The sequence below is a fragment of the Notamacropus eugenii genome, chromosome 1 (genome assembly GCF_028372415.1).
Source record: "Notamacropus eugenii isolate mMacEug1 chromosome 1, mMacEug1.pri_v2, whole genome shotgun sequence".
Classification (NCBI taxonomy): Eukaryota; Metazoa; Chordata; class Mammalia; order Diprotodontia; family Macropodidae; genus Notamacropus; species Notamacropus eugenii.
The window spans coordinates 653180556-653324734 of NC_092872.1; positions in this window are offsets into that span (position 1 = coordinate 653180556).

Sequence of the window (144179 nt, forward strand, 5' to 3'; positions counted from 1 at the left end):
GCTGGATTTGAACTCAGGTTTTCCTGACTCCACGCTCGGCACTCTGTCCACTGCATTGCCTAGCTGCCCTTGTTTCATATGTCACAGTAATCTTCCATTTATATGCCATATTTATTTAACCATTCCCCATGGGATGAGTCCCTACTCTATTTCCCATTTTTTGATAAAAACAGAAAATGCTAATATGACTATTTTGGTATGTTGTAAGTGTAGGGAGTTGACTGAACTCTAGCCCAGATGCTTTAACCAAGTGAGAGCACCTACACTGGATGAATCATTTAATCACAGTCATTCAACAAAGTTTGAAGAAGCTAGTTAATTTGTTTGGAAGGCATAAAAGCCACTCCCTGGATTAGCTAGGTGGCCCAGTGGATAGAGGACAGGGTCTGGATTCAGGAAAACCTGAGTTCAAATCCAGCTTTAGGCACTTACAAGATGTGTGACTCACTTGACCTCTGTCTCAGTTTCCTCAACTGTAAAATGGGGATAATAATCCTTCCAAGGTTCTTGTAGGGACCAAACGAGATACTAATTATAAAGTGCTTAGCACAGTGCTCAGTATATAGGAGGTGCTGTACAAATGATAGCTATTCTTATTTTTGTTTGAAGTGTACTGAGTATGCTAGACATGCATTGGTATTGGTTTTGTTTCCAAGTACTCAGCAGTTATTGTGCCTGAAACATATAGAAGATATGGTGGGGAACTTGGATTTTATTTTCACGTTGCTCATAATCAGTAAGTGATATTGTTATTTGTGCCTAGGTTGTAAAAATGCATCCTTTCTCTAAAAGTCTAAAGGGCCTGTGTCTTGAAGATGTACAATTTTTGAGTCTGTGAGTATAGCTAAGGTAGCAGTTAATGGTGGGGACCACCTAGAAGCAAACAGAGTGTTAGGAATAATCAGAGTGGGACATACAAGTCTCTAGAAAAAAGGTAAGATTTTAGGAGCTTAGACAACGTTTACTCCCTGCACTTCCTGCATTTTGCCCCAAACTTCAGCAAATTCCTTAGGCTTTGAACTCTGGCCAGCAATCACTCAGTCATTCAGTCCATCAGCCTTTTAGGTATGGACACTAGTCACTTGGATCTCTGGTCTTCTCTTCCTACATTCCAAAACTTGTCCAAAGCAGAGATTATCTTTTCTTCCCCCCGCTCTGTCTTCAGGTAGTACGTGACAAAAAGGATGTAAAATATGGATTTTATCCATAATTCATTTCTCTCATTTTTTCCACTCCTTCCTATCTCTTCTCTTTATTTTTAGTATGATTGAATAATAATAGCAAACAACAACATATTTCATCTGCTTGGTTTATCTATTGAATGATATTTTATGTTCTGTGTTTTTAATTTTAAACCTTAAGGAGTTGAACATTTTATCTGTTTTTTAAAAGAAAAACTCTTCTAACTAAATAGTTTTTACTGACTATGGATCATTGACTTGCTATGAGGAAATTTTTATGTGGTATAATTATTTTTTCATAGGTCATATGATTTGTTTTAAAAATTAATTTCATATGCATTCAACTTTAAAAAGCCAGCACAACAAATAAACATACACTCAAAGCTCTTTGCACTTAACATTTAATTTTTTATTATAGCTTATTAGTTATTCCTTCTATATCCCTTTTAATTTCTTACTTATTAATCTTTGTATTTATGGATACATGTTACTTTTTATATGGTGCTAGTCACTGTGTATGCTGTTCTATTTGTTCTGCTTTCTTTACTTTGCATGACTTCATAGAAGTCTTTTCAAATTTCTTTACAGTTCTTATATTTATCATTTTAATGACATTGTCGTACTCTGTTGCACTGATATACCATGGTTCATCCAGCCATCACCAAGTGTTGGATATTTACATTTGGTTCCATCTCTTTGCAATTACAGGTGGTGCTGCTTTCTATATCTTTGAACACATCTCTTTTTTCTCCTTTATGATGACACGTACAGCTCTTTTAAAAAGCAGATATGATTTAGCAGAGCCTACACTCTGATTTTATATTTTGTCAACATTTCTGCCAATACTAGTTTGTATGGATTGTCTGGTACCAAGCAGTCCTTGGGAGAATGAGGTAGAAATCAGAAAATGATGGAGAGGTTCTAAGAAACTAACCAAAGAAACCATATCATTCAGCCAGTCTTTGAAGGCCCTGTAGAGATGATTTATCCTGTAAAATGAATAGTCTTGGAAAATATGCTAGGATCTAGCAGTGGTGAAAAAGATCATGGCTGGGTATGGTGGTAATACACCTGTATCTCCTGCTACTGGGGAGACTGAGGTCCTCAGATCGCTTGAGTTTGGGAGGGCTGAGCTGCAGTAGAAATAAAGGTGATTGGGTGTCTGCACTAAGTCTGGCATCCACCGTGATCTGGCAGTTAAGGGATATTAGACTGCCTAAAAGTGGGACCAGAGATTAGTCTAGGCAGGAAAATCAGAACAGGTTAAGGCTTCTGTGCTAATCAGTATTGGGGATAGTGCCATTGAGTGACTTTTGCACTTCTAGTCTGGGTGAGATATACAGTATAAAAACAAGGGACTGTGAAAAAAATTGATTAAAGATTTGAAGGCTTGTTTGTGAATAGCTAATGTTTAAAGAAGACAAATAGCAAAGATTTCTAGTGATGCAAGAATTCACAAAATTAATGGGTCTACTGATAAGTTAGTGATGAGAATTAAATATGAGCTTGTTATATTTCTGAGTTTGAAGAATGGTGCTGGCTTGGAGAACTTTCAGTGTCTTTGAAAATAGGAAATTGAAACTTTTTTTCTGTTTCAAGTTTGGTTAAATTATTTTTCTTCTAAACTCAAGGATGTTTTTATTGGAAGGTCACGTTCAGTTTCTTAGAAATGTACTTTTTGGGAATACCTCCATGATTCAGAGGAATTAAGGAGTAGATAAACCTGAGAAATAACCTGAGGTAAGGAGAACAGAATGAGTCCTGGATACTATGGTGGCAACAAGTTTGAATTTGAATTACTCTAGAGGAAAAGAAACTTGTAAGAGAATTTGACCTACAACTAATGATGTTTTAGTTGATGGGAGATGGATTCAAATTTGAAGAAAACAGTTAAAAATGTAAAACTTTAATCTAGAATCCAAAGCTCCAGGGAATCAGCAGTCTCACTGAGGCTGGTATTCCCTCCAGCAATATGGATTGCAACTCATCCATACCTACTCATCCCATGGACTTTTTTCCCCCTGTCCTCCCATAATTGAAATTAGGTCCTGCACCAAGTATTCCAGATACTTTCCTCAAGATTTCTTGGCACCAAAGTGTGCCAACAGAATGCATGGGCAATCTAGTACTTGTGCCTTGTAATTGACATATCATTTTTTTAATCATACATTTCTTTGATAACATCTTTTATAGTGCTTCCCCTGAACAATTTCTTGTTTGTGATGTGTGGTGACCCGTGCTTGCCTATGATATTCTTCTATCTTGTCTTTTGGGGAATATTCATCTTCACAGATTAAAATATTTTATGACTCACTGTCATACCTAAAGAATATTGGTAAGAATACTATAATATTGTAAATTATTACAAAATTTGGTTTGAGAGAAAAAAAAGTCCTCAAAACTCTTCTCCCACAAATGTCTTCAATAAATATGTCAAAATTACATAAAATTCCATGAATACTAACAACAGAGATAAGAGGATCCTATATTTAGTGCTGGAAGGGACTAGAAGTTAATCTAGTTCAACCAGAGCCCCAAAGAGCTTGAGAAATGTCCAAGGTTTACTCAGGCAATAGGAAATAGAGGTAGGACTTGAACCCAGGTCTTCTGGCCCCAAATTCAGTTATTTTTTTCACTTTATTTTCACCATTTATTTATTAATATTATGAGAGATATTAAGTAGGAGATGTATCATTAAAAGTGAGTTTTTTTTGGCTTTCAAATTAAAGACTTCCTCATAGATGTGGTCCTTCAGATGCTTGTTACTTCATGCCATTATACTGATTTCAGAAATCTCTGAAGCTTTGTAGAGCTTTCTAAATTAGATACCTGGTCATTCTAGAGAGTTTTTTTAAATTATATACATAGGAAAACTCTGTGGGTAAAGACTGATTGTTAGGCTCTTTGGTATATAACCAATAAGTTTACCTATATATACATATACACATACACATACATACACATACACATACATATACACATGCACATACACATATACACATACATGTACATATGCATATGTGTGTGTACACGTACATATACACATACACAGATATAGAAGTTTTAAATGATGAGTTAGTCCTAGAGGAGGAGAAGCAGCAGCAGAAGAAGCAGAAGCAGAAGCAGAAGCAGGAGAAGGAGAAGGAGAAAGAGAAGCAGAAGGGGAAGGGAAAGGGGAAGAGGAAGAGCAAAAGGAAGAGAAAGACCAAGAAAGAGAGGAAGAGGAAGAGGAAGGAGAAGGAGAGGAAGAGGAAGAATAAGAGGAAGAAGAAGAAGAGGAGGAGGAGGAGGAGGAGGAGGAGGAGGAGGAAGAAGCCAGTAACAAAACACTGGATACTTTTGGGAAACTGTAGAATACTTTTAATGGTTCCAAGCTTTTCTCTGAGACATAGCTTTCTCCTCATCTTGTTCTGTTGCCTCAGAGAGTCATGAAGGGGATCTGGATGACAAAATTATTTTAAAATGGGAATATCTGTAGCTCCTACCTCCCAGGACTGTTTTGATGATTATATTATTATTATGTTTATTATAGTTATCAAATAAGATAAAATATAGATAGCACATTGTAAACCTGAAGGCACTTTACAAATTTCATCTAGTACTATTACTATTATATTTATTGTTATTGCCATATCATTATTGAAGGTTATATCAGTGGAGGAAAAGATCTGGCACATTTTTCAAGGGAATAAATGGTCTGAGAGGTATTCTAGCAAATCTCAAGTTGGATACAAGGAGATGATTATTTTGGTCACTCTCAGACCATCTACTAATTAGTAGAAGGGTTATAGTCTGTTGGTAGATGGTGTACCCTCACTGTTGAAATCATGGATCATTAAAGTGTAATATATAGAAAAGAAAGAGAATAGTCCAATTATTGGGAAGCATTAATGAATTTTGGCTTTAAAATCTGGTACAGAGCCATGAGAGTTATAATTTGCTACTGGATTCATTAAGAGAATAGACTACTTCTGGTATTTTGAAATGCCTGCTCAGCCACTCCAGGATTCCTTTAAGTGCTCAGCAAAATAACATTTTGAGAAAGCATACCATTTGGTCTTACGTTTGAGAGTCACATGGACAGGGTAACTATTATTCAAAAGTATTTCTTCATCACTTGACAAGTGATTTTCAGAATTTTGAGGGATAGCAAGTATTTGGCCTTGTGAATTGTGCCTTTGGAGATAGATTTCATTGACAAAAAATAAATAGAAGGTATCTGATATAAATGTCATATTTAGATTTATTGGTGATATTCCTACTGCATTGATAATCTTTTTTTAAGAGTAGTTTGAAAAATCAGTTTCTAAAGTGTGGCCATACCTCCTCTCATCACCGACATCTTGCTTTCATGGATTTTGTTTTGTTTTGTTACTGTTGTCCAGGTGCTACTTTTTTCTGTTCACTACTATGTCTATGATTACAAAGGAAGCTTGAGTGATTAGTTGTCTGCAACTATCCAGCATTCTGTGGTTTTGGAGAATGGAATATTTTTAAGGCTTGGGACAATTACTGGTAGACTATTCCTTGAGGGAAAATAAGAAAGGATACCTGGATAATGTTGCTGGACATTATTGTGTCCAGAGATGATTGTATGTTAATTTATTGAATGTAGACCGATAAACTAGATAAATTAAAATCTGAAGTTGATATTAATAATGTTGACCAAGTTATTACTGTTTCTGTTTTGTGCTTCATAAATATTGCTTTGGAAATACAGTATGGCATTGTAGGTAAGATGGACTTGGAGTCAGGAAGATCTAGGTTCACATCTGGCCTCACATGAATATGGGCAAGTTATTCACCTCCATGAATCTTAGTATCCTCATCTCTAGAGTGAGATAATAATATTTATAGATTCCTCATTTCGTTGTGAGACTTGAGTGAAATGAATAAAAATAAGTCTATCTTTGTATTTGACAATCTATGTCTATTACTGGGCAAACCTCAAGAATTATATATTTATTATTTTTGTTAGTTACATCAGGGTATTGGTGATGTGATTCTGGATAAGTACATTTGATGAATCGCAAAAGAGGGAATGACTAGTTGATCTCTGCTTTCTACATGATTATGCCAGCCCTGGGAAACTTACAATCTGCTTATTGAGGGGGAAACCCCACTTTTGCTAGGTTATGCAGTGATAGGTTGATAATTCTTGATATCAGTTGATGGCTTCATTACTTAAGAGCATTCCAGAAATGAGTGATTTCATTTTGGACTCTGTGTTATTGTAAAACAAAATTAACAAGCCAAATAACCAAACAAATCCTTCAGTTGTTAAGTTGTCATCAGTAGAACAGCATTAGTTTCGGTTTTGCTTCCATTCAACTTTTTGAATTGGGAAATGGGAATGTTAGGCAAGAAATGGAAATGGAAAAGAGAAAAGAAGCAACGGCTCAGAAATGGATAAACAACATGACTGGATCATGAAAGCTCTCCGAGTTGATGATTAGAAAATTCAATCAAACATAGACAAATAAACAACCCAAGTCTGGAGGTGGGTGGATAAAGAACCCAGAGAAAAAAGAACAAAGAAAATTAGACACTCATGCTGCATTCTAATCAGAAGGGGGATCTAGAGAATATGGCACAACAATATTTGCTATTTCTAGCCCAGAAAATGCCTGCACTAAATAGGAAAAAAAGTATTGATCAAGACAGAATTGGGCCCACAGGGGGAGGAGACTATAAATAAAAAATAGCATTGTGACCCTAAAAAAATCTGAACTGACAGATCTGATAAGATGCCACAATAGCCATTAAAGGGAGATTTCAGAGTAAAGTGTGCCTAATCTGTAAAATCAAATCCAAGAAACTTCAGCAAAAGTTGTTCATAGGATGTTAAGTGAATGAAATCAGACATATTAATAAATATCTCAGCTCTTTGGATGAACTATGATGTAATGGATACAGAGTTAGCCTTGATTTCAGGGAGACCTGGGATGAAGAACAACCTCTGATTTACATTGGCTGTGTCACCATGGGCAAGTACTTAACCGCTAGACAGCTTTCTAAGGCCATAGGTTGCAGAGAAGGTGCTGATTTGCATTGGTAGAAATTCCCTTTTTGGGAGCTGTCTGTATGCATAAAATCATAGGCCTCGTAAAAACAGAAACAAATCTATGTAACCTTCCTGTTGGAGGCTCCCTCTGAGGCACAAAGGTACTTCGAAGGTCTTCTTTCTCATAGCTCAGTGGCTTGTTGCCCCCCTCTAAATAATTTGGGAACTACAGTATCTGAGACTTGCATGAACTTAGATGTGTAGTTGCAAACTTCCCTTGCAAGAATATCTATCCCCTAGGCTCAAATAAACAATTGGTTTATACATCAATTAAAAGAAATAGGAACACCAGTGTGGAGTAGTGGATATAGAACTAGCCTTTTTTTAAGTCTTATCTCTGACATCACCTGTGATTTCATGGACAAGTCACAACCTTTAAGTGTCTCAGGCATCTCTCTAATATTATGTTACAGATGAGTTACTGATCTGAATTAGTAGGTGGTGAGGGATGGGAGGAATTTCACTACAGTTCAGCACATCAATGAAGTCCCAGACATCACTCTCTTTTCTTCTCTCCTCCCCTTCCCCAAAGGAGGGGAGGAAAATGGAAGTGAATAAGCATTAAGTACCAACTATGTGCTAGGCACTGAGCTAAGTGCTTTATAAATATCTCTTTTGGTAAAAAAGGAGCCAAATGGAACACATCTAGGGGGAGGAAAAATACTATTGAATAATAGAACAGGGAATTTTTAAAATTTGTTTTTTTGCTACAAATGCAAAATAAAATGGATTAAGATAATTGAATTGGACCATAGGGACAACCTGTGGTGCTACATTTTTTTGACCCTATGTGACAAATTGCTATTGTAGAGTACAATATAATGTCTAAGTCAGATTCAATACAAAGGCCTTGACCTCTAGGCTTAAAATTTGTTTTTATTCAGATTCATTTTCATGGAAATACCCAGACTCTTGGATTCTCCTTAAAATGGGCTTGAGTCATATTCACATTGTGATATAGGGTTTCTTTGGCAGATCCCTCTCATCCAACCACTAATAGGTTTGGGGGCCCACAATTTCCACAAGGGGATTAAACAGGAGTGCCTATAATTTTCTAACCATAAATCAGAAAGAGCCTCAGGACATAAATATTTTCCTTGATGAATAGGAAGCAGAAGTTAAAAAAAGACTACAGGAACTACTTAGCTGACTTCTCTGTGGTACAAGGACTATTGGCAGCTAGGTGGTGCAGTGGATAGAGCACCAGTGCAGGAGTCATGAGGACCTAAATTCAAATCTCACCTCAAACACTTGACACACACACACACACACACACACACACACACACACACACACACACACACACACACACACACACACACGGACTATGGCTCCTGGAACAATGATTCTTTGAAGAGCAAAGGCCTAAGCAAAGGTCAAGCATCTGAGGACTGAAAGATTTTCTTTACAGGGTAGAAGATGTAGCCAAAGGTTTTTCCCCTGGTTTGATTACTGAGCATGTGGAGCCCTTACCTTTCTAAAAGAGTTAACACTTGATGCCTAGTTTTAAGCTAAAAGAGAGATGGTGTTCCCATTCTCTGTCCATCCAATTGTGAAGCAGAGGTAGTACCTTGGCTGAAGACCTCCTCCCAAGCCAGAATATTGGCTGAGAGATCGACAACCTTGTGGAACTAGACTTGAAGTGAGTAGTAGCAACCATAGGACTGCTGAAGCCTAGCAGGAACCAACTCCTGGCAGAAACTATCTTTCAGATCTTGCATATTTTTTATATTATTTTTATTTATTTTTAGTGTTCTACAATCACTACCATAAAACTTAGATTTATCCCCCCTACCTCCCCAAGATGGCATATAATTCTATATAGGATCTACACATATGTTCTTATTGAATACATTTTCACTATAGTCATGCCATGTAGAAGAACTAAAATAAATGGGAGAAATTATATAACAAACCAAAACATTAAACACACAAAAAAATGATCTGCTACATTCTGTGATTGAATTCCATAGTTCTTTCTCTGAATGTGGAAGGCATTTTGCCTTAGAAAATCATTGGGAATTTTTTTTTAAGTCCTTGCATTGCTATGAAGATCCAAGGCTACCAGAAAAAACTCTCCCACACTGTGGTTGTTGCTGTGCATGAAGTTCTCCTGGTTCTGCTCCTTTCGCTCAGCATCAGATCATATAAGTCCTTGCAGGCCTCTCTGAAGTCTTCTTGATCATCATTTCTTATAGTGCAACAGTTTCCATTACATTCAAATACCATAATTTATTCAGCCATTCCCCAATTGATGGGCATCCCCTTGATTTCCAGTTCTTGGCTACTACAAAGAATGCTGCTATAAATATTTTTGTACATGTGGGACCCTTTCCCATTTTTAGAATCTCTTGGGGATACAGTCCTAGAAGCAATATTGCAGGGTCAAAGGGTATGCACATTTTTGTAGCCCTTTGGGCATAGTCCCAAATTGCTCTCCAGAATGGTTGGATCAGCTCACAGCTCCACCAACAATGAATTAGTGTTCCAACTCTCCCACATCCTCTCCAACATTTATCATTTTCCTTTTCTGTCACGTTTGCCAATCTCATAGGTGTGATGTGGTACCTCATAGTTGTTTTGATTTGCATCTCTCTAATCAAAAATGATTTAGAGCATTTTTTCTTATGATTATAGATACCTTTAATTTCTTCCTCTGAAAATTGCCTGTTCATATCCTTTGACCATTTATCAATTGGGGAATGACTTGTATTATTGTACATTTGACCCAGTTCTCTATATATTCTAGAAATGAGGCCTTTATCCCTGAGATTAGCTGTACAAACCTTGCATATTACATGGAGAGAAAACCCAGTGGGAATAGCATAAGGACATTGTTCCATAAAATTAGTGATGTAGCTGTATCATTCAGTCAGTAAATATTTTTTAAAAATGTTTACTGTGTGCCAGACACTATGCCAAACATTGGATATACAAATATAAATAAAAATAATCCCTACCCTCAAGGAGTTTATAATCTAATAAAGGAAGACAACGAAGAAAAGAAAGCTAAAAAAAGGGGATAAATTACCAATGGCTTTGACCTCCAGTCATGAGATGTGGAGAGTACTGTTTTTTAAAATTTTTTTTATTTTTAAATTAATTTGTTTTCAGTCTTCGACAATCACTTCCATATATCTTAGATTTTCTCTCCCTCCCTTCCCCTTCCTTCCCCCCTCCCTCTTTGAGACAGCATGCAATCTTATATAGATAGGTTCTACACATGTGTTCTTATTAAATCCATTTTCATCTTAGTTATGTTGCATAGAAGAATTAAAATGAATGAGAGAAGCCATGAAAAATAAAACAAAACATAACAAAAGAGAAAATGGTCTGCTTCATTCTGTGATCCAATTCCATAGTTCTTTCTTTGGATGTGGAAGGTATTTTGCCTCAAGAGTCAATTGGGAATTTTTTAGGTCCTTGCATTGCTGTAAAGGGCTAAGTCTTCCAGAAAAATTCCTCACACACTGTGGTTGTTGCTGTGTACAAAGTTCTCCTGGTTCTGCTCCTTTTCCTCAGCACCAGATGGTATGTCTTTCCAGACCCTTCTGAAGTCTTCCTGTTCATCATTTCTTATAGCACAATAGTATTCCATTATATTCATATATCACAACTTGTTCAGCCATTCCCCAATTGATGGGCATCCCCTCAATTTCCAGTTCTGGGCCACCACAAAGAGAGCTGCTATAAATATTTTTGTACATGTGAGACCCTTTCCCATTTTTATGATCTCTTTGGGATATAGTCCTAGAAGCAATATTGTTGGGTCAAAGGGTATGTACAATTTTGTAGCCCTTTGGGCATAGTTCCAAATTGCTCTCCAGAATGTTTGGATCAGCTCACAGCTGGTGGAGAGTACTGTTGAGAAGAGAGTATTAGGCAGATTTAATCTTGCAGAAAAATAAGATTTTCCATTGATGAGTTTCTTGGGGAAGGAAGGCATGTTGGAGAGTTCCAAAATAGTACAAAAGCAATGTGGTTGATGGGAAATGGAGAAAGGATTGTTAAGGTGGGATTTACCCCTCCATAGGTATGTACTTTCATACTTGTGCTCTGTGTATGCCTGTTGTGCGTTTGCTTTTCTCCAAGTGAATTCTTTCCATATATGTTCCCTACTGGTGTGCCTTTTCATGCTTGGACTTTGGTCATACATAGTCTTTATGAGAGTGCTTCTATATGCATATTGACCAAGTGTGTCCACTTTTCCTTCTCATGGCATATGTATGTATGAGAGATGTGCCCTAGGCTCCCCTCCTGAATCACTGCCGTGTTATAGAAGAGGGGCTTGTGTAGTGAAACTGCGAACTACGCCATGCAGGGTTACCCAAGAGGTCACAGTGAAGAATTCTGATAAAAAGTGATCCAATGGAGAAGGAAAGGTCAAATCACTCCAGTATCTTTGCCAAAACAAAATCCCAGTGGACAATATTAAGATGTTAATAGCTATAACATCAGAAGATGAGCCTCTCAGGTTGGAAGGCATCCAACACATTCCTGGAGAAGAGCAGAGGACAATTACAAGTAGTTCTAGAAAGAATGAAGCAGCTGGATCAAAGCTATCTCCTAATTAGTGACTTTACCTCTAATCTTTCTCATTTTAATCAATTATCCATACAACCACCAAACTTATAGTCCTAAATAAAGCACAATTCTGATCACATCCCTCTTTTGCCCAAGAAGTTTCAGTGACTCTCTCTTGCCTCTAGGATTATTGTGAACTCTGTGACACTATAAACTTTTCACAATCTAGCTAGAACCTATCTTTCCAGACTGTCTCTTACTCCTCCATTTTTATCCTTAATTTACAATTTCATTTTTACTTTACCTTCCAGTCAAATTGCTACCTATTTGTGACACACCATCTCCTCATTCTATTCCATTACACATGGACTGTTCCTTATACTTGAAATGTACTTCCTCCTTTTCTCTTAGAATCTCTGACTCCACTCAAGGCTTAGGTCAAGGTGCCACCTCTTTTAAGAGGCACTTCCTTAGTTGCTCAGTCTCTTCCTTTCCCCCAAATCACTTTTTATGTAGTATGTGTTTACTTACGTAGTAGAGTCTTCCACATGAACAGATCCCATTCATTTACTTAGCTGACATAATGAGTTGGGGGGCTGTTTCCAGAAGAATTTTTGTGATTTATAGGGGAAGTGGGGCAACTAGGAGGTACAGTGGATAGAAAGCTAGGCTTGGAGAGATGAAGACCTGAGTTAATATTTGACCTCAGATACTTACTAGCTGTGTGACCCTGGGCAAATCACTTAGTCTTGTTTGCCTCAGTTTTCTTATCTGTAAAATGAATTGGAGAATGATATGGCAAACCATATCGGTATCTTTGCCAAGAAAATTCCAAAGAGGATCACAAAAAGTTGGGAACAATTGAAATATGAAACAAAGACTGGATATTTTGGAATTGGTTCTGGTTGACTAAACACTTGGTTGGGAGGAGCTCTTTTGATTGGTTGCATAATCACATCTGCCAGCAACTTCCAAAAGTTCTGAGTCAGCTTTGGCCATCTCTGCTACATTAGCATTTGGGGGAACTTGGTAACTCTTTCATGGTGTCTTGTGGGAGATGATTTTATTTCTCAGAGGCTTAGGAACTGATCTGAAAAATAGATTAGTTTGATGGGTTATTTTGAAGATCAAATAATTAATGTGGGTAAAATGCATTGTATGAAGTGCTTTGTAGAACTGGTCTACTTCTTGTTTTGCACACATGACATTTTACCTCCTATTTCTATACCTTTCTTCAAGCTGTTCCCCATATCTGAAGGACACTCACCTTCTGCTTTTTGGAATTCCTAGTTTCCTTAAAGGCTCAGCTCGTGCCATCTCTTAAAATGTATCTTTCCCAATTCCTCCAGTTATTGTCCTTTCCCTCTGCAAGTTGTTTTGAAATAATTTTGTATGTATTTTGTGTTTATATATAGTGATGACAGTAATATTCCCTCTTTGTGATATAAACTCCTTGAGGGTTGGGGCTTTGGTTTTGTCTCTGCATCCCCATCACCTAGCATAGTGCCTGCACATTAGAAAATGCTTGATATATAATCATTGAATTGAGTTGTAAAGTTGACTTATAAATTCTTTTATATCCTTATGTTGGATACTCACCATCTTCTCAAATATTTTGGTTTTCTGCCTGGAATGTCTCTAGCTTTAATGCATCATTCTTGGGGTGTGGGAACCAGATCAAACTGCATGAGATATTCTTGGTATAGGCATTCTGTGATTATGAACCAAATTTCCCAGGCCTTTCATCATTGATTGAGTGGTTATTGGAGGACACGGTACAGTAATAAGTGTAGTAATAAATGGTACAGTAATAAATAAGAATTTAAACAGTTAAGGTTTAATATGTTTTCTACTCTGAAAAATTTATGATCAAATAAAGATTAATACAAACTAATACAGTATAACTATTTAGCTTCCTGCACATCTCCCACCATAATATTAGATCCTAATATCTTAATAGTTTGAAACTTCTAGATGTTCAGCTAATGCTTACTCAATCAAAGTGTTGAATATCAATCAGACTTATTAGTGAAATAAATTGAGCTTTCTCTTTGTGCATTAGATTAAATTCATGTCATTTGGTTTTGTACTATGTTAAGTTAATCATGTAAAAACAGATATTACATATGGTCAGTGCAGAAATTGTGAAGCTAAAGGTAATTCTTTTTATCTTTCCTCTCATATATGATCAATTTTATACATTGCAATGGGATCCGTGCCCTTTTTAAGAGGTTGTGGAGCTGGAGCAAATCACACTTAAAGGGGAAAATCTTTCATTTGTTTGCCTAGTTGAAATCAAAATAAGGTGAATATAGTACTGTATATTTGCAGAGGAATAGTTTTTAATGGTCATCAAGTTCAAGACCCTTAATTTTCCAGTTGAGGAAACTGAGACTCATAGACACTTGCTTGGAGTCACATAAATTATCATCAGAGTAAAGATTCCAAATCATGTTCTCTCATACTAGTCACTGTCTCAAGGAGAGCCTTGAAGGAGAAGTCCTAAAGAATATTATGCAGCAATAATGAAGATAGAATAAGAGATAAAAGGACAGGTAGGTGTCCTAGTTGATAGTGTGCTGGGCTCGGAGGCAGGAAGACTTATTTTCCTGAGTTCAAATCTGTCCTCAGACACTTACTAGCTCTGTGACCCTGGACAAGGGTTTCCTTTTGCCCAGTTTCCCTCAGTTTTCTCATCTGTAAAATGAACTAGAGAAGGAAATGGCAAATTACTCCAGTATCTTTGCCAAGAAAACCCCAAATGGAGTCAAGAAGAGTCAAACACAACTGAGAAACAACGGAACAATAACAACAACATAGGAGATAAAGAAGGGGTGGGTGGTGGTACTGACTTTAACGAACTAATGAAATAATGAGTCAGATATTTTTTAAGCATCAGCCAATTCCTCCTCCCAAAACTGGCTAGTTTCTTGAATAACTGCCAAGCCAGCAATCCTCGTAGCATCCTCACTGTGACGATCATCTCAATACCCTAAAGATATTTTTCCTCCTTCTGGTTTGTTGTATAATGTGTGGCACAATGCTATTTCAAATGGGAGCATCAATAGACTACTTCAATTATAACTGACTGCATGATAAAATATAAATATTTTGATACATACCTATTATAGATATCTGTTTAAAAGTATTTTCAATACCTTATATAACTTATGATAGTTTATCCATTTCTAGCTAGCATAATTAACATGAAACTATTTTAAGCAAAAAACAAGAAAATGATTGGAGCAGTTTCCATTACCATTACCTCCTTCAACTACTGCCACTATATCTGAGACATTTAAAGAGTCTGTTTAAAAATATTAATATTACATAGTGGCAAAGATTTTCCTTCAAGTCTCCTTCATATGTATTTTTCCATACATACAATAGTATCCAATGATGACATAAGGTTATTATTGCAATTCCACAGTGAAATGTGTTTCAATTAGTCTTGTAAAGGCTTTCCTGCATAGGGTTAATGTCTTGCTCCCTTGAACAAATCACTTAGTCTCTGAACCTCAGTTTTTCCAAATACAAAATTAAGGGTTTTGAACTAGATAACCTCTAAGAACCCTTCTTCAGTTAATTTGCAAGCCTATGTTCATTTTGATTCAGTTTCAATTGGACAAATCAATGAGAAGTTGATCCCTATGAGTATGATTTATCCCAAGGAGCAAACCTCTTCTGGGTATTTTGGACATTTGCTCTAGAGCATATTTCTGTGTTTCCATATTATTCTCTGTAAGTCAAAGAGAATTGTAAACAGAATGTTGTGTTGTGTTGGACAGGTGACCCTCTCTGCTTTGGTCAGCTACTTTTTCTACTTTCTCCTTGGCATATTTCTCCTTATCCCTAGGTCAAAATAGAACAGATGCTCATAAGCAGTTTTTACATTGAATCTATTGCTCTGATATCAGACAAGATGTAATTTTTTTCTATTCCAAGAAATCAGTTGTGCTTCAGAATTCTTTCTGAAATCCAGATTACCAGGTGACAAAGGAAAAATGAATTCCAAAAGCTAACATTCCATTAAAAAGGAGAGATAAAATTGAATGCATGGATACTAGAGTATCAAGATTTGAAATCTGAATACAATTGAATATATTTTTGAAGATCAGAAAAGATGAGGTTAAAGGGAGAATGCATATGAACAGGGCTCAAAAGTTCTTACATGTTATAAGAATGCAAATTGGTGTGGTTAGTATTCAATAATAATACTTTTTTGTTCTTAGTCTCCAGAGGGACAGTTGGCAGCTAGAATTGTACTATTTATTGATAAGGTGATGTACAAAGTGTCCAGGGACTGACATTAGGAGTACATTGGCCCTTCTCCAGAGAGTTTGTTCACAGTGTATCTGTTTTAATAAATTATTCTCTTTTCTTTCCATCTTACTATCCAAGTCACCTATCTGTTTTTCTTACCACTTCACACTTCTGCAGGCAATGCCTGTTTCTGAATACTATTCTATTTATGTGTGCTCAAATTTTCTTACAATGTTATTTTCTTCCCTTAGTATGGCTTTTAGGATAAAATGCCAGTGTTTGAATGTTCCAGAAGTGATGAAAATTGATTTAGAATGCACACATCTTAATATATACAAATGTCCCTCATCTTGCAGAAAGCTTGATATTATGTGGTTAGCTGACTGGCATTTGAAATATTGTTTTATTTTTATCCTTATTTTTCTTAAAAGGTAGCTCTGATTAGGGGATAAAGTGTTGGATTTGAAGTCAGGAAGATCTAGTTTGAATTCTACTTGAGTTGTTCCCTAGCTCTGGGAACCTGGATGTGTTATTAACCCCTCTGAATCATGATCTGTCAAATGGGGATACTAATAACACCTACTTTATAGGATTACTGTGAGGATTAAATGAAACAATGTATGTAAAATATTATATAAACTTTAAATTACACAAATGTGACAATATTATTATTTGTTATTCTTTTTCTTTTTTTTCTAAGACTGTAGATATAGTTCTGCGATTTGTTTTTAAATTAGTGAATAAAAGTATTAGGATATAAGCTCATTTTCTTTATGCTCATATAAAATATCCTCAGTAAAACTCCTATGGGGGTAGGAACGATAGGTCCTACCCTGATTTTATATAATCTTGATTTCTTATGTTAGATCTCTGTATTTAGAAAGTTTTAAATTCTGTACAGCTTGGAGATGGTGAGTATTTGTCATGGTGATATCTATTGAAAAAGTTTTAAAATTTTTATAGAGCAATGTCTATTTCGGATATAGCGACCAACAGTTTGGTGTGAGTCTGTAATGGTTTGGTTCCAATGTAGCTTATTGGTTGAATTTTCAAGGCTTTTAAAAATGTCTATATGTATAGTATACCACCTATGAGCCTAGGAAACTCATGCAGATTTTTTAATATATGGTTTTAACTACTGGGTGATGCTTATCTAGCTATTGAGTTGGTGTTAAATTTTGTAGCCTACAATGATTTGTTGTACAGTTTCTTTAATTTCCTTGTATTGTCTATATTAATTACTAAGTCTGGGCTCCCTAGGGATATCTGTTTCATTGTTTTTGACGCTATGATCAGGTCCTGAATTGCTATCACAAACCTTGTCTCTTTCACAAACAAATGCACATGACTCAAAATTTTGTTTGATACTTCTTTGGCAACATATTGTTGGCCGAATTCATCCAGATGTCTTTCATAGAGGGTCTAAAGTTTCCAACATTAATACTCTCGACATACTAATAATTATGCAGTTATAGTGTCCAGGTGATATTTTGGATTATTGGAGAAAATTTCTTTAGACAAAGAGCTCTTATAGTGTGATGTCATCCACGTACATGAAACGATATAGAGGTCATAGTTTGTTGTAGATAGTTGATGATGGATTTAAGACAAGATAGAAGCATAATGGGCTTAACATATCTCCTGAGAAATGCTATATTTAACGTCAATTGTTCTTGATAATATTGTATTTGTGTGCTGTGTTTTAAATAATGAGTTTAAAACTAGATAACCTCCAAGTTTCCCTCTAGTTCTGAATCAATGATTTACTTCATGTATCAGCTAGATGCTGATATAGGCTCATCCATTTCCATGTATCTTAAGTAGTTTTCTTAATTTATATTTGCCAAAATAATGTGATGCCTGTTTTTAAGTGTATTTCTTGAAAGTTACAAGTTTCCTCCTATGATTCTTATTATAGAAAAGCCCAGAGTACCCTATATTACTGTGCACAAGTCCTGAATTTTTTAAAAAAGCTTTATGTCAAATACTGTGGGAGAATACTCCTGAGCTTAGATCCTGCCTTATGACCTTACCAGTTTTGTGACCTGGGAAAGCCATTTATCCTATCTTAGCCTGTTTTATAATACTACCTACCTCTCATGGCTATTGTAAGAATAAAATGAGGTATCTAAAATGAGCTGTAAAATTTAAATTTATATATAATGGCAGCTATTATTACTATTTTCAGGTTTTTTTATTTTTTAAAGTATTATTAATTTTAAACATTCATTAAAATATTTTGGAATTCTAAATTTTCTCTCTTTCTCCAACCTTGCTTTCACCCACTGAGAAGGCAAGATGCATGTGAAATCACACAAAACACATTTCCATATTTCTATGTTGCAAAAAAAATCCAAAGAAAAATGTGAAACAATTATACTTTAATTTGCACTTAGATTTCATCAATTCTCTCTGGAAGTAGATTTAATTTTTCATCATGAATCCCTTGATATTGTCTTGGTACATCGTATTGCTCAAAGTAACTAAGTGTTTTCATAGTTGATCATCATTGCAATATTCCTGTTACTATGTACAATCATCTCCTGGTTCTGTTCATTCATTCTGTATCAGTTTGTATAAATCTCCTTTTTTTCTGATACTGTCTTGATCATTTCTTATAGCACAAAGTTCCATCACAATATTCCGTCACAATCATATAATACTTTTTTAGTTATTTCTGAATTGATGAGTATCCCTTCAATTTCCAATTGTTTGTCACCACAAAAAGAGCTGCTATTAATATTTTTTGTACATAAATGTGCTTTTCCTTTTCCTTTTTGATCTCTTTGAGATATAGACCTAGTAATGGTATTGCTGAGTCAAGGGTGTGCACAGTTCTATAGCCCTTTGGATAGAGTTTCAAAAGAATTTTCAGAATTGTTGAACCAGTTAAGAAATCCACCAACCGTGCATTAGTGTTCCGATTTTTTCCACATCCTCTCCAGCCTTTGTCTTTTTTCTTTTCTGTCACATTAACCAATCTTATAGGTGTGAGGTACTACCTCAGAGTTATTTTTAGTTGCATGTCTTTTATCAATAGTGATTGAGAGCTTATTTTTTATATGACAATAGATAACTTTGATTTTTTTCTTCTGAAAACCAGTTGTTCATATCGTTTGACTATTTATCAATTAGGGAATGTTTCTTATTTTTAAAAATTTGACTCAGTTCTCTCTGTACTTGAGATATGAGGCCTTTATCAGAGAAACTTGCTATAAAGATTTTCCTGAAACCCCAGTTTCCTGCTTTTTTTAAAATTTTGACTGCATTGGTTTTGTTTGTGCCTTTAAGAATTTGGATGCTCTACCATTTGATACATCTATGTTTAATATTAATATTACTTCATTGTCTATGGTCCTTTTGAGTAAAATGTAGTTTCCCTGATTATTTATTTTCTATTTGCTTTTGTTTGTCTGAGATCATAATAGTTACCCCTGCCCTTTTTTTAACCTTAGCTGAAGCATAATAGATGCTGTTCCAGCCCCTTATTTTAACTCTTTGTATGTATTTATGTTTCAAATGTGTTTCTTGTAAACAACATGTTGTTAGAGTCTGGTTTCTAGTCCATTCTGCTACCCATTTCCATTTTATGAGTTTAGTTCATCCCATTCACATTCACAGTTATGATTACTAACTGTAGTATTTCCTTTCATCTTGTTTTCTTCTGTTTATCCTTCCATCTCTCTTTTTACACTTTCCCTCCTCAAATGTCTTTTGTTTCTGACCACTGTGTCCTTTAACATGGCCTACCTGCTTTCTCTTCTCTATTGGGTAAGATAGATTTCTGTACCCTGCTGAATGTGTAGATATGTTATTCTCTGATTCACAGATATATAAATGTTATATATATATATATATATATATATATATATATATATATATATATATGTATATATATTCACACACACATATACATATATATGTATATATGATATATTAAGTGGTGTGTGTGTACATTCATGTGTGTGTAAGTGTATTCTATTAATTAAATTAAATCAATTTTAATTAGAATTAAACCAATTCCAATATGAGTGAGGTTCAAGTGTTGCCTCTCCCACTGTAAAAGCTCATTCTTGTGTACCTTTTTAATGAGACAATTCACTCCATTCTTCTCTCTTTCTCCGTCTCCCAGTGCATCTCTCTTTTTTACTCACTTCTTTTTCTTTCTTTCTTTCTTTTTCTTTCCTTCTTTCTTTCCTTCTTTCTTTCTTCCTTTCTTTCTTCCTTCCTTCCTTCCTTCTTTCTTTCCTTCCTTCTTCCTTCCTTCCTTCCTTCCTTCCTTCCTTCCTTCCTTCCTTCCTTCCTTCCTTCCTTCCTTCCTTCCTTCCTTCCTTCCTTCCTTCCTCTCTCTCTGTCTCTGTCCCTTCCTCCCTCCCTCCCTTCCTTTCTCTCAATCATCCCAATATGATCTACTCACACCTTTTCCCTCTATCTTTGTAGAGTCCTAACTGCTCTAATAATGATAAAGTTCTTAGGAATTGCATGTATCATCTTCCTGTAAAGGAATGTAAGCAGTTTAACCTGTTTAATCCCTTATAATTTTGCTTTCATATTCACCTTTCAACACTTCTCTTGAGTCTTATGTTTCAGTGTCAAATTTTCTATTCAGCTTTGCTCTTTTTTATCAAGGTTAACTGAAAATCCTTTATTTCATTAAGTTTTTATTTATCTGCATCAAGGATTATAATCAGTTTTGCTGGGTAAGTTACTCTTGGTTGTAATTCTAACTTCTTTGGCTTCCAGGATATCATATTCCAAGCCTTTTATTCCTTTAACATAGAAACTACTCAACCTTGTGTGATCCTGACTGTGGCTCCCAATATTTGAATTGTCTCTATTTGGCTGTTTACAATATTTTCTCTCTGGGCTGGGAGCTCTGGAATTTGGCTATATTATTCCTGGGAGTTTTCATTTTGGAATCTTTTTTTAGGAGGTGATCAATGGATTCTTTTAGTTTCTATTTTACCCTATGGTTCTAGTATATCAAGGCAATTTTCCTTTATAATTTGCTGAAATAAGATGCCTAGGCTCTTTCTTTGATCCTGGCTTTCATGTAGTCCAATTTAAAAAAAAAAAATTATCTCCTTTCCTATGAGTTAGTTCACATTTTCTTCTGTTTTTCATTCTTTTGAATTTGTTTTATTGTTTCTTGATGTCTCATGAAATCATTAGTTTCCACTTTTCCAATTCTATTTTTTAGGAATTATTTTCTTCAGTGAACCTTTATGCCACTTTTTTTATCTCACCAATTCTGCTTTTTAAGGAGTTTTTTTTCAGTGAATTTTTTGTGCTTCTTTTTACCATATGAACAATTTTATTTTTATTCTGTTTTAAATTTTTATTTAGTATTTTATTTTCCTCCAGTTACATGTAAAACAATTTTCATCTTTAAAACTCTGAGTTCCAAATTCTTTCCCTCCACCCCTGTACCCCACATTGAGAAGGCAAGCAATTCTATACAGGTTATACATGTGTAGTCATGCAAAACACTTCCATAACATTGATGTTGTAAAAGACTAACTATATTTCCCTACATCCTCTGTTTATTCTGTTCTCTCTTTCCTTTCACCCTGTCCCTCCTCAGAAGTGCTTTGTGGGGAGGAGATAAGATGGCAGAGTAGAAAGATACACATATGCTAGCTCCTAACCCACAGCCCATAAAATAACTGTAAAGAAGAACTCCCAACAAATTCTGGAGCCACAGAACAACAGAGTGGAGGAGATATCTGTTCCAGAGAGACCTGAAAAACTGACATGAAAGGTCTGTTGTGCCCTGGACCCAGAGCAGAGCCCAGCCCTGCCTCAGCCATGTGGCACTGAGAGGAGCCGATCTGAGCAGGCTTCAGTGACAGAATCTCCAGCAGCAGCGCAGGTCCCTCCACCCACAGGTGCCAAAGGTCAGTGAGAGGGTCTTTTCAGCTTGCTGAGAGGGAAGCAGGGTGTCTCCATAACTCAGGCCCCCTTGGGAGGCAGCAGTGGAGGCAGCAGCAGAGACAGCAGCAGAGGCGGCAGCAGACAAGGGCTCCCAAAGCAGGCAGGAGCTTGGGTCCATTGCTGAAGGTCTCTGCATAAACCCCCTGAGGGAACTGAGCCTCATGTGGTGGCCCTGCCCCCACCTGAGCACCTGAACTTAATATCACACTGAATAGTAGCCCCACCCCTGCCAAAAGCCCTGAGGCTGGGAAGCAGCATTTGAATCTCAGCCCTCAAGCACTATCTGGGCAGATCTGGAAGCAAGGTGGGTGTGGAGAGGAAACTCAGAAGTCAAGTCACTGGCTGGGAAAATGCCCAGAAAAGGGAAAAAAAATAAGGCCATAGAAAGTTACTTTCTTGGTGAACAGATATCTCCTCCCATCCTTTCTGATGAGGAAGAACAATGCTTACCATCAGGGAAAGACATAAAAGTCAAGGCTTCTATATCCCAAACATTCAAAATAAATATTCACTGGGCTCAGGCCATGGAATAGCTCAAAAAGGATTTTGAAAATCAAGTTAGAGAGGTGGAGGAAAAACTGGGAAGAGAAATGAGAGAGATGCAAGAAAAGCATGAAAAGCAGGTCAACACCTTGCTAAAGGAGACCCCCAAAAAATGCTGAAGAAAATAACACCTTGAAAAATAGGCTAACTCAATTGGCAAAGGAGGTTCAAAAAGCCAATGAGGAGAAGAATGCTTTAAAAAGCAGAGTTAGCCAAATGGAAAAGGAGGTTCAAAAGCTCACTGAAGAAAATAGTTCTTTCAGAATTAGAATGGAACAGATGGAGGCTAATGACTTTATGAGAAACCAAGAAATTACAAAACAAAACCAAAAGAATGAAAAAATGGAAGATAATGTGAAATATCTTATTGGAAAAACAACTGAAGTAGAAAATAGATCCAGGAGAGACAATTTAAAAATTACGGGACTACCTGAAAGCCATGATCAAAAAAGGAGCCTAGACATCATCTTTCATGAAATTATTAAGGAGAACTCCCCTGATATTCTAGAGTCAGAGGGCGAAATCAGCGTTCAAGGAATCCACTGATCACCACCTGAAAGAGATCCAAAAAGAGAAACTCCTAGGAACGTTGTGGCCAAATTCCAGAGTTCCCAGGTCAAGGAGAAAATATTGCAAGCAGCTAGAAAGAAACAATTCAAGTGTTGTGGAAATCCAATCAGGATAACACAAGATCTAGCAGCTTCTACATTAAGGGATCAAAGGGTGTGGAATATGATATTCCAGAAGTCAAAGGAACTAGGACTAAAACCAAGAATCACCTACCCAGCAAAAGTGAGTATAATACTTCAGGGGAAAAAATGGTCTTTCAATGAAATAGAGGACTTTCAAGTATTCTTGATGAAAAGACCAGAGCTGAAAAGAAAATTTGACTTTCAAACACAAGAATGAAGAGAAGCATGAAAAGGTAAACAGCAAAGAGAAGTCATAAGGGACTTATTAAAGTTGAATTGTTTACATTCCTACATGGAAAGACAATATTTGTAACTCTTGAAACTTTTCAGTATCTGGGTAGTTGGTGGGATTACACACACACACACACACACACACACACACACACACACACAGCACAGAGTGAATTGAATACGATGGGATCATATCTTAAAAAATGAAATGAAGTAGTGACAGAAAAGTATATTGGGAGGAGAAAGGGAGAAATGGAATGGGGAAAATTATCTCTCATAAAAGAGGCAAGCAAAAGACTTTTCAGTGGAGGGAAAAAGAGGGTAAGTGAGAGAAAAACATGAAGTTTACTCTCATCACATTCCACTAAAGGAAGGAATAAAATGCACACTCATATTGGTATGAAAACCTATCTTACAATACAGGAAAGTGGGGGAGAAGAGGATAAGCAGAGTGGGGGGATGATGGAAAGGAGGGCAGTGGGAGGAGGGAGCAATTTGAAGTCAACACTCTTGGGGAGGGACAGGATCCAAAGAGAGAACAGAAGCAATGGGGGCAGGATAGGATGGAGGGAAATATAGTTAGTCTTACACAACACGACTATTATAGAAATCATTTGCAAAACTACACAGATATGGCCTATATTGAATTGCTTGCCTTCCCAAAGGGAATGGGTGGGGAGGGAGGGATGAAGAGAAGTTGGAACTCAAAGTATTAGGAACAAGTGTCGAGTACCGTTCTTGCTACTAGGAAATAAGAAATATAGTTAATGGGGTATAGAAATTTATCTGGCCCTACAGGACAAAAGAGAAGATGGGGACAAGGGAAGGGAGGGATGATAGAAGAGAGAGCAGATTGGTGATAGGGGCAATTAGAATGCTTGGTGTTTTTGGGTGGGGGGAGGGGACAAATGGGGAGAAAATTTGGAACCCAAAATTATGTGAAAATGAATGTTAAAAGTTAAATAAATAAATTTAAAAGAAAAAACAGCAACAATAAATTCTTCAACAAAAAGAAAAAAAAAAAGAAGTGTTTTGCTTCTGCCTACCCTGTCCCACAATCAGCTTTCTGTTCTATCACAACCCCCTTCTTTTGTCCTCTTCCTCCTTACTTTCTTGTTGGGTAAGATTGATTTCTATACCTAATTGAGTGTGTATGTTATTACCTCCTTGAACCAATTCTGATAAGAGTAAAGTTCACTTTCTCCCTCTCACCTCTCCCCTCTTCCCCTCTAGTGTAAAAGTTTTTTCTTGTTTCTTTTATGTGATATAATTTACCCCCATTCTACCTCTCCTTTTCCCTTTCTCCCTTACTCTCTTCCATTAATTTTATTTTTTAGGTATCATCCCTTCATATTCAACTCACTCCTGTGTCCTCTGTCTATATATACTCCTTGATATGAGTTACAAATATCATTTTTCCACGTAAGAATGAAAAGAGTTTAACTTTATTAAATGCTTTATGATTTCCCTTTCATGTTTATCTTTTTATGCTTTTCTTGAATCTTGTATTTGAAAGTCAAATTTTCTATTTAGCTCTGGTCTTTTCCCAAGAATGCATGAAATTCCTCTATCTCATTGAATGTTCATTCCTCCCCCACCCATAAGATTATACTTACTTTTGCTGGGTAAATGATTCTTGGTTGTAATCCTAATTCCTTTGCCATCCAGAGTATCATATTTCAAGCACTCTGCTCTTTTAATGTCAAAGTTGCTAAATCTTGGATTATCCTGATTATGGCTCCATGGTACTTGCATTGTTTCTTTATGGATGCTTGCAATATTTTCTCCTTGACCTGGGAACTCTTTAATTTAGCTATAATATTCCTGGGCATTTTCATTTTGGCATTCTTTTCAAGAGGTGATCAGTAGATTCTTTAAATTTCTGTTTTACCCTCTGGTTCTAGAATTTTGGGACAGTTTTCCTTGATAATTTCTTGAAAGATGATGTCTAGGTTCTTCTTTTGGATTATGACTTTCAGGTAGTCCAATAATTTTGAAATTATCTCTCCTGAATCTCTTTTCTAGGTCAGTTGTTTTTCCAATGAGACATTTCACATTGTCTTCTATTTTTTCATTATTTTGGTTTTCTTAATTTCTCATAAAGTCATTAGCTTTCATTTGCTTCATTATAGCTTTTAAGAAATTATTTTCTTCAGTGAATTTTTGGACCTTCTTTTCCATTTTGTTCATTCTGATTTTTAAGGAATTCTTCTGCTCATTGGCTTTTGATCTAGTCTATTTTTTAAGGTATTATTTTCTTCAGTATTTTTTTTTTTTTTTGTGTGTGTGTCTTCTTTACCAAGGTCGTTGATTCATTTTTCATGATTTTCTTGCATCACTCTCATTTCTCTTCCCAATTTCTCCTCTACTTCTCTTACTTGATTTTCAAAATTCTTTCATGGCTTGGGCTCAATTCTTATTTTTCTTGGAGGCCTTGGATGTAACTTTGACTTTATTATCTTCTTCTGAATGTCTCTTTTGATTTTCCTTATCACCAAAGTAAGTTTCATTTCTATAGTCAGAGTTTTTTTTCCCCCAATTGTTTGATCAGTTCCCCAGCCCATTACTTGACTTTTTAACTCTTTGTTAAGGTAGGGCTCTGATTCCAGTGTGGTGGGTGAATTGTCCCAAGTTTTAGGGGTTTTGTGCAGCTATTTTCAGAGATAATTCTAGAGACCTGCATGTTTTCAGTTCTTCCAAGGTGATATGATCTAATGAGAGGTGTTTTCTCCTGTATACTCATCTCTGAATGACTACAAGGATTCTTTTCTGTCCTGGAACTGTGAGGATGGTCCCCTCACCTCTGATTCTGCAAGCTTGCCCCAGGACTCCTTGCCCCAGTACTGCCACCCAGGACTGTGACCCAGATCCAAGTATGGTCAAAGCAACAGAATTGTGCCTGCCTCAGTGCTAGCAAACAGACCCCTGTTATCTCCTTCTGACTAGTTGTTTGATTCCCTTACCATCTGTGGGCTGACAGCTTCAGAAGCAACTGCTGTCACTGTTGATTCAGTCATTCCCAAGGCCTATTGCTGGTTTGTTGGGTCCAGAGCTGTACTTACTCAGCCTCCACTGGACTGTGATTCTCTCTCACCCAGGTCTGACAGACCTTTTCTACTGACCTTCTCAGTTGTCTTTGGCATCTATGAGCTGAAAAGTCTGCAAACTGCCATTGGTGCCACTGATTCAGTTCACTGAGACCTGCTCCAGGTTTGCTAGAGCCTGGTCTGTGCTGGCATGGCCTGCTTTGAAATGTGCTTCTCTCTCAGCCTGGTGCAACAGACCTTTCCTGTAAACCTTCCATGTGGTCTTGGGATGCAGATTTTGTTTTACTCTATCTTTTTGTGGGTTCTGCTGCTCTAGAATTTGTTTAGAGTCATTTAAAAAATATTTGGAGACGTTTGGGGCAGAGCTCAGGAGAGTCCCTGCCTTTACTCTTCCATCTTGGTTCCCCCTCCCCCCCTACATAATTGTATTTTTAAGGTGTTATTTTCTTCAATATTTTTGTGCCTCTTTTACCAAATTAATTCTCTTTTCATAACTTTTCTTGCATCACTCTCCTTTTTTCCCCCAGTTTTTCCTCCACCAGTACCATCTCTTCTTTAGCTCTCCCAGAAATTCTTTTTGGGCTTGTGTCCCATTTGACTATTTAATTTGAGGCTTTACTTTTAGCTATTTTCATGTTGTTTTCTTATGAGTTTGTGTTTTGGTCTTCCCTGTCACCATAGTAGCTTTTTTTGGTCTGCTTTTATTCTTGTTTGCTCACTTTCCCAACTATTTCTTGACTTTCAACTTTGCGTTTAAGTTGAGTTCTGCTTCCCTGCAGGAGGCACTGTCCCCATACTTCAGGCTTTTCCCTACACCTATTTTTAGAGCTAATTTTGGGGGTTTGTAAATTCTCAGTGCTTCCAATGTAGTGTGGTGCAGGGAGAGGTGTGGTCATTTTTTCCTGGTCTGTGCTCTGATCTTCACCCAAGAAGGGGTCCTGCTCCCCTGCAGCCACAGATGCTATTTCTCTTCTCAGCCCTTGAAATGTGAACAGGTCCCCTCCTCCCCTAAAGTTCAAAAGTTTTAATGTTTCTCTCTGCCCTGGAATTGTGGTCCAGAAGTGCATATAAGCAATGAAATTGCCAAATAGTACCTGGTTCTCAACCCAATGTCTACTGAGGATTTTTTATAATCCCTCTTTGACCAGCTGTCCAGTTCACAGCTGGTGTTGCTACACAGTGGCGCTTGGGCCAATCCTCATTCTGGTATCACAGACCCTCCTTCCAACTACCTAAATTGTCCTGGTTTGGGAAAATGTCTTACCCTGACATTTTGATGACTATGCCACTCAAGAATTTTATTGATTGTGAGGTGGAGCCAAGATGGTAGTGTGAGAGCAACTATTCATGTAAACTCTTAGGCAAATGCCTTCAGATTCCTCTAAAAAGAGAATCTGACCAATTCTTGTTGGGCTTGTGTCCCATTCAACTATTTAATTTGAGGCTTTACTTTTTAGCTATTTTCATGTTTTTTTCTTCTTATGAGTTTGTTTTAGTCTTCCCTGTCACCATAGTAGCTTTTTGGAGGTATGGAATCCAATGAGAGACAGACTGTGGCAGATTCACAGACCAGGACAGACTGGAAGGTTGATGGGAAGAATCTGTTCCATGGGGTGGAAGAACCCAGAGCATTCAGCACAGCATGTTCTGCTGCTGCACAGCTGAGCAGGAAAGCCCCAGGGTGGTCTGAGGCAGCAGCAACATGGAGTGGCAGCCCAGGTTGGGAGACCAGCAGAGCCGAGTGAGTGACAGCCACTGAGCCCCTGGTATCAGCAGCAGCCACTCCTGAGACTTTCAACCCGCGGATTAAATGTTTCTAAATCACCTACTTGAACTTCCAGGAGCCAAAATGGCAGAGTGATTGGTAAATGCTCTCTCCCCCTCTCCTTGTTGACCTTGAAAGAATCATAAAATATTTCCCCAGAAAAATCCTGGATCAGTGGGATCAACGGAAGAGGCAAACAGTCCCATAGGACCTGAGGCTAGGAAAATTGCTAAAGAATATTCCTTTTACTGTGGTGGAAAAAACTGAGCTATCCCAGACAGCCTGAGATCCAGGGGGGTGGAGCCTCGCACTAGGACCCAGGCATGCCTCAGCGCTCTAGGGGAAATGGGAAGATAATAGAGCAGCCAGGATCACCAAGACCTGAGCTTGCCTTTGGTCTAGCTCAGCTGAAAAGCTCTCCTGTGACCAGACCACCCCTCCCTGACAGTTAACAAGCTAGCCCCAGGGCTAATCCAGGGAAACACAAAACCAAACGAAAAAAAGGTGCCTGCCCTTTGCTTTCTCACATCAGCCAGCTCAGCACCAGGTTCTCCAGCTTCTAGCTGAAAGAACCAGAGTCCATAATACACAAAGTGTCATCATCATGAGTAAGAAGAAGCAAAGCAAGAAGGAAAAGACCATGGAATCTTTCTATGAGGAAAAGGACCAAAACACGAATATCAAAGAGGTCAGTGTTGAGGCTGTATTCCCATCTGAAACTTCAAGAGGGACTATGAACTGCTCACATGCACAAAGAGCTCTCCTGGAACAGCTGAAGAAGGAAATAGAAGAAAAATTGGCCAATGATTTTAAAAGTAGGAAAAAAGAATTCTATGATGAGAACAGCTCTTTAAAAAGGAAAATTGAGCAAATGGAAAAGGAAGCACAAACCCTAACTGGGAAAATTGGACAAATGGAAAAAGAACTACAAAAACTAACTGGAGAAAATAATTCCTTAAAAGGAATAATTGGACAGATGGAAAAGGAGATACAAAAGTTAACTGAAGAAAACAATTTGATAAAAATTAGAATTGGGCAAGTAGAAACTAATGACTCTATGAGACATCAAGAATTAGTCAAACAAAATCTAAAAAATGAAAAGATAGAAAAAAATTTAAAATATCTAATTGGAAAAACAACTGACCTGGAAAATAGATCCAGGAGAGAAAGTTTAAGAATTATTAGCCTACCAGAAAGCCATGATGAAAAAAGAGTCTGGACAATATCTTTCAAGAAATCATCAAGGAAAACTGCCCAGAAGTGCTAGATACAGAGGGCAAAATAGTCATTGAAAGAATCCACTGTTCATCTCCTGAAAAGGGATTGCAGACTAAAAACAGAAAGATATATTGTTGCCATTTTCAGAACTATCAAGTGAAGGAGAAAATACTATAGGCAGCCAGGAAGAAACCATTCAGATATCAAGGATCTACAGTCAGGATCATACAGGACATTGCAGCTTCTACATTAAAAGATCAAAGGAACTGGAATATAATATTCCATAAGGCAAAGGAGCTGGGACTACAACCAAGGATCAATTACCCAGCAAAGTTTAGCATAACATTTCAGGCAAGGAGATGGACATTCAATGAAATAAGGGATTTCCAGACCTTCGTGACAAAAAGGCCAGAACTCAATAGAAAATTCTATCTTCAAATGCAGGTCTCGAGAGAGACATAAAAAGGTAAACAAGAGAAAAGAAAAACTTGTTACTCTGTTTGAGCAAACTGTTTACCTCCCTATAAGGGAAGATGATACTTGTTAATCTTGAGAATTGTACATCTATTATGAAATATAATAGGCATATACATAGACAGAGGGAATGGGTATAAAGTAAATGATGTGATGACAAAAATGTGATTTAAGCATGTGAAAAGAGTGTAACAGGAAATGTGAAAAGGAGGGAGCAGTAAGTGGTAAATTACATCACAGGAAGAAGTACAAAATTATATTACAGTAGAGGGAAGGGGGAGGGATATGAGCATGTTTGAGAGGTACTCTCATCTGATTTGGTTCAAGGAGGGAAAAATAAACTTAATTAAGTATATAAATCTAACTAGCTATATAGGCAGTAAAAGGGGAAGGGGAAAGAAAGGGGAAGGGAAGCTAAAAAGGAGGGAAGAAGTAGTATGAATAAAGGGGAGTAAAAGGGAGGGAGACTGAAGGAAGGAAGGGAAGACTGTGGGAGTTGGTGGTCAAAAGTGAAAACTCTATTGAGGAGGGGAAGAAAAATGGGAGAACTGAAAGCACAAATGTTGGAAAAGAGGATGGAGGGAAAGACACATATTATAATCATAACTGTGAATGTGAATGGAATGAACTCTCCCATAAAATGGAGATGTATAGCAAAATGGATTAAAAATCATAATCCAACAGTATGTTGTTTACAAGAAACACATTTGAAATAGGGAGATATACATAGGATAAAAGTAAAAGGTTGGAGCAGAATATACTGTACTTCACCTGATGTCAGAAAAGCAGGGGTAGCAATCCTAATCTCAGACAAAGCAAAAGCAGAAATAGATCTAATCAAAAGAGATAAGGAAGGAACTTATGTACTACTAAGAGTCACCATAGACAATGAAACAATATCATAACTAAACATGTATGCTCCAAGTGGTATAGCATCCAAATTCTTAGAGGAGAGGTTGGGGGTGTTGCAGGAAGAAAGAGACAGCAAAACCATACTAGTGGGGGACCTGAACCTCCCCTTCTCTGAACCTGATAAATCTAACCTTAAAATAAACAAAAAAGAAGTTAAGGAGGTGAATCAAACTCTGTATAAGGTAGATATGATAGCTCTCTGGAGAAAACTGAATGGAGATAGAAAGGAATATGCCTTTTTCTTAGCAGTTCATGGCACCTATACAAAAATTGACCATGTTCTAGGGCATAAAAACCTCACAATCCAGTGCAGAAAGGCAGAGAGAGTCAATGCATCTTTCTTAGATTATAATGCAATAAAAATTATATGTAATAAAAGGCCATGGAAAGATAAACCAAAAATTATTTGGGAACTAAATAATCTAATCCTAAAAAAGGAGTAGGTTTAACAAAAAAATCTTAGAAACAATCAACAACTTCATTCAAGAGAATGACAATAATGAGACAACCTACCAAATCTTATGGGATACTGAAAAAGCAGTTCTTGGTGGAAGTTTTATATCTTTGAATGCCTACATGAATAAAAGAGAAAGAGGAGATCAATGACTTGGGCATGCAGCTGAAAAAGCTGGAAAAAGAACAAATTGAAAATCCCCAAGTAAATACCAAATTGAAATACTGAAAACCAAAGGAGAGATTAATAAAATTGAAATTAATAAAACTATTTAACTAATAAATAAAACTAATATTTGGTTTTATGAGAACACTAATTTCAATTTAATCAAATGTTCAATTTGATTAAAAAAAAGAAAGAAGAAAACCAAATTACCAATATCAAAAATGAAAGGGGTGAACTCACCTCCAGTGAGGAAGAAATTTAAACAATAATTAGAAATTACTTTGCCCAATTTTATGCCCATAAATTCAACAGTCTAAATCAGGTGGATGAGTATTTTAAAAAATATAAATTGCCCAGATAAACAAAAGAAGTTGAATACTTAAACAACCCCATCTCAGAAAAAGAAATTGAACAAGCCATGAGTGAACTCCCTAGGAAAAAATCTCCAGGGCTGCATTTACAAGTGAATTCTATCAAACATATAAAGAACAGTTAATTGCAATACTATATAGACTATTTGGGAAAATTGGGGAAGAAAGAGTCCTCCCAAATTCTTTTTATGATACAAATATGGTTTTGATACCTAAACAAGGAAGAGCCAAAACAGAGAAAGAAAATTATAGACCAATTTCTCTAATGAATATAAATGCAAAAATTTTAAACAAGATTTTAGCAAAAAGAATGCAGCAACTTATCAAGAGAATAATACATTATGATCAGGTAGGATTCATACCAGGAATTCAGGGCTTGTTCAATATTAGGAAAACTATTAGCATTATCGATCATATCAACAAAAAAACAGAAACTATATGGTTATCTCTATAGTTGCAGAAAAAGCTTTTGACAAAATGCAACACCCATTCCAATTAAAAGCACTGGGGAGCATAGGAATAAAGGGAAGTTTCCATAAAATAATAAGCAGTATCAACCTAAAACCTTCAGCAAGCATTATATGCAATGGAGATAAGCTAGATGAATTTCCAATAAAATCAGGGGTGAAACAAGGATGCCCTTTATCACCACTGTTATTCAATATGGTACTAGAAATATTAGCTATAGCAATTAGACAAGATAAAAAAATTGAAGGAATTAGAATAGGCAAAGAAGAAACTAAGTTATCACTCTTTGTAGATGATATAATTATATACTTAGAGAATCCCAGAGATTCAAGTAAAAAACTACATGAAATAAAACTTTGGCAAAGTTGCATTTTACAAAATAAACCCACACAAATCTTCTGCATTTCTATATATTAGTAACCAAGCCCAACAGCAAGAGTTAGAAAGAGAAATCCCATTTAAAGCTAGGGTAGACAGTATAAAATATTTTAGAGTTTACCTGCCAAAACAAACCCAGGGACTATATGAACACAATTACAAGACACTTTTTGCACAAATAAAGTCAGATCTAAGTAAGTGGGAAAAACATCAGTTGGTTGTGGGTAGGATGAGTCCTTACAATAAAAATGACAATTCTAGCTAAATTAATTTACTTATTTAGTGCCATACCAATCAAACTATCAGGTAATTATTTCCTAGAGCTAGAAAGAAATAATATCAAAATTCATCTGGAAGAACAAAAGGTCCAGAATATCAAGGGGACTAATGAAAAGAAATGGTAGGGAAGGTAGCCTAACTCTACCAGATCTCAAATTTTATTATAAAGCAGCAATTATCAAAACCACTTGGTACTGGTTAAGACACACAAGGGTAGGTAAGTGGAATATGCTAGGTATTCAAGACACAGCAGGCAATGAACACAGCAATCTACTGTTTGATACACCCAAGGACCCCAGCTTCTGGGTTAAGAACTCACTGTTTGACAAAATTTGCTGGGAAACCTAGATAACAGTGTAGTGGAAACTAGGCATAGATCAATGCCTGACACCATACACAAGAATAAAATCCAAATGGGTATGTGATCTAGGTATAAAGATTGATACTATGGACAAATTGGTGGAGCAAGGAATAGTGTTTTTATCAGATTTATGGAGAAGGGAAGAATTTTTGAGTAAAAAAGAGATAGAAAGTATTATGAAGTACAAGATGAATTATTTTGATTACGTTAAAATGAAAAGTTTTTGCACAACCAAACCCAATGCAACCAAGATTTGGAGGGATGCAGAAAACTGGGAAAGAATGTTTGTAGCTAGTGTCTGTGATAAAGGCATTATTTCTAAAATATATAGAGAACTGAGTCAAATGTACAAAAACACAAGTTATTCCCCAATTGATAAATGGTCCAAGGATATAACCAGGCAGTTTTCAGCGGAAGAAATTAAAGATATCTTAGGTCATATGAGAAAATGCTCTAAATCACTATTGATTAGAGAGATGCAAATCACAGCAACTCTGAGGTACCACATCATACCTATCAGATTGGCTAACATGAGAGAACAGGAAGATGATAAATGCTGGAGAGGATATGAGAGAGTTGGAACACTAATTCATTGCTGTTGGAGCTGTGAGCTTATCCAACTATTCTGGAGAGCAATTTGGAACTATGGCCAAAGAGCTACAAAAATATGCATACCCTTTGTCCCAGCAATATTGCTTCTAGGACTGTATCCCCAAGAAATCACAAAAATGGGAAAGGGTCCCACATGTACAAAAATATTTGTAGCAACACTCTTTGTGGTGGCCAAAACCTGGAAATCAAGGGGATGCCCACCAATTGGGGAATGACTGAATAAATTATGGTATATGAATGTAATGGGATACTATTGTGCTATAAGAAATGATGAACAGGAAGACTTCAGAGATGCCTGGAAAGACTTGTATGTTCTGATGCTGAGCGAAAGGAACAGAACCAGAACTTTTTGCACTGCACCTACCACAGTGTGTGAAAGATCTTTTTGGTAGACTTGGAACTTCATTGCAATGCAAGGACTTAAAAAAAATTCCTGATGGTCTTTTAAGGCAAAATGCCTTCCACATCCAGAGAAAGAACTATGGAATTCAATCTCAGAATGTAGCAGATCATTTTTTTGTGTGTGTTTAATGTTTTGGTTTGTTATATGATTTCTCCCATTCATTTCAATTCTTCAACACAGCATGAGTATAGTGAAAAAGTATTTAATAGGAATGTATGTGTAGAACCTATATAAAATTGTATGTTGTCTTGAGGAGGGAGAAGGGAGGTAGGGGAAAAGATCTAAGTTATATGGTATTGATTGTAGAACACTGAAAATAAATAAAATTAATATAAAAAAGTGTTTGATTGGTTATTTTAAGGTTGTTTAGAGGAGACTATTGAGAGAATTCAACTGGATTCTGCCTATACTCTATCATCTTGCTTTTACCCTTGATGACAATTATTGTTAAATATCCTGATAAGTGGTACTAGTTTTTAAAGTTATTCTATATTCATATAGTTTTATATCGGTTCCATCTAACTCAAGAAAGGCTTTCATGATTCCATTCCATGTAGTCTATCACCTTTTCAGAATCATTAGACATTTTGTCATCCACTTCATTATTATGTGTAATTTCTGGAGGTTTCATTAAATGAAGATTTTCAATGACCTCCCACTCTTAAACTTCATTCTTCAAATTGTTTTTTAACTCCTCAGTTTCATTATTTCATCTAATCTAGACTAAGGGATAAAGTTTTTTTTATGAGTGTCCTAAATAGACTGGGAATGCATTTTTATATTATTCATATGGATATCATAATTACCTTGTCTATATCTGATGAAATTTCTTTCCAATAGTGTTTTGATGTAGTATTAGTCTGTCTCATGCACATTCATAGTTTATCCATTTTAATGGTTAGTGCTGTATGTACTGTACTGAAGAATGCCTTGTAGGTGGGATATTGGTATTTATGGTATTTATTCCAATATTATTTTTTTCTTGTGGTTTCAGAACTCAGTGAAGATTGACTGGCTCTGCTATTTTCTCTGTCAAGCAGATCATCACAGCAGTTTCCAGTAGAGCTTGAACCCCTAAGTCAATCAATCTGTTTTAAGTTTTGGGATCTTTTTTATCATGCGGACTGAGATGCTGACCTAATCAGTGGTACTTCCAAAATCCACTTTGGGAATATTCATAAGATTCCTGCCAGGCTTTCTCCACTATCTTGATTCTTAGTACATATGAATTCCCCACTGGCCATTACCTTGACTGGCATCCTTATATTTTACTCTTGTGTGTCCCCCATGGATGTCATGAATGAGGGTTATACTTTCAGGAGGTTATTGTTGATTCTGTTAATTATGTAGCACTCCTGTTTTTCCTGCTCTGTGGTTCCCATTTTAATAATCCCACTTTGAAACAGCAAGTCCAAATTACATTCATGTGCCATTTGGGTCCCATTTTAACTTAAAACTTTTATTGAGTCCTTCTTCCATCTTTGCTCTCTCCTGTCTTATGGATTTTTTAAAACACAGTACTTTTAGTGCCAAGACTCTCTTAGTTATATTCAAAATAATAAACCAAAAATGATATTGATATAGCCCTCTCTATTTCACAAATCTTTCTTTACAATAACACTATTCAGTCATTGTCTGGATATCTTGTAAACATCTCAAAACAGCATGTACCATGAAGAATTTCTTCTATCTTCTCTCCTCCCCTGCACCCCTCTTTTGCATTTCTACATTTCTGTTGAGGGCACCATCATCCTCCTGCTCACCCAGGTTCTCATTATCATCAATTCCTCATTCTCCATCACCTCACATTATCAATTAGTTGCCAGAGCTTACTTCAACCTCCACAACATCTTTTACATCCATCCCCTTCTTTTTGCTCAGCTGGCCCACACCCTAGTTCACGCTTTCTTTCTTTCTGCCTACACAATTGCAATAATCTCCTAGTTAGTCTTCTCTCACATTTTTTCCTATTCCAATCCATGCTGCACATGGCTGTTGTAGAGTGATGTTCTTAAAGCACATGTCTGATCATATTCATCTTCTGCCCAATAAACTCCAATGACTCTCTATTGCCTTTATGTCCAGATAGAAATTGTTTTTCAGGGCTTTTATAGCACCTTACACTATGCCCTCAAACTACGTTTCCAATTTTGTTAGATGTGATTTCTGTTTCCCACACTCTCTGGTCCAACTATTTACTGTTTCTTACACTTAATACTTGGTTTTCTGTCATTTTGACTTTGCATTGGCTGTCTCACATTCCTCGAATGCATTCTCTGCACAATCCTAGGGCCTAACCAAATGCCTGGAACATACTAGATGTTTAACAATTGCTTCTTGATAAACTGGTAGGCAGTGCCAATGTTATAATCCCAATCTTAAAGGTGTGGAAGCTAAAACTCAGAGACTAATGTGACTAACGAATATCAGAACCTCATGTCTGTTGCCTCCAAATTCTTTTCATTTCATCAAATCACCTCTCTAAAGTTCTTTGTACTTTTTCTCACTTAATCCTCACAATTACACTGTAGAGTAGTCATCTCCATTTTATAGATGAGAAAAATGAGGTTTAGAGAAGTGAAACAATTTATTAATGGAGGCACAGCTAGCAAGTTTTGGAGCTGGGATTTGAGCCCAGGTTTCCCATGATTCTGTTTGAAGTCCCCCTTTTCAACTAAACCACATTAATGTTTTGTTTGGGGATTGCGTTTTGTTCTTGTGTTTTGTTTGGAGATTGTTGTTCTTGTCACCCAAGTTTCTTGGACCTTTTCCATATTGAATTGATGGTGGTTTCTTTTGCATTCCACTTTTCCAATCACTTACCTCCAATTATTTAACTTATGCATTTCAGTGCATCTGTTGTTTTAAGGAATGTTAGGGGATCCCCTGAACTTGTCTTTTTGAGTTGCCATGTTTTCCGGAAACACCAGACATAGAGATTGCAGGAAACCCTGAACATGTCAAGGACAAAGCCCAGTTGCAACACAATGTTTTCAGGGACCTGTGATATTGTTTTTACTTAACAGTAGTACTACATTCCACCAACACAAACTACCTCTGCCTCTGACTGTTATTCCTGAAGTCAGAGATGCTGCAACTATTCTTTGCCAATAGCAACTTAAAATCAGGTTACTAGGCCTCTTAGTAGAACGACAATCTCAACTGGAGTGTTCCTCCTAAGGTAACATTTTAGCTTCATTTAAGGATTAGAAGTGGGGAAAAAAAAACCTCTTAGAGTTTATCTTTGGATTTATGCTAACTTGGAAGTCTCCTTGGGAGGAATCTATAACCAGTGACATTTTGAAAAGTCCACTTTCTCATACATAATTCTTTATTCCAAATTATGCATCTGAAGAGCTCTGTAATGCCAGTAGCAATAAGTTAACAAAGCAGAAAATCATGTAGCCAAGCAGTGTGGGTAATACCTTTTATCGAAACCTAAAATTGTCTAAATGGTTACATTTTGATCCTTATTAGTTCCAGGTCTTAAAAAGCATTAGGATTAATAAGAATTTTTTTGTCTTTTGTTTATGTAGCAAACCACAGCCTCTAAGAGAAGGGTACTATTCAAATTCCTTAGAAAGTCTCTAATTTTGAGCATTAGATCTGATGTTTAGAATGACCCCCTTCTTTCCATTACCCAGAGCAGAGTTGCTTAGTATATTTTGCTGCCTCTCGAGGTTATTGCAGTTATGACTGATTTTTTTTTAAGATTAGAAGAAGTGAAAGTGGAGTCGAACTCTGGTCAGAATTTCTAGACTCTTTTCCCCCTACTAGCCTGTTTAGGAAACATACTCTACTGCACTATGGGTGTTCCCTAGTAAAGATGATGGATTAAAGTGACAGTGGTTTATTTTTTTCATAGCTATACATACTAATAAATAAGAACAAAGGTTCCTAACATCCAGTTCTGCGCTCTTCACGTTGTGTTGTGATAATATTTTTTTTTTGTCAATAATCCCCATGAGGGCAGAGACAATGTCTTATCTAAACTTTTTATCTCCCCAACTTTTAGCACAGTGATCTACATACAATAGACACATTTTTTTTGGGTGAAAGAGATGCTGACAATGAATATGTATGAAGTAAATATTGTTTATTTGCACTGTACTTTAAAATTTACCAAGTACCTTACCATATATCATTACTTCATTTAATCCTCACAACAAATGAATGATTGACCTCATTTTATCTAGGAAAGAATAGAAATACAGAGATATTAAGGGAATTACTCAGGATTATGAAGAAGTACATGTCTAAGGGTGAATTCAAATCTAGCTCTTTGACTTAAGTCCAGTGGTCTAATCATTAGACCAAAGAAGTGGAACTTCATTTCTACATCAACTGTTTCATGAACTTCTCCATGTGGTCATCCTAATGCATCTCCTATTCAACTTGTCCAAAATGAAGCATACTGTATTTTCCTCTTAAACTATTCCCCAATTCTTTTGAGAGCTCAAGCATCCTTCCTATCCCTTAGGTTTACAACTTTGGAGACATTCTCAACTCTTCCTTTTCCTCAATGTATATAAAATATCAGTTTCCAACTTCTATTGATCTGGCTCCACAACCACTCCTGCACCTATTTCACACAACCATTACCTTCATTTATGTGTTCTTCACCTCTCATGTGGACTACTGTAATAGCCTCCCAATTCATTTCTTTGCTTCCATGCTGTCTCTTCCCTAATCCATCACACACTGCCAGACTCACTAAAAACACAGATCTTTTTGTCATTCTCCTACTTTAGTTATTCTTTCCCTATGTTTATATTCTCTTTCCCCCATCCATCTCAGATAAGAGAAATAATAGATTTTTCCTCCTTAATTCTCATTCCTTTCATAGTGTATTCCCTTTTCATCCCTTTTTCTTTGCTTTTACAATTTAGAACCAAAACATTCCTGGGTCTCAGGTCTGCCTGTCTTAATCCTTCTAGGACTCAAGGAGTCAGTGGGATTCTAAGATTGTCTCTTTTTTCCTCATTTATAATAGAAGCACATCAACATCATTTAGCCCCCATCTCATTGCTAAAAATATTTACCTAAGTTTCCTTTGTTTCTTCTTTTGTGTGTTCCTTCTTGTGTTTTCATTTCAGAGATTCTGCCAATGGTTTTACTAAGAATGTTTGAAAGTCCTCTGTTCTGTCAAAGATCCATTCTTTAAAACTGTAGGGTTGTATTAAGTCTTTCAGGGTTACTTATTGATGGCTAAAGGCGAAATCTTTTGCCTTTTGGAATATGATATTCGAAGACTTTCTTTCCTTTATATAGTTGAACCATTCTCTTATGTAATCCTGACCATAATTCCTTGGTATTTGAATTCTTTCTTTCTGCCTGCTTGCAATATAATTTTTTTCTTTGACTTACAAACTCTGAATTTTGACTATGACATTTCTGGATGCTTTCATTTTGGGGTTTCTTTCAGGAGGTAATTGGTATATTAGTTCTATGTTCACTTCACCTTCTGAATCTAATAGATTTAGTTAGTTTTAACTCATCATTTCTGGTGATATGACATTTGTATTTGTTGTTCAGTCACAGCATTCTTCAAGTCTGATGATTTTTAAGTGTTGTTTTCTTGACTTGTTTTCCAGGCTTAGTTATTTCGATTATTATATACGTTATATTTTGTTGTAATTTTCAGTGTTTTGACTTTTTTCTAATATTTCTTGCTGCCTAAAAGAGTTGAGTGCTGATTATTCTCTCTTTTTATTCAGGAAGCCTATTACTTGGGGTAAAGTTTTCTACTTTCTTTTCTAATCTGTTTTCCTCCAGAAGTCTTATTTCATTCTAATTCCATTTTTTAACCTCTTGCTTAATTTCTTCCAGAATTGTCGCAGTTCTTGTGGTCAAATTGTTCTTTTCCATGAGGTTTTATTTAAACTTGTCTCAGAGTTGTTGTCATGGAGGTTACTCTCATGTGGGTTTCTCTCAGTCCGCAGTATCTCTTTACTTGTGTTTGCTCTGTTTCCTGTTTGAATAGCCTTCCTGAGGCTGTACTGCCTGGATACTGTTCTTTCTCAGTTTCTTATCATGGTCCTGGTATGTGTCTCTTAGGTGCTGCATTGGCTCTCTCTTCTGCTGTGGCTCCAGAGTGTTCTGGGACTATGACTTCCCAGGGTTTGAATCAGCTTAGAAACCTGAAGACTTGGGCAGTTTTCTCATTCAGTTCACAAAGTGATTTCTCTTTGGTTTTCTTTGTCATTCCTAATTCCTTTGGATGGATTTTTAGAACTTGGCAGGAATATTTGTGGAAAAAGAACTCTTCTAGGGCCTTTCATGTAGCCATCTTATCCCATCTTTTCTTTTTTTATTTTCTTCATTTCTATCATGATCTACTCTCTTCCCATCAATTCCCTCCTTCCTCCTAAGTAAACACCTTCCCTTGAAAGAAACAAATATAGCCCCACAAAATAAATTCACACATTTACTGAAGAAACAAAGAAAAAAAAAGTGGGCTTAATGTATTGAGAATGAAGGATTGCACTAGGGTGGAAGTTAGGTCTTGATTCTCCTTTGGTGCTCGTCAACTACCTTCGGTCATTCTTAGTCCTCTTGGGAGGACATGTAAGAATTGTTCAGAAGCCCAAACTTTGCGTTTACATGGGCCAATTTAGTTTTTTTTTTTTTGGGGGGGGAGAGAGGCTTCTCACAATCCCTGTTTGTTTGGTTTATCCTTCTACCCAAGGTTTACCTGGGAACACAATACTTAAACCTATCTAAATCCTTTCAGAAAAGATAAAGAGTCTTACAGTTTTCACTCAGTCAGGCTCACAAGTATGCATATGTGAATATATGTATCATATCTGACTAATATACATATATAGATGTGTATATATGTATAGTATGTGTACATGTACAAATATGTTATGTACAAATATATCTGTATAGTGTATAAGATAGATCTTACTGTATCAGAAAAACAAAAAGTAGAAATAATACAAAACAAAAATAGCAAGTAACCTGGGGAAGATGGAGCTTGTTGAAGAAAGAAGGTATCCTAACACTTTATGGGTATGTATGTCTATATGTGCACTATTTTGTGTCTATAAGTATCTATACATAAGTTTGTATGTATAAGAGACATGTGTGTATGTATGCATTTGCAGCTAGGTGGATATAGTGTTGGACTTGGAGTCAGGAAGACCTAACTTCAAACCCAGACTCAGACTCTTACTAGATTTGAGACCCTGGGCAAGTCACTTAACCTCAGCCTACCTCAGTGTTCTCACTTGTAAAATGAGAATAGCAGTAGCACCTGCCACCCAGGGTTGTTGTGAGAAAAAATAAGATAATATTTGGAAAATGCTTTGCTAGTCTTAAAGTTCTACATACATGCCATTGTTATTACACTTGTTAGTTACCCAGTGTTTGAGGCTTCAAAGAGTAAAGAACTGGCAGGTGTAGAGTGAGATGGATAGTAAAGTCATAGGTTCATATGTTTAGAATTTTATTCCTTGAACAAGGAAGGAATCTTAGATGCCAGCTAGTCAGATCCACTCATTATATAGATGAAGAAACTGAAACCTAGGTAGGTTAAGTGACTTGACCTCTCAAGGACACACAGATAGTAAGTGTCAGAGACTAGATGTGACCCCCAGTCTTCTAACTTCAGAGCCAGTGGTCTTTCCACTATAGTACAACCCTTACTAGAGTCATAGAATTATCAGGGAGCATATTGTGGCTCTAGTCTTTGCTGTCATTCTCTGCTTCATCCCAGAACTTATTTTTCCCAGAGGTTTGACCTAGAAGCTCTATATAGCATTACTGTCTCTTCACTGCTGCCACCTCTGGTTCCCTGGAGACTGTGAAGCTTCCCTTTGGGGAACCAGTGTCTTTAGGTTTCTGTTTCAGAATTGTTTTTCTCCCTTCTTTCCTGATATGTGTCAACTTTTTTTTTTTTTTTTTAAAGACTAAACGTATGGCTGAAGCTCAGGGCTGCACAGGACACAATTCATTAAACCCTCAAGTGCTGTCATTCTCAATGTGCTGGTGGGCTAAGAAGGATCCAGAGCAGGATAGTCAATCACACCCCATACAGGAAACATCATCAGAATCTTGAACATTGCGTCAGTGAAGGTATGAATGCTCTGTGTCATCTTCAACAAAGGTCTTATCCTTCAAACTTGTCAAATTTTTTTAGCCTTTTCTTGCCACATTCTCTGAAGAAAGAAGCTTGATGAACACTTGCTTTGTAAAATGAAAGGAAGGTTTCTGAGCAAAACTTTTCAAAAGGGTTTCTAATCAGCCCACATAGCCTTACAAATCCCTGCTTAGACAATAGCTAAACAAGGTTACGAGGACTTAAATTCTTCTTGAACTTCAAAGTTCTAAAATTTGAGAAAAAATCACTTTTAAATCTCATGGTTATGAGATATCACACTAAAATCAGAAGGTAGAATTGGTATGTATTTTTAAAGGTTTATAGAGATTTTGAATTCTTAGAATTAAACATTCTAGCTTTTGAGTTAAAATAACAGTTGACCTTATCTTTAAACTTAGAAACAAAGTTATGTAAAAAAAGACATCAAAAAAGTATTTCAGGGAATTATAACACAGAGTGAAAAGTTGAGTTTATTCTAAAATAATGGTATGTCAAATGGTCAATTACTGTAAACTCTTACTTCTGATCACTGTAGGAAAGTAGTAAACAGAAAGAAATCCCCAGAGCTTATTCATGTTACTACATAAAATACTAATGCTTTCTCTCAAAAAATCCCAAGAGTCAACTTTACTTTAGAGATGAGATAATTTTCTAGGTTACATTCTCCACAACATAAAAAACAACATTTCTGAGTGTCTATGAATAGAATATGCATTTTTAACAAATCTATCGTCTCATCAGGGTGAATGTTCTCTCCACCAATACAAACTGCAAATCCTGAAAAGTCTTCTAACTGTCCTATACATTTTTCCCCTTAAAAATACTGTACATCCATTGTGCTGAACCTTCTGATTCTTTTTCTCTTTCAGAAATGTAAGCACCAAACAAGATTATTCATCTATTATATCTTACTCTTTTAATAAATTACTGGCCTAACATATCTTTGGGCCAAGCTTGTCCTTTATACTGTATAGCACTTTAAGCTTTGATATGTTCTTTTTTTTAAAAAAAATAACCCAGTGAAGTACAAATGAGGAAACTGAGGCTCTGAGAGGTTGCATCTTCTCAAAAGTCAGTGAGTTCTTGCTTAAGTCATGCTCAGCTTTTCAATCTTAAATTCTCAGTGTTTACTATGCTACATTGTTTCTTGCCCTTTCCTCATTCAATCAGAAAGTTATTAAGTTTCTAGTAGGTGCCAGACATTGTGACCAATATAAAGGCAAAACCAAACTTTAAAGTTCAACAAAGGTCTAATCAGTCTGCCCTCAAGGAGCTTACATCCCATGGAAGGAAACAACATGAACACATATAACTCAATACAAAGTAAATCTGAAGTGATTTGGAGGTGGTTGTGATGGTGTTAAGGAGAAAACAGGGAAGGTCTTATGCAGTATGAGGTACTTAAGTTGATCCTTGAAGGAAGTTCGGGATTCTAAGAGGTAGATTTGAGAAGGGACTATATTAACGGTATTTGGAGACACCCGTGTAAAGCCAATGAAGTGGGCACATAGGCTAATTAAATTGGATTGTAGGGAACCATAATGGGAGTAATAAGCCTGTATAGGTAGGTTGGAACTAGATTTTAAAGGTCTTTGAATGAAAAATGGGGAAGGTAGAAGAGATACAGCACCTACTATATACTAGGCACTGTGTGAAGTGCTTTACAAATATTATTTCACTTGATCCTTACAACCACCTTGTGAAGTAAGTGCCATTATTATTCCCATTTTCCAGTTGAGAAAATTGAGGCAAACAGACCCAGGGTCACATAGCTAGTAAGTATCTGAGGTCAGATTTGAACTTAGGTCTTATTGACTCCATGGCCAAAGCTCTACCACTATGTCACTTAAATGTTTGTTTGTTTGTTTGTTTGTTTGTTTGTTTTACTTTAGAGGCAAGAGGGAGCCACTGAAAATTCTTGAGAAAGACAATGTCATGGCAACATCCATGCCCTGGTAATATCACTTTGGTAACTGTATGAAGGCTAGAAAAGGGAAAGACTTGAGGAAGGAAGGCCAATTAGAGTAATATTATAATAGTCCAGGCAAGAGATGATGAGATCTTGAGTTAGGGTGGTGGCTCTGGGCATGAAGGGATAGAAACAATAGGTGTGGTATATCTTGTAGGGACAGATTTAACAAAACTTGGCAACTGATTGGATATGGAGGGTGAGGGAGAGTAGAGTTGAGGAAGATTTTGAGACTGTGCACATGACTGACTAGAAGGCTATATATACATACATATATATATATATCCTATACACATGTTTGTGTGTATAGAATATGCTTATATATGTGCATATATACACATGTACATACATATTTACATATACAGATATACACACACACACATATATACTAACCAAGTAGGAGGAGAACCAAGAGAAAGCAGGGTCATGACAACCCAAAGAGGAGGAGGAGTCCAGGAATAGAAGGCGGTCAACAGTGTGACATGCTATAGAGAGAGGGCAGGAAGGTTAAGGACTGTGAAAGCATCATTAGAGTTGGCAATGAAGGATCTTTGTGACTTTGGAGAGAGCAGTTACAGTTGAATAGTGAATTTTAAATCACATTGAATACTCTCCGAGTTGAAAGCACATCAAATACTTTCTTGGTTTGCCTTAGCAATAACTAAATCCATCAAAGAGAGGAGAAAGTGAACTGGTTTTGGCCAAAAATGCTAATTAGCATCTATCTGTCTCCCTCCCGTCTCCTATGATTCACTAAGCAACAAGAACAATTGCTTTATCTGATGATTTGACAGTTGCTATTCAACAAAAGCTGAAGTTTGAGACTCTTTATTCCTGCCCTGAGAATGGTGCATAAGAAACCTGGATCTCTTTGACATCTTTCTGATTTATTATTATTATAATCAGTGTCATAGAATAATGGAGCCAGAAAGTATCTCAGAGTTTATACGGTCCACCTTGCACATTAAGAAAAACCCTTTCTTATGACTTTATTTTAATTGTTGGGAAGTTTTTCCTTACTTGGGCCCAAAATCACTTCTCAATTTCTAGTTATTCTTTCTAGTTCTGCTCTGTGCAGCAAAGCAAAACAAGTCTAACTTCAATATAAGTCTTAGTATAATACAGAGGTTTAAACCTGGACAAGTCACTTAACCCCTCTTTGTGTCAGTTTTCTCATCTATAAAATGTGAATAATAATAGCACATACCTGCCCAGGGTGTTGTGAGGATGAGATGAAATAAGAATTGTAAAGTACTTTGCACTGTACTGACGCATCATAAGCATGACATAAATGTTAGCTGTTATTATTTGTGCTCATGTTTGTTTTATCACATGAATAAAATTAGAGTAACTCCTGAAGATCATCTTGGGTATAGCTTAGAAAAACTTAAATGCAATTTCATCTAGTCTGAGGAGATTTTTCATGATAAACAGTAATTCAATCATTAAAACTTTCATTGTCATGTTTCCAGTTTTACTAAATATTCAGAGTTAAGTATAATCACAAAATTGTTTTGATAAAGGAATATTGCATTTTTCAAAAACTGAATATGTGAGTTCTCGGCAAATAGTATATTCTCTACTGTAAGTTTCTGGAAATATGAACATTTTAGACAACTTATTTTTTTCCTTTATCAGCATTTCCACCATAGTTACCATACCTGAAGTACACTATGCCAATTTTAACCTAGCATTTATGGATTAATATAGGTAAATCCCATTCAAAAAAAGTTAGACATTTTATGTCTTGAATATTTTTATTTTTAATATTTGTAAATTGAGTCATAGGATATTAAAGCTTTGCAAATGACTTGAAAAGGAAGGGAAGAGAAAAATTCTTCCTATATATCCATAAAATTAGATAATAAGAAAGATAGCTATACTATAGTTGTAAAGGTCTACAGAAGTTAGAGAATGCTATGAGGTATTCAAAATGTGTGGCTCTCATTCCATCCATCCCCCAGCAACTCTGTGAGGTAGGAACTATTCCCTTCCCTATTTTATATATAAGGAAACTGAGGCTCAGAGTACTTAAGTGACTTGCACAGTGTCACACAGGGAGTAAATGTGTGATACAGGTTTCAAACCTAGGACTGCCTGGCTCCATATCTAGTGTTGTATGCCATTCACCATGCTACTTCTTTATAGCTATAGCATTGGAAAAAGAAAAGAAGATGAGTTAGCCAGAAGTTCATAGGAGCCAAGAAAAGAGTATTATGGTCTCAATTTTCTCTCCATCAGTGCTCAAAGTATGAGCAACCAGTAGGATGAAACTAGATGTCCTAAGACCACAAGGCAAATTTGGTCTTAAAGGTATGAGACAGTGGAATAAGACTCATGACTAGAATATGGCTGTAAATGAAGAGACCTTCCTTGCTCCTAAGATACTTAGGCACTTGAGTGTCTGGTAGACTTTTTGGATAGAAAGAGAAACTAGATGAGAAGTCTGGAAAATAGACCATATGCCTGGCACAAAGGCAAGCTGTATCAGTGATAGGGGGCTGAATTATCCAGACATCTGCTGGAGTTTTCTCTCTGCTAAGTTGAGTAGCTAATAGCTTACTGAGTTCAATGATGAGTTCTTCCTTCAAAAGATAGGTTAATCAACAGGGGAAATTCTTTTCTAGATGTTTCTCACCAGCAAGTAAGATTTAGTTTCTTGGACCAAAATGATGGAAACTGTGGGGAAATGACTACTTTTTCATACATCAGGATAGTAGATTTCAAAATGTTCAGAGACAAGTTTGCACAGAGTAAAATTCTATTGAAGAAGTTAGCTTGAAAGGCATGGGCAACTCTTAAGAGAGAAATTCTAAAGAAACAAAGGGAAGTAACTCCAATGAGAAGGAAAATGGGGGTTTGCCTGAAGAGGCTCATATGGTTGCACAGAGAACTTACCAAGTCACTTCGGTTTAAAGTAAATATCTATTCTGAAGATTGAAATTAAAGCAAGGAAGATAGGATAATACAAAAGAGTAGCAAGGTAGTAAGCACAACATCAGCATAGTTTAAATTCAAAATGAGAAAATCTAAGGATAAGAAGGCTTTTCAAAAGTTTTACTGGGGAAAAATAAAGATGGGGAAAAAAGGACAGATTCCTGTATATGGTATAAGGAATGATGACCCACTGACAAATGAGAGAGGGCAGAGTGGCTTAATTCCCATTTTGTTTCTATTTTCCATGTTAAGAACAAAAATGCCTAGAAGGGTAGTGATGCTCAAGACATATCAGAAGGTAATATAAGAATTTAAGAGAGTAAACATTTATGAACTACCATGTGTCAGGTGCTGTGTGAAGTGCTTTCCAAATATTATCTCATTTGATCCTTACAACAACCCTGTGAGGTAGATGCTGTTATTGATCCCCATTTTCTATTTGAGGAAACTGAGGCAAACATGTGAAGTGACTTGCTTAGGGTTCACAGCTAATAAGTATGAGAGGATTAGTTTCAACTCAGATCTTCCTGACTCTAAGTCCAGTGCTTTATTGACTGAGAGTATCTTACTGCCCTTGATGGGTTCATAACATTGAGTTTAGAGAAATTCTACATTTAGGTTCTGAACAAGCTGTAATTTGATTGTTGAGCCACTGTTGATAATGAAGAATAAGAGATCTTTTGCAAGGTTAGAGCAGATCACATGCTATTATTTAAAAAAGGTGAGGGGGGTGAGAAAGTAGAGTCTTCAATCAAAAGGACAATGAGATTTGTTTTTATTCTAGGAAAGGTTCTACAATATTTATTAAAGAGAAAGTTAGTAAAGATCAATCAGTCAATAACCATTACCAAGCACCTACTATGCTACATCCTGGGGATGTTGTGTTTTGTCCTTTTTGAAGAGGATCAGTGACATCACAGGATAGTGAATTGACTTGGGCATGAATAAGATTTAAGTGAGACAGAGTTACACAAAGCCATCAGACTAACTGTCTTTTCCAGAGTCATCAAAGTCTAGTGGCAAGACAAAAGTCAGGACTACTGGTGATGGTTTGGGATACAATGGATGACCTTGGTATCTTCCTTGTCTCACCAAACTCCTAAACACTTCACAGTTTCTGGATCTCATTCACTTATTCCATTAGGGGAAGTTTTCACATGCTTGGTGTAGACACGTCTCTAACTCAACAACAAGTTTTTGACTATCAGTTACCCTCAACCTGGGCTAGCCTGTGTCCATGGAGATGGTTTACAGGGATGTGGATGCTGTACATGCTACAGATTCTTGGAGTCACAGGTGAGAGTTGAGTGCCAGTTGGACACCAAACACAAATGAACAGCCCTGAAAAGGGCTTGGCAAGCCCTTACTTACATGAGAGTTGCTAGGCCTCCTTGGATACCCATATACTCCAAGATCTGGGGATTCAAAGAAGGGCAAAAGACAACTTGTGCCCTAAAGGAGTTCATACTATAGTTCACACATACAAATATGTAGAAGCAAGCTATATGTGAAATAAAATAGAAAATGGCAGAGGGACAGGGTTACTAATCTGATAGAATCCTATAGTAACAGCTTATCTAGATTTTAGCTATGTGGTAAAGCCTCTGATGCTATTTTTATAGAAAAGATGGAGAGGTGGGCCTCATGATAATATGATTTGATGGATTTAGAACTGTTTGAATGGCTGCATTAAAGTCATTAATGTTTTGATGTCAGCTTGGCAGGGAGTCATCAGTAGATTGCTCCAGGGCTCTGTGCTATTTAACACTTTGGTTAATAATTTCAATAAAGGCATGCTTGATATCCTTATTAAATTTATAAGTGACTCAACACTGAGAGGAATAACTAACATGAAAGATGACCGGAATCAGGATTCAAAAAGATCTCAATAAGCTAGAGTAAATTTCATAAAATGGAATGTAATAAGGATAAATATGAAGTCTTGTACTTAGTTTCAAAAATTGGTTTCAGATGTAGAAGATTTTGGGGAGGATGTTTTGCCCTTCAGGATATCAGAAGTTTTGAAGGACTCTACCTTTGTTTCCAAATCCATGAAATCTAGGTGAAAAAAAAATCTGATTTAAATTCAGCTAAAATACAAAGTGTATTTGTAGGATGATCAGCAACCTACAGATAGTGCCTTGCACATTTATAATTCCTCAGTCTTAAAGAGATTGTTTCTTGATTCTTATTTACGAGATGAGTTAAATTTAAATCCCTTCTGTGGCCTTTTTTTGGGTACCAGTTTTGTGGTCTTTTTGTATTTTTCTTTACTGCAGCTAACATTCACTCATAAAAATAAGCCTAGAAAAATGAATGAGAAATAAAACCCAAGTACTGTTGAAGGATGAGTGCACAAATCCACAACATATTTTTACTGTCACCTGCTTAGACTGCTGTTTGAGAAAAGGAATGTGGAGCAATTTGAACACAATAAACCCCAAAGGTATCCATTATATTCGAGGGGGAAATACACAACTCATAAGAGTTATAAAATGAGTCCCTCTGACACAGAATCTACCCTAAAGACTAAGAACAAAGTCCATGTTATCTGGGTAACACCTTCACTCACAGACACAGAATCTCACAGGTGCTCAGCTCAAATATGACTACATCTTTGCATAGTGTTAAAGCAGCTAGTTGGGAGAGGATTTTTAGTAACAACTGACATCTATTTAAGCAGGAATTGGGAGGGGGTTCTTAACCCTTTTTGTGCCATGGACCTCTTATCCACTGTGTTGAAACCTCTGGACTCCTTTTCAGACCGAAGTTTTTAAGTAATTGAAGGAAATGCTAAATTTAATTTAGAATATAGTGGAAATAAAGGCATAATTTTCTCCATACAGTTTCATGGATCTTCTGAAATCTATCCATGAATGACTTAGTATGTTTTGGCTACCAGTCAATTGTTATCTACTTTATCAAAGGATAGAAGATCTTATTTGGTTAAATGGTGTTTCATACTGTAGTTTTTTTTTCAACCAGACATTTCACTTCGGTGATGTAGAGATCATCTGGTAAAGAAAAACTTTCTACAAACTTAGATCTGCAATTGCTTTGTGAATGATATAGTCTGAAAAAGCTGCCTTGGGTACTGAGATGGTAAGTGATTTTCACAGAGTTACAAACGTAGGATGTCAGAAGTGGGACTTGAATGAAGGTTTTCTTGCTTGCTCAAGGAACTATTATGAAGATAAACTATCAATCTAAATTATATGTTGAAAGATGATTTGCAATATAATCAATGATACTATTTTGAGTAATTTTGTATCACAAAATCCAGTTCATCCATCACATTAATAACATTATAATAATCAGATTTCATAGGTAATAAATACCCATATATCCAAATTATATTAGGGGTCATACATTAAACAAGTGTTTGTGAGTTTTAGAAAGTAACCTCCTTCTGACAATTGGCAGTTTCTTCATGGGTGAAAATATTCTTTCATTAAAGGCCTTATCCCATTCAAACAAATTTCACATTTCTAAGAGATTTCCTTCTTGATTATGCAAAAGTATTTCTATGATAGCTTGTTAAAAATGAATATTTCTTCACTTAAATTTTATATGTAATTGGGAGACAAGCTGTCAAAACCTGAAACAGTGGATAAAAAGATTCTCTCTCAATCCTCATAAGATAAAAAACATGTTTTTCAAAAGCCTTTTCTCAATTCATTTTATTAAAGTCATTCCTAATGGAGAGATAATTGGTAACTGAAATAGTTAAATAAGATTTTCTACTCCCACGGCCATCACTCTAGTTAATGTGCTCATTACCTTTTACCTAGACTATTGCAAGGATCTTTTTCTCAGTTGATCTCTATCCATTCTTTTTTTTCCCCTCAAGCTACTCTCTTCACCAGTGCCAGATTAATCTTTCTTATTGAAACTTCTGATCAAACCATTTCTCTGCTTGAACAGTCCCCCCAAAACCTACCCCCAGCAAAACTTTCAATAGTTCCTTATTCCCTTCCAAAACCAAGTTCAAATCTTAGTTTGACATTCAGGACCCTCTGCTATCTGGCTTCCACCTACCTTTAAAGACTTTCTCACATTGTTTCCCTTTATGTATTTTATGTCCTAAGGAGACTAGATTATTCTCTACAGGTCATGTGCCCCTTAACCATGACATATATTTCTTCCTCTATGCTTTTGCTCAAACTGATTCCTGCCCCCAGAATGCTCTTTCATTAATTTTGTTTCCTACTGAAGTCTTGCCTACTTTTCAATATCTAACAACTAACATGAAGGAAGGAAATTAGCATTTACTAAGTATACCTGCTATGTGCCAGGCACTGTGTTAAAAACTCTTCAAACATGCCATTTTTTGGTTTCCTGAAGTCTTCCTTAATTTCTTTAGATGGAAATGATCTCTCCCTCTTCCACATTCTCATTTCGCTATGCATTACTTTCATGCATTGTTTGTATTTATAATTATTTGTGTATCTACTCCACTAGACTTAAGTCTCTTTGAGGGCAGGGATTTATGTATGCCTTTAGTAACTGGCACACTGTGTGCTTGAATAGAAGTTAGTCAGTCCATGATTTCATTAACAGAGGTAATCCCTTCATTCGTACAGATCACAATGTAGGCATATCTTGTCATCTGGTGTGATTCTTGTCCATATTCTTCTATTTATCCTCCATCACAGGCTCTGATCACACATTGGAGACTTGTTTTATTTCTTTTTATATTTTATCATTTGTTATATTATACCAATTATATTATTACATATTATATCAATTATAAAATTTTGTATTTTATTGTGTCAGGGCATCACTTGGACTGTCCATCCTTTTCTCATTCTTTGCACTTGCCATATCACTGACGTACTTTCTTCTGTTCAGTCATACTAGGGTGTTGTGGAAAGAATGTTTTAGAATCAAAAGACCCAGATGCGAAATATAGCTCTGCTCTTTATTCCTGTGTAACTTTAAGGAAGTCACTTAAGGCCTTTCAGTCTCAACCTCCTCATCTCTAAAATAAGAGGTCTCTAAGGTCTCTTCTACCTCTAAATCTATAATCCTGGGAAATCTCTTTAGCTTCTTTTAAAACATGGGTCATTACTGAGTATATGTAGTAGCAGCTTATCTGTGCCCACCATGTGTATCTCTATTATATTTTGTGTCACTTATAACTTTGAATTTTTGAGGATTGTGTTATTTGAAGTTTGTTTGTTTTTTGCCAAACCATGTCACTGCCAGAATACTTTTATTAAAACAGCCCTCTAATTACTGACATCAGGTTAGGCATAAAGTAAGCAGCTGAAAGTGTATGTCACTATCATGGAGAATGTTTTGTGTCAGGTACAAGGGGGAGAGGAATTTACTATAGATGATGCAGCCCTTTCGTTTTTTTCCTTTTTTTCTTTTCTGATGACATTGTATTGATTGCACAAATCATGGTAAGCTATGATTATGAGAGCACTGAAATTTGGGACTGTAGCTGTAGAGCTGGTAGGAATGGTAGAATTCATTTACTCCAAGACTTATTTTATAGATGAGGAAACTAAGTTCCAGAGAGGTTATAATTGGTTTAATCTTATCTAGTCAAAAAGTAGCAGAACCAAACTTTGATCCCTGACTCTTATAACTCCAAATTCATTTCAAGCCTAGTTGAAGCAGAAAGAGGAGGTAGCATGTGCTAGGCAAATCAGACAAGTCACAACCTCGTATGCTATCTCCCTTTAGAATGTGATGGATACAGTTCAGGATCTTGAATCCAAGAACTCAGGGAATAGTAGTACCACCCCACCCTGCCCTACTAATTTTGCTTTTAGTCTAGTCCCAACAATTGTTATTCAAAGAAGCAGCTCTTGAGTAAGTTCTACTGCAGGTGCTATAGCCTAGTTTCCTCAGTGTCTAGAGCAATTGAAACTCCTTCCTCTCCTCACCTTTATTATCTGTGTAACCTTGGGCAAGTCACTTAAAAACCTTTTGACTTCAGTTTCCTCATCTGTAAAAAAAATTCTCCATAAATAAGCTCTTAACACCATTATGTGTTTTAACATGAAAAATGGGTATAGTTTTATCAGTGAAAAAAGTCACAAAAGAAGATATATTGCCATCTACTATGTTATTTTGTACCATAAAGACCATTGGACCCTTCCATCTACCTTACAGCTGAAATTTCCCATCTATTTTGTCTCCCCTGTTAGAATATGAGCTCCTTGAGAACAAGGACTCTTTCTTTTTTTCTTTTGTATCTCCAGTAGCAAAGTGCTTTGCATAAAGTAAGTAGACAATGAATAAATACTTTTTTATTCATTAATTCATTCTAGGGAATCATAGATAAAGTCATCATAATTCATAATAGAAAAAACAGATTACATGAAAAATGCCTATTGTATAAACTGCAATTGTTAAATTGCCAGTCAACTGTAGTAGTAATAAGTATATATAGTTTTTGTAAATAGTCAATAAATTGGGCCTAGATTTGAATAAGAGAAAGAGAGAGATCTGAAACTCAATTCTTTCCAGTACTCTTTCCATTTGGAGTATATCATTCTAAACCTACCAGTTACCATGGTGACAGAACTCTGTCATCAATACTGGAGCATGATCTATGCAAAGGTTATTAAAATAAATTATTGTAAAATATTCTTAAAAGCATGGATGATAATTAATTCAAGATGTAGTTATTAAAAAAATTAAAGCAACCTCAATAACTTTTCAATTAACAATACAAATTGGGTAAATTAAAAGCCTATGGTCAATAAGTCTGAGAAGTCTTATCCTGAATTCAGGATACTCATTCCAATCTCTTCAGAATGAATGAGCATGAACTGAAAAGGACAATAGGTCCAAAGGAATGTAAAAATTCCCAATTCCAATGCATATAATAAGTGCTCACCAGCTGCACTGAGGTGTGACCCCTCAGCTGTCCTCAGCTAACTATTTCCAGCTCTTGGACATAATAAGAATGTAAAAATACTTGCCTTCCTTGTTCATTAAAATAACCCTTTGTTTGAAGAGACAGTTGTTTTGAAGTGGAAATCCCTCTTGTCTAATTGGGACAAGACTTAGATAAGACCTTCACTCTCTCACCTGAATTAATTAATACATTTTGCAGGCTATTGAAAACCTGACAGACCCATCATTGCCCATAGTGCATTCAGCCTGGAGGATTTCAAAAGTTTCCCTTTCATCTCTCAAGTGCCATTTAAAAGCTAGACTGTTGTGAAGATCTGATTCAAGTTCAGCTACTCCCTGTCATAACTTGAAGTTTGATGTAAAAGTATGAAACATTATGGAGATATTATAGAATTCGTTCATTCATCCAACAAATATATTAGTTGCCTCATGTGTCAGACCTAACTTGGATACTAAGGTTACCTTCATACAAACATATGAGTAGCTATTATCCTTCCTTCCTTCCTTCCTTCCTTCCTTCCTTCCTTCCTTCCTTCCTTCCTTCCTTCCTTCCTTCCTTCCTTCCTTCCTTCCTTCCTTCCTTCCTTCCTTCCTTCCACAAATCTGTCCTGCTTCTGAGAAAGGAGAAGGAGAAAAGAGAATATTTGAGCTAAACAAAAAGGAAGAAAACAGTAGTGTAGTTAGCTAGGAGAACTTTGAACTCATGAGATTGAGTCTGGAGAGGAGTTATTTGGGAGAAATTGAGGAAACTTTGAAGAACAATCCCCAGGCTTAGATTCTGACCAGACCCTCCTTGCCTTAACAGAATCTAGAACAATTAATGAGGATATAAATAGATTAAGTAGAATTAAAAATGATCAAAGAGGATAGGGGGTAGAATCCAGAGAAGTAGATTCAAGAGGAATAAGGATAGGTTAGGTGGTGAGAAAAGGCAAGGTAGGTGAACCAAGGCAAATGGAACAATTAAGAGTTTAAGAAAATTGATTGAGAGGTTGGTGTGTGGTCCCAATTGGTAGAACAGATAGATTAGTGAGAGGTGAGCATGGTTATGGAGTTGTTGAGATGAAGGAAAGGAATTTGAATGAGGTAGTCCAGTTACATAAATTTAATTGGTTTTAAAAGGTTTTAACAAGGTTCTTAGGTTTGAGGTATAAATATACATAAATAATTTTGAGACGCAAGGATGGAAAGCTCAATTATTATGGAGAACAAGGAAAATCATGCAGGGACTTGCATCGTTGAAGACACAAAGTATAGAAGAGCAGCTAATATATAGGACCACAGGTGCCAAAAGGATTTGGACAGGTTAGAACTTGGAGCTAAATTTAATAAGATGAAGGGAATAAAGAGAAGTTTTAAGTACTAAACTTAGGAACAAAAATGGACTTCACAAGAATAATATGAGGAGGCATGGATAGGCAATAGTTATGTTGAGAGATTTCTAGGGGTTTTGGTAGAAGATGAGCTCATGGGTCAGCAGTGTCCTGTGATAGCCAGAAAAGCTAATGTGATCTTGAGCAGGGAACAGAGTTTCTGGTGATAGAGAGATGATGGTTTCATTCTGATGTGCTGCCATTAGACCTTATGTGGAGTATTATGTTCAGTTCTGGGTACCCAAGTTTAAGAACATTGATAAATTGGAAAGTGTCCAGAGGAGGGCAACCTGGGTGATGGAGTGCCCTGCGTTGACATTTGAGAATTGGTTGAAGGAACTGGGCATTTTTAGCCTGGAGAAAAGCCTTTTGGTCCTGGGCTATCTTGTGGAGGAGTGGTTAGGCTTTGTATTAGGAAAAACAAAAGAAACAAAATTCCGAATGTGTGGGGTACAGCAACCAAATTAAACTCAGAGGTTTGTCAAGGTAGAAGGCAAAAAGGAATTTTTAAAAATCTCATGAGAAGGGGCACTTCCCCTGAGACCGTGGGTGATGTCAACAAGGGAGTGCACCTGAGCAGAGCAGAGTACAACATTATATAGTCCTTAACAAGGAAGCCCACTAGCCTCTCTTCCCATTGGCTACGAATCCAGGTGTACAGTGTAAGCATGGGAATCTACTGCAGAGACAAAGAACACAATGAACATGGAAAGGATCACTGCTCACCAATGAGGGTTTTTGTTACCAAATTATGGAACTTAAGGGAACAGTGCTGATGTGGCATAAGGCGGTGGTGAAAAGGAAGTGAAGGGGGGGGGGGTACGCCAGGTCACATGACTGGAACTTTGGTGGTTTTCCTCCATGCTGGAGCATTTTATTTGCCTAAGGGGGACACTTAGTTATTTTAGCTTTGGTGAGAAGGGTGGGGGTTTTGGGGAATTCATATTTGAGGGATCTTCATGTAACCTGATTTCACTCACTAATAATAGAGCTGTCAAAGAAGTTACTTATTAATAGTGACTCTGCTGTCTCTTGGTTCTTTTGTCTAACTGATATTCAATGTCCTTTGATGGTTGATCATACATCTAGAGTGAGGGTTCTTAACCTGAGGTTCATTGACCTTCAATAGATCTGTGGGTAGATTTCATGGAGTCTCTGAACTTGAACAGGAAAAAATTACATCTTTATTAACTTCTGGTTCTGGTTAGCATTTCTTTCAATTGTGAATAAAACTCCCATTATTCTGAGAAATGGTCCATAGGCTTCACATAGGCTGCCAAAGGGATCCATGATGCAAAGAAAGGTTAATAACCCCTGCTATAGACCAATTCCCTCATTTTACAGATGAGAAAATTGAGGATCGGAAAGATTAAATAATGTATCCAAGGTCTGCAGGTAGTAAATGGAACCTGGATTTCATCCTAAGTATTGTGACTGAATTCATTGCTCTTGCAATTAGATAAGTTTGAAGGCACTCATTTTCTGTATTTGATTTGTGCATTTTTCATACTATAATTGAATTGCTTTTGAGAAATCACATAATTCTTTTAATGACTATAATTTCTCCCCAAAACAGTGATTCATATTTAAAATTCCAATATTCTTTGATATATGGCAGTGAATCATGGTGCAGTCTCAGAAAAATTGAAGTTGAGATCAATCAACTGATACTTTGCACATTTATTAAATACCAGGGACTCCATTAGGTGCTGGGGATACAGAGACAAAATGAAATGTGTAATACCCTCTAGGAGCTTAGACTATATTATCTTTACATGTAACTATATATGAAAAAAATTCAAGGTAATTTTGGCATGGAGAGCACTAGCTGCTTAAAGGATCAGGAAAAAAAAATCTTTATGTAGGAGGTGGTGTTTGAACTGAGTGTTAAAGGAGAAGGAATTCTAAGAGAAAGAAGTGATGAGGGAGTGCATTTGAGACTGGAGGAACAGTTAGCACAAAGCATAGAAATGGAAAGTGGAGTTTCATGTATGAAGAACTGTAAGAAGGCCAATCTAACTAGATCACAGAGACCAGTGAAACTTGGTGTGATACTCATTTCCCTTTAATCCAATACATTTAATCAGTTGCAAAATCTTGCCTATTTTAAAACCTCTATAGTATCTCCTATTCTCTCTACTCACATAGTCACCACCCAGATTTGTACTATTACTTTTCATCTCGCATATTATAACAGCTTCTCATTATAACAGCCCTATTTGGTTTGAACTCCATGGAACATCATGCCTTCTTCAAGTTAAGCTGATTGCTTGAATTCTCATCATTTTGCTTATTGATTCTGTTTTTGATACCCAACAGTTTCTCAGCTTCCTCAGTTGCCTTTTCCCTTTGATTGGAGAACTGCCAGGTAAAGCAATGAATTCCTCCCAAAGTCTTCCTTTATAGAGAGCTCAGAACTTTTAAAACTTTCCAGATAACTCCCCTTTTTCCATCAGCAATTCTGTTTGTTCTCAGTTTCATGAAACAATATGCCCTTGTGCTAGAAGGCCAAGTGGGCTCCCCACACTGCTGTTTTTCAGCTTCCCTTTGCATATTGTCTTCCTTCCATTAGATTATAAGCTCCTTGTGGTCAGGGACAATCTTTCTTTTTCTTATTTGCATCTTTAGCACTTAGCACAGTGCCTGACACATACTAAGTGATTGATAAATGTTTATCAAGTTATATAGAATTGAACTAACTGCTTTTCCTATCCCAAGCCTTTCCCATTTCCAGTTCATTCTCTCTATTGCTGCCAAAATGATCAGGTTGCCATAATTGTGAAAGGGGAATTATGGAGATAACGTATAAAGAATTTCCTGAAAGAAATGGATGACTGGAAAAAAAAGCTGTTCAATTCACATTGTGAGACTTAATTAATAGATCACATGCACCATTAATATCCCCATAATGTCTAGAGATCTAGAGAACAACCCTGGAAGGTTGAATGAATATCATGTGGTAGATTTATGAGAGAATATACATAGGATGAACAGATGTGGATGAATTGGGACCTATATTATTAAAGTATCCAAGGTCAATTATTTTTCCAGTAAGATATTTTACATTATCTTCTCTTTTTTCATTATTTTGGTTTTGTTTTATTGTTTCTTGATTTTTCATAAAGTAATTAACTTCCATTTGCTTTATTCTAATTTTTAAGGAATCATTTTTTCAATAAGTTTTTGGATCCCTTTCCTATTTGGCCAGTTCTGCTTTTTAAGGCATTACTCTTCTTACTGACTTACCACTGGGACTAATCTGTTAAGGTGTTTAAGGTGTTATTTTCTTCAGTATTTTTTTTTTTTTTTGTGTTTCCTTTACCAAGCTGTTGACTCATTTTTCATAATTTTCTTGCATTACTCCCATTTTTCTTCTCAATTTTTCCTTTACCTCTCTTACTTGATTTTCAAAATCATTTTTGAGTTCTTCCATGGCCTGACTTCAATTCATAGTTTTTTTGGAGGCTTTGGATTTAGGATCTTTGAGTTTGTTGTCTTTTTCTGAGTGTGTATTTTGATCTTCCTTATCACCATAGTAACTTTCTATAATCAGGGCTTTTTTTTCTGTTGTTTGCTCATATTCCCAGCCTATTATTTGACTTTTACCTTTGTTAAGGTAGGGTTCTGCTTCCAGTGTGGAGGAGGATGAACTGTCCCATGCTACAGGGATTTTGTGCTACTGTTTTCAGAGATACTAGTAGGAACCTGTAAATTTTCAGTGCTTCCAAAGTGGTATGATTTAAGGAGAGGTGTGCTTACTACTCTCCTGGCCTGTGCTCTTGTCTGTGATCAATCACAAGTACTATTTTCTGTCCTGGAACTGTAGGCAGGGTCCCCCTTCCACTGTGGCTGCAAGCTTGGCTGTGCTAGTGCTCCTTCTCACCCTGGGACTCCACCCAGAACTATGACACAGATCACTGCTGCTGCTGGTTCAGTCACTTCTAAGGTCTGCTCCTGCTTTACTGTGACCTGGGCTATGATGGCATAGCCTGTGCTAGATTGTCCTCCACTCTCACCTTGGTGCAACAGATCATTCCTGCTGACCTTACAAGTTGTCTTGGGCTGGAAATTTTTTTCACTCTGTCTTTTTGTGGGTTCTACTGCTCTAGAATTTGTTCAGAGTAATTTTTTAAAGATATATATATATATATATATATATATATATATATATATATATATATATATATATATATATATATATATATACATACATATATATATGATTGTATGTATTTTAAAGGGGTTTGGGGAAGAGCTCAACAGAGTACCTGCCTTTACTCTACCATCTTGGCTCCACCTCTATTGTCACCTTTTTTTCATCCATTTCTTCGTCCAAGACCATGACTGTTCCTTTATGAATTTTGATATAAAGTAATGATGATCCTGTACATTTAAGAATGATGTACTTATCTTATGTAGAAGCTTTTTTTCTAATATAATGTCCTTGATTATTTCTTTTTCATACTTTTTGGTTTGAACTTAACTTTGTCCAATAACATTAATGCCAATTCATCTTTCATAGCTTGGTGTGGCAAATTTTTGATTATATTTTCCTTTTGAATTTCTTTAAATCTTTCTGAATTGAATGTGTATCTTGGAAGCAACATACTGTTGGATATTTCTTTTTAGTCCATTCTGTGACTTTTAAATTTTATTAGGGAGTTCAGTCCATTTGCATTTAGAATTGTAATTGTTAGACTTATCTCTGTCTCTTCTCTCCCCAGACCTCAATCATCTGTTTTAATCTTGGTTTTGTTTTTATGGTTTATATATGCCTCTAGATCTTAGGAATTTGGAAATCACTACCAAATTTGCTTAAATTACAAAATGTGATAGATTTATAAACCAATTAATTCTTGCATCTTCATAGGAAGATCAGTTCTTAATTTCATCAGAATTTCAAAAGATCTAATTGCTAATTCCATTGGTCTACATGGAAAAATGACTCTAGGGAATAAATGCTCTTGTTTTTTCCAATAGTGAAATGACTTGCTTTATGAAGTAATGTGTTCCTTGCCATTGGAGCTCTTTAAGGGGACACTGAATGATCTTTTGTTATGGATGTTATAGAAGGGTTTCATTCTTTAGGCAAAAGCTGAAATAGGCAACCACTCAAGTCTCTTAAATCTTAAAGATTTTGTGATACTCAGTTGTCTAAGAAAAAAGGGAACCATATATGAATCATCATATGTCATATGATAATCTCTCTCTCTCTCTCTCTCTCTCTTCCTCTTTCTCTCTCTGTTTCCTAGGAGATTTATAGACATGTCATTGAAGTTCTTAAAAAAGCATATAACAAAATGCATTAATATAACAATTAGGAGTCATAAACAGTAAAATCTAACATTAATTTTAATCAATTGTTGTAATTAATTATTTGAAAAGATCAGATGCATAGGTTTCTTAAAAGGCAATATTATTTTTAAATGACAGCTTACATATTTGGAAGAGTAGCAGAAAAGATAGAAATTACACCATTTACTTAAAGTCCCCATGTAGAACCAAAAGTTCTGTCTTGGGAAATGAAAATGAAATCACATTTAAGTTGGGCTAATTTGGTTCTGTTTTCTCTTTTGCCCTCCCATCTCAGAATGGTCTATTCCCTAGTGTGGTTGGTGGCAACTGTGAGGTACTTGCCGATGTCCTAACAACAAGATTACTACCTATTTCACTTCAAGTCCAGGACTTTCTTGGTCTAAGTAGTTAAACCTTGAGCTAAAAAAGCATGTTGTGTGGAAGGAGATAAAGTGTCCTATGCCTATATATCAGGAGCTTACATTACCATTTGGTGTATTAATATTTCCTCGAAATAAAACATGAATTAAGAGTGTTGTAAAGTCAACATGGTTATCATCAGCCTCTGTTAAGTAAATCTGTGAGCCATGTGGAGGATTAGACTCACTTAAATGACAGTCATAAAAATTACATTTTATGAGTCTGGAGTGGTTGTCAAAATTGTCAGACTTTATAAGCTTATTAAGTGCTGGGAAACTAACAAATAACTGTGCAATCTTGTCCTTAGAAGTAACACCAAATTAGCAATGCAGGGGAGGTATGGATAGGATTGTTAATATACTTTGGTTAATAAATGGTCTGTTTTGGAGGGCCCTCAGAGTTTAAGTACTCAGGATGATTGTGACTGAAATTGCATATCAGCAGGAATGAAAATATTTTTTGGTAAAAAAACAGACTATTAGCATGGTTTATGAGAAGAAGTGTGCACCCTCTTAAAGAAACCAGTGCTGATTGTTCCAAGGATCCCTCAATAACGGAATCAGGAAGGAATTGTCAATGTTTATGAACTAACACTTGGAAATCAGTTAGATTTAAGGGTCACAACAGGGATTGTGATTTTAAAGTTGTGTTAGGCAAAATGAAGGCACTAATCCTGGGCTACACAGAGTTATGGGAGGAAAATGACTAGTGGTTAGGGAACAAATTATGTTTACTTTTTAGAAGCCTTTGGAGACAAGAACAAGCACTCTAATTTCAACACTGGGAAACACTGGAAAAGTCAAGATGTGAAAATGAGAGAGAAATTAGGTATTACATTCATATGTCTGGCTTGGCACTGAATATCCCTCCTCACCTCTGCCTCGGCTAGTCTTGGGTTCACCTTCACTACTACCTTCATCATAACCTTCTTCTGAAGTCTTTTCCTGGTCTCCTTCCCTCCTTTCTACACCCTAACCTGCTTGTGTTTTCTTATCTAAGACACTTTGTGTCAGCCTTGTATATATCTTTTTCTCTCCCTTGGCCACTTATTCCCGCTACTTAATAGTATTTTATTTTTTCCAGTTATATGTAAAGATAGGTTTCAACATTCACTTTTATAAGATTTTTAGTTCCAAATTTTTTTCTCCCTCTCTTTCTTCCTCCCTCTCCAAGACAGCAAGTAATCTGATCTAGGCTATAAATGTGCAACCATATTAAACATATTTCCACATTAGTCATGTTGTGAAAGCAGAATCAGAACAAAAGGGAAAAACATGAGAAGGAAAAAACAAACAAGTAAAAAAGAGAAAATAGTATGCTTCAGTATGCATTCAAACTCATAGTTCTTTCTCTGGACGTGGATAGTATTTTCTATAATGAGTCTTTTGGAATTGTCTTGGATCATTGTAATACTGAGAAGAGCTAAGTCTATCAAAGTTGATCATCATACAGTGTGGCTGTTCCTGTGTAAAATGTTCTCCTGGTTCTGCTCACTTCACTCAGCATCAGTTCATATAATTCTAGGTTTTTCTGAAATCTGCCTGCTCAACATTTCTTATAGTATAATAGTATCTTATTATATTCATATATCACAACTTGGCTGTGATATGGACATTTCCCAATTGATGGATATTCTTTCACTTTCCAATTCTTTGCTACCACAAAAAGAACTGCTATAAATATTTTTGTACATATGGGTTCTTTTCACATTTTAATTATCTCTTTGGGATATAGACCTAGTAGTGGTATTGCTGTATCAAAGAATATGCAGAATTTTATAGCCCTTTGGGCATCTACTCTTCAGAATGTTGGGATCAGTTCACAATTCCACCAACAATGCATTAGTATTCCAATTATCTTCTCTAATATTTATTCTTTTCCTTTTTTGTCATAAGCCTTGCATATATCTCAAACATATAAGGTCATACAGGCCAGCTGCGGTTACATTTATTCTCCCCTGTCTTTGGAAGGAAGCTGGGAGACAAAAGTCTAGGTTTATTCCCAGTCAGATCTTTAAAACTCCCCTATAATTATCATATTCATTGCATTTATATAGTGTATTAAGTTCTACAAGTGGTTCTCCTTCCCCCTCCCCACTGTGAGGGTGGTATAAGTATTATCATCTCCATTCTGAAGAAAAGGAAATTAAGAAAGAGATTATGACTTGCCTGCCCCACAGCTAAGAAATTACTAAGTTAGGATTTAAACCCAGGTCTCCTAGCTGAGTCCAGTGCTTTCTACTGTACCATTTGACCTCTAAGATAATCTCCTTCTCTTTATTGCTAAGAACAAAATTGTAGAGCCTGAGTTTAACCTTTTATCTTTTGGTTCCTGCAGAACCAGTCTAGAATTACCAGTTACTATTAATTACAATTAATTATTGTGACTAGTACAGACAAACTATACAAAACATAAAAGGTGCATTCTACGCCACTAATTCTTACGTAACGCTAGACATAAAATCAGACAGGCTCAAGGCCAAATGTTACATGTTACCTTGGAGTACATTGAATGAGGGGTGGTGGGCTTTAATTAGGGGAGGTGTAGAAAAGGAAAAATATTCTATATGCCCCCAATTATGCATTATATGTAATAAATACACACATCTAGATACGTACATAGTATATGTAATATATATATACATGTGCTATTGCCCTAAAAGAGCTACATATTTAGTTAGGAAAGGAGACAAGACATATGTGTTAAGACTATCAAGCTATCTCACACATATATAGTATACATGTCTATATTGTACACACATAGATCATACATGTACATAATCCAACACAATCTTAAGGACAAATGTTATAAGTGTTACGTTAAGAGGAAGAGCAAATTTTAATTGTGGGATATGTCTGTATATCTGTGTATACATGCACACATAAACACATATTTGTATGATATATAAACACACACTGTATGTTGTATATATTTATATATGATACACACACATATATATAATAGGTATTATATACAGCACCACATAAACATATAGGTATGCATCAGTATATACATATATTTATATATGAATATGTGCATATACAAACAAAATATGCATATATTTTGTATACTATATGTGTATACTATATGTGCATATGTACACAAATACATTTATACAAGATATAAATATAATACACAAATATATGCATATATACATATATACATAAATATAATACACACATATAATAAATGCACATATACAAAGCAATGCATTCATATATGTAAATGTAAATTATATTTTAGTACATATTTTCTGCTCTTGCTGTACGATTGGCCCTGCTATTTTGATATAAAATCTAAAGTCTTTTAAAGGGTTTCTAGTTTGTTCATGACTCCAATTCATTGACATGGATACTAAGTCAAAAGGACACTAATTACTAGGTTTTAGATACAGGGGAATTTGGAGAATATTTCGTCAAAATGGGATTTCCCTTCATCATATCACTCATACCTATAGTCCAACACTGTTTTCTTGACAGAATTTGTTAGTACCTTTGAATTTAGAGAGATGTCTTTTGAGAAGAATGTTATACTTGCATTGTGTTGCCATAGATGGATTTTTTTACTGGATAGCTTATGTAACTACAACATGCCACCATCTTGCACAAGGCATTAGGATTCATTAAAACCACTCTTCTTGAGAGTCAGTTTTATGTTCCCAAGGTGAGTTGAAGAGGGCAGATGGTCACAGATAATGTGAGAAGGGACTAGAACATTTTTTAACATGTCTGATATTGAGTGAACAGAATATTCTCCTTTGTTTTGGCAAATGAGACAAGCCATGACCCAGACCCCAGTCTGTAAGATTATATTTAACTTTCCAGACTGAGAGATATTGGCACAGATATATTTGACAATTTTAAGTATTCTTTGTTACCTCCTACTTACGCTGGCTTTAGTGCTGTGAGGTCAGAGAGCTGTTTTTGCTCCATCTTCCAAGTGGGTAATATCCTCATTAACCAGAGCAATTCACACTATGTACTCTAAACTGAATTGATTTCATTATTTTTCTGCCTCCCACACTGTTTTAAACCCAATTGGACTGACTAGTTTATCAGAGATCTTAATTTATTTTTTCTAGCCTGTCAGAAGTAAATACAAATTCATACCTATTAAGAAGATTTGAGTCAATGGCTCCTGAACTCCAGAGCCATTAACATAACCAGACATCATTCCTCAAATATTATATAAACTGTCAGATTTATATAATGATGGTAAGTGGCTTTCCCCCTCCATTTCCAGAAGGAAAAGTCTTAGTGACTTGGTAACAGTTGTAAAGGTTTCGATGTAAAAGCCTATACTTTTATTTTGTGTACTTACGGGCAGTTCTGCTTTGAGAAACTTACACATGAATCAAATGGGAAGCTTGGTTGCTGGATCTTGATTAGGTAGAGACTTGATTCCCATGAACAATATATACTCCAGGGGAAGAAAACACTTTTGCATTTCCCGACCAGTTTGCTATCCCAAATGGCATCGATTGATGCCAGATGTGTCTAAGAGAGGCTTAACACCCTGGTAGCACACCCAGGCAGGCAGTACCATACAATGGTAATGACTGTGGTGTGCAATGGAAATAAGTATAATAATACTTTTATGCTTTGCATGAAACCTGAGGCAGGGGAAAAGCCAACATCTTCCTAAAGCCATCTCTACATAAGTCAACTGTAAATTAGGTCAAAAGAACCCAGCACATCTGGTTCTCATTTCTTCCTTTCTTTCTGGCTCATGTATTAAAATCTAGGGACTGAAACCCCTTCCAGTTTTATTTTCTCCTGTCCTCATGAGCATATTACTTAAATCTGTGCCACACAGTCTTTCTTACTAAATTTTTTGAGTCAGAATACCCAGAGGTAGTAAATTCTGCATACAAAAATTACATTGTGTCATGTAAAGAAATATTCCCCTTCAGTGGTTTTAAATTTGTTGCTTTTTAATTTAGAATCTTTTCTTGTTCTTTTCATGTAACAGTGATAATAACTCATTTATATGAAACTTATAAGGATGACAAAGCTTTTGACTCATGAAACATGCAATATTTTATATTTCCTCTTGACAGATGAGGCAATTGAGGCTCACAGAAGTTTAATGACTGTTAAGAAAATTAGAGCTGAGAGTCAAATCTAAGCCTGCTGATTCCAAGGGAGGGGATATTCATTGCATCATTGTTCATCTTTACCACAGAAAGAAATACAACCAGGAATCATTTTCTTACCTCCTTCCTGCCCTGCAGTTTTCTACTTGTCTTTTCTGAAAATGGCTTTCCATTGGTCATGTCAACATTTCTGTGATGGCATGATCTTCTTCGGCAATGAAGTACAAACACAATCCTGTCATTAGACACAGCTGGCTGAATGGGGACCCAGCTAGCTGGGTAACTCAACTCCTCCTGTCTGCCTCCTCCTCTTCTTCCTTCTCCTCTACAAAAGAAGGTAAATTTGGATGGCCAAAAGATGTCCAGGTGACTGGGTTTTACTGGATAGTTCCTCTCCCCTCCCTTCCCCTCCCTTCTCCTCTCCTCTCTCTCTTCTCTCCTCTCCTCCCCCAAAACCTTAAACCTACTGCACTGTGAAGCTAGAAAGCCAATGGAGACCTGCCTAAGGGTTCTTCTGGACCCTCCTGGCTTTTCAGTGATTATCAATGGTAACTGTTGCTGTTTCCCTCCCAGCCTGATGTCTTTCTTTTTCTTCGCCTCATTAAAGGGGCCAGGCCCTGGCTACCACTTAAACAGTCCTATTCAATGAATGGCCATTGCCTCACCCTAAGTGAGTACCTGCAAAGGCCTTAACATAAAGGGGCCAAGGTCTCCCAGTGCATCCTGGGTCATCTCCAGTCATCCTGATGAATATCTGGTCACTGGATTCAGATGGCTCTGGAGGAAAAGTGAAGCTGGTGACCTGCACAGCCCTCCCTCACTCAAAACAAAATCAAGTGCAAGTCACGTCATTTCTCTGATGGCGTGATCTTCTTTGGCAACGAAGGATGAACACAATCTTCTGGGGGAAATCTTGTATCTTCAACACAGCACAGTACCTGACACATTGTAGGTGCTTAATGAATATTTATTGACTGACTTTATTGACTCCACATTAAATGACCCTTAGCTAAAAAAATTGTTCTGTCTAATAAATCTCCCATCTGCCCCAGCTGAAAATCTAGGCCTGTATTTGAAGGCACAGGACTTGGATCTAGATCCAACTCTACTGTTTGTTACCAGTGACATCATTTAAATGGTCTGTAGTTTCCTCTTCTGTAAAATGATGTGGTTAGGTATGATTGATAAGCATTGATAATAAAAGAATATACTCGCAAGCACATACACAACCTCTTGTAGGTTCCACTTCATATTGAAGTCACAAGGTCATCAAGTATTGCTGCTTTGCTTTGGAGGACTCTATCAAGACCTCCACATGGTTTCTTTATGATATCATTTATGACAGATGTTGGTACGTTTACAGCAATTTTTTTCACGGTTGTTTTCTTACTTGTACATGTATAAGACAAGATAATCAAATGTCCCATTATTATCTGTAAGCACACTTTTTCTAAGACTTATAGTCACTTCTCTGAGGAGGATCTGTGAATCATCCTTGCATTTAACTTTAACTGTTTTGTGTCTTCTGGTAGCAAGGCCATAGGAGGTTCACTCAACATACTGGAGGCTCCTGATATTGTGAAAATGCCAGTGGAATGCTTAGATCATCCACTTGTTGTCTCTTACCAAGTGATATGCCGTGTCTTTCCCTGATGTCGTCTTTCATTCCTCTGGTTTTGTGAAGTTCCTCATTGGTTAGATGTTGAAACAAGTTCATTCATACTGTAAATATTTTAGTTGCTCTTTTTGTGATACTTGTTTTCAGTTCTTCAGGGGCTATGTTTATTCCATGACTAAATCATACAAAAACAGTAAAACAGTGGTATTTATAAAGATGCAATTTTGTTTTGGGGAGATACTTGGAATCATTAAAGGGGCTTTGCATTATCACACAAGTGAAATAGCCCTATTTCCTGTTCCTCTTTAATACTGGGCATAATTCATTTTCCACATATTCATGGACATTTGTACTGCCTGTCCCTAATATATATGTTGATTCAAGAACCTAAGACTATCTATATACAGCTGCCTGTCATTTTCTGGGAAAGATGCATTCTTTATCCACTTAGTTTTTCCAGTGTTGATGACCAGGTCAAACTCTTTTAAGTGGTTATAGATTTATTTTAGGAGAATAATTCTATTGTAGTTTGATACAGCCAGAATAACTGGAGTATCCAGAAGACAGCAACTGCCACAGAATCTTTAACTTGAACTCTGTACGCGATCTTTTTCCTTTGCAGTGGTGAGCACTTTTGACAAATATACTTCTCCCTTTTCTTTCTAGCTCGATGTTTATGATCAGAGAGATATGGAAGAGGACTTTTTTATTCTTGTATTTTGCAGAATCTTGAATCATTTTGGTATGCAGATAGGAGTCATTATGTTGGGAAAGAGCTATTAAGACAATGTTGTACTACAAATTAAGTACTTTTTTTTGTATTCAACAAATAATACATATAGTGAGATCTTGTATTTTGTATATCTTTCCATCAGTTGTGAGATAGTAAAGGTGGGTATAGAATACTGGAGGCTATCACATGAGAAAGCCATGCTGGAGACAAATCAGTTGTGAGGTCATTAAAAGATAGATCAACATTGAAAGATAGATTTAAGATAGGGAAATATCAAAGATGTAAAAAATAATCTTATTTTCCTTATTGTTATCAATCTTATTAATAATGAAAAAGGAAACTAAGATGCCACTAACTACCTTACCTTATTCCTATATTTCCATCTGCACATAGTCTTTGCAGGACTCTTCTATACATGAATCGAGATCCTGGTTCAATTATATAAGTGATAACTAAATGATTCTTGGAAGTTCAACCTAAAATTTCAGGTCCTAGAAACAGAAATTACCTGTTGCACAACTGCCTTCACCAAGGGTATTTTAGGCAACAGGCAGCTCCTGTTCCTAAGACCTAAAATATTAGATTGGGCATCCAAGAAGCCAATTAGCTATCCAGCCAAAATGCTAATTTTAAATGGAGAATAGAATTTGGGCCACCACAATCCAATTTCTCTAAGCTTATGATGATTAGGCATGCTTTCCAGTACAAGAACAAAGAGGATCACTGAAAATTTGCAAAGCTATCATCATCACAAAATGTTGGATATTTTTTCTTTCTCCTGATGTGTTTTGTTTAAAAAGAGACTATAAAAAAATAAGCCTATGCAGATTTATAGCTAACGAGAAGGGGGAAGAAAAGAAATAATACAGCTGTGGCTCAGTAGATGAATGATCATTTTGTTGTTTAATATGCCAAACAATTTAGAATCTTTTCTAGAAGACTTTACTGTGTCTAGATTGGATAGTCTATCTTTGAGGGAGAATTACACTTGTTTTCAGATATTTAAATTGTTGTCATATGGAAGAGGGATTAGACTTATTCTGCTTGACTCTGGAGGGTGAAACTGGGTTCAAAAGATGGAAATTACCAAGAGCTAGATTTTAGTTCTATGTATGGGGGAAACCACACCCAACATTTCTTAACAGCTAGACCTGCCTATACTTGGAACAGGCTTCCTGGAATTTTAGTGACTTTTTCTGCATTGCTAATTTTCAAATGGTGTCTAGATGACTCTCTGTCAATGAAAATATAGTGAAATGGATATTAGATTTGGTGCTTGAAGACTTGGATTGGAATGGGGCTCTGCTACTTATGACGTGTAATTTTAAGGAAGTCATTTATTTAGACCTTGTGTGACTTAATTTTCTCATCTGTAAAATAGTCAGTGGGAAAGTGCTTTCGAGTTCTAAAGTCTGTGATCCTAAATGGTATTCATATTTCAGGCAAGGTTTAGACAAGATGACCTCTGAGTCATTTCCTCTCAAAGAATATCTGTAATGGTAATTTAAATGGGAAGATCTTTCCCATTCATTAATAGGCCCATGTGACCTGCCTGGGTCACATGGAAACCTGAATCACATGATTCTGTGGAAGGAGGAGTTTGTTGAAGGGGTGGAGCAGGAAGGGTGGAACAGGAATAAGGCAGGCTAGATCAGAGCTGAGGGGAAGTGGGTCAGGAATAAGTCAGAGCTGATAAGGATGCAGGCAAGCAGGCAACTAGCTAGCATGAGTGAAAGAGCTTGTTTGTGATTTTGTTTAAGGGGGAAGGCTTGGGCCTGGTGCTGTTCTCTGCATTGTTATTGTGTATAAATTTTTGTTACTATGATGGATTTGGCTTTCTGGTGTCAGAATAAATGTTTTGGTTCTGTCTTCCCTGTGGAGAGTCTGTTGTATTTGCTGATTCACAATTGCACAGGGCTATTAATGGCTGCCATAGGCACTATGAGTATCATGTTGGAACTACAGCATCTTACTGTCCTCTTAACTTTGCTGTATGTGTGAGTTTGGAAAAAAGTAGAAATTCAAATCGTGGCTCATTCAAATTTCATATGTCATCATCATCATCATCATCATCATCATCATCATCATCATCATTAATATCTTCTTAGTGTGATATTAGCCAACTTAAAATATAATTGGAAAATGTTGTTTTAAGTCAGTATGTGGCCTTTAAGGATCCATTTCTGTTTGAATTTGACCACTGTTTTTGAAGTATCTGGATTAGACTGGGTGTTGCTGTCCCCAATCCATTCTCTTCTTTTTACTTTTAAAAAATAACTAATTACTCATAGTTCAGTAAGTGTTCCTCTCCCACATCAGTGCCTCCTGTTCTGGACTAAGGCAATCCAGGCTTAGTCCTAGAAGAATCCAGCACCAAAGAGAATCGATTAAAGCCCTAGGGAGTAGGGTAGGGTGGGGTAATCCCAATCCAAAGGACCAATCAGGAACTACTAGCTGAACATTTCCTTTTGTCAGGTGTCACAGCTCACTGGAAGGTGTCAAGGTGCAGGCCTTTTTCCACATATGTTCCATGAGATGACCTCTGCTAAAGATTATTATTGCTCTAGATAGGACTCATATATTCGAAGTGTATTGACTGGTCTATTGGAAGATATATCTTTAAATACTGAGGAGTACTAATGATAACTTCATGAACTTTGCCTTATATATGCTCTTAATCCAAATTATCCTAAATGAATGTATTGTCCTTGGAAAATTATCCTTTGTCTTTTAACTATGTCATGGACCAAAGTTGTCAAACATGTTGCTCCTGTCCTCAAGTGGCCTGTTACACCCCCTAGTATGGCATAAACCAGATTAAAATGTAATTGAAAAATATTTAACAAAATAAAAATTACAATAACACATGTTAATATGTGGTTTTCTAAGTCAATATGAACCTACAAGAATCCTTGTGTACGTTTAGTGGCTCCTGTTTCTATTTGAATCTGACACTATTGATCATATAGACAATTAGGATCAATGCTGATTTTCACTTCCATATTCTTTATTTCTGCCACTATCACCACCCTTTTACCTTCTCCTCCCCCTCACCTCCTTTACGTGTAGTGTTTACCTATTATAAGGTAAACTTACCGAGGGCTAGGACAGTCTTCCTTGTATTTGTATCCCCAGTGCTTAGCATAGTGCTTGGCACATTTGACTCTTTATAAATTCATTTGTTCACTTATTGATTTAATAAGTGATGGAAAGGAACATCAATGGGATCCATTTTTCTAAAAGACAAACATATTCCACCTAATATTATTAAGTGGTCTCATGAAAACATGGCATTAGGTGAAACAATTGTGATCAGAGGCAGTTATTTTCTTTGAAAGAATGTTATAAAGGGACAGTTGAAAGATCAGTGTTTAATTAATTAATTATTATTTACTTTAATGTCACTTGGTCTTGATTGCTAGATCAGATCATCATTAATCATCTGATTTGTGTTTAGGAGACTGATCTGTTAAAATTACAGTACAGTTTCAATGCACTAGGGGAGTATTGGTTTATAATGTAGTAATGATTTGTAAAATTATAGTGTTCAGGGCAATGGTCAGTGTTGTACATGCCATAATGCCATAGGTTTGGGGAACATTAGCACTTAATTGAACCTTTGGTAGATTTGATTTTCATTTAGAGTTTTGAAACCCAATTTCCTCCATTCTGAATAAATACATTACACCTGATTCATGGTACTGAAAGGAGCCTTTTCTTTCTCATGCCTGTGCTTAGCACAGACAGTGAGCTCCTCCTCCACAATCAGTCTCCTCAAGTCAGTAGAATCAACTTAATTCACAGTCTTTAATCAATCACTTCAGACACTCTTACAAAATTAGTTAATCCTTTAGAGAGCTGAAAATTATATTCAAGTAAAGTACATGTTGAAAAAGAAAAGCTACATATTCTACTTTTCCTTCCACTTAACATCTGTCTGGCAGATCCACATTTTTGAGTAATCTGCATTTTCATTCTAATTATTCTTAGCTACTAGGTGTAATGGAAACTTGCATTGATTACTGTTAATTTTCTTTGAACTGAAAATACTTGACATACTGCTTTTCATTTATTCTCATGGATTTCTTTAAAATGCAATGACGCAGAAACATATACATATTTCTTGTTACATTACTACTGCAAGTTTCTCTATCTCCTTGCAACTTCTCACTCAGGGTGGAAAAAAATGTCTGGCAGAATTTTGGGGGTGTGACTGGCTAAGCACAAAGCACTGACCTAATTCCTCTAAGAGAGAAACCAAACAAGATTGTTCCAAGGTGAAATGGAAGACATTAGAGAGTCTCTTATACTTCTATCTTGGAAAGATCTAGGTTTCAATCTCACCTCAGATATATACTAGGCATATGACTCTGGGAAAGTCACTTAACTTCTGAAGGCCTCAGTATCCTCATCTATAAAGTGAGGGGTTCGACTCAGTGATCCCTAAGGTGTCTTCCAGGACAAAATCTATGATTCTCTGATCTTGTAAGGATAAAGACATAATGGAATTAGGAATCTAGTGAAATCTTCAGCTATTTTTAATTTTTAAAAATAAGATTATATACCTTTACAATGACCATACAAATTTTCCTATGAAGTTACATGCATTTGGAGTTTGGATGACCTTCATGGTGGTTTGTTCTTAGGAATCAGAAGTTGTGAAAATCAATGCTTAGGGATGAGGAAATTAAATTTCTGCAAGTAAATTACATTCATATGGAGAAAGGATGAAGAGTTCTGAAATGGCAATAATTAGGAAACATTGAACTAATGAGTAGCATATTTTTTGCCTTAATCAGTACTGTAGTGCTACTGTACATGAGATTTGGCCCGTCATTCAATGAACTAATTAGCATATATTTTGGTGTTTAGTTCTTCTAAGACTAAAAGGATATAGTTGACTGTAGAAAATACTATGTGAAATTCTGCATTTTCCTATGTCATGTTCTAATTAAACCCATAACCCAGTGCCTGGCACATAGTAGGTATTTAACAAATTCTTATCGATAGGTTGATTGATTGTAATGGAAAAAACACTGAAATGAAATACAGCTGAGTTCTGCCATTTTGCTTCATGACCTTAATCTACCTTTTTGAGACTCATTTTTCTCATCTATTAAACAAGTTCTTTTTGAGGGAATGCATATAAGATATAGTAATTGAAAAATACTATGTACAAAACAACCCATTTTATAGTTAAAGAAGTTTTAGGTACAAGAATAAAGTCCTTGTTCAAGGTTTCATAGCTTTTAAGTGGCATAGCTTGGACCTTACCCATAATAGTTTAATACTTTGCCAACCACATGCATAATTTACTTCTCTACTAGAAGGAATATAATCTTGAGTTTTTTCCATGGATCAGTTTTCATGGAAACTACCCCAAAAGAAAGTGAATGATAAGGCAGACTTGATTAAATTTCTTTGACGCTGACAGCAGGATTTCCATGAGACCCATTCTGATCTTGCACATATCAGTTTTTTTCCACGTGTGACCCTTTATAATTAAAATATTTATAAAATTGTTTATTTAACTGTTATGAAAAGTTATTTATTTCCCTTTTTTGAAATAACTTATAAATGTTAATCATAATTATTATTTGCACTGTCAGAAGGTTTATAAAGGATAGAGTTCACATAGCAACTATTTCTGCCCTCATTATAGATAAAAATACATGCATGAATGAACAATGACAGCTTACATATACATCCTTAACAACCACACCAAGTCCATGAAGACAAAACACATGGTCAAATACAAACACAGTCTTTCATCCAAGGCTGTATCTCCCTCTATTTTCCTCCCACCTTACTGAGATACCAAAAAATAAATACATTTGTAGAATTTAATCCAATTTGTGGTTTAATACCTCTAACTCCTCTGGCTACGAGAAAAAATGAAATTCGAAAAGTCTTTTAAATTAATTTGAGCCATAAAGCTGGGAAGGTTTCATGTTTTCTAGTCAGACTGTTCTTTTGTTTCCCCTTCCATCTTCATTTTCAGTACAGTGAGAGCAGCCAGCCAAAAATGATCAGAAAAAATAGTTTTCATTTATGCTCCATTCTGGACTTGACTCAAGACCAAACAAAACCTATGAACCCAGGGGCACAAAAAGATTGAGATGAAAACAAGGTTGCCATGTAAACAAGTAGTGACAAAAACACTTTGTTTTGTGACTGTGTTAAGTATTTTAGGCTGAAATCACCTTCCTATTATGCCTGTTTCCTTTTTCTATTTCTCAGAGGTAGGTTTACATCAAAAAGGAACAGTAAAATTCAGGAAACTCTATTTGGTGAATTCCTTTGGGTTACATAGCATACATTATTTAATAAATTATTGCTTATATTTTTTGTTTTTTCTCTGGACTTGAGTCTATGGATGTTGTAGTAATCTGAGTGAAATAAAAAAGAAAATAACAATAAGAATGATCTCTGTGTTAGGGAAAACCTTTTAATGTAAAGAATTTGATTGTTGAACTAGTTTTTGGAGCATTCTTTTTGTCTCTACTTATATTTTCTAGAATTGTTGATTGAGGAACGAGACCTATGGGTTGCATGGATAGAACTATAGACTTGGATCTAGTCTATATTTGAAAGGTATAGAGGGAATACTTGTTCAAATATGTTTTTTACTAGACATTCAATAAAGTTTCTTTTAACATGGAGATTTTGTGAGTCTATGATTTTTGTACAGGAATCCCCTTTATATCATTATTCTAGGTACAAAGGGATAACTTCAAAAGCTAAAGAAGTGATAAGGCTCTCTTGATCATTTGCTAATGTTTAGCAGTAGATGCTTTCTCAATGATTATATACTATGCCACTAAACTGAAAAGAGAATCTAATGCATAACTTTTATATTCAAATGGAATTAAATAAAGGATAGAATCTAGCCAATTAGGTCTTGAGAGTATGGAAAAGGGGACTGGAACATGATCAGTTCTGATGTTCTTGGTCCTCTTGAACTGAGAATTCTGTTCTATCCAGCTCCCTTGACCAGGCAAAGGAGAAAGCAGAGTACTTCCATTAGCAGATCTTTTTGGAAGCAGCTTCCTTCATTTGAAGGGCATCTTGGACAGGATGCAACTGGAGACTGAATTGCTTTCAATTATATAGGGTAAACCCTTCCTACAACTTACTTATCATTAAAGTCTTTTTATCTGACCTTGAAAGTTTTAGAAACACTAATGGACTGTGATGAACACAACAGAGATTGTGGATAGTATTTTAGAACTCATGATTGGTCCTTTGGGAAGTCCAGCCTCTGTACACATTCAATGCTGTTAGCTACAACAAATATAAGTAACAGTATGAGGAAGAGAGGCCTCTGTTGGGTAGTTTCTCTTAACTGTCAGAAGGATGACAAATATTCAGAATTCTTGAGAAGATTCTTGCTAATACATACGTGAATACTTACCTGTAAGGGGCACTGACCGCAACGCCATCTGGGACGCCACGCTGATGGACATCAGGTAAACTGAGTCTGGAGCAGGGAAGGGTGAACAAGATGGTGCTGGAAGGGACAGCCTCACCCCTGATTTGTGTTTGTTACTATAGTTCCAGCTTGTGTTCATTACTATAGTTTCAGGCTTGTTTGTGTGTGTTACCATGGTTCATTGGGCTGGCTGGCAGAGACTATATAATCAGAGTGCTTGCTTGAATAAATCGGAGTTGCTTCATGACCCACTCTCCCACCTCATTCCTTTACTCATGAGCTCCACAGGAGGACGAGCAGCCTGCTGGTCAGGCATAAGACTTGTTCCTCTCAGTGTGCTATGCCGTTACCATAGCACTTACCTTGAGAATGATGTTAAAAAGTGACCTTTATCTTATTCTATAAAAGAAAAACAATTTAAACCCTTAATAAGCCAGCTAATAGATTATAGGCAGTAATGATTTACTTTGAAAAAAGGTAAACTCCATATACAGATGTTTTATCTATTTAGGGAGGGAATCTCCCCACTTGGGGTAAATTGAATTTTCCCTTAGTCAGAAATAATTCAAGGTAGGCAGAGAACCTAACCTCTGTGAAGGTTTTGGGAAGAGTAAGACTCAACATATTTTAGTATCTTAAGCTGGATTTGGACTCAGATTTTCCTGACTCCAAATCTGGCACTCTATCTCCTGTGAAACACTTGTTCAATTGGAAGGGACAATATGAAGATGGATCATTTATATACTAATAGGAAGGTAAGAAACAAATGCCTTCTCAGAGTCATAATACTGTTAAGGGTCTTAGAGAAAGGAAAATAAGACAAATAGCTAGCTGTAGTTTTAGATCACAAGAACTGAACAAAGAAAGACTGAATGCAACTGTGCCCCTACTTTCTCCTCTCCACACACATAAAGAGTATGACATAGAAATAAATTCAGCTCAAAGAAGGAAATAAGAAGGAGTAGGGAAGGGGAGAGAAAAGTTGAAGAAGGAAGACAGGTTAAGTAAGGGAATAAACATAAATAAAACAATCTCCAATGTTAAAGTAGGGACCCCAAAGTGGGGGGGGGTGATTAAAAGAAAAGAAAGAAGATAAAAACTTAGGATCAGGGCAGAGCAAGGAGAAAAAAAAGCGGGCCAAGAGACCAGAAACATTATACTTTATAGACTATATGTTAAGGAAACTCTATTTTGCAGCTGTCTTCTTTTTATAAAGGATGAAGGTAGGAGCAAAGAGAGAAAAAATTACAAGAGGATAGGATAGAGGGAAATACAGAATTAAAGTTATGATTATTAACATTAATAGTGTGAACTAACCTATTATATGGAAGGGAATAAAAAACATTAGAAAGTAGAATTCAATAATATATTATTTATAAAGATAAATTTGAAGCATAAAGATTTGCAAAGGATTAAACAGAAAAAAAGATTACTACTAATAATCATAATTTCAGATGAGACCACAATAAATATATCATAAAAAGAGAAAAGCAGGGAAAAGATGTTATACTTAAAGCCATCAAAATAATGAATCTATGTAAATACTTAACATTTATGTACCAAGTAGAATAGCTCCTAACTACTTAATGGAAGAGTTCATCACATTTCAAGGAGAAACAGACAATAAAAGTGTAATGTGGCTTCATCAGTATAGTCCTATCGGATTAAAATAAATCTAAGCAAAAACGTAAAGAAGAAGGAAAGTAAGAATTTGAATAGAATTTTAGAAAAACGAGAGGTGATATATCTCTGGCAATTACTGAATATAAACAGAAAGAATATAAACATGTTTGCAATAAAGATTACATTCAATAAATACATTTGAAAGAAAGAATTAAAATTAGTTGGAGACTAAATAATTTAATTCTAGGGAACTGGTTGGTCAAATAACAAATTATAGAAATCATAGATAATTTCATGAAAGAAAATGACAATAACGAGATAAGAGTCCAATACTCAGCTGATATATAGCTAGAGGACCTCTTCAGGGGAAAATTCATGTAGCTAAATGTTGTCATTAACAAAGGAGAACAATAATTCAGCAAGCATTTATTAAATGCCTACAAGATATCAGGAATTATGCTATGTGCTAAGGATGCAAAGAAAGGCAAAAACAATCCCTACTTTCTAGAAACAATGTATTATGGGGGAGAAAACATGCAAATAACTACGTACAAATAAGATAGTACAGGGTAAATTGGAGACAGTCTTAGAGGGAAGGCATTAACATTAAGGATGGTCAGGAAAGGCTTCTTGAAGATGGTAGGATTTTAGCTGAGACTTGAAAGAATCCAGGGAAGCCAGGAGGTGGGGATGGTTAAGGAGAAAACTCCAAAGATGAGGGATAGTCAGGAAAAATGCTTGGAGTTAGAGAATAGAATATTTTGCTAGGGTCACTGGATCATAGATTATGAGGAAGAAAAGGCTTTGTAAGAAGACTGGAAAGATAGGATTTTGATGAGTTATGAAGGGCTCTAAACGCAAGCAGAAGGTTTTATATTTCATAACGAATCACAGGAGTTTATGAAATTGGGGAGGGTAGATGGTGACAAGCTCAGACCAGCACATCAGGAATATCACTTTGATAGCTAAGTAGAGGATGGTCTGGAGTAGGGAGTCATGAATCTAGGAGAGCAAATAGCAGGGAATTGCAATAGTCTAGGAGTGAGGTGATGAGGGCATTCACCAAAATGGTGAATATCAGAGAAGGGAACATATATGAGACATTTTACAGGGGCATATTTGATAGGACTTGACCATAGATTCGATCTGAGGAGTTAAGGGAGACACCTAGGTTGCAAGCCTGGATGATTTGGAGAAGGGTGGTATCTTCATCAGTAATAAGAAAGTTAGGAAAAATGAAGGGTTTGGGTATTGAGGGTTCACTTTTGAATGTGAGATATATTCAGGCCTGTTAGAAAAATCCAATAGAAAGTTGGAGATATAAGACAGGAAGTCAAGAGAGAGGATAGAGCTAGATAGGGATGATAATGGAATCCATGGTTACTGATGAGATCACTAAGTAAAATATTATAGAGAGAGAAGAGAAAAGATGAGAAGAAAGAGAAGATCCAGTACAGATGTCCATGTAATACTCATGTTTAGTAGGTGGGACCTAGATAAAGATATGGCAATGGATACTGAGGAGTGGTCAGATAGGTAAGAAAAGAACTAGGTGAGAGCAGTGTCATGAAAACCTAGAGAACAGTAAGGAAAAGAGGGGCACTGAAAGTGTCAAAGGCTGCAGCAAGGTCAAAAAGGATGAAGATCAAGAAACGGGCATTGGATTTGACCATTAAGAGAATGTAAGTAACTTTGGGACAGCAGTTTCAGCTGAAGCTAGTTTGCAGAGTTAAAAAGAGAGTGAGAGTAAAAGAAGAGGGGACACTTCCTTGATTTCTTGAAAAAAAGAGAAAAACCAGGTTATTTTGATTAAAAATTGTAAGATTTTTCGAATTGAAGAGGAAATAAAGAAGAAAAAAATATAAAATACTCAGCTTAAGAAAAGAATGAATAATTTAAGTAACCCAATGTCAGAAAAAGAAAAAGGACATGCTATAAACAAACTCCAAAAGGAGGAAAAAACAGAACACCAGGGCCATATGAATTTACAAGCAAATTCTATTAAATCTTAAAGGAACCATTGATAAAATATTGCACAAAAAATAGGAAAAGAAGTTAAACTTCCTATCTCTTTCTGTGATTAAAAATATTGCCTTTATACCTAAACCTGGAAGAGTAAAACCAAAGGAAGGAAAAAATATCTGTAGACCAAAGGTTTTCAATTTGGGGTTCTTGAACTTGTTTTTCAAAACAATATAATTGATAATAGTATTTCAATAACTGATTTCATTTGTAATCCCATGTTTTTTATGCATTTAAAAACATTATTCCGAGAAAAAGTCTATCAGTTTTATCAAACTGCCAAAGGGGTCCATGACAAAAATGAGTTTAAGAACACCTGCTAAAGACTAATATTTCTAAAGGACATAGATGAAGAAATTTTAAATAAAATATTAGCCATCAGAGTATGACAACAAAGTAGAAAATTATGCAGTATGGCCAGGTTGGATTTAAAATAGGAATGAGGGTTTGTTCAATCAAATATAACAACCTATATTAATAATATAAATAACAAACACTGGAAAACACAGGAACAAGTGAACTTTTCTCTAACATAGTAAATAATATTTGTTTAAAACAAAGAATAGCATTATACATACTTGAAGAATAATAAAGGCTTTATACCCTTTATGATTTCTACTATTTAATATAGTGATAGAAATGTCAGCTGTAGCAATAGGACAGGAAAGAGGAAACAAGAGAATAAGCATAAGCAAAGAAGGATAAAAACAATCGCTTTTTGCATATTACATGATTAATGTAAAAACCCTTGAGCATATCAGAAAAGCTTCTATAATTAAATATGTGTAAAATATGTGGGAGTGTATATACAAAGACACATAGATGCTATATGAATCAAATTACAATACACTACTTACAAAAAAAAGTCAGACCCAGTAATTGGAGAAATATTAATTACTGGTTGGTAAGCAAAGCCAACGTAAAAATGGCAGTATTACCTAAATTTACTTATGTATTCAGTGCCATACCAACCAGATTACCAAAAGATTATTTTATGGTGATAAAAATAGATAACACAATTCATCTTAAAGATCAAAAGTATCTTAAGAGAAGTAATGGAAAAAAGAAGAAAATTTAGTAGTACTGGAACTCAAATTTTGCTGCAAAAGAATTTGATACTGTTTAAAAAATAAATATGTTAATCAGTAGAACAGAATAGGTACATGACATGAAGCAGAAATAGTAGCACAGTGTTCCATAAACCTAGATACCAGTTACTGGAATAAGGACTCACAATTTTGCAAAAACTTCTGGGAAAACTGGAAAACAGTCTAGAAGAAATTGGTAGTGACTAGTATCTCATAGAGTATAAGATAAACCTCCAGTGGGTATATAACTTAGACATAAGTAGTGATATCACAAACAAATTAGAGGAGTGAGGAAGAAATGACCTTTCAGATTAATGGCAAAGGAAAAAAGTTAATTACCATACTAATTTTAGAGAGTATTATAGAAGATAACATGAACAATTTTTATTCTATTAAAATACTTTTTTGCACAAATAAAACTAGTACAGTTAAAATTAGAAGGGATACAGTTAACTGGGAAAAAAAACCTTGGTAGGAAGTTTCTCCACTAAAGATCTGTTTTAAGATATATAGAGAAATGTTTCAAATTTATAAGACGAAAAACCATTCCCCAGTAGATAAATGGCCAAAGAATATGAATAAGCAGTTTTCAAAGGAAGAAATCTAGGTTATCGAAGCACACACAGCATTCCAGCTTGTGCACTCAACCCTAAGGTTCCCCATTCACTGACCAATGACCACCTGTTTAGGGCAACAGACAAAGAAGTTATATTGTCAGCCATAGCCTCACAAGTTTACGCCACCTCTTCCCTGTATCTCACTGCACAGCCCTCAGTGGATGTTTATATTATTTGTCATTATATAATGCTGCACAAGCATGGTGGAGATGTTTTGAACCATAATTGTGGGAACTCATGTCTAATACCTGGGAACAAGAGATTGTTATGGCTATGGATCCTGGGAAACTGAACCCTAAGAAATAATAACAAAACTCCACCTTACTTACATTACAATTTACCATATATGCAATACCTCTCTTACCATTTGGCCTATTCTGTTTTTTTAAGGTGCTAATTTCTTCAGTATTTTTTTTTTTTGTATCTCCTTTACCAAATTGTTGGCTCATTTTTCATGATTGTCTTGCATCACTCTCATTTCTCTTCCCAGTCTTTTCTCTATCCCTATTACTTGATTTTTAAAATCCTTTTTGAACTCTTCTGAGACCAGTTCATATTTTTCTTTGAGGCTTTGGATGTAGGAATTTGATTTTGCTGTCTTCTTCTGATTGTATGTTTTGATCTTTCTTGTCACTTTAGTAACATTCTATGGTCAGAATTTTTTTTAATGTTTGCCCATTTTCCCAACCTATTTCTTGACTTTTAACTTTTTGTTAAAGTAGAGCTCTGTTTCCAGGGTGGAAGGTGCACTGTCTCAAGCTTCAGGGGTTTTGTGCAACTATTTTCAGAGATACTTCTAGGGACTTGTAAGTTTTCAATTCTTCTATGGTGGTATAATATAAGGAGAGGTGTGTTTACCACTTTCCTTGCAAGTGCTCTGATCTGTGAATGACCGCAAGCACTCTTTTCTTTTTTTTTAAATTTTATTTATTTTTAGTGTTCCACAATCACTACCATACAACCTAGATTTTTTCTTTTCCTTCCTTGCCCCCACCTCCTCTTCCCTCCTTTAGATGGCATACAATTTTATAAAGGTTCTACACATGCATTCCTATTAAATACATTTTCACCATAGTCATGTTGTATGGAAGAATTAAAATGAATGGGAGAAATCATATAACAAATCAAAATGTAATACAAAAGAAAATGATCTGCTACATTCTGCCATTGAATTCCATAGTTCTTTCTCTAGATGTGGAAAGCATTTTGCCTTAAAAGATCGTTGGGAATTTTTTAAGTCCTTACATTGCAATGAAGTTCTAAGTCTGTCAGAAAAAATCCTCACACACTGTGGTTGGTGCTGTATACAAAGTTCTCCTGGTTCTGCTCCTTTTGCTCAACATCAGATCATATAAGTCTTTCCAGGCCTCTCTGAAGTCTTCCTGTTCATCATTTCTTATAGCACAATAATATTCCATTACATTTATATACCATAATTTATTCAGCCATTCCTCAATTGATGGTCATCCCCCTGATTTCCAGTTTTTGGCCACCACAAAGAGTGCTGTTGTAAATATTTTTGTATATGTGGGACCCTTTCCCATTTTTATGATCTCTTGGGGACATAGTCCTAGAAGTGGTATTGCTGGGTCATAGGGTACACACATTTTTGTAGCCCTTTGGGCAGAGTTCCAAATTGCTCTCCAGAATGATCAGGTCATAGCTCCACCAACAATGAATTAGTGTTCCAACTCTCCCACATCTTCTCCAGCATTTATCATTTTCCTGTTTTGTCATGCACAAACACTCTTTTCTGCCCTGGAACTGTGATGAGGTTCCTTGGTTCTCTGTGGTCACAAGTTCTGGTGTGCTAATACTCCTCCTCTCTCTGAGACTGCACCCAGGAATGTGACCTTTATCAAAGTATGGGCAAAGCATCAGAATCCTGCCCCCACTGCTGGTAAAGAGACCCCTGTAATCTTCTTCTGATCAGTTGTCTGCTCTCTTTGCCATCTCTGGGCTGAGAGCTCCAGAAGCAGCTGTTGTTGTTGCTGCTAATTCAATCACTTGCAAGGCCTGCACCTGTTTTGCTGGGGCTTGGTTTGAGCTGCCATGGCCTACATTAGACTGCAGTCCACTCTCATCTTGATGCAATAGACCTTTCCTGTCAAATTTCCAAATTTTCTTGGGCTAGAAAATCTTTTTCACCCCATCCTTTTGTGGGTTCTGCCACTCCAGAATTTATTTTAGGGAATTATTTAAACATCTTTGGAGGGGTTTTGGGGAGAACCCAGGAGCCTTCTCTCAGCTATCTTGACTCCACCCCCTAAAAACTTTCATTTTTAAGTTATTTTGGAAGTTGAATAATTATTGAAGTTTTTGAAGTTCCACAGAATAACTCAGCTGGGTTTAGAGCCATTAATATATTTAATGACGTTTTTTGGGGGTAAAGCTACAATTATCCTTGACTGGCCTTCTTGCTGCTCCTCTCACATTCCATCCCTGAACCTCTATTACTTTCATGAGCTATCCCCTATACTGAGACTTCTATCTTCTCCGATCCACCTCTCAGCGTCTTTGGCTTCCTTCAAGTCTCGGCTACAGTCCTACCTTCTTCAAGACGTCTTTCCCAGGTACCCTTCATATTAGTGCCTCTGTGGATTATCTCTTTGGATTAGTTTGTGTAGGTCTTGTCCGTACACTGTTTGCATGTTTTTCCCTCATTAGACCATGCATTCTTTGAAAATAGGGATTATATTTGTTTTTCTTTGAAGCTTTGGCATTTGGCACAGTGCTTAGTGTATCCTTAGTCTTTATTACCCAAGCAAGATTATGTTGGCATGAAATATACTTCATCATATTCATTCCCTTTATTCTTCATATATCTTTAATAGAGGAAGACAGAGCTTTCACATCTTTTGAAGTCACACAATTGCCTTAATTGGCAAAAGCCTAGGAGATGATAAAAACCAATTTAGGATGCAACAAAGGACACTGAACAGACTATTCTGGAGAGATGAAACATATGAATATTAATAAGATATCCATGTAGGGTTGGTACATAGTAGGTACTTAATAAATACAATTTGACTGTGACTAACAAAGTCAAATGAAAAAATTCAAGCATTGTGCTGACAGTTATTTCGAACCACTGTTAAGGCCAGATGAGCCCACTCTGGGATCTGGAGCATGGTTTTTTCCACTTTTGCTTTTGAAATTGAATGTTCTCTAAATGTATCCAGCTCTCCTGCTTTTTTCACGATGCTTCCAATAGCAGTAAAGGATAGGACCCTGCAGGCAGTGATAGAAAGAAACCAGAGGCATATGTGTATTTCTATTTTTCCAAGTTTTGATTTTATCTGTGAGTTTACATGCATACTCTTAAGTCTGTGGAAATAATAGAGAAAAATATTACATATTAATTAGGGCCTAACTCATAGAAAAGGGGAGGCAATCACAGAGCTATATTTCCTTTTCTTCTTGTTGAGATGATTCTGCCATCTGATTTTTTTATGAGCCAAACTCTTTCCACATTTCTTTTTCTTTTCCTTTCTTTTTTTTTACCAGCTTCTTATAGTGATATTATAGTACTTCTATATGTATTATTAACCAGAAACAATATTCAATATTTATATGTTCTCCATATTGTCTAAGCCACAATGCATATTATTTGGATATTTTTGGTGTCAAGATCAATTTTAATTTTTGCTTCTTCATTTATGCCATTCCATTTTTTCACTGCAAGCTTCAACTGTTATATTAAGTCCCATTCAATTTTCTATTAATAAGTTCATTTTTCTTCAAAAGGCCTTTTTCCAAACTGCATCATTTTTCATGTTATTGCCCTTTCTGTAGACACTCATCAATATTTGAAAGCTGATGTTATGAATTTCAAGCTTCTCTTGTCCTCCAGCTTCACCCTCAGTTACCACGTTTGGTTTATTTCCAGATATAATAAGGTCTGATAAAAGTGAACGATCTTATATCACTTCCATGAATCAGCTCCTTATTTCTCTTTTCACAGTTAATTGTGAAGGTTCCTGAAATGCCTTTGGTGATTGAAATTACCTTCACTTAAGCAAAATTATCTTTCATTCTGCCTGGTCAGCTTAGGTGCTATAGAGGTATGGAGAACCAAAGAAGCTTTGTAGAATGGAAAGGATTTTGAATCTGAGGTCACAGGACCTGGAAGTGATACTCAGTTCTACCAGATGTTTCCACTAGATAATCACTCAGTAAACCTCTATTCAGCACCTACTACATTCTGGCTGCTGTACTAACAATGAAGATACAAACAAAAAGAAAGGCAATTCTTGTCCTCCAGAAGCTTACGATCTAACAGAGGAAGGCAATACACAAAAGGAAGCTGCAAAGCAACAGGGAAGAAGAGTCCCAGTTTGGGGGCATGACTGAAAAGTCTAGAGAAGTCCAAAAGAGTGTTAGCTGTGTGGGAGATGAAGAGATGGTTGTCCTAGGCCTCCTGCTTAAGTGGAGATTATGAAGTTCATGGCTCTACCCTCCAAATCAGAAAGATAGAGGAAAATTATCACCCTGCTTACATCTCCTTAATTCTCATCCTTGATTTTCTCTATAAAAATGAAGGGGTAAAATTTAGATAATCTTGAAGGTATTTCCGAACTCTGTATTGGTGATACTACAGTTAGAGTTTGCTTTCTGTTTGTTAGCGCCAAACCTTATGTGTTGTATTTGTTCCTGGATCAAGTTGAAGGATGACCACCCTGTCTTTGTTTTCATTGTCATTTAAGTTATATCCTTATTTCTCCATGGAGGTTCCTGAAGTAGAGAATGCCAAGAAGACTGTCGTAAATTAGGGACCAAATCTTCATTTTTAAATAATAAATTAAATTGTTTTTAAGATAGAGAGAAATTTTTTAAAAGTTCAATTTCCTAAAAAAGTTTTAAAGATATGTATATATATATACATATACATATATATGTATGTATGTATGTATGTATGTATGTATGTATGTATAACTCAAACATTAGGTAATTAAAAAATAATTGTAGAGGCTTTGTCCTTGATATACATTAAGGTATTTAGTGTAATTGTAAGGATATTTCAACTGATTGAAAAAGAAAGCTATGGAGGGATGCACAGGAGGGAATATGGCCATATATCTGCAGTTCTGGCTGCATAGGTTTGCTCAGCGGGCTGCAGATATTGTTAATGAGAACGTTTAAGCCAGCACCATCACTAACGAAGACATTTGGCTGAAGCATTTAACTACAGAATTTGATCTTCCTTCTTTTGTTGAATATAACATACAAACCTCTATCATTATTCCACATAAACAACTCCATGTGTATGTCTTATTAATATTCAAATGTCTTGTCTTTCTAGAATAGTCTGTTCAAAGATATTTTCCTGTGTTGCATCCTAAACTGGTTTTTATCATCTCGCAGGTTTTTGCCAGTTAAAGAAATTGTGTAACTTTGTAAGATATGACAGCTCTGTCTTCCTCTATTTAAGGTATATGAAGAACAGAGGAAATGAACATGATCAAGTACATTTTGTGCCAACATAATCCTGTTTGGGTAGTAAGTCACACAACTTCTGGGTTTCTGTGATTGGGCTTGACAAGCCTGATGTTTATTCTCATTTTATCATCCAAGTGTGCTGATAGCGATGACTTATTAATTTCTAAGAGCCATGCGAAAAGAAAAGTCTCCTATTAGCAGCCTTTAGCCTTTTCCTTTTCCTTTGTTAAATGAGTGTGGAACTTAAAAAAAATCCAATTATTTTTTTCCCTTAGCTCTTCCCAAGTTGCTACAGCCTCATCAAAATGGAATCCTAACAGCCCTGGTTAATCAACATGTGACAACTTTACAGATATAACCCTAGGATAATGACTGAAATGAAGTTAATTTCTACTTGGCATTTACCTTCTAATTATTTAACAGCTCAGCAACACAAACCCTTCACCAGCAACAGGCCTGCGGGACTTCTGGAAGACAGTACATAGCTCAGTAGTGTTTAGCTGCTGAAATGTTACTGCTGAAATGATATTGAAATATTTGGAAGCTGAAAGAGTGTGGCAACAAGAGATTAAGGCTACGATGAGAAACTATCCATTAGAAAACAAATGCACCAAATAATAAGTAGTGGAATTACAGGATCAGGATGTAATTAGACAACAGATATTTTGCTGATGTGTCAAATTAACTATTCCTCGGTGACATCCTGTTTATAAATTTGAGGCTCCAGGAGAGTTGCTGCTTTGAGATTTGTTAAGGGAGATTAATATCTGATGTTGCTGTGACTTTGGACAAACTCGATTCTGGATGATGGTACTTGCCATAAGAATTTTGCCTGGGGGTGCTTTACTTTTTCTGGGTTTGATATTTCTTGCCTTCATTTCTTAGCTCCAGTCTTGATTACTTTGAGGCTACAAAATGTGCTCTGCCTTGACATTTCAAAACCTTGCCTATTTTAGTAAAAGGAGCCCAATATTAATGGCTGATATTTGTATATGGTTTATGTCCATTGCCTCATTTGATCCTTATAGTAATCTTGTGAGATAGGTACTGCATATTGGAAAGAGTACTTGCTTTGGAGTCAGAGAGCATGGGTTCAGTTCTTTCTTTGTCACCTATCTGTGTGACCCATTTGGCCCTCAATTTCCTTTGTAAAATGAAGGGTTTTAATCAGGTTTATGAGGTCCCTCTGGGATCTAACTTTGTGATCCTATTGCTCTAGGTAGAATTCCAACCGAGGACTCCTGATTTGAAGTGCAGCAGTCCTATTCTACCTCAAAGTAGTTTGACCAATGGCTGGAGGTGAAGGATTGTTCAGAATCAGGGTAGATATAGGTAGATTTCTAATGCTTTCAGGCACTAGAACATTCTAGACTTGGCTATAGTCAAAACCTTACAGACAAAGGGAAAATGCTTATATATTTTAAATGCTTGAAATGGAATATCTCATGTTATAGTCATATTATAATAGAACAGAGATACACTTTGCAGGTTATGTGTCTGTAAGGGAGAGAGACACATGCATATAGAGAGTCAGAGACTGACAGACACACACAGATGCATACAGAGAGACAGAGAGAGAGAAAAGTCAGAGAGACACAGAGAGACCCACACAGGAACAGAGAGAGGGAGGGAAGGAGGGAGGAAGGGAGGGAGGAAGGGAAGGAGGGAGAGAGAGAGAGACAGAGAGAGAGAGAGAGAGAGAGAGAGAGAGAGAGAGAGAGAGAGAGAGAGAGAGAGAGAGAGACAGAGACAGAGAGACAGAGACAGAGAGGCAGAGAGAGACAGACAGAGAGACAGAGAGACAGACAGAGAGCATATGAATTTGCAGTGAGATTGTAAAGAAGCTTTGAAGCTGGATATTGTAGAGGAGGATTAATTAGAAGCCCATCAGTGTAGAGCGTAGATCGCATTCATTAGACAATATTGATTTTACCCTGAGCCAGGTTCAGTGCCTTCAGTGTTGGATTTTCACAGTCAAATAGTGTCTGATGATAACAATAGCAATAACAATATTTACAGAGTGTTATGGAGTGCTCTAAGGTTTTCAAAGTACTTAGCAAGGATTACACCTGGATTGAAATGAATTTATGTATATCAATGATCTCCTCTGATCCTAATAACAACCTTGTGATGTGGGTAATATTATTATCCCCATTTGACAGGTGAGAAAACTGACAAATTAAGTTCCTAGTTTTTCAGGTTTCCTAGGTGATATTTTGAGATATGTCTGATTTCTGTGAAGTACTCTTAAAGCTGACCTATAAAATAAGCATTAATACTTTGAGAATATTTGTCTAAGTCTGTTTTCTTTAAACTTTCTGTCTAGTAAAATGTATGGTAGAAATAATGATTCATGCACAGAATAAAAAGACTACCAGGAGGATGGAAAAAAATATTTGAAAAGAAGCTGTCTTTTCCCCATTTTTTTTTGGGTTAATGCACATATGGTTCTATGTTTCATAAGCTGACATGTTGCTTCATCGTCCCTACAATCTGCCCAGTCAGCACTTAACTGGGTCATGTAAAATCAGAGTGCAATTTAGCTTGCTGCTGCTGCTCCTGCCTTTACATTTTGGCTTCTGCTTTGAGACAAGCCTCATTGGCAAGATAATGATTCAGGGAAATGCATCCAATTCCTGTTTCAGTTCAGAAACCTCACCCAATTTCATTCTCCATGGGGAATTTTAGTAGGGGGCATTTTGTGATTCCATTGATGCCTATAGGTGAGGCTTGGAACCATAGGCATCAAGAAAGCTGAGAGGACATTTGGTTACTCATAGTCAGAAGACTGAACAAACTATTAATAAACCACCAAAGGGAGAAAATATGAAAATCTTACAGTTTTACAGGTGAACTCTATCAAACTTCCAAAGAGCAACTAATTTCAATATTATATAAACTGTTTGTAAAAATATGAAAAGGGATCTCCTCAAATTCCTCATATGGCATAAATAGGATATTGATATCTAAAACAGGGAGAGATAAAACAGAGAAAGGAAACTACAGACCAATAGGTCTAATAAATATTGCTGAAAATTTTAAAATAAAATCTTAGTAAAAAGGCTAATAGCAACATGTAAAAATTGTACACATGATCACTTTAGATTTGAACCAGGAATGCAAGGTTGGTTCATTATTAGGAAAACTGTTCATTATTAGGAAAACTTCTTACCTGGGACCCATGACTTTGTTTTTTGAAAAAATATTTTGATAGATTTCAATGTAATTGGTTTTCCTCCATAATTCTATGTATTTATGTATTAAAAACATTATTCTGAGAAGGGATCCATACTATGTTTTACTAGTGTGCTAAAAAGATCTATGGCACAAAGAAGTTTAAGATTCCCTATAACTGATCATATTAATAACAAAAACAATAAAAATCACATGATATTTTGAAAAATATATCTATTTCTATCAAAGCATGGAAATAAATGGACATTTTCTTAATATGATAAATAGTACCTGTCTAAATCTAAGAGCCAATATAATATATATTAGAGATAAACTAAAAGCCTTTCCAATAATATCAAGATTAAAGAAAGAATGTCAATGAACACCACTATTATCTGCTATATTGTTAGATATCTAGATAAAACAATAGGACAATAAAACAAAAAAGAAATTGAGAGAATAAGCAAAAAGAAAGAGGAAATTTTTTTTTTGGCAGATGATAGATTGGTTTCTTTTGAGACTCCCGTCATCAACTGAAAATTAATTAGAATAAATACTTCTTCAAAATAGCAGGATACAAAATAAATGCATTCAAAATTTCATTCCTTTTATGTACAAAACCAATAAAACCCAAGTCAAATGTCATTCAGAATAACTAAAAATATTAAAAAATGCCTAAAAAGTCTACTTGCCAAGGTAGACAAAATGACTGGAGTAGCTAAATGATTATCACTGCAAAATACTTTTTACAGAAAAAAATTAAAGACCTAAATAATTGGAGAGATATCAATTGCTCATGTTGGGAGGAACAAAACATCAAGAATCTCTAGGTAAAATGAAAATTAAAAAAAAAAAAAAACCAGGAAAGAAAGGGGCCTAATAGCAACAGATCCCAAAGTATTCAACAAAGTAGTATTCACTGAATCTAGTTGGTAATGATTAAAAATACACCATAAACTCCTTGAATGGAAGGACTGCTTTTTGTAAAACAACTTTCCATCTTTCCCTGATATTACCCCATTTCCCCCTTTACTCTCTAAATCAGGAAACAAATGGCCTTGCTTTCCTCTGCTCTTCACTATCACTAGTTACCTGATCCAATTCACTTGCAAGTCATGGCATCAACTTCCTGATGTCATAGTAGTCCTCTTCTAGAATGTAGGTCAGACAACAACAACCAACAATCCTCCCTGATCTGTTAGCCAATAACAATGTAAGTTGTTATTCTAACCCAGAAGCATTGGGAAATGGAACTGTATTCTGAATTCTAGTAAGTCATCTGATTGAGATGTGACAGTGCTGTGGTCTAGGTTTCGAGAAGCTCAGTGTTCTCTAGCTTTTTTTACCCATGCTAAGAAGATCATTTTCCAAAACCACTCCTATTTAGTGTCTCCCTATGATGCTAACTTGTACTTAGCCTCCTGCATATGTAGTTCAGAAGTAGACATGGAGTTTGTGCCACCTAGACATGCCCCTCCTTACAACGGGGGTCAATACAAAACTGGAAAGACCTAAGAGTCAAAGGAATAAATTTCTCATGGGAGAATTTCAGCCCTTCATCAGATAACGAGGAAGGTATTTGGGGGAAGAGAAGCCTTCCTTGTACCATCTATGTTCAGCTCTGAGTATTTTAAAAGAGGTTATGATACTTAATGATTTTACTGTTGTCTATGTTGTGGTGGATATCTACAGCATGTGGTTTCATTCCTTCTGCTATCTGTAACTGGAAAACCTTGAAAGTTTTTAGTCCTACAAAAACACAATGAAATTTACATTCATTTTGTCCCCTGGTATGTGTAACAAACAGCATCATTCGGATGGTGCATGTTTAAGTTTGTCTTTCCTTTTCACATAAAAGTAGCTGCTAATGGTCACTGGATAATTAAAATTAAACCACATTCAATAGACAAACAAATTAAATCAGAGTAAATTGTGTGTATGCCTCCCTAAACAGCACACATATTATCCGAGGGGACATTTCTAATTGTTCAAGGATAAAGAATAGTGTACTGAAGGAGTTATTGATTTTTTTTTAAGTATAAGAAAACTCCTCCAGCATTAATAGGCTGAAGTTGTTTATGAGTTGAATTCTTTGGATTAGTGTATTACTAGAAATAGAAATTAAATCAAGGTAATTCAAACTGTACACATTAGATCAATATTTCCTAATCTTTGGTCTGCTATGATATTTTATTGGTTCAAAAACAATCATTACTGAAGGCCTTCTTAACATATGAACTTGGAAAATGGACTTCTCCTCTTCTTTCTCCCAGGATTTTTCTCTTAGTAGCAGTTCACTGCTTCCTAAACTGTCCATGGTCACTATGACAGGCTGTGAATGGCAGAGCAGTCCATAGTAGAAAAAGTAGATATTTACTAGTGATGACCCTTGACAATTCAAATTACCCTCAGTGAGCCTCAGTTTGGTCATCAACAGACTGGGGATAGATAAACTTGCATTATGTACCAGGCACATTGTGGTAGGGAAGTATTTTATAATATACATACAGCAATAGACATATATAAATATATGCATATACATTCACATATATACAATATATGTTTGTGTAAGTATACCTATGTAAATACATGTCTATGCACACATATCACTATATATACTATATATATTTATATATCATATATTTTAGCCATTATTATTGTTAGTGGTGATAATAGTAGTGATAACATTTGGTAATGGTGGCATTGGCAGCAGCAGCTGGGGTAATAGTGGTGGTGATTCTTTTACACCATCTTATTTTAATGTTTCATTATAGAACTAAATTGCTGACAATTTTTTACTCTTTTCAGGTGAGGCAATTGGATTTGCCCAGGGTCCCACAACTAGTAAGGGTCAAGTGTCTGAAACTGGATTTGCACTCAGGACCTCCTGACTTCAGGTCTGGTGCTCTATGCACTGTGCCACCTAGCTGCCCCATGCTGGCTATTTTAACAAAGTGAAAGGCTTACAATGTGGATCAGCAAAAAATAGTGTCTGTTGTTTGAGAATTAGCTTAGTAAAATATGAATCATTACCTGTAGACTCACTGATAAATTCTTTGACTAGGGTAACTGTAGCACCAATGTGATACCCACTGCAACTGCTATGGATATGCAGACATATTTCCAGAGTAAATTCACAAAATACAAACTGTCTTTCTCAAAGATGAAACCAAGATATTTATTCAGATACCAGAAAGCCAATTCCACCATGGTACCAAGTAAGTTTGCACACATTACCAACAGAGGGAGGACCTCTATCCCCCAGCCTTCCCTCCACCAGGCCTTCCTACAAACTAGCTCCCTTAGGCAAAATGCCCCCTCTGACTCAGGCTAGCTGCTCTGCTCTGCTCTGCCTGCTGCCTCTCAGCTCTACTTCACTCTCTCTTCCTGCTCTATGCATTCAGCAAGCTCCTGCCACCATGGGCTGCATATGACTCAAGCTGTGGGCTGGGCCAAAGCTCAAAGCAAGACACATGGGTCTTTTAAGGGGCAGGGAAGAACTTCAAGTTCCCTTAACGTTACACTGACAAAATAGATAAAAACACAAAGTTGATCTCAAGGTCTGTGAGACCTTTTGTATTTCCTCACTGGTAGTAGTGAAATAATAAAAAAGAGTGAAGGAGATAAGAACCATTGAGTTTTCAGAACATTTACAAATATTAATTTAATTGGTACTCTTAAAAAATGAAATCTTCATCACAATAACCAAAGAGTTAATACATTACTGGTGGAACTGAACCAAATTATTATGAATTTTCTTGTGATAAATGAAAAGGGAAAACATAAATATGCTGAAGTTTAATGGAAAGCTGACTCACAGGTCACCTGTGTGAGACAGATAAGTTGAGTTCATTATACATTTATGGGCAGGGGAAGCATCGTGCAGAAAACCTACCATCCAGTAACAGAAGGGCTGGGGGAGAGTAAAGTGAAATGAGGTGGGTAGAGATCATAATATTTGCATCTTGAATCTCAGGCTTTTTCTGTTGAATGTGTTTCCATTCTTCTAGTTGCCTAAGTTCTCATTCTCAGTGTCACACTTGACTCTTCATTGTCTTTCATCCTGCATAGCCAGTCAGTTGACAAAATTTGTAGATTCTATGGATCTGACTGTTGTATCCTCTCCCTCTTGTCTATTGGTCACCACCCAAATTAATCACTCACCTGGATTGTTGCCATAGTCTCTCAATTAATTGCCTCCTCAAGTCTCTCCCTACTCCTACCACAATTGTCAAAATGATTTTCCTAAAGCAAGGGTATAAGCTGGTCACTTCTCTGCTCAATAAATTCCAATGACTACCTATTACTTTTCTGTTTTGAATTTAAAGCACCAACCTGGCCCCAACCTACCTTTCTAGTTTGATATAAATTACTTTCTATCAGAGGAGTGGGAACCTGTGCCCTAGAGGTCACATGTGGCTCCCTAGGTCCTCAAGTTCAGCCCTTTGACTGAATCAAGACTTCACAGAACAAATCCCATAATAAAAGGATTTGTTCTATAAAGCTTGGATTCAGTTAAAAGGCTGCACTTGAGGACCAAAAAGGCCACATGTGGCCTTCAGGCCACAGGTTCCCCACCCCTGCTCTATCAGCTCTATAGTCAAGTTAAACAGGCCTTCTTAATATTCCCTGTTAATGAAATTCTGTCACCTCCATGCTTATGCATTTGGGTTATCTCCTATGCTTATAATGCACTCCTTCCTCAACCCAATGTCTTGCAATACTTAATCTTATTCAAGACTCAGCCAAAGCATCACCTTCTGCATAATGCCTTTCCAAAAATTCCTTATAACTGCTAATGTTTTCACCTTCAAAATGAAGTATTTATTTAGTTGTGTTGTGAATAAACATACTATATATGTATATATACATATATATGTAATATGCATACACATGTGCTTCCTCCAAATTGAAGATCTTTAAGAATGTGTACTATTTCACTTCTCTTTATATCTCTAGTGTATACCATAGTTCTTGGCATACAGTAGGAACTTAATAAAAGTTTGTTGATTGATAGGCAATTAGCCACAGTATTAATCACAAGGGTAAGCCAAGAAAGCTACTGAAAGGAATGCAAAGACTTCTGCCACCTGATTTAAGCCAGCAAAGAGAGCAAAAATGTGATTTTCCTGTGATCTACTTAGAGTATATTATGTTTGTCTTTCTGTCAGTACTATGCAGTATATCTATATATCTATATCTATATCTATATCTATATCTATATATATATATAGAGAGAGAGAGAGCATGTACATCATTTAAGCTGATTTCCTCCTTGCAGAAGAAAGTAAAAGAACTGAAGGAATGCATTTTGACTCTCCATATTATTAAGGAGAATTAAGTATTTCTTGGAAGAATGCCAGAAATGCTTCAATGAGGAAGGAAAAGGACAAAGAGGAGTTGCTACCTAGGTTCAGAGGTTTGGTAGTTTTGAAAATATGTGATAGAGAGATGGAAGATAAGAAGGAGGAACATTGAACATTTGGAGTTATATCATCACTTGGAGGCTCCTCATGTAGAGCAAAGAGAGAAATCATGTCTGGAGAAAATAACTTTGTGTGTTCCAAGGAATGATAGGATAGATGCATAGTTAATACCAGGTGAGAGATCATCCAGTAATGGTCAGAGGATGATAAAAAAAAATAGTGGTGATTGAAGGTAGGGTACCAATACGGCTCTTTGATGAGAAATCAATGATGGGGGCCATGCCTTCCTGGCTCATGTATCAGGGATATGATGTATTCTTCCCCAAACTATCAGACCTAATGACTAGTTAGGACTAAGAACATTGGTCAGGGAAGCATGAGTTCAAATGCTGCTTCAGATACTCAGTGAGTGATCCTGGGCAAATTACTTACCTTCTCTTTACCTCAGTTTCCTCATCTGTAAAAATACCACAGGGTTATTTTGAGGTTTAAATGAGATATACACATGAAGTGCTTTATAATTTTTTTTAAAGCTGTATAAATGCTAGCTACCATAGTGATGTATGTGGATATCAGCATTATTACTAGAATGAACATTAAAAACAACAAAAAACCCCACAATTTTGCTAAGGATCATGAAGTCCTTGATGAAGATCTAAGGACCTTAGAGTCTTAGGAGGTATTTTCATTATGAAACAATTAATTTAGATAAAGATGTAGGTTGCATGCATATTTTATTGGCAGATTGTACAAAAATGGGGAAGATAGCTAACACACTGGATGAGAGACTCAGGATTCAGAAAGATCTTAACAAGGTGGAGCGTTTTGCTAAAGCTTAGAAGGTGAAATTTAATAGGCATAAATGCCAAGTCTTTTAAATGGGTTAAATATCCACAAGCCAGAGGAGACATGACTGGAGAGCAATTTATCTAAGAAAGATCTGGGGATTTGAGGGGGCTGCAAACTCAGTATGAGCCAACAAATGTGATATGGCAAGAAAACAAAATCTTGAGCTGTATTTATTAAAAGGCATAAGGTCCAGGAATGAGAAGCAAAACTATGTTGGATAGAGAGTTAGTCCTAGAATCAGGAAAACATGGGTTTAAGTACTGCCTCTGACATATATTAACTGGAGGAGGGGGGAGGTGGAGCATGTTATATCATGCCTCTCAAGGCCAAAGCACTTCTCAAAGACTATGAATTATAGATGAGTTGCCAATATGAATCAGTAAAGGGAGTCTCCCTGCTGAGAGATCTCTACATTGATTACATCATAGATCTGGACTAAAATGTAAAGTCACAAGTTTGTCCTCTGCTCTGGGATGACTACATCATGTTCAGTTCTGGGTACCCCAGTTTTGGAAAGCTATTTTTAAGCCAGGAGACTGTCCAAAGTCAACCAGCATGATGAAAGACCTCAAGGATATACCATATGAGGCTTAGTTGAAAGCATGAGATATTTAACCTAGAGAGGAGACAATATTGGGTGAGATATAATAGCTCTTTTCAAATATTTGGAGGTCTGTCATGTGAAAGGATACTAAAGATTATAATAAGAATTAAATGATAACAGCTAACATTGCTATAACACTTTTTAATAGCAGGTTCTTTTCACACATTATTTTACTTTAAAGAAGGACTAGACTTGTTCTTTTTGGCCTTGGAGGACAGAACAAGGCACAATGTGTGGAAATTGAAAGGAAGCCAATTTAAACTTGGAAAAGGAAAAACTTGGCAGTCCTTTGTTCTATTTAGAAACAGAATGGTCTGCCTTGGAGAGGGGGAGGCATAGGAGGTTTTCAGGCATACTCTCTATCACTACTTGTTAGGTATATCATAGAGGGGATTCTTGGTTATCTAGATGTCAGTATATTTCACATCTGACATCTTATGCAACTCTGTGATTTTTGTGATCCTGAAAAGATAGAGGATTTAGGGGAAAATGTATATTTGGGAATTGGATGGGTAACTCAAAAGATGGTTGTTATCAGTTGAATTTGGATTTGTGGACCAGGTCTTACAATCTAAGAAAAATGAGTTTTATGTCAGGGATGGAGAACACCCAATAACTTTTCAATATTTGGATGCATGGATTCCTTCCAAAAGGGTAAATTCAACTTATTTGTGCCTTTGGATCCTGTTTAACTCTTGGTCATGTTTTTCTGTAAATCTTCCACTGGGTGGGGGGCATATGCTTTGTCACCTGTAAAATGGGGATAATAATACCAGCGCATTTGTTGTGAGGTCATACAATCAATCAACCCACGAGGCTGGGCATTTCTAGGGGGCAAAAAGGCAATTACTATTACAATAACACTAATGAAGTCATGAGCCAATCCTGAACTGTGGATAATGGATGAAAATGATAAGGAAATGGCCTCTGGACTAGTTTATCATGGCCAAGTATAGGCTGAGAGTATTGCCAAAAAAAAAAAAAAAAAAGTCAAGAAATCCAGAGTGATGCCTTCTTGCTTCAGAGCATCATGGTTAGAGGGGACTGGTATTTCTGTAAGACTTTTCCTATTTATCTGTGTTTTCTCCTAAGGTGTTTATTTTCTTGGTGAAGTCTTATGCTCTGGGCTGTGTCATAATCTGCCTAAGGTCTTAGGCACATGGGACACCTGAAGGGTAGGTGATGATGATTATTAATAGATTAGTGGTTACAGTATCTTTGACAATATCTTCTGTGCATCCTTCTCAACTCTCCTGGATTGAGGGGTCTTTACAACAACTACTCTGGGCCAGATCTCATGTTAGAAATCATTATAGCATACAAAGACCAGAACTCCAAAGGAACAAGACACAGAAATATAAAGGGAATAAAATCACTGATATTATTTGGGCATCTTCTGGAGTACATACTGAACTTCAGAGTCAAGGTCAATTGCTACCTCTTCCACAAATTTTTATCCTATATTCCCAGTTGAAAATAATCTCCCTCCCATCTGTGTTCTCCTAGAACTTTGTTATCTTCTATGGAACTTGTCACTGTCTTATATTATAATTCTTTGTGTTTTTGTCTGCAGTGCTAGACCGCAAATCCCCTTGAGAGCAGAAGCTATGTCTTATTTATCTTTATATCTGCCATGGTGACAGACACAATGCTTTACTCATCGTAGTCATTCAGTAAATATTGGTTAAATTGCATTCAGAAATATTCCTCTCTATAACATCCTTTAGCTCATTCTTGTATAGGAAGCATGAATATATTTGCACTTTACCATTCGAACTCCTCTTCTGTTTTCATTCGACATATGATAGAAACAAGTTTTGTTTTTTTCTGTATTGATAATGATGTTCTTCGTAATTTTATGGTCATCAATACCCGTGATAGTCCATAGACAATCATTTTTCCATCATCCTAAGAGCTTTCCTACTTAGTCACAGATTTAATGGCCTGATTTTTAAAATAATTTCAGAATAATCTTAGTATCATAACTCCTGTCCTATGCTCCCTAGGCTCAGCTGTTGTCATGGAGAACATGGGGTGGTAGTGCGAGAATAAGGGGCCTTCTCCAGCTAATTGGAATTTCATGGTAAAATAGAGGCTAGTGCTAGTTATAAGTGGCTAAGTCTAGAAATGCTTATATACAGGCCGAGTGAATCAGTCAGTCAAATGAGCATTTGTTAAGTGCCTATTATGTGTTGTAAACTGAGGTAACTATTTAGCTTGATGCTTTATTACCTGTCAGGAGTAAGTTGAGGCTACAATGGACGCTGCCTCTTTTATGTAATTGAGACATTCAAAGCATTCATTTTCCCTTTCAATCAGAACCTATATGGTCCCTATACCTAGAGTTCACATATATTCATTCTAAGGTTTAATTTTTTTTGAACTTTTCTTTTCTCTTGCTCAGTTTGTATTTAGCCACTGACAGTACTGAAAATCTGCATAAACTGTAGACTGACTCAAATGTTTTAGAGAGCGGTATGGTAATATGCATTGAAAATCAGAAAACTGATCGTAGCTGTCAACGCAGTGATTCTATTGCTAGCACTCTATCTTTAAAATATCATAAAAAGTAAAAAAGTACCTATAAAATATTCATAGCTCCTTCGTAGGCAATAGTAAAAAGTTTGAAATTACCCATGTGTCCAGGAGTTGGAGAATGAGTGAAAAAAACCTTGGTAAATTAATGTAGCAAGAGTTAGGGATAACTGATAGCCTGTGTGATCCAAAGGTACGCAGGCAATATCAAGAGAATTATAAAAAGGTCCTTAGCATCTTGGATAAATTCCACCATGAAGAATTTACTAGAGGATGTAGATAAGAATTGTTCAAAATGAAAAGTCCTAGATGGCTTGCGATCTGTATTGTTGGAGGAAACACCTACATTAATGAGATTGAAAATCCATTAAATCGTTGAAGCATGTAATGAAATGGATTATTATGATACCATGAAAGTGATTAATATGAAGCACATGAAGAGATATCTAAATATCGATTTGAGGTGATGTAAAGCAAAATCAACAGAATTAAAATCATTTGCAAAGTGAGTAGAGCCAGTCAAGTTCCTAAACATTTTTTAAGTACCATGTTCTCGACACTGTGCTAAACACTTTGGATATCAAGAAATATGCAAAAAAAATTAAAAGTTCCTACCCACAAGGAACTCATATTCTAATTAATGTGACACCATGTGCTTAAATATATATCTCTATATCTATATGTGTAAACAGGAGGTAATCTCAGAGGGAAGGTGATGAGAGAAGACCTGGAAATGTTTCCTTTAGGAAGTGAGATTTTAGCAGGGGGTTGGAGGAGGGCAGTTGGCAGAGAAGAAGCATTTATGTTGTTCCTTTTTGTTTTCATGGCAATTTTTCTTTTTTATTTTCTTTTAAAAAATTTATTCCCTTTTAGTTTTCAACATTTTCTTTGATAGATTTTGAATTCTAAATTTTCCCTCTCTTTCTACTCCTCTTCCCCAGGACAGCATACAATCTGATATAGGCTATACAAATATGATTATATTAAACATATTTCCCCATTAGTCATATTGTGAAAGAAGAATCAGAACAAAAGGGAAAAACCATGAGAAAGAAAAAAACACAACAAAAGAAAGAGAAAATAGTATGCTTTGATCTGCATTCAGACTCTATCGTTATTTCTCTGGTTGTGAATAATATTTTCCATCACCAGTCTTTTGGAATTGTCTTTTATGTTTGCATTGCTCAGAGGAGCTTAGCCTAACAAAGATGGTCATCGCACGATGTTGCCATTACTGTGCACAATGTTTTCCTGGTTCTGCTCATTTTATTCAGCATCAGTTCATGCAAATCTTTCTAGGTTTTTCTGAAGTTCACCTGCTCATCATTTCTTAGGGAATAATATTCTATCACATTCATATACCACAACTTGTTCAGCTATTCCCCAGTTGATGGACATCCCTTCACTTTTCAGTTCTTTGCCGCCACAAACAATGTTGCCATAAATATTTTTGTATTTTTGGGTCCTTTTCCCTTTTTGATGATCTCTTTGGGATATAGACCTAGTAGTGAAATTGCTGGATCAAAGGGTATGCACAGTTTTATGATCCTTTGGGCATAGTTGCAAATTTTAGAACGAGAATTTATTATGTCAGGCACTGTGCTAAACACTTTACAAATATAATCTCATTTGATCCTCAGGTAACCTTAAGGCATAGGTGGTATTATTATCCCCGTTTTACACTTGAGAAAATTGAGGCAAGTAGAGGTTAAGTGTTTTGTTCATAGTCATATAGCGAGTAAGTATCTGAGGCCAGATTTGAATTTAGATCTTAAAGGCCACCTAGCTGCAGAGACTTGAAGGAAACCAGGAAAGTCACAGGGCAGAGATAAGGAGAAAGAGCATTCTGGGCATCGGATATAACCAGTGAAAATGCATGGAGTCAGAAGATGGGCTGTAGTTTGTGAGGAACTATAAGGAGGCCAGGGAGAAAGAAAAAAAGGAAGAAAACCAGGACCAAAAGTAGGTGTGATTTCTAGTATGTTTACCCCCGAACACGGTATGAAAGCATTTTCTTCTCTTGTTTGTTATTCTGCCTTCTTGTTAAAGGCTCAGTGTTTGGGGTTAGTTTACCACTTATTACGAATTTGTGTTTGATTGTTTTTGTTGACTGGTTGTTAAGTTTATGATATTAAAAATTTAAAATCTGAAAGATAATCAGCTAGGTATGCTATTGTTATCCTCAGAACTAACAGGAATATTTAAACGCTCACCTAGGAAGGCTTATTATATTTCCCTCACCCAGTCATAATAATGTAACTCTCTACATGGTTCTTGGAAGCTTCAGTCATCACTGCATGCTTTGACTTCATCACAATCTTACCTGCTAAGAAAGGGCTGGTTTTTGTAGTGATGAATCCATGGGCAAATCCAATGGGTCCTTTTGGTTTGTTTGTTTTATCACAAAGCTCATTGCAGACTCTCCAATATTAATTCAATGGGAAGGCTGGGTGTTGCCATCACTTTAGATGCTAGAAAGTTTTTAGAGATGTAAAGGAAGGAAATGTTCCATTTTATCTTAAAGTAGAAATCTGGGGCTTGGGCTCAGCATACACTTGAACCATGTCTATTCCTTTCTTGTAACAGCACAGTAGTTCCTAAAGGATGAATACATCTCATCTCTAACACACTGGGTAGAGTTACACAACTGACTTTAATTTGTGGGGTTTGCAGAATGAGAGTTCCTGTGGCTGTAGCTATGGAAGGGCTTCAGGGCTTTAGAGAGATTTGTGAAATCTTGGGCATTATGTAGACTGACTTCAATTCAATTGAACTCAGTTCAACTATAAGACAGGTTTTACACACAAGATAAATAACTCTGAAAGATCTCATATTGAATCAAAAGCACTGAAGGGAGGTACCTCCAGCGGTCCCCACTTACTCAGGTCTTATAAAGTCCCTATGGCTAAAAGCAATGGCCTAAACAAAACCTTAGAAAAAGAGAAGGTTAGCTTCAACTTCATCTGCTACCTTCTTCTTCCTATAGGACTATTCTCCTCCCAGCCCAATCCTTAATAAAATGAAATCCAATGCATATTTATCAAGTGTCTACTATATGAATGTACTGTACTTATGCAGAGAAATTAAAAAAAATTTTTTTTTCACTAAAATCTGGTCAGCTCTTCCACCTAGAGGCTATCAAATCCTTTGTTATCCAGAAAATTTATGTTGAATATTATTTGAAATTTGTTGTTGTTCAGTCATGTCCAACTCTTTGTGACTCTGTTTGGGGTTTTCTTGGCAAAGATATGGGAGTGGTTTGCTATTTCCTTCTCTAGCTCATTTACAGATGAGGAAACTGAGACAAGCAGGGTTAAGTGACTTGCTTAGGGTCACACAATCAATGCTTGAGGCTGGATTTGAACTCAGTCTTTTTGATTTCAGGCCTGGTTATCTGTCTGCTGTACTATCTAGTTGCCATTATCACCCTTTGCTTACATGGAAATTTTGTGTAATGGCCTTCAGGTCCATTTAGACACTGAACCCACAATGAATTCTGGGGATAATTTAGCTCAGATTATAAACAAGAGAATAAATGTCATTTTATAAATCTATTTATCTCTTTTTGAGATGAGGATCTAGTCCTGTGATTTTACTGGTAGAGAGGATTTCTTCTACCATTACTGGTTGTCAATAGCTATGCAGTTCTCAAGAAATTTCTAGCCAGTATATGTCAGACAGAACTTGGAGGACTTTTCAGCTGAGGGCCTACCTCTCTCTCCACTACCATGATGTCTCTCCAGAACCCTTTTACATTTTCAAAAACCTTTTGTAACTCCTATTTCAATTAGTCTCAATAGTAACAGTAGGAGAAACTTATTTACTGAGAGCTCTAGTGGAACTAGAGACCATTCTCTGGGCTCTCACACAGTTAGGAAGTGTCTGCCTCTGAATTTGCCCTTGGGATTTCTTGACTCTAGTTCCAGTGCTCTATCCATTGGACCACCTCACTGCCCCATCACAACCACTTGGGAAAGTTGAGTGTAGATGAGCCATTGGTTTCATCCTATGGTGAGATAGCCACCCAGTCTGCCACACATACCAGTGACTTAATTGGGGCCACCAGAAATTTTCTAAGAGTAGAACCATGTAACTCACTCCTGCATAAGAAAAAGCCCCCTCACAGCAACCCCTCTTCTCCTGCCCTGCCCGTTTGTAACCTGTAGCCATTTCCATTTGACATGAAGCCAGAAGATCTAAAAGCCTGTCTCCCCTAGGAGTGGCTTCAACTTCCTTTATACTTTGACATTCTCTCATTAAGGCCAAACCTTTACAAGTCATGTAACTGTGATCAAAGTTTGCTCAAGAGGGTTTAGTGTGCTTTTTTAGTTGCTGACACTTTAAATGCTGAAGAACAGTTTAGATCCAAATTAATTTGTCTCTTTAACCACAAAATCTCCTTCCTTGGCTTAAAATAAACATAAGGAAATATTCTCTTTTTTTTCATTTTTGCCTGTACAGCAGAGCACCAAACCTTTATGATTTGAATCTCTCTTTTCAAGGCTTTGGAGCCACCAAATATCACTATGCTTTTCTGCCAACAAGAAATAAATGATTTTGTTTTCTCAGTGCACAGCACTGGGGATTTAAAAATTTCTCAGGTAAACCTTCCTGAAAACAGATGCAATGTCTTAACTGCATATTGCTTGTCTGTTATTTCTTTCTTTTTTTTTTTTAGTTGCAAGTCATTTATTTATTTATTTAAATTTAAAAAAAATTTTTTTTATTTATTTAACTTTTAACATTCATTTTCACAAAATTTTGGGTTCCAAATTTTCTCCCCTTTTGTCCGCTCCCCCCATCCAAAAACACCGAGCGTTCTAATTGCCCATCTGCCAATCTGCCCTCTCTTCTATCATCCTTCTCTGCCCTTGTCTCCATCCTATACCCCTTTACCTTTATTTCTTATTTCCTAATGGCAAGAACAGTACTCGACAGTTGTTCCTAAAACTTTGAGTTCCAACTTCTCTTCATCCCTCCCTCCCCACCCCTTCCCTTTGGAAGGCAAGCAATTCAATATAGGCCAAATCTGTGTAGTTTTGCAAATGACTTCCATAATAGTAGTGTTGTGTAAGAACTAATTATATTTCCCTCCATCCTATCCTGTCCCCCATTACTTCTGTTCTCTCTTTTGATCCTGTCCCTCCCCATGAGTGTTGACCTCAAATTGCTCCCTCCTCCCCATTCCCTCCCTTCCATAATCCCCCCCGCCCTGCTTATCCCCCTATCCCCCACTTTCCTGTATTGTAAGATAGGTTTTCATACCAAGATAAGTGTGCATTTTATTCCTTCCTTTAGTGGAATGTGATGAGAGTAAACTTTATGTTTTTCTCTCACCTCCCCTCTTTATCCCTCCATTAATAAGTCTTTTGCTTGCCTCTTTTATGAGAGATAATTTGCCCCATTCCATTTCTCCCTTTCTCCTCCCAATATATTTCTCTCTCACTGCTTGATTTCATTTTTTTAAGATATGATCCCATCCTCTTCAATTCACTCTGTGCACTCTGTCTCTATGTGTGTGTGTGTGTGCGTGTGCATGTGTGTGTGTGTAATCCTACCCAGTACCCAGATACTGAATAGTTTCAAGAGTTACAAATATTGTCTTTCCATGTAGGAATGTAAACAGTTCAACTTTAGTAAAGTCCCTTATGACTTCTCTTTGCTATTCACTTTTTCATGCTTCTCTTCATTCTTGTGTTTGAAAGTCAAATTTTCTTTTCAGCTCTGGTCTTTTCATCAAGAATGCTTGAAAGTCCTCTATTTCCTTGAAAGACCAATTTTTCCCCTGAAGTATTATACTCAGTTTTGCTGGTTAGGTGATTCTTGGTTTTAGTCCTAGTTCCTTTGACTTCTGGAATATCCTATTCCATGCCCTTCGATTCCTTAATGTAGAAGCTGCTAGATCTTGTGTTATCCTGATTGTATTTCCACAATACTTGAATTGTTTCTTTCTAGCTGCTTGCAATATTTTCTCCTTGACCTGGGAACTCTGAAATTTGACCACAATCTTCCTAGGAGTTTCTCTTTTTGGATCTCTTTCAGGCGGTGATCTGTGGATTCCTTGAATACTTATTTTGCCCTCTGGTTCTAGAATCTCAGAGCAGTTTTCCTTGATAATTTCATGAAAGATGATGTCTAGGCTCTTTTTTTGATCATGGCTTTCCGGTAGGCCCATAATTTTTAAATTGTCTCTCCTGGATCTATTCTCCAGGTCAGTTGTTTTTCCAATGAGATATTTCACATTATCTTCAATTTTTTCATGCTTTTGGTTTTGTTTTGTGATTTCTTGGTTTCTCCTAAAGTCATTAGCCTCCATCTGTTCCATTCTAATTTTGAAAGAACTCTTTTCTTCAGTGAGCTTTTGAATCTCCTTTTCCATTTGGCTAATTCTGCTTTTGAAAGCATTCTTCTCCTCATTGGCTTTTTGAACCTCTTTTGCCAATTGAGTTAGGCTAGTTTTCAAGGTGTTATTTTCTTCAGCATTTTTTTGGGTCTCCTTTAGCAGGGTGTTTACTTGTTTTTCATGCTTTGCTTGCATGTCACTCAATTCTCTTCCCAGTTTTTCCTTCACCTCTCTGACTTGATTTTCAAAATCCTTTTTGAGCTCTTCCATGGCCTGAGCACATTGAGTGGGCTGGGATACAGAATCCTTGACTTTTATGTCTTTCCCTGATGGTAAGCATTTTTCTTCCTCATCAGAAAGGAAGGGAGGAAATGCCTGTTCACCAAGAAAGTAACCTTCTATAGTCTTATTTCTTTTCCCTTTTCTGGGCATTTTCCCAGCCAGTGACTTGACTTCTGAGTGTCCTCTCCACCCCCACCTTGCTTCCAGATCCGCCCAGCCAGCACTTAGGGTCTGAGATTCAAATGCTGCTTCCCAACCCTCAGGGCTTTGGGTGGGGGCAGGGCTGCTGTTCAGTGTGAGATTAAGTTCAGGTGCTCAGGTGGGGGCAGGGCTGCCTCTCAGGCGTCAGTTCCCTCAGGGGGTTTATGCAGAGACCTTCAACAATGGATCTGGGCTCCTGCCTGCTTGGGGAGCCCTGGTCTGCTCCCACCTCCTCTGCTGCCTCCTGAGGGGGCCTGAGTTATGGGGGCACCCCACTCCCCTCTTGTCCTGCCAAAGAGACCCTCTCACCGACCCTTGTCACCTGTGGGTGGAGGGACCCGCGCGGCTGCTGGAGATTCTGTCCCTGAAGCCTCTTCGGATCTGCTCCTTTTGGCGCTGCGCCACCAAGGCAGGGTTGGGCTCTGCTCCGGGTCCGGGGCTCAAGGTACCTTTTGTGAGAGGTTTTCAGGCTCTCTGGAGCAGAAATTTCATCCGCTCCGTTCTGTGGCTTCTGCTGCTCCAGAATTCGCCCATGGTTCTTTTTTTTTACAGGTATTTTATGGGCAGTGGGTTCGGAGGTAGCATATGTGCGTCTTTCTACTCTGCCATCTTGGCTCCGCCCCCCCAATATTTCTTTTTTAAAGAAGTTTTTAAATCTTTGCTTCATGGATTTAAGCTTCTTTCCTTGTCAGTTATCCAAAAAATGGCTAATCTCTCAAAAGAATTGTGTCATTGACATGTTTTGGGTATGAGTGGGGACCAGGGATGGGCCCTCTAGGGAGACAGGGCTTCTATTTGGAGAGAGCCATGCTTAGGGCTGCTTCTCAACAGACATAGTAACTGCTACCCTAGAATACATTATGAACCCACTGCTGGGAAATCCATCATGTCTTGAGTTTTTAAAATGGATATGCCTCGATTCAGACTGAACGGCCTACCTGGGTGATGGGGTAATTAATAAGGAAGACAACAGAGCAGGCTGATGATGGTTGAAATAATAATAACAATAATAGCTAGCATTTAACCTTGAAGGTTTGCAATTCCTTTACATATATTAACTCTATTCCTCACAATAACCTTGGTAAGTAGGTGCTGTTATTATACTCATTTTACAGATGTGGAAACTGAGTAACAGATGTGAAGTGACTTACTCCAGACTGCACAGCTAGTAAGTGTTTGGGGCAGGATTGAAGCTTAGGTCTTCCTGATCCCAAGTTTCATGCTCTATCCATTACATTAGCTGGCTGTTCTCTATAAAAGTCATCTTTAAAGATGACTTTGGAACTCTGGTCTTCACTCACAGACAAATTATATTTGATTTACCAGTCAGGATTTCTCACTTCAGCTTGGAATACTTAATATTTTATTTCACTTCACTTTAATTCAACTCATGTTTATTATGTGTCTGCCATGTTCGAGACACTGGTTTGAGGTGCTGGGGATAGAGAGTCAAAAAGAAAATGGTTCCTTCCCTCAAAGAACCTACATTCTAGAGGATTTATGATAGTGGACACAAGTCACCTGATGGATTTTCTCATTCTTCTTTTCTGTTAGGAGGAGGTAAAGTAATTGTGACATTCATCAGGGCTTGCAGGTCTTTTTTCTGAGGAATTAACATGGAAGACCAAGATCAATGGTATTTAATGAGCCAAAGGGTATGGCACAGGGAGTCAGACTTTTAGTTTCAAGCTTGTCACTCCCTTCTTGTTGTGTTACTAATGAGCTATCTCTAGGACTCACTTTCTTCATCTATAAAGTCAGATGCTTAGTCCTAATCCTAAAAATCACTATTCTCTTTTAGCTCTATAGTTTTATGGTTCTTCTTTAGTAGGTAAGAAGAAAAAGAAAGGAAACCTATGATTATCTATTTAACATAAAGCTTCATGTAACTCATAGTGCTACTTTTTAAATAAGCATACAGATTAACTTTGTTTTTAAAAAGAGCAGTTATGTCAAGGGAAACTAACCCAAGTGCTTTCACATGGAATACAGTCTCAGGGTTTGAGGCTTTGCATTGCTCTGCCTACCCACTTACTACCAAAGCTAATTGAGGTTATGGACCCTGTGTCTAATGCCTCCTAAGGATGGAGAGGCCACATGTGACCTCCTAGGTCCTTGGGTTCAACCTTTTGAATGAGTCTATGTTTTGCAGAACAAATCTTTTCAACCTTTTGAATGAGTCTATGTTTTGCAGAACAAATCTTTTAAATAAGGGAATTTGTTCTATGAAGTTTTGATTCAGTCAAAGGAAGACCTAGAGGGGCAGCTTTGGCCTTGAGGCCAGAGGTTTACCCTCCCTCCTCCAAGGGTTTAAAAGGACTTCGTGTAATGTAGGAGATGTCAGCTTCATTTCCATTTAGAAAATAGATTTGCAAATCATATGGAGGTGACAGCAAAGCAGAAAGATCCAGGAGAGTCCAGGAACAAAACTGAATTCATCAAATATTTTTAAAGTATAGTGTTGAAGGTTTTGAGCTGGATGCTGGGAATCCAGAAATAAAAGACAACATGGTTACTACCCTCAAGGAATTCGTAATTCTAGTGGGGAGGGGAAGTTTTGGGAGGTGAGGCAGATACACAAACCATTATAATAATACAAGGTAGTAAATATTGAAATACAAAGGCAAGTGATGGGAAAGATTCAAGGAGAGAGTAACCACTTCTAGGGAAGATGCCACACAAGAGATAACATCTTAAACAAGAAGGATATAAATAAAGATGGGGAAAAGGTATATGAAACAGGGAAAAATATTTTAGATGTGAAAGGTAACATATATACATCCATCTGGATAAAAAGAGGGGCCTGCTGGGGATCCATAAGATAGGTGATCCAGAAGTCAAGTTCCCCCAAAGTAAACAGCAACGGAAAAATCAGGCAGACATGATAGGTCAAGGTAGGCAGCATAAGTCTAGAGAAGTTTTCTGAGGTAGCTCCCTAGGCAGACAGGCAGGCAGGGAGAGGACCCAGCATCTAAGTAGTGAGAGAAAGCAGCAAGAGCACCATCAAGAAGGAAATGAATGCTGCATCAAGCTATTTGTTCTTGACTCCATTTTATGTTTCCTGCTGAGTGTAGGTGGCCAAGGCCTCAACAAGGTTAAGGATAGCCAGAAAGGGATCAGAGGCATATCAGTGAACTGATAGAGATGTAGAGAAAAGAGGGAATTTATTAAAGTAGAAAGAGGAATTTAGGTTAAAAGGGTGAAACCTTTCTCAATAGTCAGCATTACATATCAAAAAAGGTGGCAAGACTGGAAGTCTTATTTCTTAGTAATCATTCATACAAGGTAGGTTAGTTATCCATCTCTCTGGAAGAGATTTTAGGTAAATCATTCAATGATTATTTGTTAGTTTTCTATTGTGTGCAAAACTCTCTGTTAGGTATGAGGGATTTACAAAAAAAATAAAAGATATGATCTTTTTCCTTAAGGAGCTCAATAGGAAAATCATAAGCATACTATTTAATGGTGTCATATTTGGCAAATTATTTAACTTGTCTGGCCCTTGACTTCCTCTTCCAAAAAATTAAGGATTTAAACTGAGTGACTTTTAAATCTCTTCTAGTCTATGACTGACTTCTAAAACTTCCAATGTGGCTAATAGTGCAGGGAAGAAAATAAATGCTCAATGAGTAATTCATATGCTAAATATTGTAGGAGATCAGAGAAGACTCAGATTACTAGGAACTGGGGTACTTTGGGAAATCTGCATGGAGGAAGAGGTAAAGGAGCTTGACTTGAAAGGAGGGGAAGGATAGCTATTTTGGAGAGGAGAAGGGAAAACATCTATCTCAGTAGATGAGCAAAGGGAGAGTGGTGGGAAGAGGCAAAGGGAAGCTGAGAAAAGGTCAAGGGAAAGCCTTGGAGAATGGATTAGAAGACTTCCGGAAGGCTCTTTAAATTGCTGTTTAAGTCTATTAAATCCTCATGGTTCTTTGGGAGATCACACTGAGGTTTTTAGCCTGAGTGCTTTTTTCTGCTTAGACTCTTTTTCTGAACATAAGTAGGGAATTTCTAGATATAACTCAGTTGACCTATGATAATAGGTAAGGGATAATGTTCTTACTATTATCAGAGAATTATAATCCTAAAAAATCTCCTACAGGAAATTGTCATAAATTTAGTGTTCTGCTCAAGATCAGGCCCTTCTCACCTCTGGACTAGACTAATGCATAGCTTTCTAATTGGTCTCCCTGCTTCCAGTCTAGTCCCTTCCCCAATCCATTCTCCATTTAGCTGCCTGATTCATATTCCAAAAATACCAATCTGACCATGTTACTCTCTTACCAGAAAAACAAACAAATCAAACTTAGTGATCTCTCATGTCTGTAGGATAAAATATGAAACCCTCACTCTGGCCCTGCACAATATAGCATCCACCTGCCTTTCTAGGCTTATACACTCTCCATTCTACTCCAATTGGATTGGTAGTTGTTCCTTGTATGCTATATTGTGCCTTCTGTGTTCATGACTTTGTACAGGTGTTCCACCGTGTCTAGAATGCAATCTTTTCTCAACTCTATCTCTCAGAATCTCTAGTTTCTTTCAAAGCAAGACTCAGGAGACTTCCTACATGAGTACTTTCATGAGACCCTCAAATTGTTATTTCCCTATATGTTTTTCAAATTACTTTCCTTTGTATATAATTTGTAATATCATCTGCATGTATGTTGTATCCTCCTCCCACACTTCTAGTCTTGTAGGACAATGGAAAAGGTTAGGTGGAGGCTGTTTTGTTCTTTATTTTGCATCCACACAGTACCTTGAACATAAAGTATGCATTTAAGAAACATTTGTTGAATTTAATTTAGTTGAAAAGTTCAGCACCTAGAGCAATATACTAGGATAAAATTCATGTTGAAAGAATGAGAATGTTTTGCCATTTAGAATACTGGCTGTGCCTCATGAGCCAATGTTGTACCAATCTCCTTGACTAGGACACTTTTGAAAGCCAAGGGGTAACAGCATTATGTGCTTAGGCATGTACTAATTGCTGGGTATACAGAAAAAGGCAAAAATTACCCCTGTTCTTAAGAAGTTCATAATCTAATGGGGGAGACAGCATACAAAGAAATACATACAGAGCAAGCTATGCACAGGATGACCAGGAGATAATTAACAGTGGAAAGGCAATGGAATTGAGGTGGATTGGCTAAGGCTTCCTGTTGAAGGTGCGACAGATGATATTAAAATACCATGCTCTGTCTTCTGCAGCACTTGAAGATTTAGTCTTTCCTCATGTCAAGGAATGAAAGTATTTGTTTCTTGTAAAATGAATGTTAGAAATTTGTGAGGAGGTAGGCTGCTCTGGAGAGTAGCAGTAAACAGAGTGAAGCCAGGTTAAGATTATATGATTTGTGTGTGAGTGAAGGGGCTGGAATGGGAGATTAAGTTACCCACAAAATCCTTTCACATTTAACCAATTGTTTTGGTAACTACCTGTTAGAGATTCAGTGATTTGGTGGATTAAATGTGAATCTGAGGGTTGGGAAGACTTGGATTAAAGTCATAACTCTCTCATACACTAGTTAAATGACCAGGGCAAATAAATTAATCTCTCAGTGCTCTAACCAAATGGCATGAAATTCAAATAGAAATGGAGAGGGCATTAAATGTAAGGATCCCGGGATATTGCATATTGACTTAGAAAACCATACATCTATGTATCTTTTGTTGTATTTTTATTTATTTTGCTGATTTTAATTTATTTAAATCTGGTTTAGATTGCAATTGGGAATCATCTGTTCTAGCTAACTCTCTAAATCTAAGTTGCCAAGAAAGTGAAGTCCTGCGTTAGTAAGAGAGTTTCTTTAGCAGAGATTTTGTTATAGCAGTGGAATCACAGGTGCTCGTCCCTATCCCTACTCTCATTAGGTGCCATACATTGTATTAAACAAATGAATATAAAAACCAAAAATGAAATAGTCCAAGTCGTCAGGGAACTTACAGTTTCCTGGGGGAGACATATAGTTAATACACACACAAAGAAAGCAAAAGTAATTTTGGGGAGCACTTGAATTGAATCTTAGTGGTTTTTTTTCCTGAAATATAATATCCTGGCTTCTTTTTCTTTTCTTCTCTTTCTTTCTTTTATAACTTTCTGGTAGTATAGTGATTCTTTAATTGTATCTCCTTGATTTGTTTTGCAGTGTTGCTGTTTTTGATAGGAGATGCTTTATTTTTTTCTTCTGTTTTTAAAGATAAATATTTTACAATATTTCTTGCTGTCTTTTTAAATCATAAACTTTTGTTTGATTCATTCTAATTTTCTGAGCCTGCATCTTGGGTTAGGTTTTGAGTTTCTTTTTTGTCCAATTTATTTATTTATCTTTAGTTTTCAACATTCATTTCCACAAGATTTTTAGTTTCAGATTTTCTCCCCATCTCTCCTCTGCTCCCACCCCAAAACACTGTGCACTCTGATTACCACTTCCCCCAATCTGCCCTCCCTTTTGTCACACCCTTTCCTTCCCTTTTCCCCATCTTCTCTCTTTTCTTGTTGGGCAAGACAGATTTCTAAACCCAATTACCTGTATTTCTTATTTCCCAGTTGCATGCAAAAACAATTCCCAACATTCATTCCCAAAACTTTGAGTTTTAACTTCTCTCCCTTTCTCCCTCCCCACCCATCCCCACTGAGAAGGCAAGCAATGCAATATAGGCTATATATGTGTAGTTTTGCTAAGGACTTTCATAATAGTCATGCTGTGAATACCTATATTTCCCTCCATCCTATCCTTCCCCCATTTATGCTATTTTCTCTTTTGATGTTATCCCTCTCCAAAAGTGTTTATTTCTAATTACCCCTCTCCTCTCATTTGCCCTACCTTCTGTCATCCTGCCCACACTCCAGTTATCCCCTTCTCACTTACTTCCCTGTAGTTTAAGATAGATTTTCATACCAAATTGAGTGTGCATGTAATTCCCTCCTTAAGTCAAATGTGATGAGAGTGAGCTTCACTTTTTCCCTCTCACCTGCTCCTTTTCCCCTCCATTGAAAAAGCTTTTTCTTGACTTTTTATGAGATAGTTTGTCCCATTCCATTTCTCTCTTTCTCCTCCAAATACATTCCTCTCTCATCCCTTAATTTTATTTATTTAGATATCATCCCTTCCTATTCAACTCACCCTGTGCCCTCTGTCTGTATATATGTGTATAATTCCTCCAACTACCCAGATACTGAGAAAAGTTTCAAGAGTTCTAAATATTATCTTTCCATGTAGGAATGTAAAGAGTTCAGCTTTAGTAAGTCCCTTATGATTTCTATTTGCTGTTTTTCTTTTCATACTTCTCTTGATTCTCATGTTTGAAAGTCAAATTTTCTATTCAGTTCTGATATTTTCATCAAGAATATTTGAAAGTCCTCTATTTCATTGAATGACCACTTTTTCCCCTTGAAGTGTTATACTCAGTTTGTTGGGTAGGTGATTCTTGGTTTTAATCCTAGTTTCTTTGACTTTTGGAATATAATATTCTAAGCCCTTTGATCCTTTAATATAGAAGCTGCCAGATCCTGTGCTATCCTGATTGTATTTCCACAATACTTAAATTGTTTCTTTCTGTCTGCCTGCAATATTTTTTCCTTGACCTGGGAACTGTGGAATTTGGCTACAATATTTCTAGGAGTTTTTATTTTCAGATCTCTTTCAGGAGGTGATCAGTGGATCCTTTCAATATTTATTTTACCCTCTGGTTCCAGAATATCAGGGCAGTTTTTCTTGCTAATTTCATGAAAGACAATGTTTAGGCTCTTTTTTTGATCATGGCTTTCAGGTAGTCCCATAATTTTTAAATTGTCTCTCCTGGATCTGTTTTCCAGGTCAATTGTTTTTCTAATGAGATATTTCACACTGTCTTCTATTTTTTCATTCTTTTGGTTTATTTTGTAATTTCTTGATTTCTCATAAAGTCATTAGCTTCCATCTGCTCCATTCTAATTTTTAAAAAAACTATTTTCTTCAGTGAACTTTTAAACCTCCTTTTCCATTTGGCTAATTCTTCTCTTTAAAGCATTCTTCTCCTCATTGGCTTTTTGGGCCTCTTTTGCCATTTGGGTTAGTCTATTTTTAAAGGTGCTAATTTCTTCAACATTTTTGGGGTCTCCTTCAGCAAGCTGTTGACTTACTTTTCATAATTTTTCTTGAATCACTCTCATTTCTCTTCTCAATTTTTCCTTCACTTCTTGTTCGATTTTCAAAATTCTTTTTTAACCTCTTCCATGGTGTGAGACAACTGTATATTTTTTTGGAGGTTTTGGATACAGAAGTCTTGACTTTTAGGTCTTCCTCTGATGGTATACATTCTTCCTCCTTATCTGAAAGGATGGAAGAAAACACCTGCTCTCCAAGAAATTAACCTTCTACTGTCTTATTATTTTCCCCTTTTTTGGGTATTTTCCCAGCCAGTTACTTGACTTTTGTGTTCCTTGTCAAGGGGAGGGTATACTCTGGGGACCTGTAAGTTCTCCATTCCTCCAAGGTGGCACAATCAAGGGAGAGGAGTTTATTCCTCTCCTGGCCTGTCCTCTGGTTTGTGAGGAGAATTCCCTCTTCAGAGCCTCCCCTAGTTCCACCATGCCAGCCAGCACTCCTCCTCACTCCAGGGCTGCCACTCAGAGCTGAGATTCAGATCATCTGCTTAATTCCCCCAGGTGCTTTAAACCAGAGCTCCAACAATGGAAGCTGCTGCTGCCTGGGGCTGGGGCTACACTGTTGGGTTCCCTTCTCATCCAAGTGAAAGAACTTTCTCCTTGACCTTTGAAGCTGTCTTTGGCATTTGTGAGTTGAGGAATCTGGGTCCTGCAGATGCTTCTGGTGGGGCCTTGAAGCCTACTCCAGTCCTGTCCTTGTCTCATCATGGCCCACACTGTGCTGTGCTCTGGTCTGTGCACAGTGTGGTAGACCTTTCCTGTTGGCCTTCCAGGCTTTGGACTGGAAATCTCTTTCATTTTGTCATTTTGTGACTTCTGCTGCTCTAAAATTTGTTTAGGGTCATTTTTTGCAGGTATTTTATGGATCGTGGGAGGTGGGCTTCTATAGGTGTGTCCTTCTACTCCACCATCTTGACTCTGCCTCCCTCCAGGTTTTGAGTTTCTTGTGCTAAATTGTTTATTTTCTTTCCAAGTCTCCAAAACTGTCATTTCTCATCCAATTATTCCTTTCATTACTCTCTTTTCATTTATAATGTCATTTTAAATTTTTATTTCTTCTAGTTGATTTTTTAGCCATGCTCTATTTTTCTTTGTGGTTATTGTGCTTGTTGGTATTTTGGAGTTAATCTCCTATTTTGGTATTTATTTTCAGGCATCTAATTCATAATACCTCTTTATATTAATGTTGTTGTTGATTGCTGATTTTTCTGGGTTTACTTCCTGGTTTGGAACTTTACCTTAGAATCAAGCTCTTAACTCTTCTGGAAGGAATGTGGTGATCTTATATATTTTTTTCTTTTTGGAATTTCTCATCTTGTATCTCGATGGCAGATGGCAAGATGTCCTATGCTATTTGGACCCTGATATCTTAGTGGATGACAGCAAGATAGCATGAAATATGATTCAGGACCTGTTAAATATAGGGGATTGAGGAAAGGATAAACTGAGTCACTAACTCTTCAACAGCTCCTTTCTAGGTAAGTCAGGTAGCTGAGTTAATAGTAAGACACAAGATTTATTGAGGCCTAGGTCTAGAGAGCTGCTTTCTCTTGTAGGGAAAGGTGAGCAGTAGTGAGGCATCAATTCCAGAAGTAGCACATTAGAGACATTTAAAAAAATACAGCAGTACCTTCCTGTTTTATTTCCACTCCCCCACTTCTTTAAAATATGTTTATTGCCTGGCACTGCAAAGAAAACAATACACAATTCACCTACAAGCAAACATAAAATAGCACCCAAAACAAATCCTGGAACAGCAGAACCAGCGAAAAAGGGGTGAACTAATCTTTTAGCCCAAGAAGCTTGAAAGACTGCGAAGAAAGGTTTGTCCCACTTGGGTTAAAGAGGAGCTCAGTCCAGGACAGTAAGTGTCCCAGCAAGCCAGTAGTAAGTCCCACCTCAGTAAATCTGTGGGACATCCTGAGCTCCAGTGCAGTGGAGAAGGCAAACAACACCAAGACACCACCTCCCCATGTGCTTGAGGGTAGCCAGGGAAATGGGCAGACTCCTAGCTCTGAGAATCATCACATGCTGCCACATTTAAAGATCAGAAGTCATGGAACATGATATTTTGGAAGGCAAAGGAGTTAGAGGTACAACCAAGAGTCACCTACCCAGCAAAATTAAGCATTATGCTGCAAGGGGAAAAGTGGTCATTCAATGATATGGAAGGATTTCAAGCTTTCATAAGAAGATCAGAACTGAACAACAATTTTTATCTCCAATATCAAGACCCAAAAGAAGCCTAAAGAGGTAAAAAAGGGAAAAGAAACAATAAGGGATTCAATGGAGCTGAACTATTTCTATCCCTACTTCGGAAGGTGATACTTGTAATTCTTAAAATTGTACCACTAATAATAGAGTTAGGATGAATATACATATACATAGGATATGAATATAAGACAAATTTGAGAGAATGATATAAAAATAACTAAGGGATGAGAAAGAGAAGTGTGTTGGTGCAGAAGGAAAGGTAGGATGGAGTAAAATATTTCACATGAGCAGGTGAGAAAAATCTATTACAGTGGAGGGAAAGATAAGAGGGTGGGTGATGGGCATCACCTAAACCTTAATCTTGTCAGTATTGGCTTAAAGAGGGAATAATATACACAAACAGCTGAATGTGGAAATCTATCTTAGTAGGAAGGGAGGAGATTAAGTAAAGATGGGGGAAGGGAGTGGGATGAAGTCTCCCATAAAAAAGAAATGGATAATAGAGTGCAACAAAAACCAGAAACCTATAATATGTTGTTTACAAGAAACACATTTGAAGCAGAAAGACACACAGAGTAAAGGTAAGGAGCTAGAACAGAATCTATTTTGTTTCAGCTGATGTAAAATAAAAAGCAGGGGTAGTAATCCTGATCTCAGACAAAGCAAAACCAAAAATTAACTTGATTAAAAGAAATAAGTAAGGAAGCTACATCTTGCTAAAAGATATGATAGACAATGAGGTAATATCAATACTAAACATGTAGGCACCAAGTGGTAAAGCACCAAATTGTTAAAGGAGCATTTAAGTGAGTTACAGGTTCATGTCAAACAAGAGATAGAGAGCATAATGAAAGAAGAAAATATAGATAACTTTGATTATATTTAATTAAAAAGATTTTGCACAAACAAAACTAATGCAACCAAAAGCATAAGGAAAGCAGAAAGCTGGGAAACAATCTTCATAGCAAGTGTCTCTGATAAAGGCCTCATTTCTCAAATATATAGAGAATAGAGTCAAATTTATAAGAATACAACTCATTCCCCAATTGATAAACGGTCAAAGGATGTGAATAGACAATTTTCAGATGAAGGAATCAAAAGTATCTGTAGGCATATGAAGAAGTTCTCTAAATAACCTTTAATTAGAGAATTGGAAATTAAAACAACTCTGAGATGCCACCTCACACATATCAGATTGACTAATATGACAAAAAAAGGGAAAATGATAAATGTTGAAGAGGAAATAGGAAAATTGGGACACTAATGCATTGTTGACAGAGTTGTGAACTGATCTAACCATTCAGGAGAGCAATTTAAAAGTATGCCCAAAGGGCTATAAAACTATGCATAATACCCTTTGATCTAACAATACAACAACTAGATCTGCATCCCAAGGAGATCATAAAAAAGTGAAAAGGACCTAAATGTGGAAAAATATTTATGGCAACCCTTTTCATTGTAGCAAAGAACTGGAAATTGAGGGGATGCCCCTCAATTGTGGAATGACTGAACAAACTATGCTATATGAATGTAATGGGATACTGTTGTGCAATAAAAAATGATGAACAGGCAGAAAATCCAGGAAAGAGAACACCAACTGAGGTGAAATAAAATGAAAAGAATCAAGGAAACATTGTACACAGTATCTGGAATTTTGTATAATGACCAACTATGAATGATCCAGCTCTTCTCAGACACACAGTGATGCAAGATAAGTACAAAGGACTTATGAAGGAAAATGCGATCCACATCCAGATAAAGAACTGATGGACTCTGAAGGCAGTATTAAGCACACTTTTTTTTTTACTTTATTCTTTTTTGTGTTTTTTTCCCTTTTGAACTATTTCTTCTTTTCCAACTGTGACTAGTATGGAAATATCTTTTACATGATAGCACACACATAACTTATGTCAAATTGCCTATCATTTTAGGAAGAGGGAAGGAGAAGGAGGGAGAGAGGAAGAAATATTAGGAGGTCAAAGTCTTATAAAAATGAATGTCAAAAATTGCCTTGACATGTAATTGAAAAAAAATTAAAAATACTATTAAAAATGCTTCTCATTTTCAAAATTTGCCTGATAGCATCTCTGTCAGGGTGTGATTTAGAAGAGGAGTTTGCCTGGTTTTTACAATAAATCTATTTACTGGGAAAATCCTCTCCAGTGTTATAGAATCACTAGTAGAAGTTTATTACTTGCTCCCACCTATGTTACCATCCCTAACCTTTTGTTTTCTTATGACGATAAAGCACAGCAGAAATGTAAGCCCTCCTCACTTTTTGGCAGGTGAATCTGTAGAAAGGAACAACCTCTGCTATCTGATAGATTTGCTAATCTTTGAGCTACTATCTCTTTTTCCCTCATTCCCCCTTGTATTTGCTATTATATACTTTCTGTATCCAGATGAGAACTTTCTGGTTTTGCCATGAAACACCAGAACAATTTGTACATTTGATCCATCTCTGGATTAGTTTTTCTCCCTCTATTTTTTAAAGAGTTGAGCAGAGGTTACTGTTGAGTAAATAGGAGTCAGACATCCTTAATCCTTTGTTGAAATAAAAAAAAACCTTGTATTTAAGATTTTAGTGAAATATAATGATAATTTTCACATATCAGAATTTAAAATCTGTTTATTGCTTCTAGAACATGTACTGGGGAGATGGTGTCCTTCACATTTTATGGTTGGGGAAAACGAAATTCTGAATTTTTGAATGACTGGTTTAAATACAAATAAATCTACCAGTTCAGGTCTTACTATATTAGAATAAGAGCAGACAAATGGAAATATTCTTTGCAAGCAAAGGATTCTATATTAAAACTAGAGAGAAACCCCATTTGATTTTTAGAAATTTATAATCATAGACTTAAAGCTGGAAGGGAGGACTTAATGGTCATCTATTCTACCCCCACCTTACCCCATTTAAAAAAACAACGCAAGATGAATAATAAACTAGAACTGAGAGAAGTTAGCTGACTTGCTGGAGATTACATATGCAGGAAGTAACAGAAATTGAACTCTGGGCCTCTGACCACATATACTATAGTCCTTCTACTATGTGACACTTCTCAAGATAAATGCACTTGAACTAATATCAACCAGTTCAATCGAGCAGGAAGACTGATTATTCGGTAAAATTAATCTAATTTAAAAATAACATTCTAGCTCAGGCTGAATGATGCCTCTTTATCCTGAACTACTATGAATTATATAATATTTCTATATCTTCAGAATTTATTTGAGGTACAGCTTTGCTATAGAAATGTAACAGAGGCCATTAGATTCTATCAGAACACATTCATCTGAGCTTGCCTGGATTGTCCAAATCCCATTTTTTCTATAACACCTTTTTTGTATTGTGTCTAGAGAGGCATGCATTTATTCATTGAACTATAGTGTATAAGTAATGACTACCTCCCACTACTCATTCTGGTTAAAAGTAGAATTAATCATTATTCAGAGCATGCCATATTTCTATTGTTTCTATTTGTCCACTGAGAACATTAATCAGCACTTCCTTAGAAACAATGGTTCAGTATATGAGCTAAAAATTCTAATGAGCTTGAAGAGGAGCTAATGAATACATCTAAAAATAGAATCCAAACACAGCAAAGTCTCTGTCCCTGACAGATTCCTTTGGTTACCTTTGCAAAGCAGTTAAGGGCACAGATCCTTGCTGGTAGCATTATCTCTTTTACTGCCATGAAACTCTAAGGTACTCCCATAAACCACTGTGTGTGGGAAGTGAGCAGGGGGAGCCTATGGATCAAACAATTATTCCATTCTCTGAAATTCACATTTAGTTTCCATTGCTTAATTTTTCTTGACAGTAAGAGAAGTAGTCTGAGACCAGAATTTAGATTGCTGGACTGCTGCTTAAAACTGAAGATTGAGAAACTCCTGTCTGGTGAAGGAGTATTCCAAACAAAGGATGGCAAAATGTACTTGTTGATAAGAACTGGTAGAAGAACTAGAGGTTAGGTGTACACCACAATCTTTTACCATATACCCAATAGGCTTTAAATTAATATAAAATCACAATATAAAAATTCCCATCATAAAATGATAGAGAAAAGAAGTACTTTTCACAATTATGGATATGAAACAAAGGCTCAACTATTATGAAAGACACAACAGATATTTTCAATGATATAAAGTAGAAATATAGTTAGATAATTTAATAAGCTTATTTAATGCTATTAAATTTAATAATTTATTGGGTGTTTTGTTAAATATTATTAAATTAAAACTTTTTACACAATCAAAATCAATAAAACATATGCATACATAGAATTTACAAAATATATAGAGTAGTTGAAAGTTAATTTTAGTGTGGAATGCACTAGTGGTTAAGTGGAGACCAGGAAAGACCTGCTATAAAAAAAACCAAACCCACAAAATCATTTGATCTAAGTCTTGAAAAAGTCAGGTGAGAATGGAGATCAATCTAGGCATAAGGGACAGTCAGTACAAAGAAATGAAGCTGGGGTATTGATCACTAGATATGAGGAACTGCAAATAACTGAGTATGATTGGATTTTAGAGTATATGTAATATGTAAGAAGACTGGAAAGACAGAAAGGGGCCAAGTTGTGATGAGATTTGAATTTCTAACAGAGGAATTTATACTGATCCCTGAGGTAATAGAGAGCCACTGGATTTTGTTGAGTAGAGGTGTGACATAGGCTGATGTTTTAGAAAAATCACTTCAATAGTTTTGTGGAGGATTGCTTAGAGTGAAAAGAAGCTTAAGGCAGGGACATGAACCAAAGACTCTAAGAGTGAGGTGATGAGAACCTGAATCAGGATGGTGGTTATGTGAATGGAGAGAAAGTTTTGAAAACTGAGTATATGAAGTGAGAGAGATAAAGGAGTCAAGGATGATTCATCCAAGGTTGTGATGAACCTGGATGAACTGGAATATGATTCTGAAGTAATAGAGGAGTTGAAAAATGGATTGATTTTTTGGGGAGGGGAAATATGGATTCTGAATTTGAGAGGCTTATGGGAAATCTAGTTTGAAATGGCTGCTAGGCGGTTGATGATTGATAGTAGATGGAGCCCACGAGAAAGACTATACCTGAGTAGATAGAGCTATGAATTTTCTATAAAGGAGTCATAATTCAACCCTTGGGAGTTAATGAGACTTCCAAATGAGAGAATGTAGAAAGGAAAGAGAAGAGGTCCTGGGACGGAATTTTGAAGGACACCCAGAGTTAGCAGGCATGACATGAATGAAGATCCAACAAAGAAGACTGAGACGGAAGGGTCATGTGTAAAAACCAAAGGACAGGTGTGTCATGCAAACCTGAGAGATGAGTGTATCCAGTAGTATTTTCAACAGTGTGAAATGTACAGTGATCATAAAAGATTGTTATTTTTCTTTAATATCAGTCAGACTCAAATATATCTCTTCACAACTTCTACCTGACCCTTCTGGACCCAAAGAGGATAAGTATAGTCCTTCTTCTATGTGACAATTATTCAAATGTTTGAAGCTATCATCTCTCCTTCTGCCATTTTCTTTTATAAGTCTAACCCTATAACCCTAACTCCTTCAAACAATAATAGGATCATAGATTTAGAGTTGAAGAGGCCTTATACTTATTTTATTTCAATTTCTTCCTTTTATAGATGAGGAACAGAGGCTCGGAAATTAAAGAAATTGCTTGAAGTTGCATAGAGAATGACAGACATGGCAAGAATCAAGGGTCTTTACTATCTTGGGTGTTTTACAAGTTATTAATGTATTTTCTAAGATGTTGTGACTAGAACTGAACATAACAGTATATATCTTCTGATGATGGGGGAATAATAACTTTCTTATTTCGGGAAGTTATACCTTGTTCAATATAGCCCAAGAACACACCATATTGTATACCCAGTATTTAACACAGTGCCTGCCACATGCTGTTGTTCAGTCATTCAGTCATTGTACAACTCTTCATGACCACATCCACCATAGCATTTCAGGCCCTTCTATCCTTCACTGTCTCTTGAAATCTGTCCAAGCTCAAGTTCATTGTTTCATGACGCTATCTATCTCATTTTCTGCTCTCTCCTTCTTTTGATTTCAATCTTTCCCAACATCAGAGTCCTTTCCAATGAGTTCTGTCTTCTCATTATGTGGCCAAAGTGTTTAAACTTCGGCATTTGTCCCTTCAACAAATAGTCTGAATTAATTTCTTTAAGTGATCTCTTTGCTGCCAAAAGTCTTACCACCACAGTTCAGTAGTGCCTGTTTTGTGGCAACAGCTTTCCTTATAGTTCAACTCTCACAGCAATACATTAATACCAGAAAAGCCACAGCTTTGACTATATAGACCTCTGCCAGAAAGATGATATCTCTGCTTTATAGGATGCTATCCAGATTTGCCATAGCTTTTCTTTCAAGGAACAAGTGTTCTAAAATTTCATGGCTGCAGTTGCCACTACAATGCACAAGAATCTTTCAGCCCAAGAACATAAAATCTGGCACTGCTTCTCTCTCTATTTTCCAGGAAGTGATGGAACCAGTTGCCATGATATTAATTTTTAATGTTAAGCTTAAACCAGACTTTACATTTTCCTTTTTCACCCTCATCAAGAGGTTTCTTAATTCCTCTTCACTTTCTGTCATCAGAGTGGCAATGTCTGTATATTTGAGATTGTTAATATTTCTCCTGGCAAACTTAATTCCAGCTTTTGATTCAATCAGCCTGGCATTTTCACATGATGTACCCTGCATGTAAATTAAATAAATAAGGTGACAATATGCAGCCTTGTTGTATTCCTTTCCTAATCTTAAACCAATCAGTTGTTCTGTGCTTTGTTCTAACTGTTGCTTCCTGACTCACATAAAGGTTCCTTAAGAGACAAGTAAGATGATTTGGTACTCCCATCTCTTTGAAGACTTGTCACATTTTGTTGTGATCTATATAGTCAAAGGCTTTAGCACAGTCAATGAAATAAAAATAGATGTTTTTCTGGAATTCCCTTATTTTCTTTATAATCCAGATAATGTTGGCAATTTGGTCTCTAGTTCCTCTGCCTCTTTGAAAACCAGCCTGCACTTCTGGCAATTCTCAGTTCACATATTGCTGAAGCCTAGCATGCAGAATCTTAAGCATAACCTTGCAGGCATGTTAAATGAGCACGTAGTAAATAAAAATGTTAGAAAAACAGTATTAAGGCATAATATAAAAAAATAACAGAATATCTGTTTGAAGCCTAGGCAAAGCTTTCAACATCACAGTAAAACAAGTCTGTACTCCAATCACTGATACCAAAGAGGCCAAAGTTGTTCAATTCTAAAGAGACCTACAACATCTTAGAGAAATAGTACCAAAAAAGATGTCATATTCATTACAAGGAATTGGAATACTAACATAGAAAATCAAAAGACAATTAGAACAACCAGAAATTTTGGCCTTGGAGTACAAAATGAAGTAGGGCAGGGACTAATAGAGTTTTGTCAAGATAATTTACTGTTCATAGAAAACATTCTGTTTCAAAAACTCAAAAATTGACTCTACACATGGATATCACCAGATGGCTAATATTGAAATCAGATTGATTACACACTTTGCAACCAAAGGTGGAGAAACTCTATATAGTCTGTTAAAATAAGACCTGGAACTGACTGTAGCTCAGATCATGACCTTCTTATTTCAAAGTTTAGACTTGAAAAAAGTAGGGAAAACCACTAGATCATATTGGTATGACCTAAATAACATCCTTTATGAGTATGAAGTGGAGATGATGAATAGATTTAAGGGATTAGATCTGATATATAGAGTGCCTGAAGAACTAAGGACAGAGGTTCATAATATTGTACAGGAGGCAGCAACAAAAACATATCAAAGAAAAAGAACCTGGAATATAGTGAGTGCTTAATAAATGTTTATTGACTGACGAATAAAATATAAACTCCTTTGTTGAGCTTCTGATGTCCTAAATAACTTGGCTCCAACCTATCCTTCTAACTTCATAGGACATTACTCCCTCTCCCTTAATCTGGATCCAGACAAACTAGCCACTCTGTTCTTTACAAATACTATTCCATTTCCCATCTCTGTGCATTCAAATGTTGACCATTCTCCATTCTTAAACACCCTTCCTTCAAGATGCAGCTCAGGTACTATCTTTTGTATGAAATCTTTCTTGATCACTCCAACTGTTAGGTAGTACCCTCATCCACAAACTACTTTGTATGTACTTGCAATTAGTAACTTTCCTATACACACACATCTGTGCACACACACACACACGTGTGTGTTTATATAACATTTGTCTTCTGTATTTGAATGTAAGTTTACTGTAAGAATGGATTGCTTTATTCTACCTACTAATATTTCTATTGCCTAGCATCATGCCTGGCACATAGTAGGTACTTAATAAATACTTGCTTGATTTTATTTGAATCACTCCAATGTATTAGCCTGTAGAGATATTTTTAAATCTTGGCTCTGCCTTCCAGTAGTTTATTTGTTCTTCTAGGCTTTGTGCCATCTGCAAATTTGCTAATCGTGTCATCAATACACTCATCCAAGTCATTAATAAGAGTGTTAACAGTAGGCCAGGCGCAAATCCCTCGGGCACTCCACTGAATCTCTGAATGGCAAGATGGTGACAGAAATACAAACATTGCACAGTGAGCAAAATTCATTTCTCTTCACATTCCTAGAAGTGGGATCCTCATTCATTCTCTTGTTCTTGCTAGTAGTTTTCCTAGAAAATCCTGTGACAAACTGTTATTAGAGGTCTTCAACTCTGAAGTCACTTTATCACTTTATTTTTACCTCCCACCTTGTTGTCACTTTGACAGCCACATCAACTTCCTTTCCCTCTTCCAGACTTAAACTATTATCCGACTTTTCCAAATTGTGTTATTTATTTTGTCTTACCATTTCCATTTATTTCTTCCTTAGGTCTTCCTCTTTCTCCTCCTGCTTCTTGAGTCCTTTTCCAATTACTATATATTTCTCTTTTGCTTGTGTCTTTCTATTTGTGTTCTGCTCCTTAAATCATTCTGTTTCTGCTTTAGTCCTCACCTTCAACTATAATCCTTTTGCTCCATCATCTGTAGCTCTCCTCTTTTACCTAGAGTCCTCCCCTCTATTTTTCCTTAAGCCTTTTCAATTTCTGCTTCTCAAACTCAAGCTCTGAATTAATTTATTCTTACTGTTTTTTACAATTCCAAAACTCTGCAATTTCCTTCACAGTTCCTTTGCAGTGGAGCTGGTTGTGAAGTCAGGAAGAGCTGAGTTCAAATCCAACCTCTGATGCTTAATAGAAGTATGACCCATGGGCAAATCACTCAACCTGTGTACCTCAGTTTCCTCAACTATAAAATGAGGATAGTAATAGTACCTGCCTTGCATCATTGTTGCAAGGGTCAAATGAGATGATGTTTTTGAAAAGTACTTATCACAGTGCCTGGAATGTAATAGGTACTACATAAATGCTTATTGCCTTTCTCCTTTCTTTTTTCTTTTTGTAACATATTTTGACTTCGTGCTCCTTTTTTCTTTCTTTCTTGAGACTAGTTCTGTCTATGCCAGAAAGCTTGAAGTGTATCAGCATGGAAAGTTTGACCTGCTCCATTACTAACCTGGGCTGGTTCACCTTTCCTTAGCTACTTTCAGGTTCTTACTATGCTGGTTGCTGATGTAGTTCAGACTTATCTTTAGCTCTCAGGTGGTTTAGACCTTTTGAATTGAAGTGATCCAACATCCTCAGCAGTAAATATAGGAATGCACTATCATGCACCTTCTCCTGATTTCACATAGACTTCTTCTACAGAGAAGAAGAGTAATGTAATGATGAGTCCAAGAAAGTTATACTGGGTCACTTTGGGCAGAATACAGGAAATGGTTGTGGGAAAATATGTGGGAGTCAAGTTGAGGGGGGGTTGAAGCGCCAGAGAGGGGTTTGTATTTTATCCTTAATAGGATAGTTTTTTGAGTGGGGTAATTACATGGTAAGCCTGTATCTTAGGAATATTAGTAATATTAATTTAGCATCTGTGCGGGGGATGATTTTTAGAAATGAGAGTTATCCAATTACTCTTTCATTAATTTTAAAATTGCTTTTCTAGAAATTCAAGGTGCTCTTTGAGTACTAAAAGTACTCTCAAATGAGAACTTTAGCAGTGTACACTATTATTTCTTACACCCATTTTCCCCTGGATCACTTACTGAACATTTTCCTTTTTCTGTTCTTATGGTCTCTTGGTAGAGAAATAGGAGTTTAATGATAATATCTCTGATAATTTTTCAGTACACCATTCACTACAACAGAAGTGGATGTTCTTTCATTTTCTTCATGTCTTATGACTTGATTCTCATGTCCAAAGAACATTTTGGGAGAAATTTGTAATTTTATCACTGCTAACCATTAAATACAAAAAGGAAGCCTCTGCAGTTTAGAATAAGTTAAGGGCATTTTATTTTTTATTTACCATAACATGCAGATTTCAAATGAATAAGTAAGACCTCAAAATTCAACTAGTTGAATGCAGTGGGACTTAAAAGAGAATTCCAGTAGGTTAAATTTATAGCAAGAAGAAAACTCTAATAAAAACTATCCTCTTGGGCCACTGTAGTTTTTTAAAAGTGTGAGTTGGATATGTTTCAGTTCACTGTTAGCCCTGGTCTCTCAGTATTTTGTTTTGTGAGAGTTAAAAGGATGTGCCTATGGGCATGTCAGGCTCAGTAACACCAGCTTTTTACTTCAACGCTCTCTTTTGCTTGTATTACAGCCTAATAAGTAAGGTCATATGCTTGTAAAGAAATTTTCAGTGATTTCTCAATAAAAGATGTTTTATCTCTGAAGCCTTCAATTTAACTTTCTTTCCAAAGCTTTTGTCTGTTAACATTGAAACAAAGGGCTTTAATGAGCTTAATAATTAATTAATCAAGGGAAAATCCTATTTTGTCATATCTCTCAAAAATTCAAATGTAGAAGGATTACTTTCCTGTGAACACCCAAGGATCTCTGACTTTTTCAGTGAGGAACTCCTTGTGTTTCCTAGTGGGAAAGATTAGTATAATGAAATTTAATGTTAAAAATGCTATTATTCAATTAAATTCAACTTAATAATCAAGTCAGTTTCTTCTGATATCTTTAGTTAGCAAGCACTCTTAAGCCTTTCAAATTTCCCAGTTTCCATGAACCGAATTTGTAGGATTACCTTGGTCAGATGTCACCCAACTGAGCTACCTTTCTGACTCTATCCTAAACAAAATTCTGGCACTTTCTGTTGTCCCATCCCTATCTATAACCTATTTTTCTTCCCATATTTCTGCTGCATGGTTCTTCTCCAGCCTACCCTGCCCAGTTGCCTAAAGTTAGCAGCTTAGTGCATTCTACTTACACTGTAAAATAGAGTGGGTCCTAAATTCTGTCTCCTCCAGAGTTTGTCCTGTGTCACACAACAGAGACTGAGTATGGAAATATCAATGTGGTGTTGAGTGACTGACAATACGATTGGAAGAAATAATTTGGTGCTTCTTTAGGCGATAGGTGTTCACTGCCATTTTTGTTAAAATTATAGTTACATATAACCTGGATTCCTCTTAATTTCTCATAGGTCTGGGGCCTTATTTCTCAATATTTCACATTATTTTGCGTGTGAATTAATCTATCTCAAACATTATATTGACCTCTTACTTTTAGGAAACCAAATCTGAATAAATCTAGAATCTTAGAATTTACAGTATAATCCTGATGAGTTAGCATTTATAAGCTTAACTAATTGCCTGTGCACTAAATACAGAATTGGTTATTTCAGATGAGCTATACTATCTTTTGGATGGGAGCATTTTGTAAATATTACCCTGATTTTTTTTTTTTATTGTTAAGTTATTTCGGTCATGTGCAACACTTTGTTACCCTATTTGGGAATTTCTTGGCAGGGATACTGGAGTGCTTTGCCATTTTCTCCTCCAGTTTATTTTATACCGGGAAGAAATGAGTTAAACAAAGGTAAGTGACTTGCTTAGAATCAGTTAGTGTCTGACCCCAGATTTGAATTCAGGAAGTCAATGCTCCTGACTTCAGTCCTGGCTGTCTGTCCATTGCATCACCTAGCTACCTTACCCTGAATGTATAGATCATTTTAATGCTGTCCAACAGAAGCAAGAAAGACAGTATAGTACAATGAAGAGATCTGCAGACTACAATGGGAGGGCCGAATGTGAGTAAAATAGCCCATTTTGTGTGTTCTCAGCTAACAATAACTTTTTCACATTTTTAAATGCAATAAAGCATTATTTAAAAATATCAAAATCAGTTTTAGCTGGGGACTGTACAAAAGCAGGCGGCTGGGGGGCCTAGGCAGTAGGTTCTTGCAGGACCCTGGCAGAAGACAGGCACTTGATTGCCCTGCATTTAACTCTTGATTGAATGTCTTCTAAGGAATATAAGTTCTATGACTGCGTAAATCATGTACCCTCTCATTGTCAATTTGTCTGCTTCAGCAGAATAAATTCCTTTCTGGAAATTTCCTACATTAATGAAAACAAAGTTCTGATCTATTAAAATGTGTGTGATTTTTATGTTATCAATCTAATTGGATTCTTGAACTAAAATGTAATTTGTGTTAAAGTGACTAGCTTTTTTGATGGGGAAACAAATTTAATTTGCTTTTAAGTAATATAGCAAATGATACTTTTTGAGATCACAGAAGAGAGCTGATGTTTATGTGTTCAGGTGTTGCACAAATTAAGACACTAAATCACTTACCTAGGTAGGAGTTAAATGTGGTATAGGAGTCATTAAAGTAATTTGCAACTGATGATATGTCAAAGCAGTTTCCTATGAAATCCTACAGAGAAGGGAAGAAGTATGAATCACTGAGAATTAAAGATTTTTTTCATCTAATTACTTCAGCTCTCTTAGGAATCACACATGCATTTTTAATGTAAAAATGTAGAGAACAAATACCTTGCAGGGAATATTACTTATCCAGAAATTAAAATTCACTTTTGGCCTTTCAAATTCTGAACCACATATAAGGTTAAACTGAATTATAGTTCTTGATTATTAGTGCTCATTGTATCTCCTCCCCATCTCCCCATCAGATTTTGTAGCTTATAAAATGAGTGGGATTTCTATTACTTCTTGTGTTGCTACATTAGGAACACATGCACAGAACTGAAACCCGGAAAGAGAGGCAGAAATGAATGAGGCATACGTTTGAAACATAGGTTTTTGTTATGTTGAAGTTTAATTAAGTTAAAATCATGGAACTGAAATATAGTTTCGAATATAGTCCTCGGATATATTAATTTTTGTTATTTAATTTTATTGATCGATGATCCTGCAAGGTTAAAATAAAACACTTTTCAGAGTAGTGGGGATGAATTCTTTCCTCGGGAGCTACTTCAATGACAGTTCTTTTCCATCTAAATGGTATTCTTTTTTTCTCCAACCAAGTTACTTAGCTTCATGCCTACACAGTATAGGTATTACACATGGAATCAATCTGGAAGATTTGAAGTAGAAGGGAGTACAAAATAACTGATAAGCTGTCATTATCTGAGATGTTGGGCTTTTTTCATATTGTACCTCAGGAGTGAGGGAAGAAATTGCTAGTGTTAACCAAAATGCATTAATGAAGGATATTCTGAGAGTTACGTTAAGAATTATGATAATTTAGTGTGAAGGAAATCACAGGATTAATGAATTTCAGAAAGAGGGTGCTGGCCACAGTGTCAGAAAGGTAAAGGAAGTTTGAGAAAAGACTATTGAGAAGGAAGTCACTGGTGATCAATGGGAGTAGGTTTTTTATTTTGGCTGTTTTTAAATTGTAGAGGGATTGATAGAAACTAGAAAACATGGGTCTAAGGCCAGTAGAGAGTAATTAGTGAACTGAAGAAAGTAACCTTGAGTGAAAATAGAAAGATCAAAGGAAGGCAGGTCTAGAATTAGGGAAAAATGATTATTTGTAGGTGGATGGACAGGAGTCAGTTGCAAGAGGTCATAATAGATGGAACAATGTTCTCAAGACAGAGAGATGGGAAGCTAATGTTTGATGCCCTTGATCTTAGTAAACTAAGAATAAGAGATGTTTTGCTGAGAGTTGAAGGAGTAGGGACAAGAATAGAATCTTGAAAAGAATGGGGAAGAAAATATTTTGAAGTTAACACCTATGTTGTATTAAAAAAAAAGTATATCAATGAACTTTTTCTCCCTGCCCAAGCATTTGGTGTCCTGCTCCCATTCGTATGTATTGAGAATCAGTCCTTTGACTCATTCAACATTGTTAACGTCTTTTTTGCATATTTATTTTTTTCCATTTCTAGTGAAATCTAATGCCATTTCTTCTTTTCACAATATATTGGAGTCTGTGAAGTGAGACCAAAGGTGATGACTCCAGTATCACTGGTAGAGAAAAGAGTTTCTTCTAGAAATCTTCATAGAAGTTTTCCATTTTTCATTTGTTCTTCCTCTGGTTTCATATTCAAGAATTCAATTTAACCAACATTCATTGAAATCTTGAATGTGTAGGTCACTATATTAGGTGCTGGGCAAATAAAGATGAAAAAGCCTACTTCCTAAGCTTACTGGGAGGACAGAATATACATATAGAAGTAATTTAAAGCTATATAACTGAGGTAATCTAGTTTAGTTGGCTTTCTCATAGACTTTACTTCTGGTAATTTTAGGGAGCTTTTTTTTTTTTTTAAATTGACCTGCCATTTTATCAGTGTGGGAAAACTCCCTTGTATGGAATGTCCTTCCGACTGATGTAAATCAGCACATCTTCTATAACTTATAGTTCTAGAGAACTGCCTGGGTGTAATGAACAGTGAACATATAAAAATCATTACAGATGCTTATTGGAACTGAAGGTACTTACTCTAAGACTTATATTCACCAATGCATGCAATCAAACTTAACTAACTCTTCAACAATACAAACATCAATCCATTTATGAACAAACGACAAACCTGATTCCTAAAAGACTCATAAGCATATCTTGGATTGCTGGTTACAAAAAAGATTCCTTCTTTGCCCAGCAGCAGACAATATGTCTCCCTTCAAGGTAGTGTTCTCTACAAATCAGCTCTGCTCTTGAAGAAACACAGGGTGCCAGAATTTCTGAGTGCAGAGAATGCAGAAGTCTGTCCCATTGACAACCCGGTAGCAAGCTGATATTTGAGGCATATGGTGAGTTTTTAAAGTTCTGGCTAAAACACATTGATAAGTTACATTTAAATGCTTATTGATGAAAGATCACTTAAACTTATGATGAAAGGAAATTATCAAAATTTTCATTTCCTAATGTTATTAGCAAGTGTTTATCAATTATTTACCAAATTAGGGACATGCGCACACACATAAATTCACGCACCCACACAGCATTAAGTTTAGGTTAGCAGATTTGTGGGAAATATTATTGCCAAACCATATCAGTCAAGTGCTTATCTTATTACAGAAAAAATCCAACTTACATAACAATGACTTAGCCACAAAATGAAGCTTAAAAAATAGAGTTATTCATCCTAAATTAACATACATATTCCCACAGGACTAGGGAACTGAGAGATTAAATGTTAATAATACTGATTAAACATAGATGTGTATTGTGTATACATTTCTGTTTCAGAATCTGTTAAACATTTACCAGCACATTCTTGGACCTGACTAGGTAGGTTAGTCCATGGAAAGCAGGATCTATTTATTGTAGTGCATCTGATAGATCTTATGCTCAGGGTCATATCATGACCTTGCATTGAAATAAAGAGTGATATTCAGCAAATTCAATTAAAGAAACATTTGTAAAGTGTAAATAAATATCCTTGTAGAAATGTTTCATGCCATACTTTGTGGGGCCCTGGAAGCCCCCAACTTCTTTATAGAAGTCCTAATAAACTCATTTTGGTCAATGTTTAACTTGAAACTTTCTAGTTTTCAGTTTCTACACATTATATCCTAAGACAACTCTGATGACACTCAGAAATCTCCTTTCTCATGCTTAGAAACTCAGGGTCCTTAGAAACATTGTCCTTGAATGAAATGTATCTGTTTATTAGTTACTCCAAAATCACCTAAGTAGTTTTCACTTCAGATGACTATGGAAGCCTAAATCTTGGTAACTTGGTAACATTTCAAGATGTATTCTAATGTGTGATATTATATAAATATTATAACTGGAGATGTTTATTTGCCTTATCTTTTTTTTCAGGTGATGAGGAAGTTTCTCCCTCAATCCACAATCTAACAAATATAATTTAAATTCAACACAATTCAACAAAAACATTAAATACCTACTATGTTCAAGATAGCATGCTAAATTCTCATATTAAAAAGACAAACATGAAAAAAGTCTCTCCTTCAGCTGACATTCTATTGATCATTATGTTCTACTTATATTAGAACTTATATTTAATAAAATTTGTCTCTGTAATGTGGAAATAGACTCATGCATTACAACCTGTCTCTTCTTTTCTCCTACCCTTAGAAATGAGAAATGGCTAAACGTTGGAAACTTAAGAAACTTAAATGTGGTCTAAATAAGTTCTAAATAAGTGAGTCATACCAGTATGAAAATAAAAAGATGTTGAGAAAATATTGTTCTCTAACATTTATTTCATCATTTTCTTCCAAATTAAGTTTCCATATGTACATCTAAATATATAGCATATATACACATATGCATGCACACACATATGGATGTATATATATTTTCTACCCTTTATTGTTTATATTTCCCACTTCTTTGATTAGCAAAAGAACTCTCCATTGAAGATGCTTTCTTAATAAAGTCTTTGGTGTGTCCAGGACTATTTATCTAGACCAGAGTTTGCCTCTGATTGATGCACAGGAAATAAAGGAAACATGAATTGTAAAGGAGACACTTACACAACAAAGCTGTCAGAAGTCATGACTTTTTAGCTGTCATTAGACTTCCAAATCCAGGTAAAATTTTGACAGGCTAGAATACATTGTGGTGAATGTGGACACTTGATCATTATTTAAGAGAAGTATTAGAAAGATATTTGCAGAGTGGTCAGTCACGACTATGAAGAGGATGTCCTTCATAAGTACAAATGTTTGAGCCTTTGCCCCTGGTTAATTCTAACTCCTCTTTACTGTTCCCTTTCATTAAAGTTGAGATCATGTTGCACAGAGCCTGGTACTGTATTAGTGTTTGAAGTCATTGTTTCATATATCACATAATTAGTGACCTTCGTAACTGGAAGTGACTTCAGAGAATCCAGTTTAAATTCAACTTTTACAAGAAATCCCCATCCTCAGTGAGTGGTTGTCCAGCTCTACTTAAAGGCTTCTAGTGAGAGAGAACCTACTGTCTCCTAAGTTCACATATTCCACTTGAGTTTTTCTTTGCATAAAGCCTAAATATTAATATTTATTATTCCCACCCATTAGTTTTTTCTCTTGCCAACTAGAACAAATCTAATTCCATTTCCATGGGATAGCCATTCTAATATCTGAAGACATTTATCATGCTCTCCTTGTCTGCTTTCCCCCATTCCTAAAGTCTTCTCTTCTCCAAGCTAACTATGCCTTCCTTCTATGGTCCTTAAATGGTATATAGTGGGAATTCAAAGACAAAAACAAGCAGTTTTTTACCTCAAGTGAACTTAGTCTACTGTAGGATAAAACAATAAACAGAAAAAGAAATGAGAAAAATGTAGACTACTATACTACTTTATCAACTCATTATCCCACTTTCTAAAGTAGCTCCTCCAAACCAGTTCATCCCTCTTCAAACCTCCCATTACTCCTCCTCCCTCCACTGTCTTAGCTGAGAATCTTGCCTCATGTTTTACAGAAAAAATCTGAAGCCATTTACTGTGAACTTCTTCTCCCCTCTTCCTCATTTCTGTCACTTCTGCCACTTTATCCCCCTTTGCTCCATCTCACATGATGAAATGATTTTTCTCCTGATCAAAACCAACCCATCTACTTGTTCAAGTAATTCCATTCCATCCACATCTCCAACAAATTGTCCCCTTTATCATTCTTTCTCTTTCACTTATTTTCAATCTCTCCCTCTACCAGTTCATTTCCTACCGTCTAAAAACATTCCCACATTTCTCTTGTCCTGAAAAGACCATCTTACTGGATGCTTCTATTCTTGGTCCTTCCCTCTCAACTATCTGCTATCTGCAACAGGTGCTTCCACTTTCTGTTCTCTTACTCTCTCCTTACAGCTTAGTTTCTGACCTTATCATTCCACTGAAATTGCTTTCTGCAAAGTTACTAATGACTTCTTAATTGCCAAACCCAATGACCTTTTCTCAATTTCCATTCTACTTGACCTCTACAGTCTTTAATACTGTTGCTCACTCTCTCCTCCTTGATTCTTTCTTCTCTTTAGGTTTTTAGGATACCATATTCTCCTGATTTTCCTCCTGCCTACCTGACTGTTCTTTCTTTGTCTCTTTTGCTAGATTCAGCTCCAGATCACACATTCTAACCATAAGTGTCCCTCAGGGTTCTGACCTGGGTTATTCAGGTCCATCTTCAATCCTCTCTCTATACTTTTTCAATTGGTGATCTCATCAGCTCCCCTGAATTTAATTACTGTCTCTCTGATTGACCTTTCCTTACACAATCTTTCTGCTGACCAACAATCTCTCATCTTAAATTACCTTTTAGATATCTTGAACCAGATGTCCTACAGACATCTTAAACTGAAAACAAAAACTGTTTTGTTTTCCCCCTAAGCCTTTTTCACCTTTCTTCCTGTAGAGGGAAACTTGCAATCTGGGAGTTATCCCGGATTCCTTACTATCTCTCATCCTCTATGTCCAAATTGTTGCCAAGGCATGTTGATTTCATATGTGCAACATCTCTGTAGTTCTCTGTTCACCACTCTAGTGTAGGCTTTAATCACCTTACACCTGTATTATTGCAGTACTTTGCTGGTGGGTCTGCACCTCAAGTCTCTCTCCACTTCAATCCATCTATTAAAGTGACTTTCCTAAATGTAGGTCTGATCATGTTACCTTTCTACTTAATAAACTCTGGTAGCTTTCTATTTCCTCCTGTTGCTTCCAGAAGCAAATATAAAATACTATTTTGCATTAAAAACTCTTCAAAACCTAGCTTCCTATCTTCTTATGTCTTAGTCTCTAACATGTACTCTTCAATATAGTAAAACGGGCCTGTTGACTGTTCCGTGGAAAAGACTTTCTTTCTCTCATCTCTGGGTATTCTCTATGACTGTCCCCTGTGCCTAAAATGCCCTTCTTCCTCCACTGTAGCTACTGAACTACCCAGACTCCTTTATGTCCCAACTAAAATTTTGCTTTCTATATGTAGCCTTCTTTAGCCCCTCTTAATTCTAGAGTCTTCCCTCTGTTAATTAAAAAAATAGTTAAAATTAATTTTTAATTTTTGGTATATATTTGTTTGCATGTTGTCTCCCCATTAGACTGTGAACTTGAGGACAGAGACTGTCTTTTGCCTCTTTTTGCATCCTCAGAACATAGCATAGTACTTGGCACATAGTGGACATTTATCAAATGTTTATTGATTGATAGACAGACATACACAAAAAGTTTCTTTTAGAAGGTAATTCCTGATACTGTCCTACCCCTTGAAGATAACTAAATATTTCAAGGAACATAAGACGATATAGCAAGGTGTGCTTTTTAAGGGATAACAAACAGCTTATGCAAAAGATTGGCCGTAGAATACCATAGATCTAGAGCTAGTCCAGAGCTCCCATTTTAAGATGAGGAAACCAAGCATTAGATATATTATGTGACTCTTAGGGTTACACAATTAATAAGTATCAGAGGTAGGATTTGAATTCTAAGTATATTAATCTATCACTGTGCTGCCTTTTGTTACATTGCCACAAAATATTAACTTCTGGGATCACTTCAGGTGACCAGAATGTAGAATGAATGAAGGGAAGAAAGATAAAAAGTCTGGAAACATAGGCTGAAACCTGATTGCAAAGGGTATTCAATGTCAAACTGAGACATTTATAATGTTAAATTTGAGGCAACCAATGACGTTTCTTGAACAGAGTTGTGGTATGAGTAGAACTATGTGCTTGAGGAAGATTAATTTGGCTACTGTGTTTAGGATTGAAAGGGGAGAGACTAGAAGCAAGGGAGTCCTTATAATAGGATGAGTAAGAGTGACAAGGATGATGATCTACTGTGTTGGCAATATGAATGGAGAGAAAGCAGAGAGGTGAGAGATGCTGTGGTATATGTATATGTGGTATATATATTGACAAGATACCTTCAGAACTGATTGTAGTATTCCCAATGTATTCAGACTACACAAAAGTATAGTAGGATAGTCACTTCTATAGGCCTTTCTTAAGATGCAGCCTAAGGTCATGTTAACTATTGCTTTGTCTGCCTTATGATAATGCAGACTAATATTGTGAACAAATAATAAGTGAACAAAAGGTTCACTCACACCTCCAAATCTTTTATTATATAATCTACTCTTTGCTGTTTTAGACACACTTCTGACCTTTTATACTTGAAAAGTTGATATTTTTTGTCCAAGTTTAGAAATTCCATTTATTCCTATCACATTTAGTTTAATTAAATTAGATTTATATTGCAGCCTGTCATGATCTTTTTTTTTTTTTTTGGATGCAGATTACATGATATAAGTAATATATTCCTCCAAGTTCTGTGTTATTTCCAAATTTTATAAGCATACCTAATATTTTTTTCAGTCTGAATTTAAACACCAAAAAATAGAATTTCCCCACACCCAGCAGAACATAGAAGGATGATTCTGTATGAAATCACAAATCTCCATTTCATACCTTCAGAAATTTTCTTTAATAATATAAAACTTCCATTTGGGCAAAACAAGTGTAAAATTTTGAGTGTTTGCCAAGGAATCACATAGACTTTCAGCTTACATCTGGAGTTTAAATTGAACCAATCAATGATGGTGAAACTTATAAATATATTGGATTTTCCAGGTAAAATATATTGAATATAAAATTATTAAGGGCAAAACTATGGCTTTATGTGTTAAGAAACTTAGTGGCTTTCTAAGGAGTCTCAACTGGTGAAAAGCCATAGCGAAGTCAAAGTGACTAGTATAAGACCCTATGTGTCTGGACATCTACCCACCAGCATTGGCAATGATTTCCAGGTTTCTGGGAATCATATCCAGCATTAAGCCATAAATCAAAACATTAGCTAAACTGTGGTAACATATGTAATGATGCACTATCACTCCTCCTCCTTTGATTTCTACAATTACCATGGGGCTATTTTGGAGTCTGTCTGGCCACCACACCAGACTGATAATTATTAAACTCTTGGTGGGAGTCCACTATGTGTCTGGCTGCTGCCCCAGACCACCCGCCCCTAATGTAAGTAATCTATATGATAATTAAACTTCTCTTATAATCATACTGGCCTGATTCAGTACTGATACTGAAAGAGGCTCCTGTCCTCTTTCTTTTGTACTGAACTTACTCTACTTTTTGGCAGTGGCAGGGTCATGAATATCCAGGAATTCTGGAACTTTCAGCTGATGTCAAAATTACATGGAAACAAGTGGAATTACCACTTTTTTTAACCCCAGTCATAATGTACAATTTTGCAATGCTAAAGGGAATAATAACAGATTTAACAGCCCCACCCCAAAACAATCCCATGTGATATCAATGAAACACAGTGCCTAGCACTCCAAGGCAGATAGAAGCAGATTAAAAAGGAAAGATTCACAAAGGAAAAAGAGAACTGATAGATGTTCTAAGTATGTGATACATAAATTAAAAGCTTCTTGAGACACTTCTAGAACAAACAGATAAACCTCAAAGAGTAACCCTAAAGGCTGACAATAAATGTCACTATATTTGTCAAATATAACACAAAATAATTTGTCTTTTTGTATCTATGAAATAACTTAGATACAAGAGTAGAGTCAAAAAACCCTTCATGGGTGACATCCACATAAACTCACTCAACAGTGTGTTAACAAAGAAGCATCAAATAAATGGATGTCACATGGATTTATTTAGAGAAATGGAGGATTTTGTGATAATTCAAAATTGACTCACTGCCATCAGTAATTAAGGAGCCAGAAGGAAATAGAAACTGTTACATATTACTGTAAATTAAATTCCTTATTGAACATTAAAAACAGTATGATATGGTTACCAGAATTATGTATCAGTAACTCACTATCTTTCCTTAATAGACAGCAAATCATCATTCTATAAATATAGAGCCTAAAATATCTCTGAGAATTCAACAAACAAACTGTAATGGAATAAGAGCCTTATCCCAGGCAATATTGTTGCCCAACACACTGAAATAACATTTATCCAAACACATTTAAGAAAATAGTTTTAATACATGGCATCATGTGAATACTCATAACCTCTAACTATGAGGAATGAAAACCTCTTAAAATGTTGAAACTTAGGGAATAAAGTAAAAATCTTGTGGTAATAGGATACAGTACATGTCCCCATCATCCAGTGAGATATGGTAATTTTCCTGAAGATTCCTTCAGAGAACATATAGGAAATGATTCTATATTCCAACACCTAGTTACAAAAGACCAACATTTTATCCATCTGTGTAATAGACTATTGAACACTGAACTTAAAACTAATGCTAGTAGGATCACAATTTATCTGAAGACTGAATCTATCCATTGAATACAAAGATGAAAATAACATCAATACCAACAACTGAACTGGCACTTTAAGAATTTCAAAGGGTTTTACATGGCGTTATCTTATTATGTCCTTAGAGTAGACTGGGTGTTTGATAGATAACTATTATGTGAAAGAAGGCACTGGGAATGAATATTTCTATTTCTCCAACTTTTAATACTGAAAGTAAGGTAGCTACATTCCTGTATGATTTCAGTCTTATATCACACAGATATATGATTGTATGATGGTAACAGAACATCATAACCTACTATTCACTTCCATAAAGATGGATTATTATGGAGCAGTGGTGGACAACCAAGAATCTTGCGTGGAAGCCAAAGAATAGGAAGGGACTTTAATTAGTTGAACATAAATCCTCAGGGAAAAATGTTTGACTTCTATTATACATAGTGTCACAATAAATTGTCATGCAAACCAAAGAGTATATATTTTTCATAATCTTGGAAGTGGAGAAGCCCTATCCTTTAGTATTCTCTAATTCATGCAGTTCTTGCTTTGTGACCTTGGACTATGTTAAGAAAGATATAGTTTCCAAAAATAAGAAGATGCTAGTATCACTGTTCTCTTCTTTGGTCAGATCACCTCTAGTATATTATATTCAATTCTAAGATGCCACATTTTGGGAAGGACATGAATAATCTTGAAAGTGTCCACAGGATAGTAAACAACATGGAGAAGGGGACTGAGTTCATGCCACTTGCACATTTTTTGAAATAACTGCTGATACTTATCCTAGGGAAAAGCAGATCCCAGAAGAACATGTTAGAAAAGTATTTAAGTTTTTGAATGACTTTCAAGTAGAAGAGGCATTAAATTTGTTTTTTGACTCCACAGGGTAAAACTAGGAGCAAAAAGATCAATTTAATATTGGTTTCAGTATACATTTTCATTTAAAAAAATAGTTATTCAAAATAAGATGAAGTCGTGATGGATTCCTCCACCCCAGGCCCCAGAGTCACTGCAGACTGGAGGTCTTTAAATAATGGCTGAATGATCACTTGTGGGTAGATTGTAGTGATGATTTCATTTTGGCCATGGTTTAAATTAGAAAATTTCTGAATTCCCTTTCAAATATGAATTGTTTTTCTTTGAATCTAAGTCCATTAAAACATCAGCAAAAGGCAATCCATTTTCCTATATGATTGTATGTAAATAGTTTGCTTGGTTGTATATGTCACCTGCTTAGATTTTATTAGGTTAGATGATTTTTTGTTCTAATGGGTGCAGTGTAACTTAAAGGATTATTCTGATTTAAAATATTCAGGATAGCTGTTTTCTATTTACGGTTTTAATCAGGTTACCAAATGACTAATGTCTGGCATTAAATTCAGCATAATAATGGACGTTCAGTCTGCCTGTTTTGGAGCGGATCTCATTGAAATGCTTCTAGGAATGACTGGAAGTGTGTATAAATAATACTATAAATATTTGTCATATTCCATCCCCCCAACCTAAATCAAATATCTTGTTGACTAAAATGAAATTCATTGAGCAGTGGGGGTGCTTTGGATGAATAAGTTCAGAAAAGAAAATAGCATTTATGTTCCTTAGCTCCCAGGCATGGAATAGTAGCGAACTAATCAAAAAATAATAGGACGTTTTAGTATTCTCATGAGATAACTGGGTAACTTCATGTCACTCATTGTATTCAATGGAAAATTGATTACTAAAAACTGCATTAGATCTTATTTTGGGCAAAGTTGTGGACTGGTGATTTCATTTGTGTAGGGAACTACTGGTATGGAAATTGCCTCCAATCCAGCAGCCCCCTATGGACTTGAAGAACTGGCTAGCATACTCAGTGACTAAATCACTTACTGATGCTCATAGCACTCTATGTGTCAAAGGCAGGATTGGGACTCATTTTCCTTTCTCTGAGATCAGTCCTTTTTCCAGTCTACCAATTCCTCTCATAAGATTTCATAACTCTTTTTAATAATTCTGCTGTGTGCCTGTGGATACTTAGAGGTTTAGAGGAGGGAAGACCTGATTTAGGTAGGTTGTCTGCAATTCATCTTGTACCTAATGACTTATTGACAACTGTTGGAAATTCAGGAAGGGAAAGAATACTCCGGCCTTTAACAGAACTGGTGGAAACATTTAGTAGTTCTGGTAGAGAAACATATTTCCCCTTAGAGTTCTGCGCTCCAGTGTTTATAACAGGGAAAGACTAGAATCATATATCTTAGAATTGGAAGGGACCTTAGAGGTCAACTAGTCCAGTCTTCTACTTAATGTAGCAATCTTTTTTTACAACAAAGTGACAAGAAAATAGCCTGGCATGGGATAGCGGAGGGAATACTGGACTTGGAAACACAAGATTTGGAATCCTATGAAATGTGCCTTTGCTACTTACTGGATACATGACTTTGGGCCAAATCATTTAAGCTTCTTCAGCCACAAAACTGAACCAAGGCTGTTGTGGAGATCAAAAGAGATAATGTATCTAAAGTGTATTGTTGGCTTTAAAGAAAGAAATATATATTATGTATATATATATATGTATATATATATATATATATATACATATGCATAAAACTAATATCATTAACCTTCCCAGAATTTGATTATATAGCTTCTCTTGAAGTATTTCCACCAAGTAGGAGCTAAGTATTCCATGAGATAATCCATTCCACTATTGGACAGTTTTAATAGTGACAAAGTTCTGCCTATATTGAGGTTTCCTGCAGCTTGCGATTCTTCTCCAAGTTCAACTTTCTACTGAACTATGTTGAAGAAGTCTGTTCTGTCTTTCAAATTGCAACTTTTGAACATTCAACACAGTTTTTGTTTCTCTTAGTTTCTCCCCCTGAGGCTAAATATTCTTAGCAATTTCAACCATTTTTTTTCCTGTGACTTGGTTTTCTTGTCTATTTGCCATTTTAGTTGCCCTCCTCTTGATACACTTTCTTTTGTTTATTTTTTATTCATATTTGTTCAGGTCTGTAATTTCATCAGTGCAGTACCAATGCTCATCCCCTACATGGAAACTCCACCTATCCATGAGGCTCATCAACTATCTATATCTTAAAGTCTTAGAGTTGCCTGTGATTGAGTGGTTAAGCGAGTATTCCAGGATCACACAGATAGTATACATTAGAGTCAGTGCTTGACTCCTGGTCTTTCTGATCTTAGAGTGGCCCTTTCTCACTAAGATAACTCAAACTTTATGTTGGTAGTAAAGCTGAAAGCATCCATAAAAAGAACAAACATTTAAGACCTGATCATTATTTTAAAAGGAATAATCTGAATGGAATAATGAAACCGACTACTTATAATTAACTCCTTATTTGGAGCTTGATAGCTTTGCAGTAAAGCAGCTCTTGTACTCTAAGCTGCTTATTGAGTATGTCATATGAACATTTTGAAGACGAGAGAGAGAGAGAGAGAGAGAGAGAGAGAGAGAGAGAGAGAGAGAGAGAGAGACTTCAGAAAGCATCTGATGTAATACATAATCATTCTTTCTCAGCTTTGGGTAGAGTAGAGATCAAGTAAAGAAAACTGAAATGCATATTCCCAGACATGATCAATGTATTAATTTGTTTTTCTTGGTCATACATATTTCATATGGGGGGGCACTTTTATTCTGAATCAAGAAGAAAACTATTAATGATTGGTGGGCAATGGTAGATAGACTAAAAGAGAATCAATTAAGCATTTTTTAAATACACAGAAGGAAAAAAAGGGGCGGAGAAAGGAACAAATATAAATTCTCCAGATTAACAGAAAAGGAAATAGAATATTTAACCCCATTTTAGAAAAATAAATTGAATAACCCATGAATGAGTTTCCTAAAAAAATCCCCAGGACCATCAGATGCATTTATAGGTTAATTTTGCCAAACATTTAAAGGACAATTAATAGCATATAAACTATTTGAAAAAAATAGGTAAATGAGTTCTATTAAATTCCTTCTATGATACAAATATGGGTATGATACCTAAACCAAGGAGAACAGAAAAAGAAAATTATAGATCAATATCTGTAATGAATATTAATGCAAAAATATTAAATATAATACTAACAAGGAGATTATAGTAACATATCAGAAAGATCATACACTAAGACCAGCAAGGATATATACCAGGAATGCAGAGCTGTTTCAATATGAGGAAAATGATAAGCATAATTGAACATTTCAATAAAAAACAACAAAATCATATGATTATATCAATTGATGCAGAGAAAACCTTTGATGAAACACAACACTCATTCCCATTAAAAAGACTAGAAAGCATAGGAATAAATGGAACCTTTCTGAAAATGACAAGTACTATTTATGATAGTATTTATTGAAAATCAAAAGAAAGCATTATCTGTAATGAGGATAAACAAAAAAAACTTCCTAACAAGATCAGGGTGAAGCAAGAATGTCCATTCATACTATTGTTATTTAATATTGTACTAGAAAACTAGCTATAGCAATAAAACAAGAAAAAGCAATTGAAGCAATAAAAATAGGCAAAGAGGAGACAAAAACTATTACTCTTTGCAGATGATATGATGGTATACTGAGAAAATCCTAGATGCAATCTAAAAAAACTAATTGAAACAATTAACAACTTTAGCAAAACTGTAGGATACAAAATAAACCTGTACAAATCATTAACATTTCTAAATCTTTCCAATAAACCCAGCAGGAAGAGGTAGAAAGAGAAATTCCATTTAAAATAAATGTAGGTAATATAAAATACTTGAAAGTGTACTCTATGAAAACAATTATAAAACACTTTTTTTTTTTTGGAATTACTGGAGTAATTTAATGAGTGTTTACTAACATGTAAAT